Source organism: Martes martes, assembly GCF_963455335.1.
Source record: "Martes martes genome assembly, chromosome: 5".
Taxonomy (NCBI): Eukaryota; Metazoa; Chordata; class Mammalia; order Carnivora; family Mustelidae; genus Martes; species Martes martes.
Genome location: NC_137892.1, coordinates 22,824,630 through 22,936,762, shown reverse-complemented (window position 1 = coordinate 22,936,762; position 112,133 = coordinate 22,824,630). Strand labels below are relative to the sequence as shown.

The window sequence follows — 112,133 nt, the reverse complement described above, 5'->3', positions numbered from 1 at the left end:
TCCTTAACGCTGTGAAGGTCTGTCGTCCTACAACTCATCCTGAGTTTTTTGGGTGAACTATCAAAGGTAGTTTATAGTCACATAAGGGCAGAAGGCTAGAACTACCCGCTACTCACTGCCCCATCCCCCAGATGACTATCAAACACAAAATTCACATTCAGCTGCTTTGTTGCATTCACTTGCAGAAGCCATCGGCCCAGTTTTTCTCCTCCTCAACACCACACGGAACACACACCTCCCCCTCTCCACACCACCCCTCGGTCACAGTTGGGAGGCCTGTTTTTAGCTCTCTAGTCAGCACTTACCTCAGAGGTGTGAGAGAATCAGTTGGAGTGGAACTAAAGAACACCGTTCTAGATGAGACACATGTAATTGTTCCTTCCACATTTTCTCCATCAATTCTCGGGGGAATGAAGTTTCAAAATCGCCTATTTTTATTTATGCATCGGTTATGTGACTGTTCCTGTCTGATGCGAGACACATCAGGAATAAAGAAGGCCTGAGCACCACCTGTCCTCTGAGTATTTGCACACCAGGCTGTGATGCGGAAAGGAGGTGAGAAGCTTAGAAGGAAAGGAAAAGAGAAAAGAGAAAAGAAAAGAAAAAGAAAAGAAGGAATAGTATCGAAGCCACATTTGCCCATAACAAAGAGTATTAACCAAATGGAGGGTGGGCAAGGGTATGGGAGAGAAACATTTATTAAAATGTGACAAATATCTCCTCCGTGACACATGAACAGATCCCTTTCTGATCTATTCTTACAGTTGAAACCCATCTCAAATTATCACCCCTCTATTTTAATTTGCACCTAGTTTCCTCCATTCTCCTTCCCCGAGGCCTGTGCCATTAACGGGACTGATATTTACACATAAGACGTGTGAAAGATTAAACAGTTTCTTCAGTAATTTCCACCAGCGAACACAGTTGGAAAACAAGTTGGTGGCGCTTCCCACACGTATTGCATGGGTGCCTTGTACCCAGTGACTAGCAAAGAAATAAAAGTAGTAGACACCACAAACATGCAACAGAAAAAGAAAAACCCGCTCATCAACGGCGAACGAGAAAAGCGTAACTTAATCACACATTTGCAGAAGTGTCTGCCAGGAAAAGAAACCAAGCATCTGCCCTGCTTAAGACGGACTCTAAAGGTGATCCCCCCCCCCCACCGCCTTCTAAAACAGTGCTAGAAAAAGAAGGCCTCCACAAAGCCACGAGAATTCCCCAGTTTACATATTCCCCCCATTTAGAGAGGAGCAGAATGGGAGGTAAAGAGCCAAGGGGATGGTGTGGGAAATCCCTGAAGGCTTGAAGTCTGTGAAGGCCCGATAAGGGACCCAGTGGAGAAATCACTCTTCCGTTGCCTCCGGGCAAGGGGAAAAACAGAGCGGTCAGGCAGGAAAAACAAAACTATATCTAGTATTCCAAGTGAGACGTAAGGAGTTGGAAATTTGAAAAGAGAAAGTAAGAAGGGAGTCAGTGGGAAGAGTTACATTGGAGCTGCAGTGAAAACAGACGTCCCTCAACACCCCCTCACCCCGCCCTGTTAACACTGGCTGAAATCCGTGGGCACCCGAGTCCCTCCCCTATGCAAAGTGGAAATCAAAAGAATGAACCAGGGAAGTGAGGGGCACCTGGGTGGCTCGGTAGGTTAAGAGTCTGACTCAGGATTTCGGCTCAGGTCATGACAGGGTCCTGAGGTTGAGCCCCAGGTCGGGCTCCATGCTGAGTGTGGATCCTGCTAAAGATTCTCGCTCCTTCTCCCTAGGCCCCCGCCCCCAATCCTCAAAAAAGGGGGCAAGTCTTACGGAATAGGGAAGTGAACATCAGGTCTGGCTCAGGAGGAGTCAGAGGCTCTGCGGTGTTAATGAAGTTGATGAAGGATTGATCTAAAAAGCCTAGGGCATTCCTGCTGGGGTGGGGGGTGCTGAACATGCCCCTAAAAGTGGAGTAATTCCTGATACAGGACAGTGAATAAAATCTCAGAGTTGAGAAGCTGAAAATTAAATCCACACACACACAAAAAAATGCTACCCTCAACTCCAACATCCCCTTAAGTTTTGGGAGAGAAATAGATAGAAGGGAATAATCAGCCATCAAGCTGGCATCCTGGATGGAAAAAACACACAGCTCTTACAGTAGCAGGGAAAAGAACTAGAAACTCTGGCACCACATCAGAGGTCTGGGCAGAGCTGTCCACGCTCCGCACAAATAGGATGAGAAAAAGGGACACGGCAACTCCGCAGTCATCCTAAAAATATACAAAAAAGAGAGATATGGTATGCAAAAAAAAAAAAAAAACAACAGATAAAAAGTGCAATCTGGAATAAAATATAGCCTAAGAGGCAGAAGAAAATCCCATGTGAATGCTCAAGATAGCACTTACTAAGAAAATTAATTCAGTGGAACAAGAGCTAAAAGATAACTTGGAAAAAAACATAAAAATTAGACGTAGAAGGCATTGCGAAACCAAAGAAAGAGATTGAGGACTAAAAGCACACCATTTCCTAACTAATACATAAACCAGAAATGGAGAGAAACAGACTAAACACAATAGCAAATTGAATTTTTAACAGAAAGGAAGGACTAATCACAGCAAAGGAAAGAGACAAATACAAAGTAGATACTGAGAACACAGAAAGGCCAACCCAAAGATAACTATGTCCCCAAGGCAAAGAACCCAACAAATAGACACAAAAATTCATTCAAATATTGTAGTAAGGAGTCTGACTCCGTTTTTGATGTTTGAGGGCTCAAAGCTTTCAAGCCCCGGTCTCCCCTTCTCCCGTGCTGCCCCACACCCAAGGCAGACTAATCAGGAAACCTGGGACTCCCTCCTTTTGCATCGGCAAGAAGTTCCAAACATAAAAACTTATGGTCTGCATGGGGTAATCTTCGCGCTGGAGCCCCCTCCCTAAACACCCTGAAACCCCATGCCAAGAGCCCTTCTCCCTTCTCCCAAGCCATTTTTGGACCTGCTTGGGACATCTACCCTACTCCTCCCAGAAAGCCTCACTATTTCAGTAATAAACCTTTTCAGACCTTCTCAGTGTGTGTGTGTACCTTCATCAGTCTCCACACCAAACCCAGTTCCAGTTGGTGGGGGTCGAGTCCACCTCATTTCTATAGGATATACGCCAGAAGACATTTCCCCATAAGACTGGAAAAATTGTTTGTGTAGTTTGATGGAAGAGCATATTGTGTTCCAAAGAACCTGATATAAAACAGTGATCCAGGGACATGTTCTGGTCAAGTTATCAAACTCCAAGGATAAAGAGAAAATTCTCTGGGCAGCCAAATGAGAAAAGTAAGAAGAAAAAGAATCCACCAATGTCAGACTTCTTTATAGCAAAGCCTACAAAGTTTTGAGAGGGAAAAAAAAAAGCTTACGTTGAGCCAAAATGCTATTCAACTATTAAGCAATAGTTACATATTCTCAAACAGGATTGCATTCATAGTTTTTATGAGTTCCTTTTCGGAAAACTGATAGCTGAAAACAAGTCAACTGAGAGATTAACGAAAATAAAGAAATCAGGAATGGGGGTGCGTTGGCATTTAGTGAATATTAAATCCATATAGAACCAAGGTTTCGTTAAAATGGAAATTAGATTTATGAAATTAAATATAAGTATTTTAATGTTTGATAATATAAAACTAATGTATTGCTAAGAAACTAGTTTCAGAATGGACAAAACGGGCAATTAAGTTTTAAGAGTACTGATTTCTAAATCTTTCACACTGTCTTAAATGAAATATATTGCTTACGCAATAAATTCAGTATAATTTCTTAGTCTTTTCTTAATCTCTGCGAGGGTAACAAATTGTAGAACTGTGATCTGAATAAGGTCCATCAATATTCCTGTGGAAATATTTGGCTCATTTTGTTTGATCCACTCGATGATGACAGACGCAATGTAATCATAGAGGTTTTTATTTTGAAAACAATATGAAAGTGACTTGATATTTATAGCTAGCTTCATGAATCATATTCTACTCCTGAAGACACTTGAGTTTGAGATCCCTGCTTTAGAGGAGTATTTTAGGAACATACATGCCTTTGTTAAAGAAAAGACAACCTAGGGGCACCTGGGTGGCTCAGTGGGTTAAGTGTCTGCCTGGGGCTCAGGTCATGATCTCAGGGTCCTGGGATCGAGCCCCGCATCAGGCTCTCTGCTCAGCGGGGAGCCTGCTTCCTCCTCTCTCTCTGCCTGCCTCTCTGCCTACTTGTGATCTCTGTCAAATCAATAAATAAAATCTTTTAAAAAAAAAGAAAGAAAAGAATAAACAATCTAAAATAATTTCTTTGGTTTCTTTTCCTTCTCTTATCCACTCCCACTAAAATCATTTCTGTATATCACATACAGGTAGAGATCAAGACATAAATACGCATATAAGGAAAACTGGAGTTCAGTTTGGCAAATGTTCACAGTTCCTGGTTGGTAAGATTTTTCTATAATTTTTCACACTCTACTTTGTACTGCTCTGTCTTGCTGGAATTTCCGCTAACAAGAATATATTGTTTGCACAGAAACAGTGAAGTCATCATTCAAAACGTAATGAAAACAAAGTGAATTACTTATGTGCCCAGGTTTTTTTTTTTAACATTAGGTGCTAAAAGAGATTACACATCAATAACATTACTTTGAGTGACCCCAAATATTAACATCGTTTCTCGTGGTAATTTGTAAATAATAGTAATTCATTAATCATCATCAGAATTCACTTAAGGTCTTTCCAGTGTTAAAGAAAGGTTCAAAGTAAATTATTAATACTACTCCATTTGGAAGGAATGAGAACACTTTTCTCTTCAGCATAACTGCCCATCTTTCGTTTACACAAGATTTGGAGAGGTTTTCCCTTTAGTGTTTGTTTAGCTTAGTGAATTGATGAGAGGGGTGTGGTTACTTTCCTTCATAATCAGTCAGCATAGCATTACTGAAGCTAAGGTGGTCCTTCTCTCAAGTCAAATATCCAGAGAGGTACTACCTGGTCTCATGAGAACCCCAGGTAACTCCTAGGATTTGTCTGACATTTCACCCAATTTCCTTGTTGTTCAGCAAACACACCAGCCCATTCTCAGCTCTGTGTCTAGACTGGAGTCATTTCTCCCTCGTGATAAGCTCTCAAACAGAAAAAGGCCATTGGGTGAAAGCTAATACATCTGAACAAAGTATGAATTTGAGTTAATAACAATGTATCTGTATTGCTTTATCAATGGTTATAAATGTGCCATATTAATCTAAGATCTGGTATTTAAAGAACACAGTCCTTCCCTTCAAAGAACTTACAAACTCAGCTGAAATTAAAAAAAAAAAAGACAATACAAAGTAGAAAAGAGTGCCACGATTGATGTGAACACGGGTCACTGTGGATACTCTGAATATAACATGGCGCAACCTTTATCAAGCTATTCTGACCGTGTGCCCAGCACGGTTGTAAGCACTTCACAAACATTATTTCACTGGATCTCACAACAGCCCTGTGGCAGGTCCACCTGCCTAGATAACAAAACTCACAAAGAGAATTTGCATGACTTTCTCATGGTCACTCAATGGTGGTGGGTACGAGCCAGGACCTGAACGCCATGTGCTAACTCAAGACCCGGCTCTTACCCACTATCCAGCTGACAGTTCCAGAAGGCAACAAGGAGCATGACCTTCAAGAAGGCTCTCAGTGGAAACTTTTGATGAATGCACAACAACAGGAGGCTGAGTTTTTCTAAGAAAGGGGAAATCTAAGAGTGGTGGTGCTTGGGTGTTGAGCTGACCTGCCTCGCTTCGCTTCCACTCAAGTTTTGCAACAGGACCTGATGTGGAGTATCCCTCTTCTCCCACTCCATGCTGTCTGGTCGGGACTGAGAGTCTGAAGTGGGAGTGCAGGAGTTTCTGACCCACCTTAGGACCATTCCACACTGTCCCCGGGGGACTTGAAAACATGAGTGATAAAATGGTCACCAGGACAAAATGTCACCAGGACAGAAATGGTCAGACCTGATTCATCCCAACAATGATGAGGAGTCCGGCTCCGGGTTAAAAACCTCTGTGTGATTTTTCAGCCTAACCATACTGAAGCCTTCCCTGGCATTCCTCGGGAGGAAAGTTGCCCGCCCCGTGCCCAATGGGGTGCACAGCCTGGGCACTGAGACTGAGGGGAGTTGCGATCAAGGACTAAGCCCCTTTGGCTCGTGCTCTCGACGCACCTGCATTTCTCACCAGGTGCCTTCATTCCTTGACGTCTTTATCCGAGACTTTGGGCATGGGTCTTCCTCTGGCACTTCTGCTGGGGGCTCCTTACGGGGGGAGGAGGGAATCTGAGAGACACCTTTCCCCACTCGGACTCGGTAGCCAGTACCCTTCCACTCCTAGACCTTACTAACCTTGTATCCCCCAACAGAGTGTTTCGAACTTCAGGACACTTTTGTCTGGGGCTCCCTCAGCAGAGTTTACACAGATACACTTGAACCTGCACCAGGAGGAAGATGGAACGGAGGGAGCCCTGCCCTGTCTCTTTGTAGCATCCCTCTTATGCCATGACTGTAAATGAAGGCTTGGGTCTTCTGCCTTGGCTCATTCGTTGCTTTAATCAGCTACTATACAACCCATATCAGTCCACATAACCAACTGCGTATCTTCACCTTGGACAGCTTGAGAGAGACACATAGTGGGAGTTATACTTTTTATCTGAAGTATTTTTTTTTAAGATTTTATTTATTTGACAGAGAGATTACAAGTAGGCAGTGAAGCAGACAGAGACAGAGGGGGAAGCAGGCTCCCTGCTGAGCAGAGAGCCCAATGTGGGGCTCGATCCCAGGACCCTGAGATCATGACCTGCTGAAGGCAGAGCTTAACCCACTGAGCCACCCAGGCGCCCCTACCTGAAATATTTTCTAAACTCTTCTTCTGCTAAATGGATCATTTTCAGTGATAGTTCTGAAGCCAAAAAAAAAAGTACCAAAATAAAAATACATTTAGCAAACCTAAAGGTCTGTCATAGATTTGGAAATGTTAAACTAAAATGTTGGGTTAAATTTTGAGGGGAAAAAAACCCCAAATCTGTTTTGGGAATGGAATGTTGGTTTTGTTCTCCGGGTAAAATTTAAAGTACCCAAGAACGGCCAGCAGAGGGAGCCAAAACAACGTGTGTCACTTTTCTCCCCCTGTCTACAAAGCTTTCAGGAACATGGATTAAAGACTGCAAAATGCAAATGAGCCTCATCTTCCCAAAATATATGCAAAAATCATAGAGATCATATAACTTCATGCTCCTCTGTTGCCAAGTGCTGTATAGAAAATTTTAAGGCTGGAAAGAGAATTCTGAATTTCAAGTAGTTCTAAAAATCTTGCTTGTTGTCCCTGTCTTCCCTCTCTGGTACTGGCGCGCAAGAACTCCTGAAAAGTAGGTAGTTTCTATTCTATTTCAGGTGACACATTCTGAGTCGTATAACAACACTTTTTCAGTTGTCACTGTGGGGAGCATCCTGGTTCATACTGGAAACAGGTGTGTTGAGAAGAAGTCAGAAGGCCTCTAACTCGGACCTCTGGAATCAGGCTTCAGATACCTTACGAAAGAAAAAGGAACACACTCCTCATGAAAGTTTGTCGAAAAGGAATTTTCTGCAAGTATAAATGTCTCTCCATTTTCTGGGAGGCACCTGCATTCGTCAGGGTGTGTTTCCTTTTTTGGCCCTGTAAGAAGGGAAAGGAATTTATTGAAAGGATACGGGTTGGCACTATCCTCTTAGTAGTTTATAGTGAAAATTGGGGAGGAAGATATTTTCTGCATAAAAATGGTGAGAGTTTATTTTGTGCGACTTAACGCTCACGAATTTGAGAATTTAATTAAAATGGATTTTAAAAACCCTAAACACACACTTCAGGCCCAAATGGCTGTACTGGCAATTTCCAACAAATATTTAAGGAAGGAGAATGTCATCTGAAACACAGTCTTCCAGAGAAGAAAAAAGAGAAAGTAATTCCCACTCCTTATAAGAAGCTAGCATTACCTGGATCTCGAAACCCAAACAAGGGACTTCCACTTCCAGAAAGATGGGGTAGAGGTACCTTTTCTATTCCTCTCAGTATGTATGGAGAAGAAGGCAGGACATTATAAATAAAACAAACATAATAAGAGGATTCTGAAAGGCGGAGAGAGACCAGCAGATGGACAAGGACCTCAGACAGGAGGAAGGATACACTGGGAAGGGGCGTGGGTTTTTTTTTTTAAACTTCATATAGCCTAGGATTTTTTCTTTCTTTAAGATTTTATTTATTTATTTCACAGACAGAGATTACAAGTAGGCAGAGAGGCAGGCAGAGAGAGGAGGAAGCAGGCTCCCTGCTGAGCAGAGAGCCTGATGCAGGGCTGGATCCCAGGACCCTGGGATCATGACCTGAGCCGAAGGCAGAGGCTTTAACCCACTGAGCCACCCAGGCGCCCCTTTTTCTTTCTTTCTTAACCCCCATGTCCCTGGCACCTAATAAAGTGTGTGGCAAGTAAGAGGTGCCTGGTAAATGAATGCATGAATAAATCAATGGATGAGAGATCACTAAGGAGTGGGTTTATTAAGCATGAAAGGCTATTGAAAACACTATCGAAGAAAAAACAATTAAATTCAGTCCCTGATCTCTGAATTTATTATATATATTATATATATAGTTGGCCAGTGTAAGAACACACAATCATACAGAGTGATGGGAGAGATCTGCTAAAACTATAAGCTATAAACAAAAATCAGCTGCTTCTTAGCCATGACTGGTGATGATGTCATTTCCTTTCTACAGAGCAAAGAACAGAGTACCATGGAAAAAAGGAGACTTTGAGGCAATCTGTGAAGATGAAAAAGAATATTCCAAACACAGGATTAAAGTAGAGATGGTGAGAAAGAAACACAGTATAAAACTGCTTGGCCAGATCATAACTGTGGGCGACTCAATCCTGAATACCCTGAAAACTGACTTCTGCTGTTGTAGACACCATGGAGAAGGATGGCGAAGAAATAAGATACGAGGATTTTCTGCAGCGCCTGGGTGACTCAGTCTGCTAAGCGTCTGCCTTCAGCTCAGGCATGACCCCAGGGTCCTGGGATCGATCCCTGCCATGTCAAGCTCCTTCCCCAGCGGGGAGTCTGTTTTTCCCTCTCCCTCTGCCCCTTCCCCTCCTCGTGTGCACTCTCTGTCTCTCAAATAAATAAAATCTAAAAAAAAAAAAAAAAAAAAAAAAAGACGTAAGGATTCTCCTTCCATTATTTTATACAAGGATATGAGGTGATCAATGTTTCGCATGTACTAAATATTGATAAATCCTCGACAATCAAGAAATCCCCACATCAAATGACTCCTGCTCGAGGGGTCACTTTGCTGAACAACTGTAGGGGGCATTGTTCACAGTATCGTCCATACAAAAGGCACCCCCTGGGCACACAGCAAATATCCTAGCCGGCCAACACTGCAGACCAGCTCAAAAAAATGTTTCGGTTTCTAAGGCATTACAGAACGACACCCTGATATCTACAATTTCTATACATATTCATGAAGGTGCACCACCAGGACTGAAAGAGGGCCAAGCAGAGAAAGGAACATCCTGTTCTACAGATGAGACAATTTCCTCGGTTAATGTCCTCAGACAGTACAGCTATACCCCTCGTTAATGTGAATTTCGTTCAAATCACTGAAGAGCTGTATTCATTTTGTGACAAAATGAGACACTTGCAAAATAAGATTCTGACAATTCACATAAATTTATCTGTGCCCCAATCATTTAGTGTGGGAGCCTTTTTAGAAATGCATAGACTTGGCATTAGATTCAGATGAAATAATGCGATCTCTAAAAAAATGCCCCTCCATCAAATGTTTCGCTAGGGGTTCCTAAAAGCAGTCAGTATGAGGTGTCTGCTCCTTAATCATGCAATTTTTTACTTCATGTTTTGCTTTACTTGGAAAACTTACCAACACCATTTGCCAACACCCTTTCTAAACCAGTCCATTTTAAATCAGATGATCCCATCTCCTGTTTAAGACTAAAAGATGAGACGAGACAAAAGGGAAAGATCCTTGAAGGTTCATCTGCCTCAGATTAATTTTTTTAAATATGAAAAAAAGGACAGCCAGCAATAAGAGAGTGTTTCTCAAACTTAATCTGAACAGGAGACTGACCTGGGGTGTTGGTTGGATGACAGGTGAAGATTTCCAGACCTCATCCTTGGGTTCTGACTCCCGACGTTTGGGATGGGGCGCAGGAATGGGTGTTATTAAAAGCAGTTGAAGAAGATTTGCAATCTAGCAAATTCGGGAAATACTTGTTGTCAGGGAAAGAACATTGACCTAGTCACAGGGTTCAAAATTCCAAGGCGGCCAGCTCTCCCGTGTGTCCTTAACTGAGTCCCTTTATCTCACTGGGGCTAAATCCACAGTTGTAAAAATGAAACAACAGAAAGGGGTTTAGCCTATAGTCCCCTCAAAGGCAGGAGATTATAACATAGTCCCTGCTGGGCTATGCTCACAGCTGGATCCCCTGTGCCTAGCTTGGCATCACCTAAGAACCTCCCAGATATTATTTGTTGACTAATTCACTAGCTAGACCCCAGGCAAGATCCCTTTTCAAGTGTAAAAATTATATGATTCTAAAAATAAGTAAAAAAAAAAAAAAACCAGAACTATTTATTTGGTCAGCCACGGACAAAACCATAGTTATTCTTAAACCCCAAAAAAATAGAAACCAAAAAAAAAAAAGCACCCACTCCTTTCTCCCAGCACATTGCTGGTAAGCGTTTCAAAGGATCAGACTTGGGTAACTTGAACTCATGCCTTCTTTGCAGGGTGGGGGGTGTTCAAGGTAATGAACGGGATGTCCTGAGCATCTCTGTTGGCTTGCAAAGGTCAGTAGAGGCTCAGCAAAGGTGAGTTGAACCTGGAAAACCCAGGAAATTTTGCAGAGAACAGAGTAAGTGCTCCTGCTACACATACAGGAAAACCATAGTCGTAGGAGGGCTTTTCGGATTTTTGTTACTTTAGCCCCAAAACATAGTCACGTAACAAGTCGAGAATTGTTAGGAACCTTGCCTGACACCTAGGGACTGTGCAGAAATAAATACTTTTGGAACTAAAGAACAGGGGCGCTTGGCTTAGTCAGTGAAGCATGAAAATCTTGATCTTGGGGTTGGGAGTTTGAGCCCCACATTGGGTCTATAGATTACTTAAAAATAAAAATCTTAAAAAAAAAAAAAAAAAGGAAATCCAAAGAAAGCTTAGCTCAAATTTCTGTATACCTCCTACAACATATCAGCATTGAAAAGAAAATCACAACATGTATCTAGTCAACTGCATATCAACACTGTCCCTGAACTAACATACAACAGTACACTTTTATATAATAACTTGTTTCCTCCTTTTGAAAAAAATACTGATCCTGAGATGGGGGGCGGGAAATGAAACTACTAGCTTTTAGGACATTCAAGTCCTAATTTCTCAATTTTACAAGTAAAACACAAGTTGTTCATAAAAATTTTGCCAAGTGTGACCAAATTTACTCTGAATGTTATCAAAACATTAATAAGAAAATAAGATATGCACATACAGTACAAAATCACGAGACGTGGGACTATTTTTCATTCAGAGAGCACTTCTGACTTGGAACTGGGGTAAGGGTGAGCGGGTCTGATAAACTTAGGATTTGGTGTCCTACGTAAGAAAAGCTCCCAGCTGCAGAATTCTGAAAATCATAAAACCACCTGGGCGCAGGTAGTAAAAGATGCAAGAGATTGTTCACCCAGAGCAGAGATGGGGGTGTCCCAGGGAGGCGATGCTGAGATCACACACTGTCATTCTCTGGGTACAAGGTGAAGGCATGCAGGACGACACAGGAGACGGGACAGAGTGACTGCCCCTGCTACATTGTTCTAACAGTTTCAGAGAACATGAGTCTTCGGTATGCTTTCCCAGGATCTTCCCTATGCCCTAAAATCTAACCCGCCAGGAGAAAGAGGAAGGCTTGGCTGTCAGGAAGGAGAACCAAACCAGCCCATGTGCAACCGCCCCTAGTCAGGGACCGGATAGGGCAGCGAGCTGACGACCTCCCCGGATTCAGTGACAATGGCATCGTAGACCCAGCGTCGGTTGCAACGGCACTCGGGCCCACACTTGTTGGAGTTGCACTTGGGGCAAGGGTAGAAGCACCCCAGACAGTTCTTCTCCAGGCAGTCACACAGATCGGCGTCGTTACAGATCAGCCTGCCACTCTTGTCATACTTCTTCCTGACTCTGCCGAGAGAACAGAAGACAGTACCAGTGTCCCCATTGGGGAGAATGAACCATTTGCCAGCCTCCTCCATAAATCCAATCCCTTTATTCCGAGGAACCAGCATCCGAAGGATGACCCAGCCATGCTTCCCAATAGTAGATGGCAGCGTTGTCCCGGGAAACTCAGCCCACATGCTCCCCACCCCCCCACCCCCCACTTTCCAACACAGCTGGGCTGGCCACTGATGGGACCCTTTGTGTTGCCAGCATGCTGGGGAACGTGATATTCTATTGAAACCAATCACAAAGCAGAGCTGAATGAAAGCTTCTTCCTACAAATTCCGGACCTCCCCCCATTTTTCTTTATAAATATAATCATTCTTGATGGGGTTTTCCCTGATAAATTACACTCTTTTCTCTTTCTACAGAAAAGCACTCTAGTGAATACGATTATGGTTTTCAACGACTCAAGATAAACATCAGAACAGTCCGTGATTACGCTATCATCATTAACAGAAGAACACACACACACACACACACACTCACACACACTCCTTTGGTAAGAGTCTCCAGGTGCCATGCTTCTTCTGCTCCTCTCTGATTCTGTTTGTTACTCAGCGTGGAGCGACAGGGCAGGTGACCAAGATGGCGGGCTCCCTCAGAAGCTCTGGGTGAAGGCAAGAAGTTCTGTACCAGAGGGACACATCAGAGCCTACACCCCCACTTGAGTCCCCACACTTTCTGTGTCAGCCCCTACAACGTGTCCGGGAGACGAAAGCTGTCGCAAGAATTCTACCACCCTCTCACATCCAGGCCCTTTTGAAATAAACCTTTCAGAATTGAGCTGCTTGAAAGCCTGAGGAGGACCCAAGCGTCTCTAGACAGTTTGTATCCTTTATTAACAACTGGAAGTAAAATAAATAAATAAATAAAAAGGGTTGGCCCTCAGCTGGTGTGGTATGATGAACCTCCACCCTTCATCTTGAAACAGGTCTTCACATCTCCTCCCAGTTCAGTTTAAGTAAAGCTGTTCCCTCTCCTTCCCTCTCCTCACAGAGCAGGGCAGGCTGAGGAACCCTATGGAAACTTGCTGCCTGATTTTCTCACTTGGGCAGGATTTATATTTGACGCATTTCAACTGTGGAAAGAGGGCTCCCCACTCCCTCCCAAGCCCACCAGGAAATGCAGGTGTCCACAGACAGGAGATTTAAAAATCCATGATGGAAATCATAGTCTTGAAGCCACGAGATTGCCCCATTAGATCTTGTCCTTGTCCCTTGGTCTTAACCCAAATATTCCCTCGCCTTAACTCAGACACCCAAGAGGCAAATTTTATTGTTTCCTGCCCACCTTAGGCCATCTTTTATAAAATTCTGAATTATCATACACACAAAAGCGTGCAAAATGTACATGTGCAGAAAAAGAAGAATAAAGCCAACCACCACATTCTCACCACCCAACTTGATGAAAGTTGGTGAAAGCCCTGCCCACTGCATCCCTCAACCCTGCCTTCCAAGAGGAACCACAGCTTGCTCTTATAAAAACCATCTCCTTTCAGGCCCTGGCTGGCTCAGTCGGCAGAGCACAACAACTCTTGATCTCAGGGTCCCAAGGCTTAGAGTCGTGAGTTCAAGCCCCATGTTGGGTGTAAAAAAAAAAAAAAAAAAAAAAAAAAAAAAATTCACCTCCCGGTCCTAGCTACATTTGTGTGAATTCCCAAGCACACTGCATTTCCCTACATCGTGATCTGTGATTCAATCATGATGATACATTTAGCTGTTATTGAAATATTTTTACTTCTATATGCATTCTGCTGTAAGAATATACAAGTTTCTCGTCTTTTTCCATTGTGGATGGGCATTTTAATTAATACTATCTTAATTTCTTTACTATCACAGCAATGCTATGAGACTTTTGAACATGTCTCCTGGTGTACCTCTACAGGAGTTTTTCCAGGATACATATCCAGGAGTGAAAATGTTAGGTCCTAAGGAATGCAGGTAATACCAGGCTCTTTAGAGGGGTTGTACCATATTACACTCAACCCATGTCCAGTGGCTTCATCAACATTGATATCATCAGACTAAATGCTGTCTTTCTGCCTCTCATCATACTGATGAGATTCTGTATTCGAATGTTTGTTAGCCTTTTCTACGAAATGCCTATTCATTGAGTGGTTCATTTTCTTCTTTGAATGCTTATCTTTTTCTTGTTGACTTGTATATATTTTGGACACTGATCTTTCAAATTATAAATAGCTTCTCCTGTCTTGTGGTTTGTCTTTCATTATTTTTAATGAAATTTATTTTAATTTTCACGTTGTCAAATTCATCACCCTTCTCCTTCATGGGTTGCTTATACTTGTGATGTGCCAGCAATGGATGTGGGAAACAAAAGCAAAAGAAAAATTTTTTAAATTTTTAAAAATTTCCTTACTGCCTACAGCCCATTGACAAGTCCTTGAAACAGGCAGAGTGACCTTCCTGTAGCGACCCAGCTGCCTCGATGTTGATACTTTGCTAAGGGCAAAAGGCAATCTTAGCCCAATCCCCCGGACCCTGTAAGTCTACCTTCACGTATAAAAATTCCTCTGGAAACTTCCTCTATCTCTACCACTTAAGATACGTGTTGGTGGTCACCCCCCCCCCCAAGCATATGACCCACCTACAGACATCTGAAGGGTCTCATGACTAAGGTTTATTAGATGGTAATAAATGACCTTATCCCAACAACAGCTAGCTCCCTCAAGTCCTGAATACCCTGCTTCCAAAATTCCTTAGAGACTTCCTCTATCCCTAACCCCCTCCCAACCTGAAAGTATATAATGGACCTCTCCTCATGACCACAGTATAGCTCCTTCTGCCCACAGATCCTGTCCCTGCACTTTCTTTCATAAAACCACCTTTGTGCACCAAAGACATCTCAAGTATTCTTTCTTGGCCATTGGCTCCAAACCCCAACATCTTTCCTACCTCAGTTGTCATTGCACTTATGACATATCTGTACATATTTGACACCTGAATCCATTCCCACGGTTACATTATTTCTCCTTCGAGTGATAACATCTTTCTTTCTTTTAATTGTCTTTCTTACTGAAGTTATTTACTCTAACTGAAGGGCTTCTGAAGCCTTTAAAAAAAATTGATTCCCAGCTTGGGATTATTGTCTATTTCTTGATGTTGCTAACTTCCAAACACATGGGATGATACTGTACTTTAGAAAAGATATTTTTAAAACATAAAAAAGGGGCAACTCTTCCTCTGCCAAGAACTCAGGCATTTTGTAATCCTACAAATCAAATATGATAAATCATGAATCTTACTTGTATTTTACAGAAAAATACTCATTCATCTTTGACATCCGAGCTTTCTTTTTCTGCTGCCTCGTTTCAGGATTAAAGTCGGCTACCTGTGGTCCGGGGTTTTGAAACGCCAAGCATCTTAACTGCCGCTCTATCTGTTGCTACGAAACAAACAACGTATTTGGAGTAAGAACAGGATAATTTTGTTTTATGTCGTATCAAAGTACCTGTTCCATAACTTTTGCCATAATGTCATGGAAGTACAGATGTTTTACCTACAGAAATAAACAGCTTAATTTGATTTTCAAAAGATGTTGTGAATTTCCTCAAGTTAGGTGATTCGGAATAAAGAAATCCATAGTATAAAATTTATATAATAAATATATATATAAGGGTACCTGAGTAGCTCAGTCATTGAGCCTCTGACTCTTGATCTTAGCTTGGGACTTTCTGGATTGTTGTTGTTGTTGTTTTTAAGTTTTATTTATTTATTTTAGAGACAGGGATGGGCAGAGGGAGAGGAAGAGATGGTCTTTTTTTTTTTTTTAAGATTTTATTTATTTATTTGACAGACAGAGGTCACAAGTAGGCAGAGAGGCAGGGGGGGTGGGGGGGGTGGGAAGCAGTCTCCCTGCTGAGCAGAGATCCCAATGCAGGGCTTGATCCCAGGACCCCAGAATCATGACCTGAGCTGAAGGCAGAGACTTTAACCCACTGAGCCACCCAGGCGCCCCTGCTTGGTTGTTTTTAATACTGTATATGTATATTTGTATATATTATATATTTATATATATTTATATTTTTAAGCATAAATATATATTTATATGTATTTATTTTAAAGTAGGTTCCATGCCCAGAATGAAGCCCAACATGGGGCTTGAACTTGCAACCTTGACATCAATACCCAAGCTGAGGGGCACCTGGGTGGCACAGACCGTTAAGCATCCAACTCTTGATCTTGGCTCAGGTCACGATCTCAGTGGTGACACTGAGCCCTGAGTGGGGCTCTGCACTCAGTGGGGAGTCTGCTTAAGACTGTCTCTTCCTGGAGTGCCTGGGTGGCTCAGTGGGTTAAAGCCTCTGCCTTCGGCTCAGGTCATGATCACAGGGTCCTGTTTCCCTTCCTTTCTCTCTGCCTGCCTCTCTGCCTACTTGTGATCTCTCTCCCTTTGTCAAATAAATAAAATCTTTAAAAACAAAACAAAACAAAACAAAACAAAACAAAACCAAGCAGGAACAGAATTCCCTTTATACTTGCAAAATACCAGTTGGCTTCTGAAATCTGAGGGGGATTAAAGTCCCAATTAGAGTTTATGGAGGACAAGAACAAGGGAGTAAAACCTTTTTGGAGCTGTTGGCTGGACAGACTCAGGTGAAGTGTCTTAAGTGTCTCAAGGTGCAGTGAGAACCCAAGGGGCACACAGCCCCCTCCCCCTGCCCCTGCCTTGGGTGTTCTGAGATATGTTTCAGAACAATCATGCCCTTGGGCGTGTAGACCCCATCAGGGCTTTGCAGCTACCTGAAAGATCTCTCAGTAAAAGCCAGATTTGAAAAGGAGAATTTTCCCAGAATGGCTTTCAAGAACGTTAGTGGAATGTTTCAAAAGACTTGACCTGGAGACATTTGCAGTTGGAAAAGAAAGGGAGCTTAATGGAGAAGACAAGCAACAAAGATGCTTCAATAAATCCTGATAACTTATTTTAAAACTGTGGCACATGTATCATGAGGGAAGGGAAGGTTCTTCTGAAAGATTTTAGAAGAATATAATCTGAAGAGCCCCCAAACACACAGGCTGACATACAGGTGAAATGCTTCACCTGGAAACAAAAGAGAAACTTTCAAAGTGTGAATTTCAGTAGCAGATTAGTAACAGAATCTCAGCCTCATATGCCCTTTATTTAGCTTAATAATAACAGCTTAATAATAAAAAGTCCAGGCTGTCCTAAATAATATAAATACATTTCTTTAAATTTCCATCTTGGTGTGTGTGTGGGGGGGGGGGTTATAAACTTAACCTTATGAGACAATTCAACTTTGTACCGTCTATTACCATTCTCGGTTCCCATGGCAAAAGTTCAGGAACAGAGATACAAGGGTAAGCCTCTCTGTGTCCAGATCTTGGCTCTGCCACTTGCTAGTGGTGGGCCTTAAGCAAGCTCCTACTTCTCTGAGACTCAGTGTCCCCTTTTTGCAAAATGGGGTAACAGGATTATCTTGGGAGAAGGATTTGGTGGATTAATATATGCAAAGATTTAGAATCACAGGGTACCTGTGTGGCTCAGTCAGTTGAGTGCCTGCCTTTGGCTCAGGCCATGAACTCAGAGTCCTGGGATCGAGTCCCGCATGGGGCTCGCTGCTCAGCGGGGAGTCTGCTTCTCCCTCTGCCTCTGCTCCTCCCCACCTGCTCAAGCTCACTCTCTCTCTCTCTTTCAAATAAATAAATAAATAAAATCTTTAAAAACACAGGGGAGGAAAGCTAGGTTTTTTAAAAAAAAAATAAAAACACTGGACACTATAAAAACACTATATTCTCCACAAATATTCTTCTCCAGGGGTAGGATTTTATTGCACGGAACACTGGGCTATAAAATCAAGGGAGTTGAGTGACAGAGAGAAGATGTGTGAAGTGTGACCAGCCCGGCCAGGAGCAGAGAGAAAAGGTGTGGGGTGGGGTGGGGGGGGGCAGGTAGAGCCCCATCATCACAGAGCAGCAGAGAACCTTCCCTATGAAATCCTGATGGGACTCACATCAGGCTCACCTCAGAGATCCCCAAGTTGAGACCTCTCCAAATACCATGAACCCCTAATATCCATTTGCCATACCAGTTGCTTTTGTCCAATCTGACAGTTTTTCTCAGGAGAACTTTGACCTGTGTGTCCCTCATGAGTGGAACTGTTTTTGTCTGATTGTTCATTCATTTCTGTTCACTGAAAAAAATTAACCGGGGTGGGGGGCGGGTAGAGGAGAAGTAGGACGTATTACTATCATATGTCCACAGTAACTTCATCCTATAACTTTCTGGCTCTTTCCCTGTAGCTTTCTTTCTTGCAAAGCCAGGTTTCCGGAAAAAGCCATCAGCCCTCCTGGTTGCTTTTTTGCCACTCGCTCTTAGATCTGTCATCCCCCCTCACCTCCTCCCCGCCGGCCCTCTCCCACCCCTGCCCTGCTCCAGACAACCACTTGACTGACATTCTTCTCTTCTGGGTGTCCCATGAGCAAATCAAACGTACCTTTTACAGTTCTTGGCATTGAAGAGCTTGCTGGAACAGGCAACACAGGGACCATCCACTTCTCTAGAAGAGGAGTATGAATTCTTAGACCTCCATTCTTTCCCCCTTATGCTCAGTCCCTTGAAAAAAAGGAAGACTCACTGATGTCCTACATCCCCCGTAGCACTGTGAAAATCTTATCCATTCCTGCGGTTTCGGGGTCACCCTTTTGCAGAGAGAGTTCCCCAGGGGGTCTCAGAAATCCCTGACCTCCTCATTCATGTTTTCTGACAAATTTCTAGTACAATGGGAGCTCAAGGGAAGGCATCGGTTTTCCATAAAACCCACCTGCAGACACGCCTGGTATTTACTTTGTTGTACACACAGGACACCAAGACGTGTGTGTGACTCAGGTGAAGTCAGCACAGGATGCTAATCTCAAATTCACAGCCCAGGCTGCTCTGCAGTGCTCTCTCAGAAAGGACCAAGACCCACAGCCCTCTGATAGTCTTCTCCCATATCCACTATTGGTGCCGTCCTCAGGGCACTGTTTCTACCAAAGGAGCCTGAGTTGTGATTTACCAAGGAGGCCTGGGTCCTATGGTGCCCCACTTGCCTGTCAGCTGGACGTTCCTTCTCTGTACTCCCAGGTTTGGGTCAGTAGACATTGACCGCCCACTCTCCAGTTCCCAGTATTAGGTCAAGAAGCTGATTTTTCTGGCTAAAATTAACAAGTCAGGAAACGACAGGTGTTGGCGAGGATGCGGAGAAAGGGGAACCTCTTATACTGTTGGTGGGAATGCAAACTGGTGCAGTCACTCTGGAAAACAGCATGGAGGTTCCTCAGAGAGTTGAAAATGGAGCTACCCTATGACCCAGCAATTGCACTACTGGGTATTTACCCTAAAGATACAAACGTAGTGATCCGAAGGGGCAGTGCACCCGAATGTTTATAGCAGCAATGTCCACAATAGCCAAACTATAGAAAGAACCCAGATGTCCATCAACAGATGAATGGATAAAGAGGATATGGTATATATATATATATATATATAATGGAATACTATTCAGCCATCAAAAAATAAAATCTTGCCATTTGCAATGACATACATGGAACTAGAGGGTATTATGCTAAGCAAAATAAGTCAATCAGAGAAAGACAATTATCATATGATCTCACGGATATGACGAATTTGAGAAACAAGACAGTAGATCATAAGGGAGGGAGGGAAGAATGAAACAAGACAAAACCAGAGAGGGAAATAAGAGAGGGAGACAAACCATAAGAGACTCTTAATCTCAGGGAACAAACTGAGGCTTGCTGGAGGGGAGGGGTGTGGGAGGGATGGGGAGGCTGGGTTATGGACATTGGGGAGGGTATGTGCTATGGTGAGTGGTGTGAACTGTGTAAGCCTGATGAATCACAGACCTGTACCCCTGAAACAATTAATGCATTATATTTTAATAAAAAAAGAAGAAGAAGAAAAGGAAGCTGATTTTTCTTTCCTTAGCATCCCTAACATTGATTTTCCTTTTCTTCTGTATGGGGCAAAATCCACCCTCCAGATAGGATAGTAGAATTAATACTACTTACCCTTGACAAGCACAGCCTTAATGCTCCTGTCAGCTCGACAAAACCCCAGCCCAGGCTTCTCTTCCTGACTCTTGGCCCTGACCTCCTTTTCCTTAGAGCTTTTCTTTGAGAAGACTCATCCCTGAGAATTCTTTCTCTGTGCCATTGAGATGTAAATCTTCTCTGAGCCTCTTGGCAGGTTTACAACCCAGGAATGTCTTCCTCAAAGATGAGGAGGCGTCCCTTTCAAATGTAATCCGTCAGAAAGATGGCGCCTGTGTTCACCAGTCTCTGTGGGAAAGGCAGAAGCCTAACTTGCTAATTGGTGGGTGCCAATTAGCACACACAGGTGGCTTAATCACAGAGAACAACATTTGCAAACTCGGGAATAACTCCATGTGCTCCACGGATCCCATGATCTGCCTCCCTCAAGTCCCCCAGCATTTTCCTTCCTTATTTTGTTTCACGCTGAGTTCACACGGACTTCCGGTCCCCCCACCCCCATCACCACAGCCTCGAATAGAGTCTTCTTTGTCAAAAGTTTAACTTTGGTGCAGTTGTGACTTTGACGACCGCCTGAGCCATTTCACATCTGATCAGCCAAACATTCTTGGGGAGCATTTTCCAATGTGTCTAGAGATAAAATCACAGGGAGCTGTTTGAAGAATTAGAAATCCCCTGTTGAAGAGGACTTCAAATTGTCTCCAGTGTGACCTCTGTCTCGACTTCCTAATTAAGTTCTTTTTTCTAGCTTAACTCTTAACTCAGGCAAAAGACCTGGTGGGCAAGGCGCCCTCTGATGGGAACAAAACTACCCCCGTGAGCCAGGAAGACCCTGTGACTGACCCCAAGACAATGATACACTTGACCTCTACTGCCCATGTGCACTTACCCACTAACCTTTGTCCCACATTTTCCTCCTATAAAACTAAAAGTATCTCCGGTACGTTGGAGATGGGCTTTGAGATGTTCATCCTCTGTCTTCCCAGTGTTTGCCTCCCTGAAATAAATTCCTTTCTTGTTGGACCACCACCCGTCTCTCTCCTTTTGTACTTGGTCAGTGGAGAGTGGTCAAACCCGGTCTGTTTGGGAACCCCGGAGTCACCTCTAGGCCCCAGTTACCCTGTCAAATTCCAGGCCTACTGGGGTTATAATGTGCAGAGGAGAATCTTGGTAATCTGTATAATTAATGAGCCCCACAGGTGAATCCTCTCCTTAAGCCATGTTGGGAGAAGATAGGCTAGGGAAAGTCGGTAGAATTTTCTCCATCCAGTCTTGCCATCTGATCCTAAAAGTATTATCTGTGTTTTCTTCCTACCCTCAAATGCATCCAAACCATTGTGGTTGTGTTAATATTCCTAAATCAGATATTTCTTTATCTCATTCCTATTAGAAGACCTCAGTGACTTCCTTCTGCTAATAATATCCCACAAGCTCAACATGGCAGAGAAGGTTCCTGATGGCTACCCCCAACCCACCTGCCTAGGCTCAGCTCCTCTCACACCTCCTCTCAGTCCAACCCTATGGGACCTCACCACTCCCATTAACAAACACATCTCCCATCTCTTACCTAACTCAGCCCTCGGCCTTTGAACCTTCATCTGAGTTCCAGGAAGCTTCTAGAAACCTCCCCTACCTCTCTAGTCCTTGAAGGCCCCTTCTTCCCTGGGGCTCTCTTTGGTGGTTCCTCAAGAAAATTCCCCCTCAAAGGGACCCTAAACGCTCTACCATGTTCATGTTATACATTTTCCTCGTCGTGGGACTACATATGACCTTATGACCATCTTTGCAATCTAGAATTTTTCCTAAGACAGCATCCATGTAACCACAAGGGGAGAAATGAATATCTTATGAAAACCTTCTGCCTGAGAGGCTTTTTATTTAAGCCCTCTCTGGAATACAGTTCTCCACAAATAGGTTGTGGGGGGTGGATCTTGCTCCTTTATATTCCAAATAAATCAAAAGGAAATTATAATCGAATTTCACTGGGGACTGAAATTTAATTGGATTTTATTATGAGCCCAAATTATCTGTCCCACAAAAAGCAATGAAAGTGTGCAGAATCCCCGCCCCCCCCCCCCCATTTTTCCCTGCTTAGCTTAGCCCCCTTAGCAAGACAGGGGCTCTTAACCGGAGAAGGAAGGCAGGATCTTGATCTTGGATGAGGAAAGCATACAGTGCATGCTTCTTCCAACTAACCTCTAACTGAAATTCTGGCATTTCCTTCTATTATAAAAGGCAGCCAACAAATAAAAACAATGTTAGCAGGACTTGTGAATTTCTTGCCTGAGAAAACGCAGATGTTTTCCTCACCCATTAGAGCTGCTGTAGATCTATGTCAAAATGTTATTTACACTTCTCACTTCTTCAAAACGAAGGTAGTTCTTAGGCCTGCTGCTCAGATGTATTTGATAGGTTAATAAGGAAACACATGCATTACTGCCACAGATTGTTTCTAACCTTTGGTAAGTGTATTTCCAGATAATTGGTTTCCTTTGCAACCTTACAGATTTTATTCACTATGATTGAAAATAGCATCCCTGGGGCGCCTGGCTGGCTTAGTCAAGGAGGCTCTTGATCTTGGGGTCATGCGTTCGAGCCTCACGTGGAGTGGAGAGATAATATATTTATTTTTTTTTAAGATTTTTTATTTATTTATCCATTTGACAGAGAGAGAGAGATGACAAGCAGGCAGAGAGGCAGGCAGAGAGAGAGGGGGGAAGCGGGCTCCCCGCTGAGCAGAGAGCCCAATGCAGGACTTGATCCCAGGACTCTGGGATCATGACCTGAGCTGAAGGCAGAGGCTCAACCCACTGAGACGCCCAGGTGCCCTGAGAGATCATTTAAATAAATAAAAAAAATTTTTTTTAAATAATTAAAAAGGGGCACCTGGGTGGCTCAGTTGTTGACGGTCTGCCTTCAGCTCAGGTTGTGATCGAGTCCCTCCACTGGGCTCCCTGCTCAGGGGGGAGTCTCCTTCTCCTTCTCCCTCTGGCCCTCCCCATGCTCCTGTTCTCTCTCTCAGATAAATACATTCTTAAAAAAATCATGAAAAAATAAAAACATTATTCTAAACAAACATTCTCAGAAATTGTCCATAGATGTCACAGTTGATCAAAGGGTCCAGGACACAAAAGTAACATGAAGAATCCTTGCAGAGATGCAGGGAGGCCCCCCTGCCCCTACTTCTGCGGATTATAGAGTCAAAAAACCCCCACAGATTCTGGCTGCAGAAGAGGCTCGTCTTTAAGCCCAGGGTCGGCAGCAGCGTGGTCTAGCCTAGGTTCCTACAGTCAATGGAACACAAAGTAGAGGATGTCAATTTGACCAACTCTGTGTTTTGTCCTAACATTACATCTGATTGGCTCTGAAAGAAACAAAATACAGTCTAGCACAAAAATAAGAGGCTCCCCTCGGGGCTGGGGTGGCATAGATTCTGGGAGCAGGGCTCCTCCCAACGGGGTCCAAGGATGGGACAACTCTTTAGTAGAAGACTTGGGCTGGAATGGGAATCCACTGAGTCACTAAGAACATCGGGTGGTGTAGCAGACATTTTTTCTTCATAGCAAGCTGGACTTCCTGGAGGAGGCGGTTCACCGAGATTACATGCTGGCCCAAGTTCTATAATTCACCAGATCAGGGACCTTGAGAAGCTCTGGAGTTCTACGAGGTCTTTAGCTCAAGACTTAGTCTTGACACCTTTCCTGACCGCCCCCCACCGCCCAGCAAGCCTGGAACAAGTACACAAGGCTCGGTAGATACCTCATGAATATTACGCTAGTGGATGCCAATTATTAGAGACCTACTATGTGTCAGGCACGGGGCTAAACATCCTACATGTACTACTTCATTCAGTTCTACGACAGCTGTGAATTAGATGATATCTCTATCGTTCAGATGACCAAACTGAGGCCCAGAAATTTCCTTTTGGCCCCCTAGGTACACGTAGGCTGCATGAGTTTGAAACCCAGATCTGTCCGGCTCCCTAGATGAAACTTTTTTCAGAGGGTTACACGGGGTTAAGGTTTGCTTTAATGATGGCCATCACGTCTACACAGGACGATGCCAAAGGAGGGGATGCAGTTCATGCCAGCCACATGGGGCCTTTTCAAAGAGAAACATGGAGAAGGAATAAGGGAGGATGTACTTTATGGAGCTTCTCAAAGTTGCCCCCACATCTCAAAGGGGGTGCTGAGAAAAGACTCCCACCTCAGGCACAGGAGCCCCACCTGATTTCAGGATGGAATTCTGAAGGCAGCACAAAAGAAGAAAGCCCTGAGGGGGGCCTGGCTGGCTCAGTCAGGAGAGAGTGTTCCGCTTGACCTTGAGGTTGTGGGTTCTGAGTGTAGAGATGAAGAAGGAGGAGGAGGAGGAGGAGCAGGAGAAGAAGAAGAAGAAAGTCACATGCCAACAAAATTACCTTGAAAATGCCTTCAGAAAATGCTACATAGGGAACAGATTGACGACCAAATGAAATAGTTGGCTTTTGCCAAGGAGCCATCACAGATAAACTGTTGACCTTTAAACCTCAGAATCACATTCCCTGGCAAGTTGCTCACTCTGTGGAGGCCTCGGGTAATGGGTCGCCTCAGAAACAGCTCTGGATCAGGGTCATTTTCCCGTTCACCCTGCATCACCGGTCACAGACGGGAATGTGGGCAAAATGGCTCATGCTTACCAAGCCCCCACCCCACCCCCGGCACCATACAGTTGGATTTTTGAGGGCTGATTATATCTTGCATAAGGTAGAAAAAGTATTTTTTTCTACTTTTATCTCCAATGACACTAGCAGATTATCAAAGCAAAGAAAAACCTGCATTTACATCCTCGCTGAAAAGTTGGCCTCTGCTTTTATTCAGGAGCTGATAAAGCCATTGATTCTGAGACACTATCTGTAAGACACTCTGCAGAAAAGATTTAGAAAAGACTCCACGTCGACATCCACAGGCAACATTCAAATGCATCATGTGGTAGTGACTTAATGGAAAGGTTTTCATGAAAATGTGTGAATCAAAGAGCAGATTCAAGCTGTTTTAATCTCATCCGGTCTCCAGCCTTAGTTTCCTCTACTTGCTAAAAATGACAGGTCACTGAGGTAATTGACGGGTGAGATGGATCCCACCAGGGATGCGGGCGGGAGAGGGAAACAGCAGCGGTGCTGCTGATCAATTAAGCCATTCCCCTGCTGCTCCCTCCCAGCTCAGTCAGCTGTTTTCAAAGCCACAAAACCACACGAGAACCTCCCACAAAATCTTCATGGCTATTTGTCCCTAAGAATGAGTGGTAATTTGCATCCAAGCCTTTGGGAGTGCTCTTAAACAATGTAAATGCTTTAGAAACAGTTTGATTTACAAAATAGAAGTATATATCCTATGCTGTATTTTCTCTCTCTCTCTCTCTCTCTCTCTCTCTCACACACACACACACACACACACACCCATCCTTCTGTAGCTCAGTATAAAATAATGTGAAAACAGGGATGCCTCGGTGGCTCAGTCAGTGAAGTGTCTGATTCTTGATTTTGGCTCAGATCATGATCTCCGGGTCATGAGATGGAGACCCGTGTCTGGCTTCATGCTGGGCAGGGAGTCTGCTTGAGATTCTCTCTCTCCCTCTCCCTTTGTCTCTCCTCTGCTTTCTATCTCCCTCTCTCAAAAAAATAAAAGATAAAAAATAAAAAATAAAAAGTGAAAACGAGTATCCTGTGCTTAAAGTAATTTGAAGGGATGCCTAGCACAGATGGGTCAGTGACAGGAGCACAGAGTGACCCAGAGCTATTCATCCTGCTGCCGGAATGTGGCAATCTGCCATCGCTCTGAGACCGAACCCCCTTGCAAAACCCATCGGGGTCACTGAACAGATCCACAGCCACGAGGGCCTCTCCCCTCACACCTTCTTCATAATCCCGATCTCCTGAATTATACATTTTCACTGTTCCCTGCAATTTTAAAGATTGTAAAAGCCAGAAACCTGCATGTGTTGTCGGCCCCATCAATGCAAAAGAGAGAAGGAAGGCAATTCTTTTAAGGAGATCAGAAGATTAGGCCATTTTCAGCTGTAGGGGCCAAGGGCAGGCCGCCCCTAAATGGGCCACTGGATCATGAGCATTATTTTTGAGGTAAAAGCCATCAAAACCCAGAAGATTCAGGAAAAGCTCTTTATCTCCCTTCAACTGCCTGTTTGTACTAGGAAGAGAGCAATTAACAGACACTCCCCTCTACCTAAGAAACGTACCTACATAACCAGGCAACCCCTTTGTTTTCCAAACATCTCCTTTCACCTTCCCGACAATGGTCTTCCTTCTCTTGTATCTTCAGACCCCTGCCCCTCTCTTTAGCTCCTATAAATCTCCCATTGCCTCACTCTCTTTGGAATTCCCATGTCCACGTGAATTCTCTGTTTGTACACTATTACATTTGATTTTCTCCTGCTAATCGGTCTGCTTTCGATTTGATTCTAAGTCCAGCTAGAAGAATCTTGAAGGGTAGAGGAAATTCTTCCTTCCCTGACACAGCATTGTCCTGATAAGTACACTTCCAATCAGTCCTCCCACATTTTAAGTGTGGAGGTTCTTTTCTCCAGACCCCGAACATTCTCTTAAGCTCATTTCTTTGCTTCCATTTTTATTTCCGTCCATGCTGTAACAAAAGGACCCCAATTCTCTTCCACTCTCAACTATGACACATTAATACGGCAATATATATTCAGAGTCAACATCTGGTGGCCACCTTTAGCCTCATCTCTCTCTACCAGCCTCAGAGGGGATCCGGTGTAAATGCACCCTTAGAAAAGGATCGTCTTTGCAAGGACTGATCTCCTACTTCTGTCACCCCTTCCTAAGGACAGTTGTTCGGCAAGCCCTGTGGCCAGTAGCAGAGAGAAAACGCACATACCTTTCTGCTGGATGAAAAAGAAGGAAGAAATACTGGAAACAAGAGAAACTGTCCTTCCTTGTTTCCTTTGTTTTGCTGAGAAACCGTAGAGCCCTCTGGGGAGAAAGCCACAAGGCCTCCAAGGTGCTCCTACAATTGAACGCTTTTTTAACAATGGCTGAGAGGCGAGAGGCGGAGAGGTGGGAAGCCGGAGAGGTGGGGGCTGGTTAGTAGTGTCAACTCTCTCTTCCACTGAGAGCCTATTCTAAAATCATACGACATCAGGGAATGACCGTTCATCTGTTCCCCATCTTCCAGTCTCGAGCTTTAGTTTTGACTCTACTTTTGAGTCTCATATGTTGACTTCAAGTGTTCAACTAATATTAATACCAATTTCCCGCTGGCTGTAATTATAGTTCAGTGTAAATAGCACACACACCTCCACATAGACACACATACACACATACACACACACACACACACGCAGTATATAGAAAATAGAGTTTACATTATTATATTATATAATTTGTATTATATAATTATATTAATACACTATCACTGTAAAATTATATCTCTATATTATCTTTATTATTTATATTATTTATTTTATTATATACCATATATTATTTATATAATTTATATGTAACATATTATATATAATTTATGAGATACATAATTATAGCATATATAATTTATATGACATATTATTTCTATTACATAATCTTTATGTAATATATTTCATATTATCTATACATTCTTGAAAAGATAAGTGAATAAAATAGTGCTCTTGGAAAGAATAAGGAGAGGAAAATATTCACTTATAAGAGCCTTCAACCCATCTGGCAATGCTATAAAACCTTAAGGTTGTGCCAGGATTAAATATCTTTGATTTAAACTTCACATCCATTAAGCAACTGCTCTATTTTTGAGATTACACAGTAAATTTTGCACATCAAAATTTAAAAATATACACATTTAAGCTAAAAACCATATAGGAAAAAACTGTGCTGCCCCAAGAGAAAACTAAATCATGTTTATAAGTTGTGCCTAAGATCATATTAATCTCTAAAGCACAGCCCCCTGACTACCGGCCTCTGCTTCGAGAGCTAGGATATTGTGCTGTGAGTCATTAAAACTACTTCATGGCAGGTTCATACCCACCCCATTCATTTGTGAATTAGAGGGTACAAACAACCATTTCGTTCTTAATTACTTTTGCTACAAAAAGCAAGGAAAAGAAACAAAATCTTCAGTTAGAAGAGCTTGTGACCTATCCGGCAATGATACTATTCCTTATATCCATGAAGTTAGGGCTACATTTTTGAGATCGCACAGGAATTTTTGCATATAAAAAATTTGCCATCTTGCCACTTAAGGATTGCCAATGCCATCTTGCAAATTAAGGACTGAAACACCTCAACGTGGCTAAAAATCCCACCAGGTTTCTTTGCAATCACGCCTTACAAATATACATTCTTTGGCCCACGTTTGGCTTTGTTCTTACACACCCGACCGGAAAAGGGACTCCTCTCTGATTTTACCACACAAGATGAACACAAAAAACAAACACATTACGGGCTAAATGCAAGGACAGGAATCCTCTAAAAACCAGATGGCGGTAAGTCTTTTTAAAGAATAAGGATTTTCACCAACCCAAAGTCCCAACTGAAAACTTAAAAAAAAAAAAAATTATAGTGCTAAGAAAGAACAGTGAACCAGAGGATTGAAAATTATTGCTTCCTCTTAGTTCTTCAACTTAAGAAGGAAAATAAATCATACAAAATAATTATCCTGTATGATTTCCAAGTTTCTCCCGCAAAATCTACTAGCTATTCAGACTAATGGTTCAACTGGCAAATCTTCAGAAGAAATTTACATCATGTTTTCAAAAAGATAAACATTTAATCATAAAAAATGGAGTATTTTTTAAAGTTAATAATATCTTGCAAATTTGCAACTCTTGAATTTATTGCAATTTTTTAAAAAGTAGGCTCTATGCCCAGCATGGGGCTTAAACTCGTGACACCGAGATCGAGACTTGTATCTCCACAGACTGAGCCAGCCAGGCATCCCTTTAGTGCAATTTCAACATGACTTCTGCTAAGAAAATATTAATTTTTTTCTCTTGAGATAATGCTCAGGTTTTTGGGAGAATAAACTGAAGGTAAAATAAAACTGGTTGCTTTTTTGAATGAAGGATTCACACACTAAAACTCCCCTCAGTTCACATACGAATTCCTGGAGAGTAAAAATCTTTACGTTTGTGAGTTGTGTTACCTTATTTTAGCAATTTGTAGCTAGCTGCATGTTAATGTGAAATATACACTGTATTTTACAAGCAACAGGGCTCATAAGCTTATTTCTTGTAGTATCATTTATTGTTGCAAAATATTGGAATGCCTATTTGTAGGCATGGGATACAATGCATCTGTGAGAAGAGAGTGAGGAAGATGTCTATGCAGGGATATAGAGTGATTACAGACGATATTAATTAATGAAAATGACAGAGTACCATAGAATATCTACCCTCCATGTAAAGAAGTATACTACCTATGCTCTACTAGTATAGTACATAAGGATATGAGACAAGTTGTTACTTGTAGCCAAATAATTCCAATCAACTCGATCTGACACAGGGCGTGGCTTGGGAAATAATTAAAAAGTCACTGGCTCTGAGAGTCATCAGCATCTAGGGAAGGGCTGCAGTGGGAAAGGTTCCAGCTTTATCTGGCTAAATGTGTTAGCATGCTCTGCAGCTCCCGAACAACCTCTCATGGGTTTATTAAGCGACTAATAAAAAAAAAATCCAATTGAGATTAATTCTTATTGTCTGGGCACTATCGCGGCAGGTTCGCTGTGGCTGGTGTTTGGTTAAGTAAAGTGCTGTTACACTATGAAACCGTGATGGGTTGTGCTTTTGAAAAGGAATCACCCAGGAGGTCCAGTGAGTGCATGGAACTCATAACCTGAGCCAGAAGCCGTGGCTCCCTCTCCCCAGGTGGGGAGGGTGGGGGAGTGGTTATCCATTACTGCTACTCATCCCATCATTCACTCAGCAGGCATTGATTAAATACCTGTCATCGGCCAGGAACTGTGTGCAAGATAGCAACACCATTAAGACATGGCTCCTCTCCAGAGAGCTCACAAGTCTAGAAGGAGATATGTAATCAAAGACATACTACATGTGCATCACAATTGCTCAGGACACTGGGTGGGGGGGGGGTGCAGGGGGCAGGGGAGGGAGTGAAGAGACACGTGGCTTTCCCTGGGGAGGGAGACGTCAAGGAGGGCTCCCGAGAAGAGGTGGCCATTGAGTTAATCTTGAAAAATGAATAGAGAAGGGGCACGTGGGTGGCTCAGTCGGTTGGGTGGCTGTCTTCAGCTGAGATCATGATCCCAGGGTCCTGGGATGGAGCCCTGCTCTCTGCTCCACGGGGAGTCTGCTTCTCCCTCTCCCTCTGCCTGACTCTCTGACTACTTGTGATCTCTCTCTGTCAAATAAATAAAATCTTAAAAAAGAAAAGAAAAAAGAAAAATGAACAGGGAAATCCAGGCAGAGAGAGGATGTTCTAAGCACATGGAGCTGCTTGGAGCAGGAGCTGAATGTAGAAGTCTACATTTTCTGGAAGGGTCCAGTGGGAGATGGGCTATGATAAGGCTGAAACCTTATCAGTGGGATCTGTGTATCTATACAGATTCTAATAAAATGTCTTTCCCAATGATGAAACTGGAGGGGTTGGTGGGCAGGCAGCATAAGGCAAGGGAAAAGAAAGGAAGCAGGGCATGTATGAGTTCCAAGAGCTCCAGGAGCTCTGTTCTGGAAAACTAGGGAAATGATTTTACACCTTTTTTCTTAACCCGAACAGAGATCAATGTAAGTTTATACCATGTGCAAGTGAATCATTTTTTTCCCCAAAAGATCATTTTACTATTATTAGTGTTAAACTGACTACGACTATATATTTACCATTGCTATTAGTGAAACTATTAGGTAAATATTGCTGTGCTAATTTCATGTACTAATGTCATAGAACCTGTATTACTTCAAGGACTACTTCCTATTCTCCAGACAGTTTGTATTTGCCGTACCTCAAATTGTTTCTGTTCTTTTCTTTTCTAGAAATGCCTTCCCGTCATGCCTTAAAAAGATTATAGACATATGGGGCATAAAACAGCTCTAAAATAGACAACTTTGACCCAGCAATTACTCTGGGGGATTTCTTTTAAGGAAAGATCAAGCTCTTTGCAAAAATTTAGCATCTTGTATTAATTGCTGGGTTAGAGAGTGACTGGGTTGGGAGAGTAAAAATTTAACGACTTTGGGCATGCCTGGATGGCTCAGTTGGTTAAGCAACCGACTTGGTTTCGGCTTAGGGTAGTGAGATGAAGCCCTGTGCGGAGCCCTTTGTCGTGCTCCAAGCTCCACGTGGAGTCTGCTGGAGATCCTTTCCACCTCCCTCTCCCTCTGCCCCGCCCCCTGCTTTTACTCTCTCTTTCTCTCTTTCTAAAACAAACGAAATCTTTTTGTTTTTTAATGTAACAATGTCATTATCAAACACAGTTATGTAATACAAGGTAGCCATTAAAATGATACAGTGGAAAGGTACTTGTTGGCAGGAAGAAAGATACAGTGTGATTCATTTCAAAATGAAAATCTAGAAGGTATTTCTTTTTTCCTAGAGACGATTTTGGTAAATCACATTTTTCTAGGAGTTTTTTTTTTTTCCAGATTTTCAAAGTTACTGACATAAATTTGTTCAAAACATCATTATGTTTTCTTTTATGTCTGAAGTGTCTGTAGTTATGTCTTCCTTTTTATTCCTACTGCTATTTCGCGCCTTCTCTCTTAAATGTTTCTCATCCTGTAAAGGAAAATCTTCCTTCCTTCCTCTTTCTTTTTTCTTTCCTCTTCTTTTTCTTTCTTTCTTTCTACATTTCTAAATTTCTGTCTATCTGTCTCTTCCTTCCTTCCTTCTTTTCATTCATTCATTCATTTCATTCTTATATTTTTGTTTCTCTTTTATTCTTTCTATTTGGGGTATGTTTTGTGTTATTTTTCTATTTTCTTAAGATGTATGCTTAGCTTGTTAGTTCTCATTCCTTTTTTTCCCCCCTAATAAAAGCATTTGTGGATATAAATCTCATTAGTTCTGCTTCTGCCGGGTTGATTTATTTCTTATCTTTTTCTCTCCTTTTATTTCTTTTGAGTCCTACGTATAATTTGATCTCTTCTTTCAAAGAAGAAATGTTTTCTGAAATTTTTATTCCGTGTTGAAGTTTGTTCATATTTTCTTCGGCTTTCTGGTATGTTTCGTCTCCCATGTGTTCTTTATCAGTTATTTGTTATTTATCTCCCAGTGCCTCTGTGGAGGTTCCATGCGGATCTTTTTGGATTATCTGGAGTCTTTGCACAGAGGCTATTCTTTCTGAGACAGCTATTTGGTGAAGGATAACGGGAAGAGGGACAGAGGGACTGGGGAGATGAACCCGGGGGGGAGAATAATAGGGAGAGGTATGTTCACTTGGAAAATTTCCCACCGACCCCTTGCTCTGTGCTTAAGGCTCTGTATGTGCTCCTGGTTTATAGTTAAGCTTGGAATGCCCCTGGTCCTATCACTGATTAAGGCTGGTACTCAGAGGGCTGACTACCATCTATCCTGCCTCCTACTCCCTACCATTCCAGTAGCAAAGTACTTTGTCTCTTCACGTCCCCACTCTGTTCCATTTTCTCTGTCACTCCATGATGTCTCTCAGGCCCCAGCGATGCTCAGAAAGCCCGTATGAGCCTTGCGATTCCAAGGGTTTCCAGTTTCCCTCAAGACGCCCCATGCCATGTGGAAGTGCATATTGGTAAAGAGCCATCGAACCATACGTTTGCTCTCTGATGTCTTCCACAACTGGGTCCAAATTTGCTTTACTTAGCAGTAATTATTCATGGACCGTGGTTTTCTGATGGCGTTCTGTTGCCTCGGTGCACAGAATAATGAATTTTCATCTCTGTTTAATACCCCCCCATATCTACCAGCCCAGCTTCAGACTCAAACCCGGTTTCTCTGCCTTCAGTCCTTCAAATCTTCACATAAGCATGACCATAGTCACAGCCTCCGAAAATGGGTCCCATTGTGTCCCTTTCCTCCTCTAACACCTCGGTGATGCGCTGTGATCCTCAGCACATGTTTCAGGCTTCTGTGATGTGACCTAAGTCTCCTTTCCTTCCGTCAACTCGACTTCCATTATCCATTCCTAAATGCCAGGACTGCCCCCACCTCCAGGACCCACTTGTGTTTTTCTCGTAGTCCTGCTGCTCAATTAGGATAAGCCCCCCTGCTTCAGTGTTTCCAAGCTTCTATTTCTAATTAGTTCTATACACACGCTTGTCCCCTCCTGGATCTACAAGGCCTCTCTGTCCTATAATATGCGTCTCAGCAACTAGCACATTGGGGCTCAAGATACATCCACTAGCAGAGAAGCATGATGTCACATTTACCAGTGGGAAGGGTAATGGGGGGGATCTGTTTCCTGTGATTCTGAGCAATATTAGGCACTTTTTCAGGATCTTTTCCACTCTCCGAATCCTACCTCTATTCCTCCTTGCCCAGTTAAATTGGAACCCAAGATTCCTGCCTCGGATAGGACAAGTGAATCACCCAATAGTCCCTCCCCACGAATCTTACACCCACAATGTGTCCTCTCCCTTCACCTCTGCCACAGCCTAAACCAACACAGCGTTGATCTCAAATTTGTGTTAAAGAAGGAAAACAAATACTAACACAAGCCAAAATGAAAAGACAATACATTCTTGTGTGTGTGTGTGTGTGTGTGTGTGTGTGTGTATGTACAAGGAAATGTCATTAAGAGCAGTAGGTATCTCTGGGTTTTTGTTTTACCCTTTGTCATTTCCTACACGGACCCATTTCCTAGAATAAACGTATATTTTACAATTTTATAAGTAGTAATACATATTTTAAAAAGGTCTCAGAATAAACGCCGTTCTCATAGGAGGTGCAAAATAAAGATGTCCAGCAGATGGCGCAAAACCTCAACCCAGAAAGAAAACATCCTTAAACCACTTCAAGAATGCGGTCCTGGGGCGCCTGCATGGCTCAGTGGGTTAACCCTCTGCCTTTGGCTCAGGTCATGATCTCAGGGTCCTGGGATTGAGCCCCGCATCGCGCTCTCTGCTTGGCGGGGAGCCTGCTTCCCTCCCTCTCTGCCTCTCTCTCTGCCTACTTGTGATCTCTGTCTGTCAAATAAATAAATAAAATATTTTTTAAAATGTTAAAAAAAAAAAAAAAAGAATGCCGTCCTGGAGGGCATGTTTCTCAGTGACCAAGGATCAGTCAAGACCGGCTCCAGAATTTTCATGTCCATTAAATATAATTTGTTAGACCGCTTCTACACCCACAGGTGAGTCATTTCATAGGTAAGTGACGGGCCTCTGAGAAGAGCATGTGTAGGACCTATGGATTCTGCAGAGCAAGGTCATGGGCGTAGAAGATCCTTGAGGAATGAACAAGTGAGATGTCAGTGTGAGGCTCTGGAGATCATGGAGTCCATTAGTTCTCAAACATCGTTTTGAGATTTTTCTCTAAACCAACCCCAACGTGTGAAACCAACAAAACTGGACCTGTCCTAATGAGATAGAGTTTGGGGACAAGAGCCATGCTGAGCCTTCCTTTGCCTGAGTCCTCCCACCCCCACTGCTGGCCGACATAATCAAGAACTCGCTATACTTCATCAACAGCTATGGAATCCATAAAATAGTTTCAAGAAGCCCTAGAGAAAGTCATTAAGGCAGTGCCATACTTTCAAGTTACTAGCGAGAAAAAGGAGTGCTCAGAGGAGACTTCCCAATTAGAAATGGGATAAAACAGGAGCACCTGAGTGGCTCAGTCTGTTAAAGTATCTGCCTTCAGCTCAGGTCATGATCCCAAGGGTTCTCAGATTGAGCCCTGAATTGGGCTCCCCACTCAGCGGGGAGTCTGCTTCTCCCTCTCCCCACCACTCCTGCACTTGCATGCTCCCCCTCTCAAATAAACAAATAAAATTTTTAAAAAATATACCCGATTCTTGATTGGCTCTTGATTAGGTCTTGATCTCAAGGTTGTGGGTTTGGGCCCTGCCTTGGGCTCTGTGCTGGGTGTGGAGCCTACTTGAAAAAAATAAAGAAAGAAAGGAAGGAAGGAAGAAAGGAAGGGAAAGAAAGAAAGAAAGAAGAGAAAGAAGGAAGGAGAGAGAGAAAGAGAGAGAGAGGGAGGGAGAAAGAGAGAAGAAAGAAAGAAAGAAAATATATACAAAGAAAAATATCATTACTAGCTCTTGAAGGAAAAACTCAAAAAGGACACTCAAAATGCATCAACAAATTAAGCACTCATATGTTGCAGGAATTTGACTTCTGCATTTAGAATTGCTATTAAATTAAATTTCTGATATTTTAAACTTTGGATTCACTTAAATCCTTTCTACGGCCGCACATGGTTTTAGAAAACCACAGGAACAGAGCATTTCAGCTAAAGCTAGCTTTCACGAGTAATACGAGTGTATTCGTGAGTTATATTTACATCAGTGAAGTTTATTTCTATCAAGAAAGTATCCTCAGGCTATATGTCCTGGATAATCTATGATTTCTTTAAGATTTTATTTATTTACTTAAATAAATTTACTTAAATCACTACACCCAACGTGGGGCTCGAACTCTCGACCCCAAGATCAAGAGTCGCAGGCTCTTCTGACTGAGACAGCCAGGTGCCTCTGTAATCAACAATTTTCAAATTCACTTGTAAGCCAAAGCAAATTGTGATTTGACAGCATGAAACTAGTTATTTTAGAACTTTGACCATTCCCTAAAAATCTATGTTAATATTGTTTGCAAAGTAGGTGCAACAACCTATTACAATGCATTTGCCTTAAGCTTCTTTTCCATACAAGTCCAAATTTAACTTTCTTACACAAGTCATTCTTGGGAAGCGGGTGTTTTTTTTTTTTTTTTTTTTGTCTTGCTTTGTTTGTTTTGAATGGCCGCGTCTGGGTGAAGCCCTGCCTGTTTTTCTGGGAGCTGCTTACCTGACACCCTATTACAGTTCCGGTCCACAGTGGGTGTGTGCAGATTAAAAGCTTTCAAATGAGGCTTGCCAGCATATAATAGTATCTTAACCGTGTCCTAAATTAAAAGGTAAAAGAAAATCCCAAAGTAAATGAGGGTTGGCAGGAGACAGAGTGGGTTTTCCGTTCTGGCTTCTGCCTCTGAGGGTGCTGCAGTCTTAAGGCTTCCTTCCCCCACGTGTTAAAATCCGAACAATTCCACCGGCCTGAGCTGGATGTTTCCCGCTGTGTGATGTTAGGACAGGACTCTGCAAACACACTCGGCTTTGCCAGATCTGCCAGCAGGGGGCGCTGTGGGTCACCGGGAGGCTGCCCTGGAGACAAGGGACTTGCCTGGTCCTCTCTGCTTCCTGCTCTACCAGCATCACCCCAGCAATGATTTTTTCTCTTTTACCTTTTCAGTTCTTTATATTTAAAAAAATAATAAGTTCTCTCAGTCCAAAAAAAGCAAAGCCTGTTTGGGTTTTCCTGATTGAACCCTGACTGTTGGCAGCAGACTCCCAGGAAACAGACTGTCGAGGTGGGATTCTGATCATGCCCGTGACTTTGGACAGAGCACTGACACCACCATCATCAGGTTAATTACAGGGAGGTACCTACTGAACGAAGCAAGTGCCTCCAGGGACCCGGTGCCTGCTGGGTTTGGCCACTGTCGCTGCAAAGATGTGGGGTGGCGTGGCTATTTCTGAGTGTGCTGGACGCTTATGGGAAGGCAACGACCAGCTCGAGTCTTAGAGAACCAGACACCTTCAAAGGCATTTCTAGAAGAAGCTCGTAATTCTCATAGCTGTTCCATGGGACCCAGAGTTTCAGCCCACGTCTAATTCACAGCCTTCCAAGTCCAGACTGAGAGAGTCGGGCCACTGATTGAGGAGAACTGAGACCCTGAGATTTGCAATGAGGACACCTGGGTGGACCCCAAGGAAACAGACACTCATACTCCTGGCCCCAGATTCTGCACGCCGAGAACGGCAACCTTGGTCCTTTATCCCCCAGCCCCAGCGGGAGAGCTGATTTCAGTGCTCTAACTTGGGGGTCCTTTGCTTTTTGACTTCTCTTAATCCCTAACATTAAAATCACATCTACTGGACACATACCCCCATAGGGTATTTTGAGGAGAAGAAGAAGCTGGCTCGCGGAGGGTACTCACTGAGCAAGTGTTCTCCAGCTGGCCCCAGCTTTCTCTACTGCAAAAAGTCACTTCCGGTGAGTGGGTCAAACTTCTCTCTACGTATTTATAATAGGAGTGTATTTTCTGTAAAGTCTGGGGATGTGTTGACCCGGGAGCAGGGAGAGATGAGGAGACCACCCACCTTACGGAAGAAACAAGTACTCTCCCCCTGTCTGGCTTTTGCAGCAGTTCATAAATACCGAAGCCACATTAAGAAGGCTTTCTGCTCGCTGCTGAGGTCCAAGAAACACCTTCTGAAGAAGATCCTACCTGTTCTCTGCTACGGGGTGTTCTTAGGACAATCTCCTAAAGGAGGCCTCAGACGCTTGGCATTGCTAAGGATTGTTCAGTTTCATAGGAACCCATGGAACTGTCAGACTGTTGATCCCAAGTATATTATAACTTATAAGTGATGCTAATGTTGAGGGGCCATTCTAAATCATAGGACGATCACCACTATGAGAGCAACAAAGAAGAAACTCATGCAAACAACAAGCTTAGTAAGTACCCCCTAGCTTTACTGACCTGTATCTATGTACTCCCGGGGTGCAGGACGCAGCAAGTCTTCCAAATAGAATACATTCCGCAGCTTGGCATTGTTCGTGGGAGAAAGTAAAGAGAGAGGTCGTCTTGGCCTTATCTCTGTGGCTATTTCTTTTTTGGGGGTGGGGGGGTGGGGATGGAATTAACATGCAGTTTAGCCTAGGACAGGCAGGTGTTCACACATACACCAATTATGTACAAACCCCTACATACGCTGGGTTCCATATACACACCTACACAAATAACCCTTTTTCACAAAATACGCTTTTAGCAAAGTAAGTTATAATATACTTTTAAGAATAGAGTTTGGGGACACCTGGGTGGCTCTGTGGGTGAAATCCTCTGCCTTCGGCTCAAGTCATGATCCCAGGGTCCTGGCATCGAGCCCCATATCGGGCTCCCTGCTCAGCAGGGAGCCTGCTTCCCTCCCACACCCCTGCCTGACTCTCTGCCTACTTGTGATCTCTGTCAAATAAATAAATAAAATCCTTAAAAAAAAAAAAAAGAATATGGTTTGAATACGAAAAGTTTCTTTTTCTTTTTTTTTTTTTAAGCAGGCTCCACGCCCAGCATGGAGCCCAACGTGGGACTCCAACTCACGACCCTGAGATCAAGACCTGAGCTGAGATCAAGAGTCGGATGCTTTACCAATTGAGCCACCCAGCTGATCCAGGAAAGTTTCTATTAAAAAAAAAAAAAAAACACCTGTCATTATTTAACATTCTAGAAATAAAACAAAGAAATGTTTAAGAAATGTTTACTAATTTTTAGGAAAGCAGCAATAAATCCAGTATATGATAACATAAATAAATTTTACAAAAATATCCCCCACAAAATAGCAGAATGGCATTGTCTGGCTTCACAGAAGTGGCTGGAGTCTCAGATCTGCTTCTACATTCAATCTGCTCCTACATTCAATATGTGTTCTTTTGGTTGACATGTATGAAGAAAGTGTGACCTTAATTAAGAGTATTTTAATAGCTTTTCCAGATAATTGTAGACACTCTTCTTTGAAACTATACCACAACTGGACACCTGTAGTTTTTAAAATATTGGTTGCAGTGTACAATCTGAAACCCATATAAATAAATGTTTCCATACTCTGCTACATTAAAATCCATTAGAAAAATAAAAGCCTGTAATTTATTATTTGGAATATCCTGACCCAAAGATATGAAGATATGAACTTTGAAAATAGAACAGGAACTCCATTCTTCATTCCGTGCCTCTAAATTCCATTTGGAATTCTGAAGTTGTGTTACGGCACCCAAGTCAAGCCAGATTTTATTCATCTAGTTCGATTTTCTCCAATGAAAGGAATAGAAGGAGCTGATGTTTGCACCTTGCACAGAGTTTTTATTAAATCAAAATAGTCCTGGGACGCCTGGGTGGCTCAGTGGGTTAAAGCCTCTGTCTTCGGCTCAGGTCATGATCCCAGGGTCCTGGGATTGAGCCCTGCATCAGACTCTCTGCTCAGCAGGGAGCCTGCTTCCCCCTCTCTCTCTGCCTGCTTCTCTGCCTGCTTGTGAACTCTGTCAAATAAATAAATAAAATCTTTTTTAAAAAAATCAAGATAGTCCTACATAAACCTACATAGCTCTATGGCAGGCATCGTGTGCTATAGGACTTCTAACTTAAGTACCATTTATCACTAGTTGTGTGAAATGGCAATATACAATTTAGGTATTAATGTAGAATAGATTAAGTCAAATTGTTGCCATGGTGGCTTCAAGGTTACATTCATTCACGTATGTAAAGAGGCTTTTCCAAAAGACTCAGCTGAGTCTTAAGTTTTAATAACTTTGCAAACCTAAGTGCTACATACTTACATACAACTTTCAAATAAACTGTATTTGAAAATTTAATATTTGCATTTATTTTACATTTATAGAGCTTTGTTAACTTTGAGTAACATTGTTTTTTATATTTTAAGGGTTTAGTCCCTCTGGATTGTTTTTTATTCATTTGAGAGATAGCATGTGCCAGATGTGGGACTAGATCTCAGGACGCTGGGATCAACACCTGAGCTGAAGGCAGATGCTTAACCAACTGACCCACCCAGGTGCCCCAGTCCCTCTGGTTCAAGATGGAAAATATTGGCTGAAACAAGACATTAAGTCTTTGGGGACAACAATGTTTTCAGTTTGTGCTTATTGAAATGTTTAACAGATTAACTTTAAGACTTGGTTGTTACCAAGTTTAAATGAAAAAGTGGTTTGAAAGAAAAAAGAAAAATATATTGCAGTTTTGATTAAAAAATAATTCTTGTATTTATTTTTAAATTTAGTTTATTTAATCACACATTTGTAGAAAAGGTGAAATTACAAGAAAAACATTTTTCACCCTGAATCCTTAAAAGTAAGTTGTCCCTTGATGACCTATTCATTCACCTGTCCACTTGGAGAGGTGTGTTATAGTTAGATAGAAGATATCCCTGGTTGTAGGTCAGGGATATCTTCTACCTAACTATAACACACCTCTCCAAGTGGGAAAATTAACATTGATACATTTCTAGTATCTAACCCTCAGACTCCATTCAAATGTTTCCAGTTGTCCCAGTAATGTTGTGTATTATAAAAGGATCCAGCTCAGAATTCCATGTTACTTTGTTGTCCTGTATCTTTAACTCCTTCAGTCTAAAAACGGTCCTCTCTCTTTCCTCTACTTCCGTGACCTTGTGGCTTTTGAAGACTATTTCGTGGCCTGTCCCTCAGTTAGGGTTTGTCTGCTGTTTCCTCATGATTAGATTCATGTGATGCCGATTTGTCAAGGATCAGGATTTGACATGTTCCCATCAGACCTTGAGCACTTCCTTGTCTTTTGGTACAAAAGCACATTCCCTCTCAAATTGTCCCTTTCCTGTCAAGGCCCTGAGATCAGCCATTTGTCAGAGGAGCTCTGGTTCATGTGGTGGACGGTGGCTTTTAGAAGCCAACATCTGGGCTGTGCTCACTGTTAGTAGGAAGTTGCTGCCCCAGGCCCCCTCAGTTGAGAAGGTAGAGTCAATGTTGACATGTATATCTATATCCATTTCTGTACCTACATATATCTGCATCTCTTCGCCTATAGAGAAAGAGTAAGACGTGTCTACACACATTTCCGTCTCTGTGTATGACTCTATCCCTATGTTGACAACGATGAGGACTGTTTACACCAGTACCTCCAATTCCAACCCAATGACCAAAGGTTCATCCCAGATCTCTCTTTTTCAATGTTAGCTACGCTCTTCTCCAACGGTGAGATACCTGGGTCCTATGATCATTTGCGTATTTTGGTACTTGGTTCATTCACCTGTGGTAACCGAGCTCCCATCGCTGCTCTGCCGCACCCCATGTGACGCCCTCCTCACCATCCTCAGGCTCTGATACCTCATGCTGGGACACTGGCCTAGCCTAGGAAGTCCTCTTTACCCCACTAGGACTTGGACTCCCCATCCTCACCCTGTTTGGGCTCTGACTCTCCATGTCATAAGCCCCCTCCCTGCTCTGTGTGCTTATCCTGCTTACTTCCTTGGGCTCTGCCATCCTGCACCAAGCTGCTCTCCACTGCGTGGACCCTCTGCTTTGCCCACCCAAGCTCTTCACCCATTCCAGGTCATGGGGCTCCACAGCTCCCCCTTGCCTCCCCCTGGTGTAGAGACCTGTCTTGTTCTCACCTTAAGGACCAACCTGCTTATGAAAGGAGGAGAAGAGGAAAAGCCCAAGTAATTCCTAGATAATGTGTGTTGTAAAGAATATATTTGCTGAATGTTGTTGGACTCCAGAGAGGAGCTGGCTGGAGGCAATATTTCCATGGTCTCCAATGCTGATTGCGGATTCTCTGTGTGGGTGAGGCAGTTCTATTTACTGCAAGTCCCACATAAGGCTTTGCTTTGGACTTACGATTTCTGCTAGAGTTTGGATGGAGACAAGATGCCATTTGTTGAGGTAAAGAGGAAAATAATCAAGAAGATGTCCCTCTTCAATCTCATCTCATTTGCCTTCCTCCTTCATTCCTCAGAATAAAATTGCTGTGCAGCTTGACCCCAGAGCTCTACCTTACCCACGACCTCTCGAGTCTTCAAGACCAAGGCCTTTGTTCTCTCACTTAGAGTCAACGATGGGAAGTCATCGAATGGGTCTGAGCAGGAAAAAGGCAAAAGATTGTGAGGCAAACGTTTCATTTCTAATGACTGAATGGAAGAAAGGCATGACCATGTTGTCCATCTTAATGTTTTTCTAGGGCGAGTGGTTTAAGGCACACACACTGGATGCATCAGAGGAATTGTTTTATAGTTGGGTTGCTAAACAATAGGCTGGTTCATCGGTTAAGAAATTATTTACACCATTTACACAAATTTGCCTCAGTTTCGCCCCCTGACTTACTGCGATCACCGTCCTTAATCAATAATTACTCCATTTTATACTAAGTCTAAGTATGATGTAAGAAAACGTAATGCCTATCGGGAATAGCCTGCTTCTTCTATGTAAGAAAAAATGTACATTATGCCAAGTTCTATTCCCTATTTAGAGGAAGGACTATTAACCAAATACTTGGGCACTTGAGAAACACTTTCAGGGCTGTTGAAATACCACAGAAGCTACTATGTAACCGTATTTTGATTTTCAACAGATGGCCTGGAGCTCCAAGCCTAGATGCTTCTCTCGTGGGATCAGCATAGGCGTCACCCACATGGAGTGACCACGGTCAGAGCCACTGAGGGCACAGCAGGGTGGCAAGACGGAGGAAGGGGGATGCAGACGGCCATGCAGGAGGCAGGCAGGGGTTACTGGAAAGGGAGAAGGGAGCCCAAGGGAAACAAGGAGGGAGAGGAAGAAGAGGAAGAGAAAAGCAAGAAAGAAGGCATGTGGCATGGTTACTGTAAATTGCGACCGTGACTGAAGGAATGATAGGAAATAGAGAACAAATGTTCTAGAAAACACCAGAAGATACCTCACACACAACAGTTCGAAGACATGGTGATATTTTATTGCCTACGTTTTACATTTCTAAATTTAGAGAAAAAGCTCTCTGACCTATGACCCATGGTCAAAGTCTGAGGGACGGGGGCTTTGGTTGGTTTTCGGGGCCACATCCCAGACCTCCCACTCACTCAGGGAGCATCTTCTTGTGAAGGGGATACAAAAAGGCAACTCTGGTTTTTTGCATTTTCATGTGTGGCTGCATCAACTTACACAAGGGGGAGGGGAACCCGAGATCACAGGGCCTTGAGCTTATACAACGTATTTAAAGGTTTTTTTAACCGACATGGTGCTTAATCTTTACATCCCTCTGAGGTAGATCGGAGATCTGTAGTTTTTTACCCCCATTCTACAAAAGCAGAATCCAAATGAAAACAGAATTACATCAAACGCACACAAAGTCTAGAGTGGGACGATTTGCCTTGGCCATCCTGATTTAGTCCGGGGTAAGAGAACTCAGCCAATTCCTGACGTGGTAACCGATGAACGCGTTTAAAGTTGTCCCCACCACAAGCAGGAGGGGACTCCACCTGCTGGGGTCCCCCACACAAGCAGGTTCAACTTGGCCAAATGAAACCACGTTTCCAACTTTGTCCCCTGAGTGCAGAGCTCAAGAGTGTGGTCTGGTTAGCCTTTTTGTTCTCTTTCTCTTTATTTGACCACCTCCCTTTATGCTGAAGTTCAGTCCCTCATGGCTACCGTCTGTCGACATCCTTATGTTTGCTCTTAAACTTGGGCTGAGTGAGTGTCCGGCCCACAGGAGGGGATGTGGTCTCCAGCTTCAGGAAGGTTCCTTCCTGTCCTGCCGGCCTCCATCATCCGAAGGGCACTTCACGGATCCTGCGATCCCGGTACTTTTAGTGACACCCTGAACTTCAGCGACCTGTAAGGCGTGGTACAACGTGACAGGCCCTGTGGGAAGAGAGAAATGAGCAGAAGACCCATATCTGGTCCTCAAGGCACTCCACGTGGCTCCTACAACGATCTGTTCCTTCTTCCTAAAACCTTGTTGCCTTGGCTTCTCTGTGTCCTCGTGAGTATTCTTTTTCTGGCTTCTCTTTCTTTGCCCTGTTGTGTTATTGGCTCGTGACTCTTTTAAATATCGAACTCCGTAAACCCCCAGAGTACTACAAGTCTGTGTTTCCCTCGGAGAAGAATGCGTTCAGTTGGCCAAGCATCTAACATTCCGCTGGCTTTCCCGACAGAATCAGCAAGGCTTTCTAAGGTACATTTGTTTTCACGAGGCACCCTGAGTCAATTCTGTGGCTTCACAGACCAGCGTGAAGTGAAATCTTCCCCTGGGTTTGCAGCATCCTCGGGAATCACAGAGTCTCGGGGCCAAACGTGACAGCCTGGGAAGAACAGCAAGAACTGGGAGGAGTGAACGTGACTGACACAGGAAAAACGACACGTGTGGGTTTGCAGACTCACGAAGCCCTGGGAGACCAAGGTGGGAGCGAAACCCATCCAACGCAGGCTGGAGGGGCGCCCGTTACGCGTTCCTCCGCAGCCACGCCGTCATCCTGGCGTGGCGCATCTTGTTTTCCAGATTTTTGTTCTTTATTGTCTGTAATTTGGCGTGGACCGTGAGCCTCTGGTGCTCTTCCAACATGTTGCCGAAAAACTGCTGTAGCTGCAAGCACCAAGGGATGGCGGGTCAGTGCAAACTCGTGTCTCGCGGTGACAGAATAAGGCGATGAGCACGTGGAGGAGCCATGGGATTTTTGCAAATGGCGCACGCAGGGCGGTCGGGGTGGGAAGGAAGGTGCAACCCCTGGACTGTGGCTTCCTGGGGGAGGCCCTGCCTGAGAACAGGGAATGAAGACCACACCTACCCTGAAGAATCACGGGTAGACCAGAAGCCCTGTGAAGAGGGAGCTTCATCTCTTTGCTCCCTGCACTACACCCAGGAGCCCAGAGCAGGTGCTCGGTAACGACCCACCGAATGCATCCTGGATGTTACACCAGGTGTCCGTGGACAGACACTCGGGGAGGTCTTCTCTTATCTCCAAAGAAATCCTGGAACTTCCAAATCTCACAACTGGCACCTGATATCCATGCCTTCACAAGTGTTGTCGTTCATTTAAGAACACTTAGAGACTGGGCTTGTCCACTGGCCAGATGCCATCACTGACTCAGCTCTAGCATTCAGTTACAGGAACATCTGCCAGACCCCAGTGAACTAATAAGTCATATTGCACAAAGTCTATTTCTGTGTCACTGGATTCAAACTTATTTTTCTTCCAAATTTTTATTCAAATTCTCATTCGTTAACACATCGTGTAATAGTGATTTTGGGGGTAGAATTTAGTGATTCATCACTTATATGTAACACCTTGGACTCATCACAAGTGCCATCCTTAATGCCCATCCCCCCCAGCCCATCCCCCACCCACTAACCTCCCTCCATTAACCCTGTTGTTGCCTGTTGTTAATAGTCTCTTATGGTTTACTTCCCTCTCTCCTTCTTCTTTCCCCTTGTCATAAGTTCATCTGTTTTCTTTCTTAAATTACACATATGCGTGAAATCATATGGTACTTGTCTTTCTTTCTCTGCCTGACTTCTTTTGCTTAGCTGTATACTCTCTAGCTCCAACCATACTGTTGCAAAAAGCAAGATTTCACTCTTTTTGATGGCTGAGTAATATTCCATTGTGTATCTAGACACACCACATCTTCTTTATCCATTCATCAGTCCATGGGCATCTGGGCTCTTTCCATAGTTTGGCTTTTGTTGATAATGCTACTAGAAACAGCAGGGGGCATGTACCCCTTAGAATCTGTATTTTGTATCCTTTGGGCAAACATCTAGTAGCACAATCGGGGGATTACAGGGTAGTGCTATATTTAACTTTTTGAGGAAACTCCATACTGCGTTCCTGCATTGGAACTTAGAACATATGAGATGACAGTGTACCTACACCAGCTCACACATGTCACTTAAACCCTACTGTACTTGAAATTGAGGAGTAATAGGACCATTCAGCCTAATTACCACATAAAAGAAAAGTAAGTTCCGTTTTCTTTTTCTTTTTTTTTTTTTTGACATTTTCTTTCTTTATTTGAGAGAGAGAGAGTGAGATCATGAGCAGTGGGAAAGGGTGGGGAGAGAAGCAGACTCCGCAGGTGAACAAGGAGCCCGATGTGGAGCTTGATCCCAGGACCCTGGGAACATGACTGAGCCAAGGGCAGCCACTTAACTGACCGAGCCACCCATGTGCCCAAAAAGTAAATTTTGAGCAAAAAGTAGTCTAAGGAACCAGAAACAAGCCTCCTGCCCTCTCCCACAGCTGCCCACAGCCCTGGACCACCTGTAATGTGGGGGAGGGGAGTAGGTGTTTGTGGGATTGTCGGTGGGGCTTCATGCATGCTGGGAGCATGTGGCCAGACTCTCTCTGGATGGAGTACGAAGACCAGAACAAGAGATGTGGAGAGTGTATAGACCCTGCACTGTTCTAGAAGGAGAAGGCAGGCATGCAACTTTTCATTTCTGTTTTAGTCATTATTTTCAAGATGATCCCGTCAACAGACAGATGATAGCGGGACTATAATCTATGGGTGATTAACATGCTTTGACAAGAATATTCATAGTAGCTAATTTACTTGTTTTCAAAATGGCAAAATTTCACCACGGCTCAATGTATGTTTGCATTTTTTTTTTTTAAAGAAACTGTCAATGACTCTAGAGTTTTGGAACTCCGAGGACTGCTAAATGTATACACACTTTGTTCATTCATGAAACGACAACAACAAAAAAAATTCCCTGGGTTCTGGAGATACAAAGATGAACTGAGGCCCTTTAGAAGATGCTGGCACAAACTCAGCCTTCCTTCCGGAGACTTCCTTCTAGCGTGTCTGGCTGTGTCCTTCCCTCTCCTTTCCAGGGAATCCTTGATAATCCCTGAGGCAGATCAGCCTCAGGCAGGCCAAAACCCACACAAACAGAATTCCTTCAGGAATTCGTGATTCCTCCTCTCTCATAACAACAACTGCATACTCCTGGGTGGCTCAGTCGGTTAAGTGTCTGCGTTTGGCTCAGGCTGTGATCCCAGAGTCCTGGGATTGAGTCTCACATCAGGCTCCTTGCCCAGCTCCCGGGGAGCCTGCTTCTCCCTCTGCCTGCCGCTCCCCCTGCTTGTGCTCTCTCTCTCTGACAAATAAATAAATAATAATGGTAAAAACACAACAACTACATAGCTGACTGCTTCTCTCTCTCCCTTTTTTTTTTTTTTTTTTGGCTCATGATCAACTTCAGGCCTTTATGACCTACATGTTTATTGGTTTATTTGCTAGGACAGGGTAGCTGATTTTCCTTTTTTTCTTTTTTTTGCCTTTAAACCAGGTCACTGTGTGGAGTGGACCCAGCAAGCTCCTATTCCATCCCCCTGCTCCAAAAATCCATTTAATATGTTATCCTTGGATAGAGGATACATCCGATATTAGCCTGATAAGAACCGATACTCCCCTTGATTTCAGCCAAAAGGCCAAGAAGCGACTGATTTTTCCTTTCTTATTTATACAGGTCCTTTCTGTTTGTATTAAAATAGTTCCGGGCCATGGTGTTTAATTTGAGCTCAGACATTTTTTTCAGAACAATTTACCGAACTCTACTGAGATGAAACTGATGGACGATAAACTGTATTCACTTAAAATGTGACAAGGGAATGAGTGGTGATCATCACATATGCCCGTAAAACAGAGCTGGGGTCAAGGTACAGTGAAGCACATTTCCATCATCCACATACTCCTTCAGGCCCTCTCCAATCCAGCTCTCCCTCCCTCCCAGGCAATCCCTGATCTTCTTTTTGTCCCAAGAGATTATATTGCATTTCCTAGAATGTGTCTGTTTTGTTTTGTTTTCTTAACTCCGCATAATCATCTTGAGATGTATTCACGTTGTTACAAAAACTTATTTTTTTTTTTTAAATTGCAGGATAGGATAACCTGGTGTGGACGTATTATGTTTACCTTATCTATTCACCTATCGCTGAGTGTTTGGGTGGTTTCCAGTTTCTGGCTGATGTGAATAACGCTGCCACGAACATTCATGTAACAAGTCTTTGTGTGGATATGGGTTTTAGTTCCTCTTGAGTAAAAACCCAAAGATGGAATTGTTAGGTCATACGTGTGTAAGTAACACTTTAAAGACGACCTGTTTTCCAAAGTAGTTGTACCATGTTAACGTCTCACCAGCAGAAAATGAGAGCTCCAAGTGCTTCACATCTTTGCTGGTGTTTGGTGTCGTAAGTCTTTCTAATTTCACCTACTAGATGTGTAGAGGCTGTATTAATAGATTACCCTTGTTTTATTGTGTGTGTGTGTGTGTGTGTTTGAAGGGTATTTGCTTTGGCCCTGAAGTTTACTTTCTGGTTACAGGATCCTCTCTTCTTTCCGGAACTACTCCTTCCCTGAATCCCATGGCTGGGGGTTCCAAATGGAGGCACACGACCCAGGCTGAGCCACTGGAGTATTTCATTTTGCACCCCCCACGCCCACTGTGACTGGTGCATATGGACCCAAGTAGGACCGACTAGAGTCATTCTGTGGGGTGGGGCTGGAACTTGAAGCTGGGGGCGGGGGGGGGGGTAGCGGGCAGGGACTCCTCCTCCTACAACTAAGAGGCCTAAGGATGACAGAAGCCTGGAGCTACGTTTACCTCCTGTGGAGAAAGTCCACCTAAGTAAGAAGAAATTCAGGCTGGGAGGGAGCAGAGCCCACAAATGACAAGTTAGGGGTGGTTGGCTGGCTCAGTCAGTAGAGCGTGCGACTCTTGATCTCAGGTTTGTGAATTCAAGCCCTGCATTGGGTGGAGAGATTACTTCACAAGTAAAATCTTCAAAAAAGAAAAAGAAATAGCCAGGTCTCTTCTAGGTTCTAGAATACAGGTCTGACTCAAGTGTGATCTCCGTCCTCAGGGAGCTCCTTAGAAGTCTCAGGGAGCACTTATTTATACCCTAATTAGAGTATAATGTGGTTAGTGCTATGATACAGGTACTCATAAGATAACTGAAGAGGGGTGGTTGGGTTTTGGACACTGGGGATCGTATATGCTATGGTGAGTGCTGCAAAGTATGTAAACCTGACCATTCACAGGGGCAAATAATACATTATATGTTAATAAAAATAATTAATAAAAAAAAGAGTTTTACAAATATAAAAAACAAACAAAAAGATCACTGAAGAGCACGCAGGAGGAGAGGGTGTGAATCAGTTAACTGAAAAATTCCTAGACCAGGTGGTTGGAGCAGGGTCTTAAAGGATAACTAGGAATTATCCAGCCAAAGACAGGCACAGTGAAGTCACCCAAAGCAGAAGGTAGAGTGTTTCCAAAACCCGGAAAATATAAAACAACATGATAATTTAAGAAAATCTAGAGGCAGAGTGTTGGGGAGTGTCTGACACTCTCATTCTCCTACACTCAGTGGTGAGGTGGGCAAAAAATGAAGCCAGAGAGGCAGGCAGGGGCCAGGTTATTATGAAAAGAGTAAAAATGTCTTCTCAACACTGTGATGAGTTCTGGAAGCTTCCACAGTGGGGCAAGGACTGGCGGCTATATGAGGGCTGGGGTGCAGGGAGGAGCTGCCCCGGGCAGACAGTCCTCACCAGAGTTCACTGCAAATCCAGGGAGGCGAGGAAGGATGGGGTCCAACCCTCTAGGAGCAGGAATGGTCTCTATTTCAGGAGCAAGATGGAATTAAAAACCATTTCCTGCACACAGTGAAAATCACCCCAATGGGAGCAGCACGGAGTATCATCATTCAAATAAACCTGTTGCTTTCAGTTTTAGCAACTCCCAATTACATGAACAATGGTTTCTAAATTATCATTATAATTCAAAATACCTACAGTACTCACCTCTGTGATCTGCAAGTCTGTACTGATGGTTCTCCCTATTATATTCATGAGAGTAACCAGTGATTGTGTTCCATACCTGCAAAGCAACAAGATGCTAGTCAGAGGTGGAAAGTGGTTTGCAAGATAAAGCCTGTGTTTTATCAGGCGGGTAATATGCTAAGTGCACAGCCCCTGTTGCTTCCTACCTCCCAAATCGAAGCAAAAATACACATGAACTAGTTTAGCTTCATCATTTAATAAGATATCTATTATACAGAAGATTTTATCAGCACTAAGTAAATAAAATACAGGTAAATATCGATTTGTGTCCACAGAGTTCTGAAAGCTTTCTTTAAATAGGAAAAGCTCCTCTTCAAAATTGCAACTATTTTTATCTTTTTAAATGAGGTGGTTCAAACAGAGGTCACGTACCTCAAATTAAGACAACTTACAAGGGGTAAGTAAATATGGAAATTATGCCCCTTAAAAAATAGTAATTAATATGGGATCAGTTTCAGAAACTCTGGCTAACCTACCCTCAGAACTTATTTAAAATTTTATATTTGTATATGCTTTTTTGAAGAGAGGATCCACGTCCTTGAAGAGTCTCAATATGTTGGTGATTTTGGAAGGGCTAAGTAATCCAGCTCTACTTTCGCTCAAACCTGTACCGTGATTGAAACTTCCCCTCTAGTTTCATGCCCTTGAATGTCCAACAAGGATCATGCAGGAAAAAACAAAACAAAACAAAACAAAACAACAGAACAAAATAAAACAACAACAACAAAAACATAAGAAACATTGTTGCGGAAAAACAACAGATACATACCCGCCCGAAGCCTTGCTGTGGTTAAAAAGGTAAAGAAAGACTTTGGGATGCATTAAAGAAGAAAGAAAATTAAAATAGGGTTAATGTTTTGGACTGAACAAGAAAGGGTTGCCATTCTGTTCTGACAGTAGACAGTTAATACACACGATTGACTGACTTCAAAAACGTACACTTGAAATTAAAAACTGCAACAGTTGATGTTGACGTAACACCTAAAGGTAAGAGAAAACGGTGTTTTGGTCTTTTTTAAGTTCTCCACGGTAACTTAAGCTGTGTCTCCTTGAGCAAAGGGAAGGATGAGACAGTCTCCATATAAACACTGCTGTTTCCATAGGCAGAGAGGACATACTTCTTAGCTCTCCATTTTTATTGGCCACGTATTAAAAGCCTATGGAATGACTCAGGAAATCTGGCAAAATTTGGAAAGAAAAGAAAGGAAGGAAGGAAGGAAGGAAGGAAGGGAAAGAAAGGAAAGAAAACTACTTAGGGCCCTAAATGTGTGATTTGCTACCAGACGGAGGAGGAAGACTACCCAGAGAGGCAGGGCTGTGTTTGAAAATGACCTTGGGCAATTTGTAAAGAAGGGACTAAGATATAGTGAGAAGAATCATTCTGGAGAGGAAAGGGGATGCTGTGTGTTGAAGCACCTGTCAGGGTCCCTGGCACACTTCATCCCTTCCTGTTCTTGCAAATTGCAAGAAGAGGTATTTAAGATTTTATTTATTCATTTGAGAAAGAAGAGCGAGTGAGTGAGAGAGAGAGAGAGAGAGAGAAAGCACAGGCAGGGGGTGGGGGAGAGGCAGAGGAAGAAAGAGGCTCCCCACTGAACAGAAAGCCCAATGTAGGGCTCAATCCCAGGACCCTAGGATCATGACCTGAGCGGAAGGCAGAGGCTTAATCCACTGAGCCATCCAGGCGCCCCAAGAAGAGGTATTTTTGACACAGAGAAGATCTGTCCCTCTTATTGAGAGAGTGATCTCTGAAATACTACTGCACAAAAATAGACACATTACAAATAGTTTATCTGCCAGTGGTCAGATACATGCTAATTCATACAAAGACCAGAGCCAACCTGTGTCAGTAGAGTTACTGTTTTAAAAATCTGGTAACATTCCATGCCAGTGTGGTTACAGGGATTTGGGCCACTCTCCTCTGGCTCACCTTCTGTCTCTCTTTTCTCTCAAATTTCCCCTCCCTTGCGATCCCTTTCCCTGCCACGTCTTTTTTCCTGGGACAAGCGTAGCCACTAGGCAAGTACAGGGCCAAGGCATCCAGCCCGATCTAGGGACAGGGGGTGGGCACCGGCCCTTTTGAGCTTGGGCGCACCTCTCCGTAACACCTGACTTCTCTCTGCTCGTGTTCCTATTTCTCTGTTCAGCTACATGCTCCCCATTAGGAAACCCGACAGAGAGGAAGCAGGGATGTGTACAAGTTTTCATGCTTAGGACTCTTGCCAGTGTGACAGCATCTCAAGAAGAAATCAACAGTTTGGTGAAGAGGAAGGGGGTAAGATTCCTTTTGGGTCCGTTGAGTTTGAAAATGATCGTACTTTATTCTGTACTCAGGTAAAGCTGGGTTTTCCTGGAGACTGTGAAGCCTACATGGTTTTAAAAAACCAGAAGCATGGGATTCCCCGGGTGGCTCAGCCGGTTGGGCATCTGCCTTCAGCTCAGGTCATGATCCCGGGGTCATGGGATCGAATCCTGTTTCGGGCTCCCTGCTCAGCGGAGAGCCTACGTCTCCCTCTGCCTGCTGCTCCCCCTGCTTCTGCTCTCTTTCTCTGACACATAAATAAATAAAATCTTTGGGGGGAAAAAAAAGCCGAAAGCACTTGACCAGAGGCTAGGACACAAACACCATTTCTACCGTCTACAGTAACAACTCGTACAAGTCCAATGCTTCCTCTCTAACCACACATTTCTTCCATGAGACCCATCCACAGTGATGAGGCCAGATACATCTTTCCCTCCATTGCAAGATGCCCTTGAGCTCAATGGAGTTTCCCTCCCTAGGATCGGGACTCAAAAGGTCATCTTTGGCCCAACAAGGACCTTAAATACTCCACAGCGACCAGTGCAATGCTCCGGACATGGGAGTGAGGGGCCGGACCAAACCGAAGTTGTCTGCCTCCATACACGTATTCCGAACCACAGTTTCAGATCAGGCTTCCTGGGAAGAAGGCGGGGCCTGGTGAGGCGAGCAGATGTTCTCGCACTGTTGAGGGCCAGCGTCTACGGCCCAAACACTTGACCAGCCCCATCCCCTCTGTTCCAGAGCCCCAAGTTCCAGCCACCTCCTGTGACTGGTCCCAAGTCAGACACCCGGTCCTCCCCCACCCCCCAGTCCCGGCATTTCCTAGCACCTCATGGATGCAGAAGCTCATTTTTTCTCACTGCTTGTTCAAATCCCACTCAAGTCCCAGTCTTCTCTTTGGGTCCCTACACCTTCTCCAGCTCTTCTCTTATCGAATTTATCAGATAGCACACCTTCATCACTTTATATCCCCGACGAGAGCTTAAACTAAGTGGATCTTGGCATGGAAAGACGAGAACTTTTTATAGGTGAAAGAACCCTGGGATTGATCAAATACGCTACCTCTCAGCTCATACGAAGGGAAACCAAGGCCGATGTGTTAGCTAACAGGAAAACAACAAATAGTTGTTCTAGTTACGTTCCAGATGGGAGTACTGGAGAATTCAGTTTCTCATCCGCTTCTCTCCCAGGACAACCGATCTCCTGGCAAAATGACCCTCTGCTTACACGACACAGATGGTAAGTAGCAGGATTACAGCCCTAACGGGCAGGAAAAAGCATATGGAAAACTCTATAGATTTCCTTCCCCGGGGCTTCCTGGGGTCTTTACGATGCTAGCATATACTGTGAATTTGCAAAAAGTGGAGGTTAACACAGACCGCTCCCAAACGGATGGGGCTACTGTCTTTCTTGTTCCTAGAAAGCTTATCAGTGTGTTTTATGAATGAGGCTCAGTGGAACATACCAGAGCAACACGAATTTCATAGCTAACTTGCTAGTAATCAGTCACATTTCAGTAAGTTCAGAATGCCTTTTTCACATAATTAATGTAAAATTTAATTTGTCAGAGCCATTTGTGTATTTATCCTTTATGTTATCTTTATTAATATATGAAGACGGATAACATGCTAGTCTTCACGTCAAATATTACTGTTCAAATAAGTGATGATTTAAATGTTCTGCTGTACAAAGAATGAAGCAAGCATTTTTGTGCCATTTTTAGGGTGTATAACATTTTAATTATTAACTAGCACTCTTATTTCCTTCTAACAATCCATAAACGTTATCACTGTTCATTCAAACAGAATCATTTTCACAATTCCGCAAGACTGATCAATATCACAATTATTATTAAGTAAATGAATAAAAAGTAAATAAAAATAAATGTATTAGATGTAGAAAGCAAACCTATTTGAGTCTGAAATTCTCTTTCCTTGTAGTGGAATGTGGGAGAGGAGTGAACTGAGATGAATTTGCTATAAATAGGCCTCTATTTTATAAGCATGACATCTTATTGCTAAGAGATTAAAATATTCAAGCCATGGTTAAAAGTTCATACACTTATAGTTCTAGGAGCTTCTTTTTTTTTTTTTTTAAGATTTTTATTTATTCATCTGGGAGAGAGAGACACAGCATGAGTGGGGAGGAGAGGCAGAGGGAGAAGGAAAAGCAGGCTCCCCACTTAGCAGGGAGCCCGATGCAGAACTCAATCCCAGAACTCTGAGATCAGGACCTGAGCTGAAGGCAGATACTTAACCCACTGAGCCACCCAGGCTCCCTATAATTCTAGGAGCCTCTTGAGGTTCAAAAGACCCACTTAGAGTTAAAAAAAAAAAAAAAGTGGGGCATTCCATTCATTTGATATAGTTACATACATCATTGAAATAAATCCCTACCATCACTTCTCGGTCCTTTGGTCAAAATCAGATTTAAACAAATTGCCACACGATGGACTTTCCAGAGAGTGTTGCCAACATGTTCCTGTTCTCTAAACACAGAATAAAAGCATCTTCCTGAGGAATAAAATTTAAAACACACTGCCAGGCACGTAAATTGAGAGCAATCTTTCCCATGAGTTGCTCAAAGCCATTTGGGGGATTTTCTTGGCACAAGTGCGGTTTGTGGTAGAAGAAGGGGATGGAGAATGAATCAAGAATGAATCATGGGGGGTGCCTGGGTGGCTCAGTGGATTAAAGCCTTTGCCTTTGGCTCTGGTCATGGTCCCAGGGTCCTGGGATCAAGCCCTGCATCGGGCTCCCCCCTTCTCTCTCTGCCTACTTGTGATCTCTGTCTATCAAATAAATAAATAAAATCTTAAAAAAAAAAAAAAAAGAATGAATCATGGTTTATCCCCCGGGAGGGGGGGCAAGCACTGTCCAGCCGAACTCTGCAGTGATGACAATGTTCTGTACATGAGCAGTCCAACATGGTGGCTGCCGGCCACTTCGTGCTCTTAGGACAGGACTCATGCAAGGGCGGAGCTAGATTTTAAATTTTCTTTAATTTCAATCCATTCAAATTCAAAGATCCACAGATTAACGAGCGGCTATCATATTGAGCAACAGGGCCTTGGAAGATTTTTGAATCAGGTGTCAGCTGTGACACCGTGCCAGCGTCCCCCAGGGAGCTGGTGAAAGTTGCAGATTTCCCACCCTATTTTGGCAGATTCTGATTTATTCTTTTAAGATTTTATTTATTTATTTGACAGACAGACAGATCAAAAGCAGAGAGGCAAGCGGGGTGGCAAGGGGCGGAGGGAAACAGACTTCCCGCTGAGCAGAGAACCCGATGCGGGGCTCGATCCCAGGACCCTGGGATCATGACCTGAGCCAAAGGCAGAGCCACCCAGGTGCCCCTGGGGGGATTCTGACTTTTAAGAGGGTAGGTGGGCTTGAGCATCTTCAGGTTACTGAGCCGCTGCAGGTGATTTCTAATGTTGCGTTTGGGCTCACCGTGTCACTCTGAGCTACAGTGACTACCATCTTCAGCAGTTACGAAGACGTACCAGGTACCAGGCACTGCTAAACACTAAACCTGGCTCAAAACCGTGGTGCTCTGTCTTCCTCAGGGTCCAACAGCAGCACAGGAGGGAACAGAGGAGATCACAGCTTGTGATGCTGACAAGCTGGGCCCTCAGGCAAATCATTGCACATTTCTTTTCTTTTTTTTTTTTTTTATTTTTATTTATTTATTTATTTGACAGACAGAGATCACAAGTAGGCAGAGAGGCAGGCAGAGAGAGGAGGAAGCAGGCTCCCTGCTGAGCAGAGAGTCCGATGCAGGGCTCGATCCCAGGACCCCGGGATCATGACCTGAGCCAAAGGCAGAGGCTTTAACCCACTGAGCCACCCAGGCGCCCCTCATTGCACATTTCTTAAAGGAGCTGCTCTCTCAGGGTTTTAATTCCAGGGTTTTAATTCCATTCTCAGGGTTTTAATTCTAGATTGTTTGGGAAGGAAACAGTCAAGGACAGTAGCTGAAGTGACTGCCTGTGGGCATTACAACCACAATAGCAGAAGGACAGGTGACCTCACAGGCCAGAGAGAGCCACACAGTCAGACCTAGATGGGCCATGTGGGGACAGGGCTTCTGTGACAAAGTCCAGGGAGAGTGAACAGAAATGGAGAGACAACCCCCAAGAGGCTCGAATCTCTGGAACCTCAGGGACCCAGGGGACCAATGTCAATAATTCTCATTTCGATCCCAGGTCCCCAGTTCCCCGTGGGACCTAGGAAGGAGGATATTATCTTTAAAGACTTAAGCAAAAATGGAAGACCCCATTTACCCCCAAGGTCTTTGGAATCTGAGGAGATTTAAGGAATTCTTAAGGCTGCCAGAAGCAAGGAACTTAGAATGATAGACAATTTAACACTAGATCTAAGGTCGATTTTCTCAGTAAGTGTGTTCCGCTGACGAGCCAGGAAAATGGTACGGTGCAAACGAGACTTTAGCTACACGTTGTAAATTTCTGATTTAAAAGCACTTTTTTTTTTTTTTTGGTGTTGTAAAGGAGTTCAATATTTACAAAAGAAAAACATTTTGTTCTGTAAGAGAGCCCTATTCATAGATATATATTTTTAGAGATGGGGGGTGGGTACATGGTGAGAGGGAGAAAGAGAAAATCATAAGCGGGCTCCATCCCCAGCATGGAGCCCTGCAACGGGCTTGATCTTATGACCCTGAGACCATGATCTGAGCCAAAACCAAGAGTGGGAATGCTTAACCAATGGAGCCACCCAGGAACCACCGTCCCCCACCCCATTCACATTCTTACACATTTATATTCTAAATATATGTTCTGTTCCAAAAGGATAAACTTATTTATAAAATGTATCTCCCCAGTTTATAGGTGTTTGGACCTGATAACAGATCCTTCCTATCTGCTAACTCTAGGATATGTGAGTACTTGTAGGACGTATTATTCTAGACTTTCTGGAATACAGGATTAAGTCATGCTCTGGAAACACCAGCCATCAAAGAAAGGCATGCTGTCGGATTTTTACATGTCTATGTATACTTCACGCAACTGGGAGCTATGAAGCAAGCAGATTTAATCTTAAAAGGTGAGAGATATGGACAGATCAAGAATATGGAACCCAGATATGTGAAAGGTATCTGACAGGTAAGACATGAGCAACAGCCAGGCTGACGTAGTCATGAACACTGCTGTTTCTTGAAATACAGTGGTCTACCTCAGAAAATAAGTGACTGGTTGGTGTGCACTCATGCCAATAAAACATGACTTGCTCTACTCTGTCTCTGGTGACAAACTTCTTAATGGGCACAGTGGGGAAACTGAGGTAGGTATAATCCCAGGCAAACTCATTTTCATACAGAAAGCTGAAACTGAGGGTAAGTGACCTTCTCTTCCACAGATGAGATGAAATGCAAGAAATAGCATCACTTCTCTGGTCAAGGCAAAGGACTTTTGTGAACTAGCCCGACTAAGGCTGAGCTCCTAGCACCGAACCAATGACCTGTATGAAAGAGAGGTCTCGCATTTCCTTCTTACCTTTCACTCACAGCTTGCCAATTGTTGACTAGAAAGTCCTTTGCAATGTACCGGCCCACTTCAGACGCCGCCACCACTTCAATGACATTTGTCTCATTAAAAGCGAAAGGCGACGCAGTAATGGCGTACTCCATGTACCTGCAAGGAAGCATTTGCAGAAAATAAATGTGCAGAGGTGCCTGGGTGGCTCAGTCGGTTAAGTATCTGCCTCGGGCTCAGGTCATGATCCCAGGGTCCTGGGATCGAGTCCCACATCGGGCTCCTTGCTCCACAGGGAGCCTGCTTCTCCCTCTGCCTCTGCCTGACTGTACTCTCTCTATCTTTCTGACAAATAAACAAACAAAATCTTTTAAAAAAGAAGATACATGTGCAAACACTATCCAATAGAAAGAGTGAATTTCCACAAGTGGACCTAAAATTCTATACGGTGCTAACTCAGTAGGGCACAGACAGGTATTATCTGAGCTTCTGTTTTTCTCCCTTTGGTTCATTAATTGCATTTCTCCACCAGGAACTTCCAAGATCAGTTGACCGTAATCACCTGTTAAGTATCCTTGGGTCTTTACTGCAGCTCATTGCATAAGCGAGTTGAATCCTTTCCTCTTCCCTTGTTTTATTAGCGTACATATTCAACAAAAAGTCCCATTCTTCCTCGCTTCCCAAGGCAATGCCATAACATAAGATGACACTTTTAATCGGAGAAGGTATTCTGTAAGGTAGAACGTGCAATGATATTTCTCATCGTCGTTACGTTATATATTTACTTAGGGTGTTCTACTTTAAGAAGGATGGATCCAGAAAAAAATGTTGAGATCTCAGGTACGAAGATCAAAAGTAGGGCTCAAGAAAGTCAACTGCGCAAACTGTCATGAGCATTAATGTTGCGAGAAAAGAACATCAGATTAGTTTAGAAGATAAGGAGTTCTAAGAAAGCAGGAAATTATCCTAGTTCAATCAATGTACGCTGATAATTCAGCTTGGGTGCGTATCTTTTTTTTTTTTTTTTGAAGTAATTTCTATACCCAACATGGGGCTCGAACTCACAACCTTGAGATCAAGAATCAGATGTTCTACCGAGGGAGCCAGCCTGGAATGCACCATCTCAGGTGTTATGATCACATTTCCTAAGAGTTTACCTGAGGTCATGCATTAAAAGTAATAGAGTAAAACCAGAAAGACAGTCTTCATGTCAGCTCTCTGTGGGAATACAAACTCATAGAGAATGAGCTCCTTGGACACACTTACATATACATCACAGTAGTAAACCATCAAAGAACAACCAAAATAAGACTCCAGACACACCCAGCTGCTTCTTAGGGAATGTACTGACTACGAGCAGCCCAGGGTACAACTCACTGTGTAAATTCCAATCTACTGTCATGTGCAGACCTACCATAGGCAATGCCAAAAAAGGGGGTGGGGAGGGGCTATTTGAAAACAAATAGGAGACAGACTACCCAAGAGAAAATAAAACCATCACTCCCAGAAAAAGAATGTCAAAAAGGTAGAGAAATTATTGCTGTTGAAATAGGACAGAACCGGGACGCCTTGGTGGCTCAGTGGGTTAAACCTCTGCCTTCAGCTCACGTCATGATCTCAGGGTCCTGGGATTGAGTCCTACATTGGGCTCTCTGATCGGCAGGGAACCTGCTTCTCCCTCTCTCTCTGCCTGCCTTTCTGCCTATTTGTGATCTCTCTCTCTCTGTCAAATAAATGAATAAAATCTTAAAAAAAAAAAAAAAAGAAAGAAGTAGGACAGAACCAAGGGCCATCCCGTGTGCGTCTTACTCATTCTCTGGCTGGTTCGCCCAGTTTTTGAAGAGTTCTCTTGACAGCTGAAGACAGTCTTCAAGGCCCAACCAGCATGCCGTTTCAAAAAGTTTTTCCAGGGCTACTCTTAAAGGAAAGCACAAAGAAAAACATTTTGTTTTGCTACGTTTACTGCACTTATTTTTTTTTCCTTTCTCCAACTGCGTGTGTTTCGTGAGACGATGGGTTTATTTTAAAATCTCCTTCCAATAACATCGGGTTTGTGAAAAAAAAATAGCTTTTGTGGATGGCAGACTTATTTAAGGCTCAGAGAAATATTTGCTGAGAGGCTCTCAGGCACCAAATAAACTCCAAAGACTGGTATTTTTTTGAAAGTCGGAAATAAATTATTGCCATCTTCCATCTCCCTCAAACACACGCAGGAGTACACGCAGTCCGCATCTGCTATCAATTTATTTTTCCTCCCTTTTTACAACAATTGCCTTATGAATAGAAAGAAAAAAGACTTGAGAGCATTTGATCTAATACCCTTAAAAATAAAGTTCTTTCTGTATACACGGAAAGGAGAGGGAAGGGTTTCTTTTCTTTCCACAACGTGCTTTCCCTCGCTAGAACTTTTGTTTCTTCCTCTGTTCTATCTGGCAAGTTATGGTCATGTCCAGATAAAGAATAGAGATTTCTATTTTGTTTTGTTTGTTTTGTTTTGACAGCTGAGCAATGGTATACGTTTTCTTTCGGAACAAAATAAGTTCAAAAGAATACAGTGATAAACGGTCATCGATCCAGAGAAGTGATTGTCTGGAGGCGTCGCTCTCCATACTCCTGAGTGTCTCCAACTTGGATTCAGAGGTAAAGGGACTCAAACTGGCCATAAGTTTCCAGAAAATGCAAGAGCCAAATGGGGTTGCTCCACCCTCCATTTGCAACCTCGGCCTTGCCTGACCTTCCGATAAGGAGAAGTAAGGATGGCCAAGGGTGGAGGGCCTCCGAAAGACAGTTCTGAGCATTTCTACACCCTCCCTCTCACTCCCTCCCCATCTGAAGCTGGATGCAGCAAGACGGGGTTCTCTACAAGCACACAATTCTCCAAGGTTGCTCGGAAGACAAAGGGCCCTGGGAAGCTACCAAAAGTAGGTCACTTGAGTCCAGTTCAGGGGAGCCAAGGATATGGCTGGCTAACATCTGTGGTGCCTGAGTGAGCACATGTCTACCTTCCTGTTCATGCACCCAACTCGACTGCCCACTGACTGTCTCACTAGTCCTCACTGTCTCCCATTTACATGTTTAGTCAACCCTGTGTCCTTCTAGTCACATGCCCTAGCACGCAAATGTCTCCCTTCTCGGAAGGATACTCTTGAGAGAGAATAATCTCATTTTGTCTATTTTGTATTTCTTGCTCGGTCTGGTTGATTTCAGCCTGATTTTGATTAGAGCTGTAAACAGAATTCCTGTACCGTTGCAGATAACAAATTCCCTCCCTAAATCGAGAAGTTCCCCTCAGGTACCTCCCACTCCCTACAAATCTTGGGTCATTGGAAGGTCAGGGGTACCACAGCCCTATTTTTACCTTTCACCTCCTTCCCAGACCGCCAGGACAACACGCTTACTGCCCTCACCAAACCAATAACGTGGAAATCATTTGCAATACTTACTCGTGCTCACACACAAGTGACTGAAATATTCCAGGCAACTCCTCTCATATTTGTATAAGGAATGATAGAATTTTTCAGTACAACCCCCTCACCAACGGCAGGACACACTCAAAATCTCAACCAGAAGCCGAAGATTTGAGAGAGCTATAGACTCCTGTGTGTCCATGTGTGGGCTCTGCAGGTAAACTAAGATCCCAAACTATTATCTCTGAGTAGGAAACTTATAGCTCACCCATCCCAAAGCTACTGGTCTCAAGGAGCATGCAAAATCTCCCAGTTAAATCATAGGTATCGAGATCTTCCTAATATATATCTGGAAACCCACCTCTTAACATGAACCATTTTATTCAGTTGTAAACTGAAATGAATATAAATTGAATATACATATTCAATAGAGAAAAATAAAAAAAAATACTTACAGGGCTAAATAGTCATCTTGTAACGCTGCCGCGTTTTCACGGATGATAGTTGAATATACATTCCATATCGAGGTAAGTCTCTTCAACAGATACTTCTATGAACAATAAGGAAAATCTATGGTTAGCTTTGGCTCGCAACACTGAATTTGCACTGTATTTCACTCTCTCTGAAAGGACAGGAATAGAGGAGGGAGACGTGTCTCCTGAGAAGTTGTCTTTCTTTGTTACTAAACGTGTAACTGGTTGATTTTGTTGTAGCCTCTCTTCGTTCAGGTTCCCCCTGGCACAATGGAATTGCCAAGAATACCAAAATTACCCTTTGGTGAGGACAAAACAATATCACATATGTGAGTACACTCTGTGGCAGGTAGGAACTCGATAAATCATGGCTCTTATTACCGTTTCATAACACCTGCAACATTTTCAGGTGTGTTCAAAATAGAGAAAGAAACGATGAATGTTAAAACTGTTCAACATTCTACCTTAGCACTTCCATGCTTTGTATCTATACCTCCAAGAAAAATAAGGATGACTGATCTACGCTTCGGACAATTTTACGCCGTGAGTCGGAAATAAACTCTCTTCGACTGAGCTCTCAGCTGGTGAACAGCAAGGTTATAAAAGTTATCCATTTATAATACATCCCTAAGAACAAAGTAGATATTATTCATTGACATTCCTTAGAAACAAATCCTAGGGCACCTGGGTCGCTTAGTCGGTTAAGCACCTGCCTTAGGCTCAGGTCATGATCTCGGGGTCCTGGGATCGAGCCCCACATTGGGCTCCATGTTCAGCAGGGGGCCTGCTTCTCCTTCTCCCTCTGCCACTCCCCTGCCCCACTTGTGAGTTCTCTCTCTCTCAAATAAATAAAAAAATTTAAATAAAAACAAACAAAAGCAAATCCTAGTTATTACTTCTTTATCCAGAAGCAGGAATCAGAGTTTATCAATGAGCCACCTCACTCCCACACTTAAGTGTCTTCTTTTCTGGGTCACCATCCCCACACTCAAGAACATTTGGACCAGCACTCTGGACAGCTGAGGGAAGAAGTCTGGACCCGTGAGGTATTTGCGATCTGGCCCTCCAGTGGCCCCAGAAGCTCACTTGTAATTATCATCTGGACCACTTTCTGGTTTGTTTCTGGTCCCTTACTCCTGGGTGCCTGACTCCCAGCTGTTCCTTCGGTTTGCCCCTGAGCCACCTTTCTTACGATCGCTGTTCAAGATCTAATGAAGGAAGTGTGATGATGTCCCCCTGCTTGGCGAATTTCCATTTCCCTCTCTCATTTGCCAGCGGCAAAAGCAGCTTCCAAGTGTTTACTTTTCCTGGAACATACCTCTCTGGTGAAGCCCTAGTCCTGTAGACCAGAGTATTTCAATGATGACTATAGGGTTGTTAAAAGTCTTTCTGTTTGACTAACCATCTTCCAGGAGAAGAGTTGCTGTTAGACAAAAAGCATACCATGTCCATCCACTTCTGCGTTCTTAGGGCACACTGTCGCTTCACCAAGAACTAAAGACTTCTCCAAACTTCTCTCAGACTCATTTCCTAGACCAGGCCATGACTAAAGTATGACTAAGAGTAACCAGCCCTTCCTAAGAAAATGAATACATATTTAGAACTAAGAGACTATGACTTGGGGAAGGATGTGTTCCACAGATGCTATCTAGATACGGAAAGAGGAAGAGAGAACTTTTTAAAACCACGTAACAAAGAAGGAAATTACCTTTAATAACGGGTACATATCATAGCTGTTCACATCAAAAACAAGATCCTTGGTTACCAGGTTCACCAAAACCGCATACCAGACTAGGATTTCATCTTCTTCAGCAAGGTACTTGGTTAAATCAAGGGCTGTTTCAATCTCAATATAATTGTTTCTGTTTGGTTCAAAAAAATACACACTCAAAAAACCTCCACTCGCTAAATAATTTGCACACTTTCCGTATCTGTTCCATACTTCGATGCCTGACTTTAATAAAGTTTGTGGAATAAGATGAGGAAGTCGAGAAGCAACATGGGGGGCTTGGGGGGTAGGAAAAGAATAAATGAAACAAGATGGGATCAGGAGGGAGACAAACCATAAGAGACTCTTAATCTCACAAAACAAACTGAGGGTTGCAGGGGGGAGGGGGATAGGGAGAGGGTGGTGGGGTTATGGACATTGGGGAAGGTATGTGCTATGGTGAGTGCTGTGAAGCGATTCACAGACCTGTACCCCTGGGGCTAATAATACATTATATGTTAATAAAAATAAACAAAATAAACATAAATTTTTTTTAAAAAAGTTAAAAAAAAGGGGCGCCTGGGTGGCTCAGTGGGTTAAAGCCTCTGCCTTCGGCTCAGGTCACGATCCCAGGGTCCTGGGATCGAGCCCCACATCGGGCTCTCTGCTCAGCGGGGAGCCTGCTTCCTTCCTCTCTCTCTGCCTGCCTCTCTGCCTACTTGTGATCTCTCTCTATTGAATAAATAAATAAAATCTTTAAAAAAAAATAAAAAATAAAAAGTTAAAAAAAAAAGTTTGTGGAATCAGGAAGCTAGAGGTCTCAGCTCCTTGATAAGATGTGAGCCAAGAAATGTGGACAAGCCCTCCATTACAGTTTGGTACATTCAAGTGTCCCAATTTTTGGAGACTAGAGGAAAATCCAGGCCAACTGTTGGACTGCTCGTAGGGCAAAAAAATCCTTGTGCATTTCATACACATTCTTATGGGAGTACAATTTCCATTCAACACGTATCGATTACGAGTCATTATCAAACGCTCTACCAGTCACTCGCGGGAACGGGAACTAGAATGTAGGCCACGACTCTCGCTTTCCACTGAGGAGTTTATTCCTTCAGTGAGGAGCGGAGGCTTATGCATGAGAAGCTGTTCATGAGTCTGAGAAAAACCAACGAATACAATAAAAGTAGCAAAGAAGGAAAGCCCATGCGTGTGATGGTGAAGTCAGGGAAGGCCTCCTGGGAGGAGGACGGTGAGAAGGGCGATGAAGGCTGATGAAGGTAAGATGGAAATGGGTAAAGAGAAAGAGGAAGGCTGCTTAAAACAAAGAAGATAAAGTGGGAATTTGTGTGAGAGCAGACCAAGCAACTGAGGCACTGGATTTCTTCAGTGTGGAGTTGAGAGGTGGAGCTTGGGAAATACGTGGGATCGACCCTGTAGAGAGCCTTGAATGTCAAGATGAAGAGTTTGCACGGAGTGGGAAGGTGTTTAAATAATGGGCGGGGGTGACATCACGAAGTCGATGCTGAAAAATTTTATCGCCACTGTGCTGAAGAAGACAGAATGGAAATGAAAGGAACGGAAGGCTGGAAGCTAACGCGACAGGCTAAGTAAAAGATGAGGGGCACTTGGCTTAGCATGGAAGCAGTGAAGGTGGTACGTAAGGTGGGAATCCAAAAAATATCCTTAAGAAGAAGAGATAAGACAGGTTGGCTGGACGGCAGATGGAGAGAGAGAAAGAGAGGAGTCAAGCATGTCTCAAGTTTGGGTCATGGGAAGGATCGTGACACTCTGACAGACAGAGAGAAACTGACAGCAGACACAATTCAGAGACAGAAAAAAAATCCACTGTGGAAGATCCTGAATTTAAATGACCAAAGGATATGCAGAAGGCAGGAGGGGACAGGTGGAGATGTAGACTTAGAAGTCCTGAACGTATCCCTTCCCAAAGCTTTACTGGTTAGCTTGTATCTGCCGGGCATTCTACGTGCCCATAATAAAATCATCCCTAAAACCATAAGAAGGCATGAGCCACCCAAAGGAAAGAGAGAAGAAAATGAGAGAAGACTAGAGAGGTTTCCCGGAGGATGTGGTCAACAGTGTGAGAGTCATGGTGGTCCTGGAGAGGGGTTTCTGCAAAGCAGTGGGTGAGCAAATGTGCCGCTGGTCACAGAGGGAGAAGTGGTACAGGAACAAAGGACAAAAAAAAAATAGACATTCCTTTGAGAAATAGGACAGGTAAAGACAGAGAGAACACAGTAGGTAATTTATTATACGGACTCCTTAATTTTATTGCCTAAAATTTAAATTCTAGACACATATGAATTACCTGAATGAAAACTTAGCACAGCTTCTACTGAATAAATGGAATAGAAATAAAATCTATACTTCTATAGTATACTGAAATACGGGCCATATCTCATTAAAATTTTACCTATAGCCATCACCCTACAATAACAAAATCACTTCAAAATCTCAATTGATAGTCTAATTCTAGCAATTCTTTTTTTTAATATGTCAGCTATTTCCTTAATTTACAATATCACAGAAAAATACAAATGCATCTACAACCTTCCCAAATGTATCTGTGAATATTTAGGAACCTTTATAAAGGCAAGCCCAAATCACCTCTATTTTCTCCTGAGTGTTTCTTCTGGATGGAAATTTTTAAAAATAACAATTCTAATACTTTCTGTGATAATCCTCTAAATATTTAAACACGATGACCTTTTCCTCAGTATATCTTCTCTACTGCATCTTTTTAAAACTTCTCCTTTAAAGGGATTTGTTTTAGGATGCTGACTTACATTTTCATCTTATAAAACTGAAACTCGGTCCGGCATTAAACTAACTGCCCCATTCTGCACCCCCACCCCCACCCCCAACAACCACCCTTCCCTTTTGTCTCTCCAGGATTCTGACGACTCCAAGGAACTCGTGCAAATGGAATCACGTAATATTTGTCTTTTTGTGACTGGCTTCCCTTGCGCAGCACAATGCCCTCAAAGTACACCCACGGTGATGTCCATCCCAACAACTTCTATGTTCTAAAATTCCACTGTACCCACAGAACTTGATCCTAATCCAAATAAGCTGGGCCCTGTATATGCTAAAGAAGCAATTTCACTGCACAGTGATTAGGCTGTAACGTTTCAGTACATTCTCAAGGTACACTTAAAAGCCAGCGGTGAAGACAACATACTCACTTAGACAAGGTAAAGGCATCGTCAATCACCTGCAGCCTGTGCATAACAGGAATGACCTGCAAATTAGATCCAAATTTGTGCAGGAAAAGATGAGAGCATTTCTTAGCCACCAAATAATTTGCAAAATCATAACAGCGTTTCAAGATCATGGTTGCCTATGAAGCCCTCTCGTGTGAATTGTCTCACGCGCAGAGAAATGGTGATCACTGAGGAGAGTCCCCATGATTTATTTATTATACATCTGTTTTTGGTAAATGGTCCCTCTGGATATCAGTCATAAGGCTTTCATCTGGCAGAGAGTTTTGCCAAAAGACTCCCTGAAAAAAATGGCATGGTGACAACGAAAACGGGATGTCTTGTTGAAAAGGCTCTCCAAGACAAGGAGTGTGTGCTCAGTTGTGTTACACTGTCCATATTGCTGTCAGGAGAAGTTTTGGCACAGGAAACCTTAAGTACTCATTATTTAGCCCTATTTTGGTAATACTAAAGTCCTCTGAGCAGTGTCTGTCTTGTCAAGATTTTACTAATTTGACCCAATGCCACCAAGAGAGCCCTGAGAATCATGGAAAGGCAGCAGTCCATTGCCAACCCAACTGCTTAAGCTTGGGTTACAGCCCCATGGCATGGCCGGGCCACAGGAACCTGTCTCAGCTGGAGGGGACTCAAGGGGCCCAGAGGCTCCTATCCCCTTCCTTCAACACCTCACGCATTTTCACAGGTTTGGTCTCAGATAATCCATCTTCACAACACTCGTTTTGAGCCTCTCAGCAAGCTTCAATCTCTCCTTGGTCTCATTCTTTTCTGGCAGTAATAACACTTCCATTTTTCTAAGTTAATACTAAGAACAGACATCCCCGGTCATGTAGTAGGAATAACTGACCTCAGTTTTTCAATAAGTAAGTCTACAGTGGTTTCAAGAAAATCATTGCTAGAATGGCATGGCCATGCTTCCGTGGCTTACAGTGCCCTCGGAAACCAGTAAGAGGGTAGCTACTCTGAAAAATATTTGAAAATAAAATGTTATGATGTGTGGATTTTGGAGCTTTGTTCAAAAGCCTCATAATAATTTTTTTAAATTACTGAATATGTCCTGACAGACTGATCTATGTCCAACCTCTGTTAAAGAGGATACACGTATCACCTTATCTAATCTTCACAATTCTTTATTTAATGCTGGTCTATCAAAACATCATCATATGGATGGGAAAACCGAGGCATGAACACAAGGGTACCAGACACAGAAGCCAAGCTCTGGACCAATATACCATAGGTCATCTTCTGCTAGAGAGGCCGCTAGATAGTTCCAGAGAACTCTCGAAGACAGAGACCCCAAAGATATCTTGTAGTTCAACGTTCTAGCTTAAAGAATGGTGCCTCCATGAACTAACTGTCCAGGGTTTCATGGCAGAGCCAACTCTAGAGACACCAACGCCAGCATCCTTCTCCAACAACGGAGATTTGGTTGAATTCAACCAATCAAAATCTGACCGACCAAAGCTAGCCAACATTTTAATATTTATATATGGCAGAACGACTTACTTTGGTGATAAAGTGGTATTAGAGTCTATTGATATTTTTGTGGCTTAAACTCTCTGAGGGAGAGTAAGAATATAATTTTGTAAAAATTCACACATTCTAGCATAGACTGGGTATCCTTGATGGGCTTAGAAATTGTAAGCGTATGTTTACCTACATTGCATCTAATCCTCATTGTAAGTAACAAAGCTGTATATTATTCCCATCTGAAGTCTAGACATGGAAACAGAACATTCAGGTAACTTGTCTGAGATCATAAAACTAATGGTGAGTAGGAAAATGTATTCTGATTTTTACCCAGAAAGGTAAAACAGTTGAAGGAAAATGATATTAATGTTCAAAAGCACAATACATTGAACCTAAATCTGCCCTTTCTAAGAATGAGGGGGAAAAAATCCAGTATGGTTTAGGGTGAGAGACGGCAGTGAGGGCAAAGTCTCTTCTCACCAGAGGGGTTTATGAAAGCTTGACTCAAGAGTGCATTATGAATGACATTTAATAACAGGTATAAAAAGCCACCTTACCTTCGGATCTTTTTCAAGCTGTTGATTTAGCTTCTTCCAACCTAATTGATCATAGTTAACTCTGTAATATCCAGTCATATTCAAATTTAGAATCACCCAGTCATGATCAGAAGCTGAAACTTGCATTTCAGGGAATATTTCTACAAAGGGATATGGGAAAGGTGTGAAATGGTGCACCTAAAAAATTTTTCCAGTGCATATTTATACTATATCCTCTTAATCCTCAACAATGAACCTAATAATCCAAAAAAAGTAAAAGAATTCTAAAATAGATACTGACCATACCATATAATTGTATTTTTTTCACATATAATGGTTTTTGATTAGAAAATTTTCTTTAAAGCTCTATGTTAGATAAGACAAGAATGATATAATATTTTAGTTTTAAGCAAGACAGCTTTTCAAAGGCTATCTGCTTCAACATTTTATTCTCTGCCTTTATATATGTGTGTAATATATATTCATGCATATATGTGAAGATATTTTAAAAATCTGTTACTTACTGCTGCTTTTATCTAGCCAGACTAGAGACTGTGTAATTCCATTTTTTATCCAAAGAATAGGTACAATCCATGTGTCACTTATTAGGAAGAAACCAAAAATTCAATTAATTTTCATACATAAGATATAACCTCTGAGCCCATATTAACTGAGATGATAAAATGACAGGACTCAAATTCTTTGGTTTTTCACTCTCGATAGGCAAGGGTTTGCTCTTAGGATTAGTCACTGTTGTTTTTTCTTTTTTTAAAAGATTTTATTTATTTATTTGGGAGAGAGAGGGGTGGGGGAGAGAAAGAGTCCAAGAGCGGGGTGAGAGGCAAAGGGAGAAGCAGGCTCCCTGCTGATCAAGGAGTCCGGTGCTGGACTCGATCCCAGAACCCTGAGGTCATGACCTGGGCTGAAGGCAGACGCTTCACCGACTGAGCCACCCAGGCGCCTTTCACCGCTGTTTTTATAAGCCGGTTTTTCTTTGGCCATTTGTTTACTCTCAATTAGTCTGTCTTCTTCTTTACTTTTTCTTCTAACTTAAGGTAGCTACGAAGACAATGTTGTATCTGAATATCTTCCTTCCTTCTTTTTTTTTTCTTCCTTCCTTTCATTCTTTTTCTTTCCCCTTCCTTCCTTCCTTCCTCTCTTTCTCCTTCCTTTCCTTTCCTTTCTTTCTTTTAACCCTCTCTCTTTCTTTCAATCTTTCTTTCTTTCCGTATCTGAAACTCTCAAGACCTGTTTATATTTCAAGACCTGTTTATATTAAATTACAGCCACTTGGTCTCACTCGGGGGTTGTTCAAATGTTGCAGACAGACCTAAACCCCTCTGTGCCAAGAGAGGCAAAAAGTAATTTCAGAAGAGAAAGCTTGACAAACATGTCAAAATGCCTTTCTGCCTCAAGCTTTCTCCCCATCTGAGAAGCGTTCAGCACGGATCAGATGATTCACATTTACTGAATGCCGACATTCTTCCCATATTGGTGGACGTGATCTGGAGGGGACCAGACAAACACAGGAGGACATTAGTCATCGGAAGAGCTACAGTCCTCGGAGTGTGGACAGGACTTGCAATCTTGCTCAAATGCTCACAAGTCTGGTTTCTCAAAGCCCTTGAATGGGGGTCTGTGTTGATCTAATCGCTAAGGCACCCGTCTTTGCAAAAGTCACGGAATCGTGATGAGCACGTGGGGCTGCACGGACGTGTTGAATCACAACATCGTATACTTGAAACTAACAGAACACCGGATGTTAACGAACTGGAATTAAAATAAAAACTTTTATTTTAAAAAAGCACGGAATAGCAAAGTGAGTAGGGATGTTCTGTTCTGTTCCTTTTCTCTGGGGTTTTAAGGAAAGAGCAGGATGTCCTCCGTATTTGGGTGATACTCTTTGAAAATTACTCCCTCATCTGCGCTAATACTGAACCGCAGTGCAATGTGAACATCAGAACGCTATCCAATACACTTGAACATCGTCTGACAAGTTAAGAAAGGGAAGGGAAGGAGAGAGGAAGCGATGAACACTAAGCTGCTTTAGGCTCAGCTTTTCATTTCCTTGTGACAACAATCCACTGGGACAGATGCTGTCGCATTTACGTTAATGATAAGGCAGCTAAAACTGAGAGATTTTCAATTAGACTTACCAAAGGTTTGAATTTTGGTGAGGTTGATATTTAAACCCAGGTATGAGAGACTCTAAAGGCCATAAGTCTAATCTGATAGGCAGGGCTAGCAATATACACACATGCGTACCTTCGGACACATGTGGAACTATCCCTCCGGGGCTGGTGACCATTCAGTTCCTTTTCTACTGAAAAAAGACAACTGTGCAGCAGGACCCCCTTTTCTCTTACCTGACAGGAGGCCAGCATGGTTCTATTTGATTGCCTCTCACTCAGAATCCTGAGTAATGCACTACTTCTGTCTGAAGGACAAAGAGCGTACGTGACCCCCAAAGCTTTGGTTGCTGATGTCCTGCTAAATGTGGGGGACGGGGCACTGCCTCGAATCTCTCAGTGCGAGTCTCTGGCCTCGTTCAGGACATCAGGGGCTCTGCCTCATGCCCGCACCCCAGGAATTCCCCTCGCAGAGCACGGGGCCCACTGCAGAAGAGTGTGTACCCAGCCCGCCATTATGCTTCCTCACCCACAGGCTGCTTTCCATTGGATCGGAGCTGAACCCCAAGGAAGGTGAAGACAGAGCAGCAAATGTACCTACTTGTGGGTTAGGAGAGTCTCGTTTTTAACCTTTCCAAGGTAAAACGGCTCCTGTTTGATGGTGCCGGTGGATACATTTAAGGTGACCACTGGAAAGCCACTTTGGTGGGTCCAACTATCCATTATGCTTTTCACTGTGGCTGGCAAAAGGGTTTTATTCTGGTCATCGACGACCTGTTTTGAAAAAGTATCACAAGAGCAAATATTGACCATCGAAATTTTTTCAGGGGGCAGTCTCCCAAAAGAAACTACATGGCTGGCTATTCTATTTTTCATTTACGATATTCTGGGCCTAATTCCGAACTCTGCCCAACTCTCTATGGGAATGAGTCCTTAGTTCGTTCATTCATTGACTCTCTCACTCATTCATTCACTGAATGCGCATGTCAGGAGGTAGGACAATTACCATTTGAAAATGCCTCCATAGGTCATCTTGCTCAGCATTTGAGTAAGAAAATGTCTTCAAATAGGACTGTAAAGAATGAAGAAGTTAAAAAGAATGGAAAAGTTTAGGTTGAAATAAATAACATGTCCCAAACAATTTATGTTTCCTGCCTTCTATGTCACAACAATTTTGTAAGCTCACCTTGAGTGCACGGATAAATAAATTCTCATTCAGGAAGCTAGAAAGCATTCGGGCCAAAGACGCTCCCTAGGACAAGAAACAGTCCATTGTTTGAGCAAATTCAATACATTCCATTTTGATAAGCAATATCACATTCCATTTTGACACATTCCATTTTGATAAGCAATATTCTGGGCTTTTCTCCCAATTACATTGCGTACTTCGTTTGAATGTTTGGGTTATCCCCAAATATGTTGATAAAATAGTAGACTGTCACTAACTAATAGGTAAAAGTTGAACACATGCTTTACATATAAAGAATTCAGGATACACAAAATATTTTAAGCCGAGATGTTTACATGCTAAGAATAAATTTCCACCAAGCAGAAGGGTTCACCTTAAAAGTAACAAGTTGTCTCAGTGTCTTATAATGATGGATGGTACTGAGCACCTAACATGGGCTTGAATAATATTTGCTAGATGAGAACTGATTTAACCGCATTTTCTAAAATCCATCTGCTGAATAAAATTACGATTATTTGTATCAAAGCCTGTGTGGTGTCATATTAGCCTACTATCCTTGGAATCCATTTTATGCACCTTATTGCAAGAGTGCAAAATAAAAGGCAATATATAACTGATTTTACCTTGTTGTAAGTAAACAAGTCAAAGAGCTCATTTATTTCACTGGTTTCTGTAAAATTTTCCACCTTCAAGGACACAGCTCTAGACACCAGGGCGTGATCTTCACTGAGGACATTATGTAAAATGTTAGAAAAAAAGATCTCATTCTAAAAGGAAAAGATTGAGCAACATTAACTTCTTCGGTGTCACAGAAGCACAAAATTCAAATACTTTCAAAATACTTTCAAAAATACTTTCAAAAACTGACACTGAAGAGGGGAAAAAATCATTCAGATGTGCTCTGTGAGCTTCCTTATACCAAATAACTCAGGATTCCTTGAATAACAAAATATCTAAGATACTTCCCTTCGGATTTAATACCCTTCTTATTTCCATTTTTAAAAACCCCATTACAGGAGTCAACATGTTTTCCAAGAGAGCTGTCTACATTTCCCCAAACAAAGTCCCCAGTCACACAGACAGGACCCTGTAGGGACTAGCATCTCTAGGTGATTTTAATCCTGTAGAATTGTATTGATAATTTTATTAGTAACCCCTTAAAATGGGTCAGTCTCTCTTCAATGAACATTTACAGACCAAAATGCACCAGATTTACCATTTTGATGATGCTGTCCTAGTTTGTAATTGGAAATAAATTCATGGGCTGGATATGACAGTTTCTAGATCATGCATTAGGAAAAGGCAGTTTATTATATTTGAGTAAATACAGAACTCTCCAGAAAACTATACCTCTCTCAGACACAAGACAAGGGCCATTTCTTTTTTGAAGGAAAGAGAGAAGGAAGAGCAACATACCGCCAAAGAGGTGTGGGTCACGGCAGAGCCAAAGAAAGGATCGTGGCAAAGCAGCAGCAGAGACAGCAGAGCTGCAGAGCTGGGCGAACCCTCTCATAATCCCCAAGCAGCCTCACCTCCCTAGTGGCCGTCTCTGGGATCCCCAAGTTGACTCCTTCAAATTCTGCCCACTTCCATTGGCCAATGTTCCAACCTCTCCTCCTCACATATTATTTTTTGACTTATTAACACCATTGATTAGGCTACTGTCAAACTTGGCTCTTCCAGAAACAAGACAGCCTTTCCTCTAGAGGAACACATCTCCAACTGTAATGAGAATAAGGATCCCCTGGGGGTTTGATCGATTCATACACGAACCCAGTTGGTCTCAGGTGGGGTTCTGTACTTCTAATCGATTACCTGGAGACGCTGATGTTGCTAGTTTGATAGTCCCGCTTTGAGAAGCTAGGAGTGAGAGGAGACATCTGTGTAAGTCTGACCTGATTCATTCAGCATAGCTTTTATTAGTTTAACACTCAAGCATTCTTCAGAGCGCCTCGCGGTTGACCCACGTATCCTCTAAGTACAACGGGGAAAACAGAGGAGATAAAGAACACCCATAATCCTCCACTCCAAGACAGTCACCATTAGAACATTAGCGCTCTGTTTTTCCAATCTCTTTCCCTGTGTATTTATTTAGATGTAAACGCTTCTGTCCTTCTTACTTACTATGACATTCATTTCAAAATTCTGATACCTCATCTTCATAACTATCCCTAAAGACGGCCACTGCATTACAAATGAAACGTATAAAACTGGATATAATAAGTCAAATACTTAACAAGCCAAAACGTAATAGTGATGATCACAGTGTGCTCAAATCACATATGACATCGTTCTTCTTAAAGTAGAGCATATAACACTTCTGCAAAAGCAAAACATTAAAGTAAATAAATGCAGGGTTGCGGAATGGCCCACTGAGGCCATGAACCATTACTGACTTCATCATTTCCCTATTAGCCAGGAATTTAAATTGCTTCCAGCTTCTTACTGTTTTAAACAATATTTTAACGAACAACTTTATGCATTGCCTTTTCCATGTTTTGTGAATTCCCTCTGTCCCCCTCAGAATGGATAGTCTGTCTCTCTTCTCCCTGCCTGGTGTAAGATCTTCTATTGTCTTCTTGGTGTCACTATCATCACACAAGTAAACTGTGATGAATGGGGCAGACACCTTTTCCTCAACATCCCCAAGGTCTTTCTCCTCGGGGCCTCCCATAAGGTGACTCTTATCCCCACCTGTTCCAGTCCTGCTGGAGGGAAACACTTATATAAAAAGTGATACTAGCCTTTTTCAAAATCGTATTTGGGCACTGAATACAGTGGTTGGAGAAAGTGAGTCTGCATACCCACCGTTACTTTCTTCCTGCAAGCCGCAAGATTCTAGAGAAAAATATCTATTCCTATTAAATGTATTATTATCCTAAGAAATACAACAGTATTCATTACAATAAATTTACAAGGAATATCACTGTGGTTAAAAGCACAGACTTTGGGGTGCCCAGGTGGCTCCGTCGCTGAAGCATCTGCCTTTGGCTCAGGTCATGATCCCAGGGTCCCAGGATTGAGCCCCGCGTTGGACTCCCTGCTCTACAGAGCGTCTGTTTCTCTCTCTCCCTCTGTGTGTTCTCTTTCTCTATCTCTCACTCTTTCTCAACTAAATAAACTCTTAAAAGAAAAAAGAGAAGAGCAATTGAGAAACCAAACTGGTTTCTCAATAACTAACTAACTGGTACAAAAAGCGGTTAATCTTACCATCTTTGCTTCAAAATCACTAGAATATATCTCCATCAAATTTCCCCAGATATGATAATACCTTAGCCAATTTCAGTAGTATTAAGAGGTAACGGATGGGGGCGCCTGGGTGGCTCAGTGGGTTAAAGCCTCTGTCTTCGGCTCAGGTCATGATCCCAGGGTCCTGGGATCAAGCCCCACATCAGATTCTCTGCTCAGCAGATAGCCTGCTTCCCTCCTTCTCTCTGCCTGCCTCTCTGCCTACTTGTGATCTCTGTCTGATAAATGAAATCTTAAAAAAAAAAAAAAGGTAGCTGATGGCTGTTAATGATATATTCCATTCAATTGAGAAAATAAAGGGTGAATCTAATTGTTTCATGGAAATGGAACTGGTTTTCTTATTGAACCCAAGCAGAGTTACTTTGGAATACAACCAAATTCTTTCATAAACATGTATAGATGACATGAACTGTGCGTAGGTTCTATCTTATAAAAGAGAGATAAAAACAGTTTTGTAGCTACAGAGTATATGGAAAGGACTTTTAAAGACAACTAAGGTTTTCTCTATGTATATAAAATTTACATAAATGAAAAGAGTCATATAATGAACTTCCCCACGCACCCATTAGGTCTCGGGGGACAAGAACACTCCTATGTGTGTTCTCTGCAGAGCACAGTTGGGTGAAGTCATGATCGTAGAGACAAAGACATCTGCAACTGAACCTCATCTCCGACACAGAGTAGCCATGAGACCTTGAACAACTTACTTAATGCTTCCTCAACTAGAAAACAGAGTGACAACTACACTCAGATGATTGTTTTGGGAATCGAGTAAGATGATGTACGTACAAGACTCACACTACGTGGAATGTAAGTCCTAAGTGCTCAGAGAACAGGAAACGCAGTGTTACTGTTTTTATTATGGTCATTACCTTCATCATCAGACAAGACCTGGACAAATGGGTTATTATTATTATTATTATTATTATTTTAAGATTTTATTTATTTGATAGAGAGAGAGATCACAGGTAGGCAGAGAGGCAGGCAGGGAGAGAGGGGGAAGCGGGCTCCCCGCTGAGCAGAGAGCCCGATGCAGGGCTCGATCCCAGGACCCTGAGATCATGACCTGAGCCGAAGGCAGAGGCTTAACCCACTGAGCCACCCAGGTGCCCCCAAATGGGTTATTATAATCACAGTTCCGTCCCCATCACGCAGATGACTTGGGCAAGTCACCCAACCATCCAGGACTTCCGTCTCCTCATCCACGTAATGATGCCCAACCCAGGGGAGGAAGAGGGGTTGGACTGCAGGGGGCGTGGGCCATCTATGGGAACCCTGCAAAGCATAGCGTGGGGGCATGGAACCGGGGTGTGAAGAGGCTGCAACCTGAGTGCTTCCCACAAACTACGATTTCACCAACACATTAAAAAAAGAGGATTTTTCGAGAACGTTTCGGAGGGGCCAAGTTAGGTTTGCCAACAGTGAATTCTGCCAAATAATCAACAAAACTCAAGTATCATGTATCTACCATCTCCACCCTTTCCTAAAAAGGGCAAATATTATTGCCAATGGCATAGGAAAAACATTGTCTTCGAATCTCCTTCAAACTGGGCGGTATTACATTTTGCCTCTGATAAAGATCTGGCCAGTGGAGATCAATCAGTCTTCCAAGTATCAATATACTGAGCAAGAATGGGGAAAGAGGAAAAGAGGCCAAGAACCAAGCCTGGAAACACCGGGAGGTGGGATGAGGGACAGGCCAGGGAGCCGCAGGCTGAACAGCCTTGAGCGTCAGAAAGGTGGAGAGAGTCAGGGACAGAGCGAAAGCCAGGACCTTGGGCTTGTTATCAAGAAGCGAGGTACGTGTCAAAGAATGATGTTACACCTACATATTTAATTTTTTTAAGTCAAATAAAACCAATTCTGTTTCATCATGCTATCCTGAAAGCACTGATTAATCTACATAAATGACCAGAAATAGAACTTACAGTTGAAACAATCAGATTTGCATATTCATGAATTTATATTTTCATATTGCTATTTATTCAAAACAGCAAAACAGCATTGGGTATAACATATAAGATATCAGATGCCCAGCTGATCTATATTATATAACATTTTATAATGTATAAATTAGCATATTACTTATCATTAAAGTCATAAGCTACTGATTACAGTGGCTTTAGAATTGAGTCTAGGCAGGAATAAGGGAAAATGACCTAAAATCCAGTAGTAGGGAAAGATAATAGGCATACACCTTATAAGGTGATATAATAAAATATTAGGCAACCCTTAAAAATCTTGTTTTCAAGAATGACTTAATGATTTGCAGAAATGTTCTTGATATAAAAGGAAGTACACAAGGCATTACAGGTTTCTGTGTAAAAAAGTAATACCCACTTTTATGAATATTTAATGAGTAAAAGCCTAGAAAAAGAAAACATAAAAAAAAGATAACACTGATCACCTCTGGTATTACAGGTAATTTAATATTCCTTCTATTTTTCTGTACTGTACACATATGAAACAACAAAATGTACCGGTTTCATAATTGGGAGAAACAATTATAAAATAAATGTAACAGACATACTTACTCTTGGGAATTTAGGATTGAAGTAGTTAATTACTCCAAATTCAAAGTAAGATGCAAAACCCTCTTTGAGCCAGACATCATTCCACCAGTTCATGGTAACCAAATTTCCAAACCACTTTTGGAGATGGGAGAAAAAAGAGCTTTCTTAAGTTTAATTTTAGGAATTCATTGTAATTGCATGTTTCAATACATAGGTCAAAGACATAATGAAACTGTAATCCCTCAATAACAGAACTGGAAACAGGGCTCCAAAAAGCACGTTGCGGCTTTCACGTGAAGAGATACTGGTCATGCATTTCTTTGAAAGAAGCATTTCACATCCAACAATTGAAAGCAATTTTTGTTTTTGAACTGTCATGTTCAAAGATAAAGGTAAGCCGGAGTAGCAGGTCTGAAACTGTCCGCTTCCCCAAGAGTTATGTTAATTTGAATAAAGCAGAAGTCCGGAATGTTCACTTAACACCTACTGATTACAGCATCTTAGACTCTAGACTACATCAGAATTTTGCTGGAAGCAGTTGTGTTGTGTTAAGAACATGTTTTAATCTGTGTCATATCCAAGGCACTCATGCGTTCTGCTATAATTATTTTCTATTTGGGCTTAACAAAGTGTCAAATGGATGATGAATGGAATCAGGAAAAAAAACCAATAATTTCTAACACCAACTAATCTGTGCCCTAGTATTTAATCAAATTCTTGCAACAGCTGTCACACGTTAATAGCTAGCAGCCAGTCTTCCAGAACTATGGGCCGCTTGAGCAATCCTAAAAAATGGCATTTGGCGGGGGGAGGGGGGGTGTCTGATCGAAACTTGTCAAAGTTTGTGTTTACGCAACACGGTATTATTCTCTCCCAGTAGGTCATTCTTTCCCAAAACTTGTGGATCCACGTAACAAGAAGAGAACAATTTCCTAGTTTAGATCACTTCTTTCTGAACAAACTTGTATTAATGGAGTCAAGGTCAAAAAGCAGATGTGAGAACCTCCATCAAACAAAACTAAAGTTCTAAAATCACATTATGGAAGCACAGATCTAATGAAATAAATGCTTGTTTACGTCTGTTTTGGGCATGTGGCTTGAGGACTAATGACTGCTCATCTCACTGACATGTTAACCAATTCCCTGTATCCCTTGAGTCCCTCCTCAAACAAAGCAAAAACAAAGTTCGTAACAATTTACTGAGGAAAGGTGGGCATCTGTCAGTGACCTTTTTGAACATCCCTTACGTTAAGATGGAATGAAAACAATCATAGCTCTGGTTGGCGTACTTCCCCTGAAGAGGGTTCTGGGGAGCGCTTTACTTTTGGATGTAAATACCTGACCTCCAACAGGCCTGGAAGGTCTCGTCGGTCTGCTCCAACACCAACAGTTCAAGTTCACGCAAGATCTGATTACACAGAACTTGCCTTCACTGTCCCACTTCTTGAATAGTTTTTTTTTTAAAAATCTGGTGTACCATCGAGGTTTTGTTTAGTTTTTTTGCTCTCCTGGGTAGAGTGGCTAGGGATTATCTTCATGGGAGATAAGTGAAGTAAGAAAGAACATTTTACCACATGCCTGATGTCCGATCTCGTGGGAGAGAATGAAGGAGATCACAGCCTTTTTGTCTGTTACTTGATCGTTTGGTTGCATCAACAATAATGACTCATCGAATATTAATAGTCCCCAATTTTCCATCGCACTGTTGTCAAAAGTAGGCAAGGCAATTATATCTAAGTGGATTTAAATGGAGGGAAAAATGAAATCATCTCTTCCAAAAAAGTCTGAGATTCCCAGATATAATGATCTCCAAATGAAATCATAAAATTACTAAAAGAACATACAAGCGAATATTTATATTGTGAGGGAGAGGAGACAAATACCAAAGACAGAAGCCAGAAAACAAATGGTTTAGATTGTCTGAAAATCGAATACTTTTGATAAAGGACCTGGAGAGAGAAATCTTAAAATGTCACCATAAAAAATAAGCTTTACAAAATTGGCAAACAATCAATCTGGAGAGACATTTCATTGCATAAGATAGGCAGATGGCAAATACACATGTGAAAAGATGTTCTGCATCCTATGTCATTGGAAAATTGCAAATTAAAACAATGAGATAGTAGTATACACCTATTAGGGTGGTTTAAATCCAAAACACACTACCAAAGGCTGGAAAAGATCTGGAGTGGCAGGAACTCTCTCATTGCTGGTGGGAAGGCAAAATGGTAATGGCCACACCAGAAGACAGTCTGCCAGTTTCTTATAAAATTTATAAATAAAGGCTGGCCCACATTCTAGCAATTGAGCAATTGAGGTTATTTGCTCAAATGAGCTGAAAACTTAAGTCCACACAAAAACTGGCACAAGAATGTTTATAGCAGGGGCACCTGGGTGGCTCACTGGGTTAAGCCTCTGCCTTCAGCTCAGGTCATGATCTCGGGATCGAGCCCCGCATCGGGCTCTCTGCTCAGCAGGGAGCCTGCTTCCCCCACTCTCTCTGTCTACTTGTGATCTCTGTCTGTCAAATAAACACATTTAAAAAAAAAGAATGTTTACAGCAGCTTTATTTTTTTAAAGATTATATTTATTTATTTGAGAGAGAGAGAACGAGAGAGAGAGAGAGCACACAAGCAGGAGGTAGGGGCAGAGAGAGAGCGAGCAGACCCTTAACTATCTGAGCCACCTAGGCACCTATAGCAGGTTTATCTGTAATTGGAAAAAAAAAAAAAGGGAAGGAAGATGTCTTTCAATAGGTGAATGGACACACAAATTACACTATATCCTTACAACAGAGTGTTATTCAGCAATAAAGAAGCTATCCAACCATCCATCTGAAGTCAAGAAGGAACGTTAAATGCAGGCTACTACGTGAAAAGAAGCCAGTGGGGACAAGCCACATGTGGTATGACTCCACTTACGTAGCATGATGAAGAAGATAAAACCGGAGAGACAGTAAAAAAGATTGGTGGTTATCAGGACTTTGGGGAGAAAGGAGGCAATGAACACAGGGGATTTTTATGACTGTGTAACTACTCTGTAATTTTGGATACATGTCATTATATACTTGTGAAAACTGATAGAATGAAAAGCACCAAGAGTGAAACCCAGCAGGCACTATGGGCTTTATTTAACAATATTGTTGATCAGTTATAAAAAATGTAACACTCTAATGCAAGATATTTACAGTAGGAGAAACTGTGGGGTGGGGGAGGGGAACAGAGAGGTGGTAAATGAGAATTCCCTACACTGGGGTGCCTGGGTGGCTCAGGTGGTTAAGTGTCTGCCTTTGGCTCAGGTCATGATCCTAGGGTCCTGGGATCGAGTTCCGCATCGGGCTCTCTGCTCAGCGGGGAGCCTGCTTCCCTTCCTCTCTCTGCCTGCCTCTCTGCCTACTTGTGATCTCTGTCTGTCAAATAAATAAATAAAATCTTAAAAAAAAAAAAGAATTGCCTGTATTTGCTGTGTCATTTTCCTTGAACCTAAAAGTAGCTCTAAAAAATAGTCTAGTTAATTTTTTTAAAGATTTTATTTATTTGAGAGAGAGATAGTTTGAAAGAGCATGAGCGGGGGTAGGGGCAGAGAGAGAAGCAGGCTCCCCACTGAGCTGAACAGGCAGCCCCAACAATGCAGGGCTGGATCCTGTGACCCCAGGATCATGACCTGAGCCAAAGGTAGACACTTAGCCAACTGACTGAGCCACCTAGGTGCCCCAGAAGTAGTCTAGTTAAAATGAAATATTTAAGTTTACCAAAAGACACCATAAACAAATTTGAAAGGCAAATCACAAGCTGGTAAAAATATCTGAAGTGTTAGGGCTGATTTAATGTTAAAACCTGTTTAACCATTAGGGCCTGCTTAGCCAGAGCGACTCCATATTGCCTAGGTAGCCATATTGTTGTCCTACATCCACGGAATTCATTCCGGGAATAAACGCCGCAGTAGTTCCTGGTACCGGTTCTGGGCATCGATTCTGGAAGTAAACGCCCTAACAATAGAAGCCACATGCCTTGAGGTCTACGGTTATGCTCTATAAAACCAGCCTGTGAGATCAGGAGGGGGGCGCTCTCTTCGGAGGTGGCCCTGGCGGGTCAGTCTGACTTCTAATGCTTGGCATAGAATAAAGCTTTGCATAACTTTCACTTTGTCTCAGTCTCGTTTCTTTGATAACGGACCCCAACAGAAGCATATATCACAAGTAACTAGATAACTTTTCTCATATCTAGAAAACTCTAACACGTCAAAGTAAGAAAAACAAAAAAGTGAACAATTCACTAAAGAAATAATTCAAGTAGCCAAAAATCTTACTTAAAATGTTCTTCATTATCAGAAACACAAATTAAAGCAATGATATAACTTAATCTTTCAAATGAGTAAGAGGATTAATAATTAGTACTGCTAATATTAGTCTTAATAATGAGGTACAGGAAAATTGGCATATCGCCTGTTGGTTACGGTGTGATTGCTACAATCTTTCTGGAGTGAGCAGAAAAACCCTTCATAATTTTTAAAAATGTTCCTACCTTTGACTAACTCACTCAACTTTGGGGATTTATACTAAGACAAATAGCATGGACATTTGTAAACACTCTCTGTGCTTTTCTTTAGCGTTCTTAAAGTGGCCAAAACATGGGGGAGGGTATGCAATTAGTCCAAATGTTTAACCAGAGGATTTAAATAAATTATTTTGCCCAATTGATATGTAGGCATTCTGTGTTTTTAAAATGACAGTATAGGGGGACCCAGGTGGCTCAGTCGTGGCTAGTCAGTGTCTAGACTCAGGTCATATTCTTGGGGTCCTGCCGTTGGGCCCCATGTCAGGCTCCCTGCTCAGTGTGGAGTCTGCTTGGGATTCTCCCTCTCCTTCTTCCCCTCCCCTTGCTTACAAACCACACACACACACACACACACACACTCACTCTCTCTCTCTCTCGCTCGGAATAAATGTTAAAAATATAAAAAAATAAAAATATATTAAAAAATTTAAAAAATTAAAAAATAAATAAAATGACAATACAAAAGAACAGTTATCTGGATCATGTTTCCACATACAGTTACCTTTTAAAACAAAACAAAAGGCCATTAAAGAACAGTCTCGATACTATGGTTCCATTTTTGTTAAAAACAAAGACGCAAATACAGAGATTGAGATCGCAACAGACAGTGGGAAAACAGACACCAAAACGTTAGCTGCCGTATCTCTGAGTGGTAGCCTTATCTCTGAGCCTGTACCTCATTATTAAGACTAATATTAGCAGTACTAATTATTAATCCCTTTACCCATTTGAAAGACTAAGTTATATCATTGCTTTAATTTGTGTTTCTGATAATGAAGAACAACATTTTAAATAAGATTTTTGGCTACTTGAATTATTTCTTTAGTGAATTGTTCACATTTTTGTTTTTCTTTTTTTTTTTTAAGATTTTATTTATGTATTTGACAGACAGAGATCAGAAGTAGGCAGAGAGGCAGGCAGAGAGAGAGGGGGAAGCAGGCTCCCCACTGAGCAGAGAGCCCGATGTGGGGCTTGATCCCAGGACCCTGAGATCATGACCTGAGCTGAAGGCAGAGGCTTAACCCACTGAACCACCCAGGTGCCCCCACATTTTTGTTTTTCTTATTTTGATGTGTTAGAGTTTTTTTAGATATGAGACAAGTTATCTAGTTACTTGTGATATATGCTTCAGATATTTTTACCAGCTTGTGATTTGCCTTTCAAATTTGTTTATGATGTCTTTTGGTAAATTTAAATATTTCGGGATATTTTTATTCTTTTTTGTGCTTTTCCCGATTTTTCCAAATTTTCTATGGTGTGATCATTTATTGGTGTTAAAACTAGAAAAACACAGGCACCTGGGTGGCTCAGTCGGTTAAGCGTCCATTTCTTGATTTTGGCTCAGGTTGTGATCTCAGGGTTACAAGATCAATCCCAGCAATGAGCTGGGTATGGAGCCTGCTTCAGATTCTCTCTCTCCCTCTCCCTTTGCCCCTCCCCCACCCAAAATAAACCTAGAAGAACAAGAAAACATTTTAACTTGTTTTGCTAAAAGAAGAAATACCATTTTCATAGTGTGTGCTAGGTTTGCCTCATGAATGCTCTGTGCTGTGTTTGAAATATTACGTTTATTTATACATGATTGAAGTTGGTGTGTGCAGTAAAACGTATCCAAGCCATCACCTAGCCTCCTCTAGTTCATGCTCTATTATCTTTGGGTGTACTTAATTGCTAGCTTAGGTTGGCACTCTTCTACCTCCCTTTTCCTTCAAATGCAGCCATCCCCCTACTCCACAAACCCACCCACTTTCCTCAAAAACACCGCAAACACCGCTGGGCTCCACTCAAGCCAATCCCTTTTGCTCTCTATTACAGCCGAGCCATTCTCTGCTTGAGCTGTTTGGTACCCCAGGCAATCCTCTGTTTAATCTATGAATGCCCCCAACCTTGTGGTCCAATCTTAACCAACTCCAAAAAGCTATTCCTTACTAAATCCTGATGACGATTCACAAAAAAAAAAAAAAAAAAAAAAAAAAGGTGGGGGGGCTTTACCTTCAGATGCACAATTCTGGGAGTAAGCAAATTCTTGTTTCTTGATCGACTAGCAATGCTGGCTCACAGAGGACCCTATTTTATTTTATTTTAATGATTACCTCATTATTTTAAAATAATGACACAGGGGCACCTGGGTGGTACAGTTAGTTAAGTCTGCCTTTGGGGGCGCCTGGGTGGCTCAGTGGGTTAAACCTCTGCCTTTGGCTCAGGTCATGGTCTCAGGGTCCTGGGATCGAGCCCCGCATCGGGCTCTTTGCTCAGCAGGGAGCCTGCTTCCTCCTCTCTCTCTGCCTGCCTCTGCCTACTTGTGATCTCTGTCTGTCAAATAAATAAAATCTTTAAAAAAAAAAAAAAAGAGTCTGCCTTTGGCTCAGGTCATGATCTCGGGGTCCTGGGATTGAGCCCCACACTGGGCTCCCTGCTCGTGGGGAACCTGCTTCTCCCTCTCCTTCCCTGTTTATGCTCTCTCACTATCTCTTTCTCTCTCTAATAAATAAAATCTCAAATATAAAATAAAATAAAGTAAAATAATGATATAAATACCCATGAATCTGCCTCTCTCCCTTTAAAGTAAGGGCTGGCTAACCCTTCTTTAAAGAGCCAGATAGGAAATATTTCCAGCTTTGTGGGCCGTATGTTTTCTGTCACATCTTTAACTCTAGCACTGCAGAGCAAAAACATCTGTAGACACTATGTAGGCAAATAAGCATGCTGTGTTCCAATAAAACTTTATTTATGGACCTTGAGATTTGAATTTCATATAGTTTCCATGTGTCACAAAATATTCTCCTTTTGATATATAGACATATATATATATATATATATATATATATATATATATTTTTTTTTTTTTTTTTACCATTTAAGAAAGGTGAACACCGCTCTGAGTTCGTGGGCCATCCAGAAAAGGGCAGTGGGCCAGATCTGCTTGCTTGCCAACCCCTAATTGAGAATGCTGCCAATAACTCATACTGTGATTCCCAGACCAGCGGCATCAGCACCACCTGGGAACTTAGTAGACATGAGAATTCTGGGACCAACCACAGACCTACTGAAACAGAAATTCTTGGGTCAGCATCTGTGTTTTAACAAGTCTTCTGGATGATTCCAAAGCTGCCAAACTTTGAGAAGAGCAGACTTACAGCTCTCTTTGAGCTCCTTTTCAACTCACACTATCGTGCCTTCTTCCAGCAGCCAAGTCACTATCCTCAAGGTAGGGGGTTTTCTTTTTAAACTTTAGAAAAAAATGTTTCATTTTCATTGTTATAGAGGGTTTTTTTGTTGTGTGAATGAAACATAATTTATCTACCCATTCTCCTGATGATGACCATTTTGGTGGCTTTCTGTCTGGGGCTATATTATAAAAAGTATAGCTATGAATATTCTTGCACACGTCTTCTGGTACATGTGTGCTCAAATCCTTCTTGGAGATAAACTTAGAAACAGAATTACTGAGATTTAAGGTATTCTAACGATCAACATTGCAAGATAATAAATACGTTTCAAAGCTGTGACAGTTGATACTCCTTTCAACAAGGCCATTTTCTACCATTCGGCATTTGTTAGATAACTTTTTTAAAAAGTGAGTAGGCATAAAATGGTGCCTCACCATGACCTTGGGCATTCATTTCTTAGATTACCAATGAGGTTAAATAACCCTGCGTAAGTTTATTAGCCACACATGTTCCTTTTTCCATAAAACATCAATCTGTGTATCTTTTCCTTATTTTTTCTTCTGTATTGTTCTTATTTATTTGTAGGGGTTCTTTATATATTTAGGCTACCCCCATTACCACTTCTTCTTTTTTATTTTTTTAAAGGTTTTTATTTATTCATTTGACAGACAGAGATCACAAGTAGGCAGAGAGGCAGGCAGAGAAGAGGAAGGTAAGCAGGCTCCCTGTTGAGCAGAGAGCCTGATGCGGGGCTTGATCCCAGGACCATGGGATCATGCCCTGAGCCGAAGGCAGAGGCTTTAACCCACTGAATCACCCAGGCGCCCCCCATTACCACTTCTTAATCTTCTTTCTCTTAAGACTTTTGCTTAGCCAGCCTATTATCTCGTGCTTGGTGATTCGTGGCTTTTGCTTCTACATCCTGAAGCTACCACCTCAACTCAGCTACTCAAGAGTCCCAGTCACCCGCTTCTCTTGTATTCAAAAAGCACCAAGATGGGTTGCCTGGGTGGCTCAGTCGGTCAAGCACTGGACTCTTGATTTTTGGTTCATGTCATCATCTCAGTGACCTGAGGTCAAGCCCTGTGTTGGGCTCCTCACTCAGTGGGGAGTCTGCTTGTCCCTCTCCCTCTGCCTCTCCCCCTGTCTCTCATGGACACACACTGTCTCTCCCTCTCTCTCTCTCTCTCTCAAATAACTAAATAAATCTTAAAAAAATTAAAATAAAAGTCTGTAAATCTTAAAAGCCCATATTTATTATTTTTTAAAGGTATTTATTCATTTGAGAGAGAGCAGGAGAGACAGCCTGAGCAAGGAGGCAGTAGGCAGAAGGAGAAGCAGACTCCCCCACTGTTTTGTATTTTTTTAAATGGCTCGACCAAGAGTTAAAATAACTAGAAAACATTCATTTATCTTTCTTTTAAAGATCCAGTAATAGAAAATCTCCTTATTTTAATCACCTGTCATTTTGACAGTTGTGATCGAGGGCCACCTGTGTGTCACATTGGTTGAGAGGATATGAAGGATATAGAAATGTGCCAACTATAACCCTGATTTCCAGAAGCTGACAATCTAGTCAGAATTTACATGGAATTACTGAACAAATTGCACATATTTATTCCCTTCACACACACACACACACACACACAAAGTTTATTGTTTACCATTCTGAAAGAAGCATTATCCATAGACTCTGAGGGTACAAAAAAAAAAAAAAAAAGCCAGATTCCAAGCCCAGGTTACTCTTGATCTAATGGAGAGCAGGTGGGGGTGGGGGTGACAATTAGGATCCAGTTAAGTTAAGAGCTTGAATAGAGAAACGCACAGGATTCTGTGGAAACATGAGGAAAAGGGAGTCAGGGAACGCTGCCTGGAGGAGGGGGCACTGAGTGGAGAAATACATGAATTAACCAGTTGGAGAGACGTCATCGCTGGATGTTCAAAGTGCCCATGTAAGAGAGCCTGGGAGAGGGGAGAAGAGGAAGGTGGAGGAGGGGACGGGGCAGGGGGGTGGTGGGGGAGGTGAGCAAAGCCTCCTTCCAACTCTGAAGAATTGTTGAAAGCCCTGAGAGTGTGGCAAGAGATCCATGTTGTAAAGACAGAGTCAAGTCTGGACTTGACTTTAGGGGTAATGGGAAACCATGGAGAGGTTTTAATGAGGACAGTGATACGGTCGTTAGGTTTCACCAGGGAAAGATCCCCTGGGCCTCAGGGTGGGAGATGGGATTGAGGGGGCAAGAGGGAAGGGAGCATAACCCAGTGAGGGCTGCTGGGTGAAGATGGTGGTGGTATAAACTAGGGAGCGCTGGGGGACACAGGGAGGTGGGGATGGAGGTAATATGGAAGGGACTAGTTGGATGGAGAGGGTGCTTTATGGAACGGGGTGTGGAACTTTCCTTGCCTAGACAAGGGTCATCTTGAGATTCTCTGGCCTCAGAAGCCTCCAAGGCCAGGCTTCTGATGCCCCCAACTCCCGAAAGGACAGATAACACTTCTGGGATCCCCGCCTGGGCCAAGCCAGCCTCATGCCCCATTCCTCCTGAGCCAGCAGTGCCCTCAGCTTGCCGGACCGAGTTCAGGAGGCTGCAGTTCCCAGATAGGGACTTCCTACCTCCTTCTACCATCTGCCCATGTAGACAGCGCACACGTTTCCCAAGACTTCACATAATACGTCAGAGGAACAAAATACATTCGCACAATATACTCTCACCGTAGACAGAGAAAACACTGGGTGGCTTTCTGAGCTGAGTGACTCACACGATTTGAAGGACACACACTGCCGATCTATAACCAATAAAGCGATTACGTGCTTCCTCGAGGATCCTACTGTTCACACGTGATTCCAATTTTACACAGCAAACGTTGACAGACAGGACCTCATGTCCTCACCCCATGACTCACAGCTAAAGAGTAGGAATAAAAACAAACAGAACCCAAACAAACCCCACCCTGCAGAAAACCACCACCACCCCAGAACCCTCATTCATGGGAACGGGAGGAACCCACGTAGGCCTGCTAAAAGGATCCAGAATATCGCCTCACTCCCATGCATGGGAAGAGGAAAGGACAGAATGCAAGAGAGGGAGCCGGGGCTGGAGGCTGGGAGGCTGACAGTGAGTACCCAGGAAGGATCTAAATTCTGAGAACACAAAGGAATCGAAATCCTGAGGACTGGGCACACAGCATTGTACAGAGAAATAGCAGACGGGCCCCTCCGTGTTCAGGAAGGTGTAGGACATGAGACTGGGAGGCAGGCAGGGCTGCCCCCAAAAGAGCACTTAAATGGAGACAGTGGGCCCTCGGTGGCTCCTCTGTGTACCCTTTGACCTTAACCTAGGGCCCCCGTAATAGGAAACCCATTGCATCGGAAAGGAAGACGGCTCACCTGTTTTGGGAAGAGGGTAACTAATATTAAATAAATCTTCCAGAAAAGAGTAGATGGGACCTGTGATGTTCAGAGCAAAGTCTGCATTTCCGTTCTCGATGGCATCTTTCCGGGCCCAGATGCGTATCTACATCAAAACAATTAAGTGGCGATTAGGAAAAGCAGTCATGACTTTGGCAACCGGGGGGGGGGGGGGGCTGCCTGCACCAGTTCCCTGATGCTCTAGAGTCAAAGCCTTACCTTTCCAGAAGAAGCTATGGAACAGAAAATTGGCAGGTCACCCCTGAACAGCACGGGGGGTTAGAGGAGTGCCGACCCTATGCAGTCAAAAACCCACAGATCACTCTTGGGTCTCCAAAAACTTAACTGCTAATAGGACTGCTGTTGACTGAAAGCCTTACTGACCACGGGAACAGTCACTTAACACATATTTCGTCTCTCTATTACACACTGCTTCTTACAAGAAAGTCAGCTAGAGAAAAGACATTATTAAGGAAATCGTAAGGAAGAGAAAATACATTTACAGGGCTGAACTATACACAAAATCTGTGTATAAGTGGACCTGCTGGGTTCAAATCTGTGTTGTTCCAGGGTCAGCCAGAAACGTGGACATGTAGCCCTGGAGAAGATCTAGAAGGCTGTTGGCTACAATGTGAGCAGTGATTCTCTGGAAGGGGTCATTTCAGTGTTTTCCAGTAACACGTCTAACTTTCAGAATTCGAAAGTAATCCTTGCACCAGTATCTACCCCGACAGGAAATGTAGACTCTGTCTTGGGATGAAAGGGCATCCCAGACCCTTGCTTCCCCCTTTTAGGACCTATATCCAGTGTTCCCAAACATAATTGTGCAGTTAGCAGGGGTTATACATTGTGGCACAAATTGCAGGCATCCGCATCGCGCAAATTTAAAATGGCTTCTTCATGCTTGTTAACGCTAAGGTCGTGAAGAGGGCGAGCTTGCCTTCAAAGTTTTAAATAAGGTTATACTTCCCTTCGTTCAAAGAAGTTCACCAGGATTTTTATGATTTTACAGCTGTTGAGTTAACTGAATTACGGTCTCTGTTCATGATATTTCCTCTTTAGTAGGTAAAGAGACATCCCTGCCTTGGTTTGTTAGTTTAATATGACCGAGCTATTGTTGGGGCCTTTGGGAACTGATTTTGCCACTTTGGTGGCTCCTTTGTTCCTGTTTTATTATTGTCATTCATTATTATTATTATGTATAAAATACTGTATTTATTTGAGAGAGCAAGCACAAGCAGGGAGAAAGGCAGAGGCAGAGGGAGAAGCGGGCTCCCCGCTGAGCAGGGAGCCTGATGCAGAACTGCATCCCAGGACCCTGAGACCATGACCTGAGCCAAAGGCAGAGCCTTAACGACTGAGCCACCCAGGCACCCCTCATTATTATTTCAATATGAAATCATTGTCTATGCCACAACAGCATCGGAGCACTTTTTGATGGGGTTGCTAGCATTAATGCCAGGGAACATGCACGAAACTCAAAAAACCCTGGAATGAAAGTTAGAAATGAGGGGGCGCCTGGGTGGCTCAGTGGGTTAAGCCTCTGCCTTCGGCTCAGGTCATGATCCCAGAGTCCTGGGATCGAGCCCCGCCTCAGGCTCTCTGCTTGGCGGGGAGTCTGCTTCGCCCCACCCCCCTGCCTACCTCTCTGCCTACTTGTGATCTCTATCAAATAAATAAATAAAATCTTTAAAAAAAAAAGTTAGAAATGAGGGAATTGAAGTAATTGTCCTGACATGAATACCGTCAATTTGAGAAGGAGTTCTCTGCTGAACACCAGAGAAAATGCTAGGAAAATGAAAAGCAGGACAACAATATTTGCAGAATGCTGAGCTCCAAGAACGCATTCACCTTCCTCTGCTTGTATTTCTGCTGGGAAATTTGTCTTGAATTATGTGAATTTGGAATTACGTGAGGTCTTCAGGAATGTTCCCCTCTCACAGAATGCAACCACCTGCTTCTGGGGCCTCTGACCTCATGCTTTTCAGCCTCCCCCACACTGCAGAGACCTCCTTCTCCTGGGAAGGGGCCCCAGGATTCAGCCCTGCCCCTACACTGCGCTTACCCCACCCCCACCTCTAGTTCCAGGCAAGGGGAAGATGGCGGCACCCAAGCCCACACCCAAGCTCAGTGGAAAGCACACACCTTCCCCCTGCATTCAAGGTGGATGCATTTTTCACTGCAACATTTGGGGAAATAACTGAACCTCTGTAGGATCGACTTTCAGTTCCAAAAGCTCCTCCCCTAAACTACCATCTTACAAGCTAAAGGGGAGGCAGACAATGGAGACTTCAACCTGCATGGGGCGGGGCTAACACCAAAAGTGAGGAACACTTGGGAGATACAGCTGTAAAGTTCCTTCAAAATCACAGCTCCCCGCCCCCCAGTGTGATCTTGAGGTCCTCCCTGCACCAAGCAGACCTCAACACCTAAGAGAGTTTGAAAATTTTTACACGTGCCTGTGTGCGCTAAGGTCTACTCAAAAGATGTTATTTCCAACCTTAGGTCCGTGTTTCCTCCTGTCAAGGATTAACCGCCTTTTCAATCTCACTAAATTTTTATCTCTTCCTTGACAAGCAATTGTTTGTATAATCCGGACCCTCTTCCAAGAGAACATTCTGGTTCCCCTGTAGGATAGACAGCGGACTCCTTCCCTTTGTAGAGAGCTGAGCCTGCGCCAAATGCAGCATTCCACTGATAAATTCATCCCAAGTTTCAATGTTCTGGCGAAGAACATGCTTCTCTTAGGCCCGTTCCATTTCCTCTTTGCTTCAGTGACAGCTGGTTTTCTTTTCAGGGCTATCTTTCACCAAGAAACAGACTTTTTCTCAGACTTTCTGTGGAAGGGCAGCCCCGAGCGCCACAAGCCACTTGAGCTGCGGGAACTGACACACCCCCTTGGGTCACTCCGTCATGCCAGGTCTGAAGCAGGTGTTTTCACATCATGCCCGAGGAGATTTGTCAGGAGGGGTCTTGAATGTTGCATGTGGCCTGTGTTCCATCTGTGAATATCAAGGACCCACCAGTGTCCCTTTGGGAAGAGAGAAATCAGGCTGCAGCCAAGAGCTGAGGAGAAGCTGCGGTTTGCCTGGAAGACGGTACAGTTCATTCAACCTTCGGAGGAGTAGCTGGGAGTGATTCTCCCCCTGGCCAGAGGCTTGTCCACTCCACAGCACAAGTCCATGGTACAAGCCTGGAAAATGCTGGCCCCGGGACAGAGTCTCTGCCCACTCTGGGGGCCTGATTGTCCTCGGCTCTGGGAGGTGGACGCCAGGAGAAAGAACACAGCTTGCGGAATCGGCCTTACTTCCCTCCCTGCTCCAGGGTGAGCCGTGAGCCAGCAGGTGAAGGACTGCTGTGGGTACCCGGATTATTTGCCCCGAGGGTGACTACCGAGGGCAGGCATAAACTGGGCGGAAACAAGGTGTTGGGACAGGGCACCTCCTTCACCCAGCTCCGGGGAAGTGCCGGGCGCCCCTGAGTTGAGCCAGCCCACAGCCCTGACTCATCACCTGCGGGCACCGTTTCCCCCACGGTGGTTGTTCCCGGCTGGGACCTGGGGCTGTTGGGTGGGGGCTGGACACACTGTCACCCCCTTCAAGGCTGCAGTCACCTCATGGACTAAACGGCCGGCACACCTGAGCTTCGAGGTGCTGGTGTGGGAGAACCGTGGCATCCCATCTGTAAAGTTTCCTTTCCTTTTCCTCGCCTTTGCCCTTGGCCATTGCCCTCCCTTCCCTTCCTTCCGTTCTTTTGTCCTTTCTTTCTTGATGTTATTTATTTATTTGGGAGAGAGGGAGCAAGCATGATCAGGAACAGGGGCAGAGGGAGAAGCAGACTCCCCCCCCCCCGCCCGGAACATGGAGCCCAATGCGGAACTCAATCCCAAGACCCTGAGATCATGACCTGAGGTGAAGGCAGATGCTTAACTGACTGACCCCTCAGAGGCCCCCCAAACTAAGAGTTTCAACAGGGCTTGGAAACAGTCAAAGGGGCCACCAGGAGGTGACGATGGGAGATGGAGGTGTAACCCTCACGGATGCAGAAGGAACGACCCAACCGTCCGCAGCCAGGACGGAGGCACCCTTACCTGGACGGTCTTCCTCACTCACCTCCTTGCCCCTTTCGGTTCTGTCCACGTAGGCATAGTCACATACGGCCAAGGCCACTAAGTAAGTCGGCATGTGGGGCGTCGTGGAAAAGGTAGTGACGGTCCACGCGCTTCCGTTCACGTCTCTCCTCACAGACTGACCTACGGAAACCAATTTCAGCCCAGATCACTGCGAGCCGAAGCACTAACAGCCACCTTCGAGACGACGTGTCCAGGCGTGTGTCACCCAGCGACTTCCTCCCAGCCAGTCCCCAGAGTCCGAGCCATTTGGCTTTCTCCACCCCGAACTCATCAAAACCATATGAAGTGAAACACGTCAGAGAAAGACCAACACCACGATTTCACCGATGTGTGAAATTTTAAAAGCAAAACACATGAACCAACCAACAAACAAAAAAACTGGAAACAGGCTCATAAATACAGAGAATAAAATGGCGGTTGCCAGTGGGACGGGGTTTGGGGAGGTGAGCAAAAGGGGTGAAGGTGGGGGTGCCTGGGTGGCTCAGTGGGTTAAGCCTCTGCCTTCGGCTCAGGTCATGGTCCCAGAGTCCTGGGATCGAGCCCCGCATTAGGTTCTCTGCTCAGCGGGGAGCCTGCTTCTTCCTCTCTGCCTGCTTGTGATCTCTGTCTGTGAATGAATAAAATCTTTAAAAAAAAAAGGGGGGGGGGTGAAGGTGATCCACAGCTACAGACTTCCAGTGATAAAATCAATGCCACGGAGGGGCGCCTGGGTGGCTCGGTAGGTTAAGCGTCTGACTCTTGGTTTCGGCTCAAGTCATGATCTCAGGGTTGTGAGATCGAACCCTGCCTTGGGCTCCATGCTCAGCGTGGAGCCTGCTTGAGATTCTCCATCTCCCTCTGCCTCTGCCCCTCCCCCTGCTAGCATGCTCTCTCTTTTCTCTCTCTTAAAATAAACAAGTAATCTTTAAAAAAAAAAATCAATGCCATGGAGATAGATCGTGCAACGTAGAGAAGAATGTCATTAAGAATCTTAACTTCGTATGGTGACAGAGGGTGACTACACTCATCATGGTGAACGGTTCTTAATGTCACATTAATCTCTATGATGTACCTCTGAAACTCACGTAATTGCTTATGTCCGTTATACTTCAATTCAAAGCAAACAAAGAAATGGCATTAGGAAGATCTAAGGACAGCATCTTTCCTCTGAACGGGTATCTTGAACAATACTGATGGAGTGCTAAATCCACGGGCACTAGGAGGCAACTAAGAGACAACCCACCTCTTCTCTTTTCCATCACTTCTGTTTCCTAGACCGGTCCAGCTCTCAGAACACTTCATCTAGAGCCTCCCAGGCCCACAGGAGGTCAAGGAAGGGCAATCTGACCATTGTCAGGTTTTGGCAAAGTCTTCCGTGGAGGCAGGCTTGGTCTTTAAAGCCGGGGACCGGATATCTGGTGTGAATCAGGCTGGCATACAGTCACAGGGAGTGGTGGGGACCACAGCAGGCTGGGGGATCCAGGGGGCCATCCGCAGCAGACAGCCTCTCACGAGCTCTAACTATCGCTGTCACGAAGGACCTGCATGCCTGGGGTCCTTAGATCTTCTAAGTTTACAAGGAAGTGAAAAATCTTGATTTTTATGAGAAATCTCTGGATTTTTAGAAGTTCAATCCGAAGGGAGGGAAAAATCATGTGAGCCAAATGAAACACATCTGTGCACCAGATTCAGACCAAGTCTGCTGGCCTGTTATCACTGATGATCGATATGGAAGGCCAAACTAGCGGGCAGACGGGCCGCCAAGGAATAAGAACAATGTGGTGTCCCCAGTTTGCAATGTAGAAAGAATCAGGATTTACCATCATTGAGATGCTGGTGCTGATACAGACCCCAACTGCCAGCTCTCCCTAATTATAATACTCTGTCAATACATGGTCTAGAAAAGCTGTTGATAAAGGTATTACAGGGGCGCCTGGGTGGCTCACGGGGTTAAGCCTCTGCCTTCGGCTCAGGTCATGATCTCAGGGTCCTGGGATCGAGCCCCGCATCGGGCTCTCTGCTCAGCGGGGAGCCTGCTTCCCCCCTCTCTCTCTGCCTGGCTCTCTGCCTACTTGTGATCTCAATCTCTCTGTCAAATAAATAAATAAAATCTTTAAGAAAACAAAAAAAGCTATTACAGAGTCAAATATATACACATACACAAATATATGTCTGTATACATACACATACATATATATCATTAATGTACACGAATATATGGGGACAGGAAATATTACTTACCCAACTTTGGCATGTTGGAAAGGGCCACATAGCTCGGATCATGAATAATTGTAACATTAAAAGTTGCCTTTAGAGCTGGCTCATCAAAACAAGGAAACACACTCCTGGCAAACGTGGGTTCCATCTGAGATGCCAAAAGGGCCCTGCAATACATTTTTGGGAAAAATCTATTTATTTTTGTTTCAAATTAGGGGAAACAAAAAAAAAATATGGAAGGATGACGGCTTATAATTATACTCAGGAAGGAGCTAGAATGTTTCCCTTCATCTTCCTCGCTGCCCTCCCAGTTAAAACACACACATTTTCATTCTCACCACACCTTGGAATTCTTGTAAGACCTAAAACACAAAGGACCTATTTAATTTTTGACCACAAAATACTATTTACTTCATTACATCATATGCCTTTAAAACCCTGTGCAAACAAAATAGGAACAAATATAGCAAATACGCAATGACAGGCTTTTGAGAACCAAGTTATTTTTTAAACGAGGATGACTTTTTGGGGAATGGACTATTGCTCTCATCTTCCATTGAAATGCAAGCAACGTCTGCTGCAGAATGTCTACATTTTTATCTTTTTCTCACACGGTCCCTCTTCTTCCTGGTTGAAAACTTAGAAAAGGTTTTATTCTGCACCCACTGGGGTCAGTGATCTAAGTCCATGCCAAACAAACAAACAAAAAAAAACAAACTTTCATTTACATTCGGGTGGATTATTCAAATCCCTACTGCTCCTTCCCCCACCTCCATGGAAAAACACAAAAAGGGACATTAACCCACAGCGCACTGGTGATTTACTAGGAAAAGTTTAGGGACAAGAGTGCTCTGGGCAAATGAAGAGCTCTGCACGTTCAGCCTCTGTAACACGGCCTGAATCTGACTAAGAGATGGGTCCTCGCTACCAACTTTCTTCTCAAAATAAACCCACGGTCTCATTAAGACTCAGCCACCTGGGGCCCTGATTTGGGATGACAACTGTGGATGCTAATTTTTTTTTTCCCCCTAAGGTCCTGGGGCTTGGTGTCCCAGATGCATTTACCCTTGTTTCAGGCCCAGCTCTTAGATAAATAACAGGGGAATTCAACAGGTGTGGAGGAGTATGGCCCCCCCATCATCACACCATTCTCCATTCACGGCAAGGCCCCCCACTCAACGTGAAAATTCACATGCAACAGTCATGCCTCTCCAGGAAGCCAGCTTGATGTGTTCATAACCTCATTTGGACAAAACAGTAATTTTCTTTTTTTTTTTTTTTTTGCAGATGTAATTAATTTTCTTTTTCTTTTTTTATTTTTATTTACATTTTTTTTATTAACATATGATGTATTCTTAGCCCCAGGAGTACAGGTCTGTGAATCACCAGGTTTACACACTTCACAGCACTCACCATAGCACATACCCTCCCCGATGTCCATAAAAAACAGTAATTTTCAACAAGCCTGTCTTGCCCTATATGTTTCCTCCCACCTTAACTTTGCCCCAGCTCGCAGGGACTGAAAGGTGGCCCGTGACCTCCGACCTCCGTGAACTCTGACCTCAGCTACTTTGGCTGCAAGACTTTGCTCCGAGTCCTGCTAGCTGAGCACCCCTTAACAACGAGTCACGCCTTCCTGCTTCCCCACCCAGAAAGTAATGGCACTATCGACCTTTTATTGCTATTTGAACTTCCACCTTATTCGTGACTGAATTTATCAATGAACAACCTACAGATTCCCTATATTCCTTTCAGTCTCCCAGATTGCTCTCCATATAGCTGAACTGCAGCAGAATTCAAGGAGGGATAAGTTAATGGGGTCGGGGTGGAGAGCTGGAAGTCACCAATTATCACGGATTTAGACAGGTGTCAAAGGTCACAGATGATGTCAAGCTGAAGACGAACCATAGTTGTCTTCCTAATAAAGTTCAAACTACCGGAAGTTAGGGATCACGTATTTCCTCTTTGTATCATTTATAACATTTGGCGAAAACATGGGTTCGTAGCAACTGAGTAAGTATTTTCTCAGCTTCGGAGGGACTATAAAATAAAGGCACCTTGATCTGATAGCTATATATTTATAAGTACACAGTAATTTTAGTGTCTGTTGCCCTTGTATTTGTTTTGTAGTATTGGTTGCTAGATAGGTGATGAAGTAGAAAAAAGTCAAACCATTGACAATATAGTGGGAAGAATATTGAGCAGGAAGGGGGGGATCTGGGTGGCTCAGTCGGTTAAGCGGCTGCCTTCAGCTCAGGTCATGATCTCAGGGTCCTGGGATCGAGTCCCATATCGATCAGGGCTCCTTGCTCAGCAGGGAGCCTACGTCTTCCTCTGCCTGCTGCCCACCCTGCTTGTGCTCACTCTCTCTCTCTCTCTCTCTCTCTCTCTGACAAATAAATAAATTAATTAAATAAGTAAAGCTTGGGAACACCTCCACTGCCACAACTGCACAAAGCATATGACTCTTGAGGAAGTTGTGAGGGGAGAATATCAGACTTGTCAGGCAAGTGGGAAAGTTGAATGCTCTTCAAAAGGGGCTACTCTACCTCTGAACCGAATAATACACTGTATGTTAATTAACTGATTTTAAATTAAAAAGGCGCGGGGGCGGGGCCTACGGGTTCAAAAAGGCTAAGAGACAACCAACTCAGAGAGTCACCACTTTAACAAACAACAAGCACATGCCTTCCCATTTTGTGATTTAGGCCTCTAGAAAAGTGCAATAAAAGAAACTCTTGGATTTTACTCAACTATTTCCCTCCCTGGTTTTCTACAAACAAACAAAATGGGAAAGATCCCTATAACACACAGCCTTTCTGGCTTGCAGTCTTCACTCCCAAGGTCAGGACCAGCCAGCAGCACACACGATCTGGTTATGCCACATCTGGGAACTGAAGGCTGGTATTAGTTCCCCTGCTCTCTCTGCTTTGGACTCAAGCAACCCTGTAAGGATATCCTGACCTCAGAAAAGAGAACCATCCATCCTCTGGTGCCCTCAAAGCTCACTGAAACATGCTATTATAGTGCCTGTGAAGTCTGGGTTGAGAGTGGTCAGCTGGGACGGGGGGTAGTTAATTTGGGAGAGTTTGTCTCGTAGGGGCTTGGTATTTCAAAGCCACTTTCCTGCCCTCTGGGATAGCCGGAGAATCCTGGACTTGCCACGTTCCTGTGTCGGAAGAGGTCTTGGAGTCAAGACCACGTGATGTCCTTGGGCGGTCCATCTCCTGCCATGTTAGAAATATACACTCAGGAAGGTATTTCATTCCAAGGTATATATGGCCGCCATATGCCTACAGATCAAGCTACCAAGTGCTGAGTAACATAAATGGCCAAGGGTTAAGTAAGACCTGAAAGTGGTCCCCACTGAGTTGTTTTTGCACAACGACACACTCAGAAATCCAAATGTTTAGTAAAGACGGATGTTACACCACTGGTCTGCGGTTCGAGGCTTGGCCCATGAATCATGTTTGTTTATTACTTGTGTAACATGATCTTAAAACTGAAGTTTCCACCAGGCAACAAGGCATAATAGAGGTACAATTCCAGAAGAAGGTGCCAAACCACGTTATGAAGATTTTCGAAGTGGATGGCCTCGAGAACCCACGGGGTCTTATTGGGCTTCTCAACTCCATCAAAGATAGATGCGAGGGGGAGCCTGGGTGGCTCAGTGGGTTAAGCCTCTGCCTTCAGCTCCAGTCATGATCTCAGGGTCCTGGGATCGAGCCCTCCATCGGGCTCCTTGCTTGGCAGGGAGTCTGCTTCTCCCTCTGCCTCTGCCCCTCTCCCCTCTGCTTGAGCATGCTCGCTCTCAAATAAATAAATAAATAAAATCATTTAAAAAAAAGATATAAGGAAGGAAGTTCAGGGAATGGAGACAAGAGATGGGAGGAGAGATTTCTCAGCAAGGGAGTGGCATAGTTACCCAAGCCCTCTTGATCTCCGGGTGCTGGGAGGAGGGCAGCCCCTAACTAGGAGGAACTAGGAGGGGAGAAGGTCTCTCAGAGAGTACAGGGTGTTTCTTGAGGCTGAGAGACTTGGAGGCTGGTACCCAGCGTCCTGGTGGGAAAGCCAAAATGGACACTGGTCTGAGTCCAACTCCTACCAGGTGGGACTCTGAAAGGCAGGAGGACTGATTACTTTGGAGGCAGAACCAGAGAAGAGGGTTACTGTCTTGGGACCCATGTCAACCCCAGGTCAGGGAGATATATATATATATATATATAGATATATATATATATATTCCTTGGGAGAGCTGTGTGCCCTGAGACATGGAGTGAGCCAGTACAGGGCCTTGGGTTCTGTCCAACAGGGCCACCAGCAGGAAGCTGGAGAGGCACCCATGCACGTCCCGGGGTGGTACTGAGGAAGGAGTCACAAATGACCATAAGAACAGACAAACAGAGGAAGCAGCCTTCAGGGTCAAGGAAACTGTAGGAGAAAGAGAAAATAGTGAGAAAACGACATTTGAGGGGAAAATGTATGTGCAAAGCCAGAGTCAGACCAAATGGCAAGGTAAGACCTGCTCTGTGGGTCACCTCTCCCCGTCTCCCCTAGTCCCACAGGACCTGCTGTGGGTGCAACGGCAGCTCTCAAGATGGAAGAAGGAGCGACGAGAACCATGAGGTGGAGAAATGGAAACATCACTGCCCCTTAGCCCTTACCTCACTGCAGGCTTCTAACCCAAAGCCCCCAACCCCGGCTCAGGGTAGTGCGCACGGAGTGAGAGAAAGGGAGATTCCCCAGTAAATGAAGTTCAAGGCTTCTAGTATGACCCAGGACTGAATTCTCTAATTTTTGCATCTGGACAGTGTTTGTGACTTTGTGTACGTAGGTCATCTGTCACCGAAGAATGAGCGCTAAATTATGGGCTCTTAGAGTATTTAGGCAGGAGCAGGAAAGAAGATCTCAGAGACTAAATCGTAAAGGACAGTGGGAGAAACGCAGTTGCACTTTTACTGAGCTGTGAGGTGTGCTTTCTCGATAGGCTGGCTACACTGGTTTGCAAAACATACAGGATCTGAATCTTGGATGAGCAAAATCATCCCCTAGAGAAGACAGCTCGGCCCCGTGAAGCATGTGTGTTCAACGCCCCTATAGGATAATGAAATGACCTCTTTTCTCTGCGACACCAACGACATCATGTGCTTGGCGCTGGAGTTCGCTGCTTGTTTTGATACTTCTAAATTCTTTCCTAATATTGCTCAAATTTCTCCCTTGTGTGTCATACCCTGAGGAGTGTGCCAGATTTCCTAGCATAAACAGCAACTGGAAGGAAGTCTTTTTCAATTCTCCGTTCACTCTTTCTACACCTGCACACACTGATTCGTGCTGATCATACTGTTCTCCCCTTCATTTGTCCCTGATCAAAGATCCGAATTTTCTCCATTCATTTCACACTAGTGAGCCCACCCTCATCCCCTGATGATCCTACTCTCGTTTCTCTCAATACCTCCCTATTCTGTCTTATATTTTATTAAGGACGTGGCAGGGTCAGAAAGCAAGATGTATTCCTAACGACACTGTGAACGAGAATGGAATTATACATTCTTCTACCGAGTTTCAAAAGTGAAAGAAAACTTGGAGAGTCCCACCATCTTAATTTATAGATGTGAAAGCTGGTGCCCTGGGAATTTATACAACTGGGGAGACAATGAGTTAAGTAGCAGGGGTAGTAGCAGAACCAGGGCTCTGGGTCCCCAGCCTACGGTTCTTCCCAGCTCTCTTTCCTGGGGCTCTTTTTGTGCTTTTTAGAACATAATGTAATAAAAACTACAAGCCAACTAAGAGATCGTAAAGAAGACTGAGGATTAACTTTACGGTTAATAACATTACCAAATCTAGAGATGATCAGACTTCTGTTTTCCACCCTGATGGAGGAACATAGGCTAGAATTAGCCCTCTGTTGAACACAACTACAAACTCTTATAAAATATATACAACAACTGTTCTCAGACATGGTAACAGAAAGCACAGGACTGTGATTCCCAAGAGAAGAGAAACTGATGAGGTGAACTCCACAATGACCTTGTCTACCTATAAGCAATTTCTCAAATGCAGCACAGGGACAGGGAACAGAAACTGAGTTCAGGGGTCTCACTGAGTGGAGAAGGACTATAACTGATGCCCGGAGAGATCTAGATAGCTAAAATCTGCAGGGCAAAAATCCAGACATCTGCACAGAATCCGCTCCCCCTCCCCGTCCCCATTGCTGAGTCTTTGGTGAAATATTAATCTGTACTTTAGGAAGTCAAGTAAAGAAATGCTGTTGGGGGAAAGAACAGGTACCACAGAGGGGAAAACCAAGCAATTCCTAGAGCTCACACAGTGCTAGGAGTTGTTCAAATTCCCACAAGCCAGAGTACAGAAATCTCCAGAATGATCGGATTTTTCAACAGAGACCAGGAAGGTAATGCCTAAGCAATGGATTAAAGTAGGTCTAGAGTAAAGGTGACTTTTGATTCACTCTCAAAGGACTTAAAAACAAGCCATGGGAGATCAGGCAAGGATTGAGAAGGTCACCATATAACTTATGCACCTATCTAAAAAAGACAGCATTCATTAAAGCAACGTAACAAAATACTGCATTCAGCAACATAAACTTTGAAATGTCAGGCACTCAATAAAAAATGAGAAAATGCCCAAATATTTGGAAACTAGGCAGCACGAGTTGTAAATAACCCATGAGTCAAAGAAGAAGTCAAAAGGGAAAATATAAAGTATGTTGAACTGAATGAAAATTTTAAAAACATGAAATTATTTGTGGCATGCCACTAATTCAGTAGTTAGTGGAAAATTTATACCACTAAACACCTATGTTAGAGAAGAAAAATATCTTAAATCGATTACCTCACACCCATCTGAAGAAAAGAGAAAAAGAAAAAGGGGCACCTGGGTGGCTCAGTCAGTTGAGCATGTGGCTCTTGATTTTGGCTCAGGTCATGATCTCAAGGTTGTCAGATTGAACCCTGCATGGTGCTCTGCACTCAGTGGGGAGTCAGCTTGTGAATTCTCTCCCTCCTTCTCCCTCTGTCCCTCCCTCCCTCCCTCTCTCGCTCTCTAAAATAAATAAATAAATCTTAAAAAAAGAAAATAGAAAAAGAAAAGGGAGCCCAAAATAAGAAAAAGAAAGGAAATAATAATAATACGTAAATCACTGAAATGAAAAGCGATAGAGAAAATCACTGAAACTAAAAATTGGTTCTACAAAAAGATTAATAAATTATATAAATCTCAAGGCACACTTATCAAACTTATTGTCTATCAGAAGTAGAAGAGACCTTGGAGAACTCCACCCTTTTAACTTAAAAAAGCTGAGGACCCTGGAGTATAAGTAACTGCTTAGACAATAAGTAAGTGCCAGAGGTGATAACAGAACCAGGACTTAAGCTCCCATAAGAGAGAAGACACAAACGACCAATGTCAGGAATGAGAGAGGTGACATCACTACAGATTCTACAGATGCTAAAATAATAATAAAGGAATGGTTTAGAAACATTAATCACACTTAAATTTGACAACTTTGACTAAATGGGCAAATTTCTTGCACAAACCAAACTCCTAAAGCTTACTCATAAAGAAATAGGTAAGTAAAATAGCCCTTTATTCATTAAAGAGTTTTAATTTGTAGTTAAAAACCATCCCACAAAAAAATTTCAGGCCCACGTGGCTTCATTAGTGAAAGTTAATCAAGAATTTAAGAAAGAGTTGATACCAATTCCAGATAAATTCTTCCAAAAAATTAAAGAAGAAAAACTTCTAAATTTATTATTTGAAGCCAGTGTTATTCTGATACCAAAGATACCAAGACACTGATACCAAGACAAAGAGAAAGAAAACTCACAAATGTGGATACAAAAGTTAAAAACAAAATTTTAGTAAACCAAATGCAACAAAACATAAAAAGGATAATACATCAAGGCCAAGTAGGATTTATCTTTTAAATACAGTATTAATTTATCATTAGAAAAATCAATCAATGTAATTTACCATATTAACAGACTAAAAAAGAAAAACCATATGATCATCTCAAAGATGCAAAAAAAGCATTTGGCAAAATCCGGCATCCAATCTGATAAAAATTCTCAGAAAATTAAAAATCAGAAGGGAACTTCCTTAATTTGATATAGGGAATCTACAACAGGGAGGATGAGGAGGAAGGGGAGGAGGAAGAGGAGTAAAAGGAGGGGAGGAAGAAGAGGAAGAAGAAGAAAAACTACAGGAAAAAATAATAATAGTGTAAGACTGAATGCTTTCACCTTAAGAAACGGAACAAAACAAGGGTATCTGCACCTAAGCACTTTTATCCAACATTGTAATAGACACTCTTGGCATGGAAGTAAGGCAAGGAAAAGCAACAAAAGGCACCTAAAGTAACAAAGACATAAAACTGTCTTTATTTGAGACAGTATGATTACTTATATAGAAAAACTATGGAATTGTCAATTTAGCTAAGCTATATTCATGGATTGGCACAACATAGGGAAGAAAGGCAGAAAAGAAGTTGAAGACAGAAATAGGAACAAAGAACAATAGCAATAAACAGAAAACAATAATACACATGACAAATTTTAATTCAACTATATCAATACTGATATCAGAAATGAAACAGGAGTCATCAGTATGGATCCCATGGACATTAAAAAGATAATAAGGAGTACCATGAACTACTCTATGCTCACACATTTGATCTTCTAGATAAAATGGACCAATTTCTTAAAAGACATAATGTGCCGAATAAAAAAAGCAGAGAAATGATTCCTAACACATTCTGTGTGGACAGCACTACCCCAAAACCAAAACCAGACAAAACATTACAAAAAATATATAAAACTATTGACCAATATCTCTTATGAACACAGATACAAAACTTGTTAAAATATTAGCAAACCAAATCCAACAATGTATAAAAAGAGTTATAAACCACAAACAAGTGGGAATTATCTCAGGTATACAAGACTGGTTCAACACTTGAAAATTAATAATGTAATCCATCACATTAACAGACTACATAAGAAAAATCACACGATCTTATCAATAGATGCAGAAAAAGCATTCGCCAAAAAATCCAATATTCATTCATGATAAAGACTCTCAGTAAAATGGGAATAGAGGGGAGCTTCCTCATCCTGATAAAGACTATGAAAAGTCTACAGCTAACTTCATACGTAATAGTGAGAACTGAAATCTTTCCACTAAGGTCAGGTATAAGCAAGGATGTCCCCTCTCACCACTCCTCTTCAACATTGTGCTGAACACCTTACTAATGCAATAAGTCAAGACAATGAAATAAAAGATGTATAGATTGTGAAGAAAGAAACAAGACACTCTTTAGTCACAGATGACATGATTGTCTATGCAGAAAATCCAAAAGAATTGACCAAAAAACTCCTACAACTAATAAGAAATTATAGCAAGTTTGCACTATACAAGACTAAGATACAAAAGCTGATTGCTAGGGCACCTGGGTGTCTGGATAAGAGTCAGATTATCAAGATGTCAGTTCTTCTCAACTTGCTCTGTAAATGCAATGCAATCCCAATAAAAATCCCAGCAAGTTAAGTTTGTGGATATCAACAAACCAATTCTAAAGTTTATATGGGGAGACAAAAGATGCAGAACAGCCAAAGGAGAAGAACAAACTTGGAAGACTGACACTACCTGCCTTCAAAACTTAATATAAAGCTATGGTAATCAAGAGAGTGTGATATTGGTCAAAGAATAGACAAATAGATCAATGGAACAGAATAGAGAACCCAGAAAGAGACCCATACAGATACAGCCAACTGATCTTTGACAAAGGAGCAAAGGCAACGCAAGGAGTAATGATAGTCTCTTCAACAAATATTGCTGGAACTACTAGACATCCAAGTGCAAAAAAATTGAATCTAGATACAAACCTTACACCCTTCACAAAAATTAATTCATAGTGGGTCAAATTAACTTACAATGGGTACTTTAAAATGTAAAATTCAAAAACATAAAACTCCTACTAGAAACATAAAAGAAAACCTAAATGACTTTGAGTATGGTGAGATTTTTTAGATACTACACCGAAGACATGACACATGACAGAAATAACTGATAAAGTGGACTTCTTTAAAACTGAAATATTCTGCTCTGCAAAAAACAGTATAAAGAGAAAGAGAAGACTGGGAAAAAATATTTGCAAAAGACATATCAAATAAAGGATGGTTATCCAAACTATACAAAGAACTCTTAAAACTCAGCAATAAGAAAACAAATTGAAAAATGGGCCAACAACCTCAACAGACAACTCACCAAAGAAATCATACAGACGGCAAATGAGCATTTTAAAAAGTGCTCCACATCACAGATCGCCAGCGAAATGCAAATTAAAACCACAATGAGATAAAACTGAACACCTACTAGAATGGCCAAAATCCAGAACACTGACAACACCAAGTGCTACCGAGGATGTGGAGCAACAGGAACCCTCATATATTGTTGGTGGGAATGCAAAATGGTACAGACCCTTTGGAAGTCAGTTTTGTGGCTTCTTACAAAACAAAACATATTCTTACCATATGACTCAGCAATTATGCTCCTTGATATCTACCTAAAGAAGCTAAACTTTCATGTCTGCACAAAAACCTACACACAGAGTTTAGAGCACCTTTTTCCATAATCATCAACATTTGGAAGCAACCAAGGTATTTTTCAGTAGGGGAATGGATAAGTAAACTATGGTACATCCAGACAATGGAATATTATTCAGTGTTGGAAAGGTATAAACTATCAAGACATGAAAAGACATGAAGGCATCTTAATTGCGTATTACCAAGTTAAAGAAGCCAGGCCTGAAAAGGCTATGTACATATAGTATGATGCCAGATATAAGACATTCTAGAAAAGGCAAAAACATGGAAACAAGAAGATCAACGATTGGAGCAAGGGAAGAATAGGCAAATAACAGGATTTTTAGGTCAGTTAAAATACTCTGTATGATCTTATAATGATAGATATACATCATTATACATCTGTCCAAACATATAGAATGTACAACATCAAGAGTGAGCCATAGGGTAAACCACGGACTTTGGGTGGTATAGTGTATTGATATATTCATCTTTGGTTAAAAAAATGTATTGTTCTGGGGGCGCCTGGGTGGCTCAGTGGGTTAAAGCCTCTGCCTTCGGCTCAGGTCATGATCCCAGGGTCCTGGGATCGAGCCCCACATTGGGCTCTCTGCTCAGCAGGGAGCCTGCTTCCCTTCCTCTCTCTCTGCCTGCCTCTCTGCCTACTTGTGATCTCTGTCTGTCAAATAAATAAATAAACAAAATCTTAAAAAAAAAAAGTACTGTTCTGGTGAGTGATATTGATAACGGGCAACGCCATGCATGTCCAGGTTCAGGGGTTAAATGGGAAGTCTCTGTACCACCCTTTAGTTTTGTTGTAAACCTAAAACTTCTCTACAACAGTCCTTTAAGAAAACATTCCTAGACATGATACCAAAAGCATAGTCTATTTTAAAAATTGGTAAATGGGAAAAAAAATAAAAATTGATAAATTGGACCTCATTAAAATTAAAAAACTTTTGCCCCCTGAAAGACTTTAGCAAGAGCACAAAGAAACAAGCTACAAGCCAGGAGAACCTATTTGTAAACCACATGTCTCACAACAGACTCCGATCTAGAATATATAATGAACTCTCAGGACTCAACGGTAAAAACAGCTCAATTAGAAAATGGGCAAAAGACATGAGGAGGAGACATTTACGGATGCCAAAAAAGCATGAGAAGGTGCTGAGTGTGATTAGCCATTAGGAAAATGCAAATTAAGTGTGGGCCAGTGGTGCAAGGGATAATATGTCTGACTATGGAAGAGAAAAATGCAAATTAAGACCACAATGAGATATCATTATATGTGCATCATAACAGCTAAAATAAAAAACAGTGGTAAAAGCAAATGGTGGTTAAGATGCAGCGAAACTATCATTGACATATTGTTGGTGGGAATGTAAAATAGTACAGACACTTTGGGAAACAAGTTAGCATTTTCTTAAAAACTGAACATGAAACAACCATATGACCTACCAATTATACTCCTGGGCATTTATTCCAGAAAAATGAAAACTCATGTTCAACTAAAACCTCACACAATTGCTCCTGGAAGCTTTATTTGTAATAGCCAAAAACTGGAAACAACCAAATGTTCCCATTCGACAGCAACTGCCCACTCCCCCAGCTCCTAGCCACCAACATTCTACTTTCTATTTCTGAATTTAACCACTCTAGATAGTAGTTAAATACAATGTCCTCGAAGTTCATCTACATTGCAGCACGTGTCAGAATGTCCTTCCTTTTTTTTTTTTTTTTTTTTTTTTTTTTAAGTAGGCTCTGTGCCCAGCATGAAGCCCAGCACAGGGCTTGAACTCATCATCCTGAGATGGAGACCTGAGCTAAGATCAAGAGCCAGCCACTTAACTGACTGAACTACCCATGTGCCCCAGAACGTCCTTCCTTTTTAAGGCTGAATAATATTCCCGCATATATATAAACCACCTTTTATTTGTCCATTTGTCCATCGATAGCCATGTGTTCCGTCCACCTTGTGGCTATTCTGACTATGGACATGAGTGTATCATCTGGAATTTTTGAGGGTGTGCCCCAGAACTCGTTGTTTGATAAACTCCCCTGGGGATTCTAACATACTTTCAAGGTTTGTGAACCACAACTTGAATTCAGGATTTTCTCAAGGATAGATGAAGAAGGATTTCGGGTAGCTCTCAGACACACTATTATAGGGAGCTGACTCACATATGAGAAAGTCAGTCTTTTTCAAATTTTATGAATCTTTCTGGTAAGGTCAAGAGAAAAATCTTGGTTTGATGTTATTTATCTTGAACACTGGATTCTAATTTCTCCTTTTAACCAAGTGAGAGCAGTCCTCAGATTTGGAGCTCCAGATCCTTCAGCAGATAATCGTTAACAGGAGAACTTAATAACATCATTTTTTCATCATATTAATGACTCTACAGCACCACGACTATAAGTTCTATATGATAGAGTTGCTTTTTAATAGATCTACTTAATACTGTTTAAATTGAGTGATATTTTTTAACAAAAGACTATGGCCAGAAGTCTGTGAATATGGCAAAACCCTGAAGAGTGATGTGCCAGAAAGTGAAGTCCGGGAAATACCGTTTTTGGGAACATGAGCATTTGGATTTTGTTCTCAACTTCCCGCACATAGAACGAGAGAGGCAGACACACAGAGAAGCACATGTCTAAGGCATCCAATAGATGACTCCTCTGTGGCGGAAATGGGATGGCACCTACCAGAGGAGGAAAGGCAGAGAACATTCGGGAAGCATCCCCAGCAATCTCTCAAGCCAGAAAATTGGGGACCTAAACCTTAGAAGAGTGAGCCAGTGACGCTCTCTGAATTTGCTGGAATGACTTTCTTTTTCTTTTGCCTTAATGTTGAGCAAAATTTTCTAAAAACTGCAGCCTGTCCAGACTGTGATAAGGGGTCACCAACGAGGAGAAGTAAACACATTCGGCAATCAGCTCAGAGACATGGAGGGCCTGACTCAAGTCACACAGCTCAAACTCAGGCCTGGTGGGCTTCCAAAATCGGCTTCACCGCACTCATCATGTCGTCCAAGTTCTTCGTGACCTTGGCTTCAAACTCAACTGGAGGTTTCTTTCCCTCGTGGTTTCCAAGGCAGAGAGGCAGAGGAGCAATTTCCAAGCATCAGCTCCTCTAAGATGCGGCGAGTCTGGAACTCTGCAGTGGTCTATGAACATCTGGGGGACTTTATTCGGATTTCTGCTTGTTTGAATTTTAATGTTCTCAAAATACGGTTTCTAGTTACCACTAGAGTTGGCAACACAATAGAAAAATGGAAAGGGAATTTCATTTCCCATATTTGTGAGGGCAGGCTCTCCAGGCCATGGGCCTCACTAAGAAGAGAGGGGTTAGCAAATGATTTACTGACTTGACAGCAGAAAATACTGTCCCATGTGAGGGAAGTGTCCTTTTTTTTTCTTCTCTGAAAAATCTTGCACTGTGAACCCCCCCACCCCCGCAAAGTAATTACAAAAGGTTTCCTGTGCCCTTAAATCCAGTAACACATCATCCTAATGAGAAAAGTTCCAAAACTATTTTTCAAGCCTTGATGCATGTTTGAAAGAAAAGAAAAAAAAAGCATACAGTCCTTAAAAACAAAAGTTACAGATTACACACCCACTGAGGGAGCTTATTAAACTTACTTTCAAAGCCCTGACATTTTCGAAAATAATGCAGGAGACTATTTAGGGGGTAATTGAATAGGTTCCTTTCCCTCCGAGAACATCTGAGAACATTTTCTCTAATAATAAAAAGGCAAAGTACATGCACTCGTGTAAACCGCAAATGGTCCACCAGTGCGTGAGCGAAGAAGAGCGCCAGTGTGAAGAAAGACCTTTCCAGTATCTTCCGCACGCACACATGGTTTCCCCCGCGCCCGCCTGGGGTCAGTAACGTGGTCGCAGGGCGTGGAAAGAGGCAGTTCTTGAGATGGAAACGTTCCGTGTGGAAAGCATTATCCCAGATGAGTGTAAAGAGAACACATGCACGCTACGTGAGCTTGCAAACTCGGGGAGGTCTCTTGTCTCCGCTGCTATTATTACTACTATTACTACTGCTACTCCTACTCCTATTATTTTCTTCTTCCCAGGGAAGGAACCCCGAAAGCGCCAGCTCCCCCATCCTCTGCAGAGTTGTTCAGAAAGCTTGGCAGGGTTGGGGGAAGCGGCGGCTCACGCACAAAACAAGACTCGCTCCGCAGGCAGAGGATGGGAGGGGATGAATTCAAGGGGAGTCTTACGTTTTGGAGAACCTCAGCAAAAAAGGAGGGGGAAAAAAAAATAAGACGAGAATAGCACCGACGTGAGGGTATTTGTTGCAAGAGCAGCGGCTCCAGAGCGCGCGGAAGAAAAAGGGAGCAGGGAGCTGAGCGCGGAGGCCCGCTCCGGAAGGGAACCTCGGGGCGCGAGGGCGCGACAGCCCCAAGCTTCTCCAAGGTGAATGCCCAGACACCACCGGGCGATCTGGTTAAAACACAGATTCCGATCCTTTGGTCGAGGGTGGGGAATTTGCAGTCTCGAACAAGCTCCCAGGTTGACAGCTCCTGCCGGTCCACGGACCAAACTTTGAGGAGCAAGGGATTTGCTCACGGCGGCGAAGCCATCCTGGGTTAGAGCAAAGGGGGGGGGGGCGGGGGGCTTTCTGAAGAGGACGGTAAACGTCTCGGGGTAGCCGCGACCTTAGAAGGGCAAGGACAGAAACGAACTGGATGCTGGACGGGCCGGGGATGGTGCTTCGAACGAGCCGGAGGAAGGACCGCGGTCTGGTAACCTCTGTTACAAGCAGGGATTCTGAAGGGGAGGGGAGGGAGGGCTCGCCTTTGGGCTCTACAGGAAAGCGTCGCGAGCCGTGGGGGCTTGGGGGGAGGGGCAGGAGACGCGCACCTGGACGCAGGAAGGCGGCTGGACTCTTGGCCCGAGCCGGGGGACGCGGGGGCGGAGGGGACGCGGGCCGGCCTGCGCTTACCTGCGCTCCCCCTGGTCCGTGTAGACGCTGAAGAAGAGCCCCTCCCTGAGGTCCTGGTACACCAGGCCGGAGAAGCGGAGCTGCAGCTCATACCGCCCCCCGGGCTGCAGCGGGCCGCCCAGCTCCAGCACCATATACTGCATGTCGAACGCGAACCACACGTCGTCTACCGGCACGCGGCCCACCGCGCCGTCTCCGGCGTCGGAGGCGAGAGGACCCCGCACCTCGGCGCTCTCGCAGTCCAGGAAGAGGCTGTGCAGCAGCAGCCGCCTGGTGGCCGCGATGCAGCGCACCGTGATGTTCACGCGGCCCGTGAAGGTCAACGTCGGAGCCCAGGGCTCGTGGGGCCGCAGCCGGGGCCACAGCTCCAGCTCGTAGTGCAGCGGCACGAGCCAGGGCGGCAGGCGCAGCTGGTCCCAGGGTCCTGGGGGGCGCCCGTGGCCCGTGGTGGCGGTCACCGCGGGCTCCCGAGTGGGGCGGGTGCGCCCGGGGGGCAGCGGCTCTTCCGGCGTGCCGGGCGGGGAGGGCGCGGCGTCCGGGCCCGCGCCGTGGGGAGGCTCCGACGGCGGCACGCGCGCGCAGCGGCCGAACAGGGCGGCGAGCGCGGCCAGAGCCAGCAGGAGCGCGGCCGCCAGCCCGGCCAGTAGCAGGGCTACCGCGCGGCTCACGTAGAAGCCGGAGCTGGAAGGGGGCCCCATGCTTGGACCCGGGGCGAGGGCGAGGCGAGAGCCGGAAGACGGCGGCGGCACCAACCTTGCTCCGGGTGCTCAGTGATGGGACCCCTGCTCTTCCTCTCTGTAACGTCCCTCCTCCACCTCGTCCTCCTCCTCCCGGAGAAGCTTGGGAGACGCGAGCGAGCGGTTGGGACCAGGGCTTCCCCCTCCCAGCTAATCAGATCCAGGTCCCTGCCTACCCACCCCCGCCCCGCCAGAGCCTGGGGAAAGAGGCGGATCCCGCGCACCGCCGCGCGCGCCCCTTTGGGTCCGAAGGGAAAGCCCAAGTGGATGAGGCTTCCAGAGTCGACGCGGGAAGGGGACGGTCGGAGCAAACTCGAATTTGGGACACCTTGGACGAGGATGTTTGAATTCGTGAGATTTGCTGGATGCACCCCGCGGTGCAGTTTCAAGGGTTGTCGGAAAAGACACGAGCGCGTAGCACACCCCGCTTCTTGACTGCAGGATGGTCTGCGAATAGCACACCTGTTGGCCGCTACCGGGGATGCGAGTGCTAGGGGGTGCGGTGCGGGGCTTAAGGATCTGGACTTTTGGAGACGCACTCTGAAATGACCCTGGGTGGGTGGGGGGCATCCTCGCTATCAGAACTCCCCAAGCCAGATCGTGGGACCCTAAATTCGCCACCCGAATAAGCTCGGGAATCACGCAACCCAGGCAGCGAGTGCAACGATGGAAACCAGGTCAGGAGTCCCGCCGCGTTTCGGAGCTTGGGAAGTGGGGCTGCGGGAGTGCGACAGAAAGGCAGGGAGAGTCCCTCTGCAGCTCTGGGGTGGAGAGGGGACGTCTCCGGGGAAGGGATAGGACGGTTCTGCTTTCAAAAC

General features: G+C 43.4%; 2 protein-coding genes across 2 annotated transcripts; both read right to left on the bottom strand.

Annotated features, from left to right (window-relative positions):
* Positions 1 to 11,500: 11,500 nt before the first annotated feature.
* ARL14EPL (ARF like GTPase 14 effector protein like) lies at positions 11,501 to 18,453 on the bottom strand. The gene is made up of 3 exons (XM_080804459.1): positions 18,355 to 18,453; positions 15,553 to 15,692; positions 11,501 to 12,251 (listed from the first exon to the last, which is right to left on the bottom strand). Exons 1-3 carry the CDS (start codon positions 18,448 to 18,450, stop codon positions 12,029 to 12,031), a joined length of 459 nt encoding a protein of 152 aa, XP_080660585.1. The 5' UTR covers positions 18,451 to 18,453; the 3' UTR covers positions 11,501 to 12,028.
* Positions 18,454 to 42,950: 24,497 nt separating this feature from the next.
* On the bottom strand, positions 42,951 to 111,276 carry LVRN (laeverin; the record flags this gene model as incomplete). The annotated part of the gene is made up of 20 exons (XM_080804458.1): positions 42,951 to 44,596; positions 49,819 to 49,894; positions 57,672 to 57,809; positions 58,213 to 58,380; positions 59,460 to 59,567; positions 61,513 to 61,607; positions 63,239 to 63,392; positions 66,442 to 66,497; positions 68,502 to 68,641; positions 69,005 to 69,081; positions 71,211 to 71,383; positions 71,616 to 71,681; positions 71,796 to 71,861; positions 72,422 to 72,565; positions 77,582 to 77,695; positions 79,139 to 79,293; positions 88,672 to 88,798; positions 92,805 to 92,944; positions 95,045 to 95,187; positions 110,579 to 111,276. 20 exons carry the CDS (start codon positions 111,274 to 111,276, stop codon positions 44,456 to 44,458), a joined length of 2,979 nt encoding a protein of 992 aa, XP_080660584.1. The 3' UTR covers positions 42,951 to 44,455.
* Between the last annotated feature and the right edge of the window lie 857 nt (positions 111,277 to 112,133).

Bases quoted from the DNA above. Each gene is read 5' to 3' on its own strand.
- ARL14EPL (XM_080804459.1), bottom strand. From the start codon at position 18,450: ATGAATGAACAATCAGACAAAAACAGTTCCACTCATGAGGGACACACA. The intron at 15,693-18,354 runs GTATGGCAAATG...TTTGTTTCGTAG, and splicing joins AGATTGGACAAAAGCAACTG to CAACAGATAGAGCGGCAGTT. The intron at 12,252-15,552 runs GTAAGATTCATG...TTCTCTCGGCAG, and splicing joins TATTTTTCTGTAAAATACAA to AGTCAGGAAGAAGTATGACA.